This window comes from Lissotriton helveticus, chromosome 3_2 (genome assembly GCF_964261635.1).
Source record: "Lissotriton helveticus chromosome 3_2, aLisHel1.1, whole genome shotgun sequence".
NCBI lineage: Eukaryota > Metazoa > Chordata > Amphibia > Caudata > Salamandridae > Lissotriton > Lissotriton helveticus.
The window spans coordinates 430,481,241-430,625,419 of record NC_136062.1 but is presented as its reverse complement, the minus strand read 5'-3'; positions in this window follow the sequence as shown (position 1 = coordinate 430,625,419).

Below are 144,179 nucleotides of genomic sequence, written 5' to 3'. Positions count from 1 at the left end.
AGGGGCTGCCAGTGTCCAGGGGCCCTCACCATAGGTCCCAATCAAATGTAGAGCTTTGGGTGTCCCGGGTGGGCACAGGAACACTCAAATAAAAAACAATTTAATATTTAATGAGTGTCAGAAGAAGCTCATTTATTATTCACTGTTCTGGCAAGGAGCATCTGATAATGCCAGAAGGAATTTCAATTTTGTTTTATGATGATGTTGATCCTAGAAAGGGTAGGGCCACACTGTTGTGTGGGGAGCAGGGAGTGCAGCAGTACCCCAACAACATTAAAAAAAACACTGTAAATCTTCCGGGTCATTGTGGGAGTGCTTCCCATATTTTTAAAAAACACTCTGAGCTGCAGCTGCATGCTATTCAGATGGAATACAGAGACCTCTAGTGATTGCTTTTATGGCTGCACTATATGGTATGAAAAATACTTAAATTCAAACATGTTTATGTTTTTTTAAAAGGGCTCTGTTGAAAACATGTTATCAAAACCACCTTTTTTAGCATTGCAATGTGTGAATTATTCAAATATACATTTGGTTATTGTTATTAGTGATTTTGGACTAAGTCAGTAGGTCTGCTTTATATGTGTTCATGTGCGGAACTATTGTGAAGCCAATAGGCCAACCATTGTGAAGCCAATAGGCCCTGCCCTCCTATTAATCTGTTGTTTGACTAAGCCAGTAGGTTTGCCTTACTTAAAATGACACCTTTTACATTGTTACAAGATATAGCCAGACATGAGAGCAGAAACTTAGAAACCTGCTCAAGAGAACCAAAGTGATATACAATGGATATGTCCCCAATGGAGATTTCATTTTTTGGGGAAGACAAATAGTAGACTGTTGGGTCAGAGATAGTAGTCTTTGAAGACGTATGTCTCCAGCTAGTTTTTGTAATTGCATGAGAGTTTCTAGTTATTTTATATTGGTGGACATGTCCCAGATACTGGAAGCATGAACAGAGAAGGCTTGTCCTCTGTTTTTTCTTTACTACTTGAAACATCTTGTCTACTGTCTGGCAATCTCCAGGCTCCTGGTCTAGCACCGTTTGCCAGATGAAGCTACTCGATTTCCTCAGCAGGCTGGGGTCTTTTTGTTGAAGGCTTTGAAAGTGTAGCAGATTGTTAATGATTCAGACTGTAAGAGAAAGTCAGTGTAGGTTTTTGGCATTGGGGTGATTAGGTCGAATTTCTTTAAGCCTCTGCTGAGAACTGCAGCTCTCCGTAGGATACCTTTCAGCAGTTTGAGGGTGTTATTGAGGAGACCACTGAGTAGGATATTGCCTTGATACAGAGTGTAGATTCTATGGCTGTTTTTATCCTGTGCAGTTGTTTTCGAGTCATTTTCTAGGAGAAACTGCTTCACTTTCTTCACAACAGCGAGTTGGAGCCAAGCTATTGCAGTGCCGGCTCGCATAGGGCATGCTGCGGAGCAGTAGGGCGGGCGGGGAAGGGGCAGCGTGGGGAGTAGTAAACTCGGACATACGATGGAACGGAGGAACGTAATAATTACTAACCTCCGTTCCGTCGTATGTCCGCATTTACTAACCCCCTACTCTGCCGCACCCTGCCCCGCAGTACACCCTATGCGAGCCGCCACTGAGTTATTGTGGTCTTCCCTGCAATTAGTTGCTTGATTGAGAGGTAATTGAGGGTAAATCCCAGAGATTTTACACGGCCTGGAAGTTGAAGCCTGGTAGGTTTAGGTTGGCGAGCAAGATTTGGATGTAGGATAATTTGGTGCTTCTGGCGAATAAGTGTAATTTAGTATTTGGGAAGTTTAGCTTCAGAACATTTGTTAAGATTCAGGATTGACACGTTCAAGGCAGGTTTTGATTTGCTCTAATGCCATTGAGGGAGGGATATTTTTTGATAGCTTTGGGTATCATCTGCATATTGATGGGTAGTGACGTTGCGATCTGTATTGAACCAAGAGGTTCCAGTAGAAATTAATGATGATATGACAAGAAATGGAGCCCTGCTGTATTTCACAGGTGGCAAGGACTGTCTTTAATATTTTGGAGCCTATTTGCATGAGCTGCAGTGGTACTAACAGGAATGTAAGCAATAGGAAATACATATAAATGTTCACTCAGGAGGTGGCATAAATCTTCTCCCATACTTTTCATTTATTTAAGTTAATTGAGCCCATTATATTTTTTGCCTATATATTATTTCTCAAATATATTATTGAATATTTACCATAAAGAATTCATGTTTTTATTAAAGTAGGTTTTGTGATGTAAGAGTTAGGATCCAGGTTAAGGTGAGAGATGAGTTATTTTGCTCAAATCCGGAGTACAAGACATTGACTTACTTTACATTGCATTTGCAGTGCAGAGGACGTGGAAATCACATTCTTTGCCTAAGCTGTGAGCTGATGCTCACACTATCCACATTTTCTTTACAAAAAATATTCTCTGAACATCACAGAAAAACCTTTTTCTTGTTCCAAGATTATTTTGTTGTAGCAGTATGTGTCAATCAGCACGCACAGCATGCTGACATCAGACAATGCAATTGAAGTTAGTGTTATGTTATGTGATGGGGTGTAATGTGATGTTATGTTATTTATATTTGCACAGCACACAAGTCACCCGGGAGGGTATAGTGGTGCTGCAGCAGCAGCTATTTGGCCATAATCGCGGCTAGGTGAAGAGCCAGGACTTTCAGAATTCAAGAACAGAAGGGGTTGATCTGTGCAGGGGTACGGACAGGTCATTCCAGTACTTATGAATGAGGTTGGAGAAGGCATGACTGCCGGAACTGCTTCTGCATATAGAGAGGTGGGTTAGGATTGAGTTGGAGTGTGGCAAAGATGTTTGCTGGGTTTATTGGAGTTTATTCAATGGTTGAGGTATGTGGGGCCAATGTTGTGTAAGGCTCTGTATGTGTGCGTGAGGAGTTTTAAAAGTGCTCATCTGGAAATTGGAAGCCTGTGGTTGAGGGTGAGTATGGCCACTGAGTATCGTATGGTCTGGAGTCTTCTGGTCAGTTGATTGTTGATTCCAGCTTAGGGTGCTGTTAGCTGCTGACTACTTTCAATTTGATATGTGCTCAGGGAGCTTAGCTCATCCTCCATTAAAGTGAAAGGTATAGCTGCTGCCATAGTGCACGAATGCCTGTGTCATGGGGAGATGGTTTTTGTTCGGGAAGGAAACCCTTCCTGAACAAAAACAATCAATCAGTGATTTTATAGAGCACGCTACTCACCTGTGAGGATTTCAAGGCGCTTTGGGGGGGAGAGGCTCCGGGTCAGTCGAAGAGCCAGGTCTTGAGGTCCTTCCTGTACGTGTGGAGGTTTGGGGAGTGCCTGATGTTGACCGGGAGCTCAGTCCAGGATTTGGCTGCTATGTAGGATAAAGATCTCGAGCCGGTTCTGTTTCTGCGGATGACCTCCGCCAGGGTCGGCGGAGCGGAGATTCCTCTTGGGTGCGTGGAAACAAATTTGGTGTTTGAGGTCTTTGGGTCCGATGTTGTTGAGGGATTTTTAGGCGTATGTGAGGAGTTTGAAAGAGATTCTCTTCTCGACGGGGAGCCAGTGGAGAATTCGGAGGTGTTGGGTCATATGTTCGTGACTTGGAGTCCCTAGGATGAGCCTGGCAGCAGCGTTCTGAATGCTGTGGAGTTTGTGTAGAAGAGTAATGTTGATTCCGGCGTAGAGGGCGTTACCGTTGTCTAGTCTGCTGGTTATGAGAGAGTGGTTGACAGTCTTTCTGCAGTCGTGGGATCCATTTGAAGGTATTGCGGAGGACGCAGAGGCAGTTGAAGCTGGTGTACACAACAGCATTGCTCTAGTGGTTCATGGAGAGGGAGGAGTCAAGGGTTATGCCGAGGTTGTAGGCGTGGTCTGTAGGGGTGGGTGGGCTCCCGAGGGCCGAGGGCCACCAGGTGTTGTCCCAGGCGGAGGTTCAGGGTCCGAGGATGAGGACCTTGGTCTTCTTGGAGTTGATCTTTAGGCAGCTGCCCTACATCCAGGCGACTACGTTTCTCATTCCTTCCTGGAAGCTGAGTCTGGTGTTTCTGGGTTCTTGGTGAGGGAGATGATGAGCTGTTTGTTGTCGGCGTAGGAAACGATGCTGTGCCTGTGTTGCCTGACGATGGCGGCGATGGGGGCCATGTAGATGTTGTAGAGCGTCAGGCTTAGTGAAGATCCCTGAGGTACTCCGGAGATGATGTCAGTGGGGCCAGAGAGGAAGGGGGGGAGTCTGATCCACTGGGTTCTGCCAGAGAGGGGATTGGATCCAGTCGAGGGCGGACCTATGTATACCTGTGTTGTGGAGTCTGGCGGCTACCGTACGATGTGAGACTGTGTCGAAGGCTGAGGAGAGGTCTAGGAGGATGAGTGCTGTGGTGTGTCCCTGGTCGAGCAGCATGCGGATGTCGTTGGTGGCGGCGAGGAGGGTCGTCTCGGTGCTGTGGTTGCTTCGGAAGCCAGACTGGGATGCGTCTAGGATGGAGTTTCCTTCGATGGAGGCGGTCAGCTGGGCATTTACGAGTCTCTCGGTTACTTTGGCTGTAAAGGGGAGGAGAGAGATGGGCCGGTAGCTTCAGGTCACTTGGTCAGCCGTTGGTTTCTTGAGGAGGGGTTTAGCCTCTGCACGCTTCCAGTCATCTGGGCAGATGCCGGATAAGAGGGAGAAATCGATTGATCGTCCCCGTTTGGATGCAATGACTGTGGCGGCCCTGTGGAAGATGTGAAGTAGGAAGGGATCCGTTGGGGCTCCTGAGTGCGTCTTCTTCATTAGAGGTGATTTCCTCTTTCTAGGTGTGCTGCAGAATGCAGGACACATAGAAACAGGAAACAAAAACGTTGAGAAATGAATACATTTCTCATCATTACGCCTCCCTACACCTGGGGAGGCATAGCATTCACACGCATTTCCAGATTTACGATTCCTTGTAAATCTGGAAATGTGTCTGGTTCCATGGATGTTGCGTGGGAACACACACAGCAACACCCATGGAACGCCCCTTTTACGCAAAGTGCTACATGTAAAGGGGTTGTATTTACAAGGGCAGGAAATGCCATGCAGAGTGGCTCTTCCTGTCCTTTTAAATATGAGGCAGGGAAATGCGCTTCCAGTACGACACAAAAAGTGACGTACTGGTAGTGCAAGGGGCTTGTAAATCTGCCCCCATGACTTTCTTCATAATATTTACAAGTCTTCAATTCTGGAGACTCCATTTTGAATTGAACTTTTTACATACAATGTTGGGAGGGTCCCAGACACCCCCTCAACACTGGTTCGACAGTCTTGCACCAATCACCTGACTCTCATGCTATCCCAGTTGTGAGCCTCTTTTCCTTGTGCACTTCGATTGGCTGTAGATATAAATGTATATCTTTCGTGTGCACAGACGTCACAACTTACTTCCGGCAAGAACAGATCCGGTTGCCTTGCAACTTGCAAAGTGCCCTTAGACCAACCGTGTCCTTCGTTTGTTTCTCCAGCAATGCCTTGTATCCCATTGAGGCCTCTGTCACGAGAGTCTAATTCTAATAACGCTGCTATTAATTTCAGATAAAATAGAAACAGAGGAAAAAAGGAGCCATTCTCTGGGCTTTTCAAAGAGTTTTTATTGATATGGAAATGCTCTTGTTCCACAGCACTCTTTCGACACATCTGTCTCTGTTCGCCTTTGGAGGGACAACAAAGGGAAGATGAAACCGGTGCCATGATTAACCGGGAGAATCTACTCAACTGCTCTGGCAGCAAGTGTTTAATACACAGGCCGGCTTGGCAGGAGCTCCGCACACCATGCTGCAGCCGGTGCAGGAAGGGGGGCAATTAAATTAACAGCAAAGAGTACATCAATCGCCCACCCTGGAGAGGCTGATGACTCTCAGGTAACTGTTTCACATTCAATGCAAAAGCTTCTTCCCTTTCACAGTCCTGGACACTGGTCAAATAGAGACATTCAACCTGAGACACCCAAACACGCAATCTGCTTTTATTCTCTGCATTACAATTCGCAATCCAGTTTGTAAACAACACAAAACTCCTCATGCAGGGAAAATTCTCTGCAAAATATTTTATTTTCCGGAGTTTGTTTCTAAAAATAATTTTACTAGATCGTTTCTCGCATTTTCTCTTTTTTCACATTTTCTACAACATTTTACACACTTTACATTTTAAAAGCAAAACTTTGCCAACTATCTTAAGTTGTAAAACGTTTAAAAGACTTCATTACATTTGAAACCTTGCATACACATTCATGTAAACAGGCTGTGGAGTCCTACTTGCAAACTCTGAACTTTTCTCAAAGATTTCCATAACTAAGTGAAAGAAGCATTTATATCTGGGGTGGAAAGGCAGCTCTGGGACACCGTAGAGGCTACAGGTTGCCATAGAACAATCATGCCTCCAGCCAGCAGTCGTATCAGATCTAAATTATAAACACTGCATGGCATATTATCAAGAGCGGAGTTAAAATTATCGCCGCTTTAGCGGCAGGAATCTGCTGCTAAATCGGCGATAATGGGCTTGATAATATGCCCTTGAGAATTCCAATAGAAGCCCATGTTCGCACCAGAACAGGCAAATAGCAATCCTAAAAGAACAGCAGTCTTTACTCCAGTAGAGTTCTTCCCAAGTCCAGTAGTGTACTCATTTGGTAGGCTCAGACCCCCAGTACGTATACCCAAAAGTGCCTTTGACGGGTGACTTCAAAGGAGCTCTCTGAAGTGCACTAAGTTCCCATTCATCCCAATCCTGCCTGTCAGGCTATTTGTGGGGGGTGATTCAGTGCTTTACGTGTGGACAGGACATTACCTATTGAAGTGTAAGTGTCAGCCTCTCCCATTCCTCCTAGCCAGGGAGACACATCAGAATGCAGATGAGTTCTCAGAATGCAGACGAGCCTCATCTCCCTGTACTTATGGCTACCTAGTGGGAATCCACAAAGTGTACCTTTCACCTAGCCCAGATGTGTATTAGTTACAGGCTGCACGCACTCAGAGCAAAGTTAAGAGCAGGGAATTGTCCACTTTCTAAAAGTGGCATTTCTAAAATAGTAATGCATAATCCAGCCTTACCACTAAAGAGGGTGTTTCATTACCATTCTAAAGATATAAAACATAACTTAGCTATGTCTTTCTAATCAGCAAATATAAATTAATAGTGCTTTAAGGAATTCCCAAAGCTAGACTATGAGAGAAATAGTCCTCACAAAAAATTTATTTAGCATTTTTTCAATGCCAGGACATGTAAAACTTAAACGTACGTATCCTCCCTTTTAGTTGCACAGCACCCTGCCCATAGGGTTACTTGAGGCCTACCTTAGGGGTGACCTATGTGTAATGAAAGGCAAGTTTAGGGCTTGACAAGTGTTTTAAATGACAAGTCAAAGTGGCAGTCAACTGCACACACAGGCCTTGCAATAGCAGGCCTGAGACAGGTTTGAATGGCTACTCGTATGGGTGGCACAATCAGTGCTGCAGGCACACTAGTAGCATTTAGATTACCGGCCCTGGGAATATGGTATACCACTTTACAAGGAATTTACAGTTAAACTAAATATGCCAATAAGGTATATATCACTGTCACCAGGTTTTGGAAAGAAGCACATGCACTTTAGTACTAGTCAGAAATGGCAAAGTGCTCAGAATCCTAAGACTAACAAAAAGTTCCAGCAAAAAGTAGAGGTAAGCATGCAAAACGTTGAAGGAAGACCACTCTAGGAAGCACAGGTATAACACATGTCTCCCTCAGCTGAAAGAGGGGGAGGTCTATACAACCTCTAGTTCTCATCAGTAAGGCAGAAAAACCAGGACAGACCGTCAGCATTGGCGTGGTGTACTCCTGGTGTGAGTTCCACCCTGAAGTCCATACCCTGTAGGGATATGAACCACCTCAAGGGATAGATTCTTACTCCTTAGTTGCATGAGCTATCCAATGGGCCCCTGGGCAGTCTGATTCAGGACATGAGTCACAAAAAGGTGAGGCCTCAGATTCTTCAGTGCCCAGACCAAAGCAGAGCAGCTCTTTCTATAGCATTCCACCTCTTTTCACTGAAGGGTAACCTCCTGGTGATGAAGGCTACTGGTTGGTCTAGGACCTCCTCATTGAGCTGGTACAACACTGTCCCTATGCCATGATCTGAGGCACTTGTTTGAACGATATGGTCCTTGGAGAAGTCACATTGCGTGCTTCAGGGAGTCAAATGCAGTATGGCATGCCCCCATCTAAATCACAATTACAGGCTGCTTCTGCCATACCCTCTGACAATCCTGCTGTAGTGAGGCCCAAGAATGCCTAACCTCAGTCTGGGGTTTTGGGGGCTCCCAACCTACGATAGTCTTAATCTTGACCTGGAGCGCTTGTACCTTACTCCTGCCCACCAGGTGAACAAAATACACCACAGACACAGACCTATCTGTCACTTACCTGCATTGATTGGCCTGCCTGTTGCAGAGCCTGAAGCAGTCCCTGGAGGTGAAGAAGGTGACTCTTGCAGCTGCTACTGAAAACAACTATTTAATCCAGATTGGCGGCTGAGACAGCCTCAATACCAGCAAATACCTGGTTCACCAAACTCTGGAAGGTTGCAAGGGCATTCTACATTCTTCAGTTCAAAGGGCATCATTCTAAACTGATAGTGGCCCTCTGAAATGGAAAAGCCTGACCCTTTTTTGACATCTTCTGTTGGGGTGATTTACCAGTAACCTGATTAAGATCAAGGGTGTTAAATGCTGGGCAGCCCCTCACATGTAAACCACCTCATCAGCCCTAGGTATGGGATGAGCATCAGTCTTGGTCACATATGTTAGCCCTCTATAATCCACACAGATCCTCAGTTCTGGTTTTGGTGCCTGCTGGGACTGCCTTTGGTAACAGAACCACAGCCCCCCAACTGCAACATCTTAGAGACTTCACCCTCACCTTACCTGACAACTTGTAAGATTTTGTCAAGAAGCAGTACCTCGAATTCCAGATTCCGTGGGGACGAATGACTGAAGGTGCACTACGCAGATAATTTCCCAGACCCCCTACACCTCTAACCCGGACGACTCTGGACTCAGAGATAAGGGGGAAAGGGGAATGGGAAAAACAAACAAGAGAGACTGCCACACCGGTGACTTCACGGCTATTCTCCTGGAATGGGTGGGCTCACCTGCAACAATAAGCAAATGATTACTACAGTTCAAATTTCCAGACTATTCTAAGTGTTCCCCTAAAACTAAGCTCTATTTGAATGTGTGGTTTTTAGCCTCTCTCTGGGCTGGATATGTATGCTATCCTGAATAACTCTTGTAACAGCAGAGTATTTAAATGACCAGCAATATCGATTAATTTTGTGCTTTCTTTCTTTTGCAGATTCTCCAACTGGAACAGTAGGCTTCACAGTAAACGGTGGTAAGTAAATATACATATATATATTTCTAGCTACTTGTTGACCATGTATTGACAGATATTTTAGAAATTACAGTCTCAGCAGAGTCCAAAAAGCTGATTAGTGGCGCATGCAAAGTTGAGTCTGAAGTGACGAAGAAAAAGCATATATGAACAGCAGGCACCAAACAGGATAGCGGCTGATCTCAAAATGACTTGGAAAGTCTTTTCAGAAAAACGCTGCACTTTTTTAAGCGCCTACACAAAACCCCTAGAAAACTGCAGACACTGTATTGCGGAGTTTCAATGTGCAGGCAAATAGGGCTCAATCGCAATGAAAGCGAACTAAACAAAAAGATAAACGCTTACCTGGTTCCAGTGCAGTCTTTCACGAAAACCGAGCTGCGGGAAACCAAAAGGTCAAAAGGGTACCTGACAGAAGTTCCAGAAATAACTGAACATCCATTCGCAGAGGAAATAAACGGAGATGCGAGACAGTTTTAGAATTTCCGGGGAATAACCTGCGGACTCTGTAAGGCCTTCAAGGAGAGTTTACGACGAGCTGACTGGAAAAAAACATCCACCTCTGGTAATTCTACAGTTGAAGTGCGTGGCATTCTAAATGCTCGCGCATGAAATAGCTGAATGCATTGGAAGGCATTGAAATGCTAGAGCGTTAACCTTCCAATGCGCGCTCTCCCTGTTGGTGGTGCTCTTCCAATACTGGATGGTGTAGACTTTTGGCAACCCTTTGACTCTAACTAATGGGGAAATGAAATACAGAGTAACCTTTTTTAATCTTGTAGGTAGGGGCTAATGATGGAACTTTACCCAAGGTCTGACAGATTTATTCTAAACAGAGAGGTTGTCCCCTGTGTCCAGATCACAGGTATACAGATGGGTAGTCCCAGGAGTAAGGGAGAAAATAGAAGAGTACTACCTCAATATTTGGCAGCAAGCACTCTACTTTTATGAATTAGAGTGGAGGAAGTATCACTCATTCCAAAGACGCATTTTTCTCCTTGGAGTCAAAGAGGTACTCTTCTTCATATACCAACAGCAAAATGGCGAGCTAAGGCATCTCAAAGATGCTGAAGCCCAGTCCCTTCTGTAGAAACTACCTGTAGGAAAACAGCAGGCATGTTAAGCTGACGTCCCACTTATTACTCCGGGTCTCAGGTAGACCTCTACTCATTCCTTTCAGAGTCCTTTTGCATCTCTCAACAAGCCCCTTGGTTTGTGGATAGTAAGGAATGCAGAAATGATAAGTTATTCCACATTTATTCTGAATTTACTGCACAGAAGCAGACATTAAGGTAGTGCCCCTGTTAGACACAATTTTCTTTGGGAAACCCACTAAGGTAAAAATCCCTATTAGGGCCTTTGCTACTGCAGGTGCAGTCATGGTCCCCAGCTTCTGGGTACCTGCAGCATGATCCACCAGAACCACGATGAATCTGTTGTCTGAAGTAGTCTGAGGATACATAGGCCCTACAATGTCGATGTCCACCCTCTCAAAGTGTGTGTCAAACAACTGGCAATGAGTTAAGGGGAGCTTTTAGTCTTTGCCCTGTCTTCCTACTAGCCTGTCAGCTTACACAGGACCTGCAGAATGCATCTTAGAATGTCCTGATCTTGGGCTGAAAGAAATGTGGGACAAGCCTTGCAAAGCTCTTGTCTAGGGCCATTGTTGTCCCATGCACATGAGCATTGGGCTCACTCTAAAAGAGGTTGTCCTCCCATTAAATGTGATAACTCCCAGAGACATCATCTGTGGCTTGGGTTTCAGCCTGTTTCCTCATGCCCTCAAGGGTTAGACACTCCCTTTATGCCCTACAGAACTACAGAACTAGGAGTGTCTTCCTTCTACATGACATCTAGCTAGTGAAGGCAGGTCACCAAGGGAAGCAGTACCCTCCTCAGTGGGTTCCATCTACCTCACTAGAAAGTCATTCTGGGGCTGGTTTACCATGACTTCTGCATTCCCCTTTTTAGCAGCTGGCTAGATCATTGTTCTAAGCTCCAACACTTTTTGACTCCTACCCTGGGCAGCCGTGGACCTTATTGTTGCATTTAGGCAACCAAAATATCTTTAAATAAGCCTTGAGCTCCACTCTTTTCTAGATAGTTTGCTCCAGGTTGTTACCCAACAAACACTCCACAGGCATGGCAGGCCTCACAGCAACATTCAGAAGCTCTGTAACACCCCACCAACTCAGATGGAACCTGGGCAACAGGATAGTGACCCTCTATGTTGTCAGCCACCACCACCTGTTTGAATGCATTAGGAATTATCTGCTCTGCAGAAATCAGCTGACTTCTTACCATGGTCAAACTGACTCCTTTATCCCTGGGAGATACAAAACCTTGCCCATTTATGATGACCTGGTGCTTATACACTGTAGCACATGGACCTTAGGAACCAACTCACTGTCATCCAAGGACACTAGGGTAACCCCACCAACATCCCCCCATAACTTGGACACACTCCTCCCCCAGCACTACTCCAGCCACCCTGGGACTCTTTCTTTCAGTGGTAGGTGGTGCTCTCTTTATAAGCTTTGGATCCCAGTGTAATGTCCATACCTGTAGAATTCATAGCACTTAATGGGCTTGGGTTGCTGACCTTTGTCAGGGTATTTTTCTTTTGGTTGCCAGATTGGGAATGAGAACCAGACCCTTTCCCGTGTGAGTTGTTTTGGGGGTCTTTATAGAACTCTGTCTTTTTCTCTTCCCCTTCTTTCATCTATTGTGAACCCTGACCACCCTTTTGAGAGTCCACGGCAGATGCCTTTTTGGACACTTTAATGCTGACACATATGTCTGCCTCCTCAGCAAGTTTCCTTGGGTCAGATAACCTGCTATTCACTAGGTGTTGGCGCAAATCTGGAAAATAAATATCAAGCATGTGCTCCTTCAAAATCAAGTTGTACAGCCCTGAATAATCATCAGCTGCCACTCACCCAGACCTTCAGTGCCTTGCTGGCATAATTCAAGAAATCCACGCATGTTTGTGATGAAAACTCATGGCTGCCCCTGAATCTGAGCCTATAACTCTCAGGGGTCAATCCAAATTTACAGACTAGGATGGCATTCATAGCAGTGTAGCATGTCTAGTCCTCTACCTCTAGTGTAAGGGTGTGTCCCTACCCACGATACCTTCACAAACAACCACCCCACCATCACTGTTGCTGGACCCCTTTCTCAGGGCTCTGATGTCCAGCTTTCTCAGGCTGACCTCATGGGACCTTTCTGTCCTCCATGGCCATCTTTTTCTCTCTAGAGTTTGTTCTTACTCCATTTTAGCAAAGGCCTGCTTCTTCTCTGGCTTAGCAAGGGCCTGCTCCTTCTCCAATAATTGTTTTTAAAGCTCTAGCCTCAACGTTCGCTCCTTCCTCCTGTCCTCCAGCTCCTCTGAGGACAGGTTTCTTGATGACACGCTGCTGCCTATTCTGCTGTGGACTACTAATCCTGGGAGGATGTTATCCCCACATCAGTAGGCTGCATAAGACCTCCATCTTTGTCCTTCTCCAATTCCTCCCCGTCAGACATTGACCTCTTTACCTCATCCACTTCTCCTTCTAGTTGGGCTGTTGCACATGCTCTTAAGGCTTTCTGAAACTATTCATTTTTGGAACTTCCCTCATGGAACACCCTTCTCTTCTGGCAGAATACCATGAGCTGGGCCTTTGTGTAGATTTCCAGGCTGGAGGGCTAACATTCCATCTTACCAGGTAAGACAACAGATATTGTAGAGAAAATGACTTTGGGGTAAAATGACTTTTGAGAAAATCATATATGTGAATCAGAGATAATTAAAAAAGATTTGAATTGGTCATAAGTATAGAGTTGTTCAGGTACAGTGCTCACACCAGACAGGTTCTCAACAAGACTCTCTACACTTCAAGTCAACCTATTACCGAACCCCAAGCTACACATCACATTATGGATACCGACCAAAAACCCTTTACCTTATCCCTGGAATCTTTCAACTCTCCTAACTACCGCTCCAATTTGCCTGCCTTTGTCTAACTCCCACAAACATTCACAAATCTCTTCCCAATCGACTCAATACTACTTCCAATCTCTGGTCAACACTCTATAACCTAAAAACAGAACTATTACTGGTGAGGTCTGGTATCTTGATACCCCTTTGTTTTCTCTTTTCTTTATTTGTATGTGTGTTTTTAATTATCAACTAGTCTTGTACCGTTCTGGAATGGAATATGTGTTTATGTCATGCAGTGCTCCACGGACGTGTACCTGTAGGTACGTGTACTGTGCTGTTGGAAATAAACCTCACCCCTGGACTACATATTTGTCTACTGATTGTATTGGATATTTTGCAATTCATCTGCCTGGCATCTAGAATCTAAAGTATGTTACATCTAACCTGGTATATAAGTGATAGACTCACAGGACACTCTACTGGAATGGGCAGTTTCCCCATCCTCAAACCAGCCCTACTAACTCCTTGGCTCCTCTTCATAGGTGGAGATGCTTACTGAATCTAGAGAGCTCCTCAGGACCTAACACGCTGGTTAGCCCCAGGTCAAACAACAATATCCTCTCCCTTCTCACCTCATACAAACCTGCTCCTACTGACCACAATTTGTCTGCAGGTAAAATCCAGACAATTGTTACCCATCCAGACAGGGTACACCATCCTAGTTCTTGGTCCATGAATAAAGCAAACCTCAAACAAGTCCCCATATCTCATTCATCCACAACTGTAACCAAATCTTATCCGAAATGCTCATTACTCAACTGATGTTCAGCAGTGAAACCGGCTGCTAATACAGAAGACCTTATCCTCGCTTTTGACCTAGATGGCCTAATATTCACGTAAACATGGCAAAATTAACCTTCATCCCCTATATTTGACCTTCTAGTCCCTTCAAGCCATTACATCATTTGTTTGAACCTGTCAATCATCCTGGGGGTTGCAATGCCTGTATCCATTTGATCAATCGCTCAGTAAAATAAACCCGTACTCAATCACTGTCCTCCTGCAAATATCTGGGGATCAATATTTCAAATAAAGACAGCTCAATATGTATGCGGCACATGATCTACCACTCTCCAGGAGATACCACATATTTATCCAGTAAATGATGGAGGTTATCTCTACTAAAAATGGACAACACACCAACCTGGTTTTTCTTGGAGATTTCAATATCCACTAGAGTGACACGGAATAACCCTCTGATGAATAGCTACAAATCCTTCCTCTATCACCTCCACATGGTTTCAACCTGCAACAGCTCAACGCATAAGAAAGGGACATCTTAGACTTAATAATAAGAAAAGAAAACACATCCAAATTGAATCTATCATACCATGCGACTGGACAGACCACTATTGCATTACATTCCTCATAGCAGAAAGGGTAGTTACCTTCAAATGGTCAACCAGTGAAAACCAAACATTGGGTCAGAGACACCTGAAATGTCAACTCAATCACATTGTCTGCTCTCGATAACAATATCCTGTCTCTACCTACAAACATGCCAAACACACAAGACCACACTGATAACTATAACACCTCCATGTCGACATCATGGATGCCATTGCCACCAAACAACTAAAAAGATCCCAATTCAAAAAATCAAATCCATGGTTTAACTGTAGCCTTAATGAAGAACACCACTCTCACAGACTACGGTCAAGGTCATGGAGGATCTCAACCTCTCCGATTAACCTCAACCTTCTGAGAAAAAGGAGGAAAGCCTTCAACAGGCTCATCGGAAATTCCAAAGTAGTACATATCTGACAACAACTGAACAATGTTGTGAATCCTCCCAAAGATTTGTTTAAAATTGCCAAAAATCAAAAGTTTAGAAAATGCATTCCCCTTTCTTCAGATGGTATGACTGATACATCATTGACTCTGATAACATCAAACTACAAATATATTGAGTCTACAATATCGTATACAAAAATATCAACACCCAATACACAAAACAGACATAACACAACGAACAATAAAAAAATATTATTTAAAAAAGTCTTGATGACAAAAATATCAACAACTAAAATAAAGAATACAAAAATATTGATAACATTAAAATAAAATGAAGCACAACAAAAACATCAATATAAATAATATCAAGAACACAAACATCGATAATATACATATAAACTATACCGAAAATAACATTTAAACATAAAAATAAACTATGTAGAATAATATAATATAATAACATATTCCAAACATTTTAAACATACACTAAAAAATTAAGTTAACATTAAATAAAACAAAAACACTAAACATCAAAAATCAAATAAATAAACAAACAATACAGCATAAAAAAATATCACAGCTACCAAAAAAACATAAATATATATCATATCTAAAAAATATATCACATTTATCTACGTATACATTAAAATAACAATAATAAACAAAATAAAAACAAATAATAATTAAAATTACTAAATATTAAACCAATTTAAAGGTAACTGCTAAAAAATTCAAAAGAGCTATCCCAACAAATAAATTTAAAGTACACCAACGCAAACCTATAGAAAACTCTAACTAATTAAATAAACACTACTAAATCAATCAATTAATTAACACACAATTTACCATATAACGGACAAACAGAGAGGAAGAACGAACCCTTACAAGAGAGAAAACAGAACAAAAAAGAACTACACAAACAACTCTTCTAAAAATCTCTCATTAAAGGTAAGAATAAAGATTTGTAACAAATAAAATTAGCGCAAAAAAAATCAACCAAAATATATTTTCCTATATATGTTCAGGTTTAAAAACTTCACTAAAAATCCACCTAGAAAATTCAATACAAAGATTTACGTCCACAAAACAATAAAATCAACATGAAACCCACAAATGTAATGTATGTATACTTGTAAAGCGCACTGTTACCTCGTTACGTGGTGTCCTGGTGCTGTATACCGCTGTATAACAAGCGTTAATATCAACATTAAATACAACATAACATAATTAAACAACACATAACTAACACTACATAATGCTCTAAGTCTATCCAACATTATTTCAAACACATACAACACTAAACTACAAAGACAACACGTAACTACACCAAAAACGAACAATTAACACCCTAACAAATCTAACTGCAATACTACTACCTCGCCCCTACCCTAAAACTTCCTTAGAAGTAAAATAAATAAAACTTGCCTTAACCGACGAAACACAGCTCCCAACATCAAGGTTCTGTCTTGCAAAAGGACCTAAAAACATAACAGATAGACAGAAAAGTGAGAAAAAGGAAACAAAATGGCCGCGTAATAAAAATGAAATAAGACTGACTCCCCAAAGACAAGAATGGAGAAATAATGAAAAAAATCCCCACAATTAACACCTTGGGAGCTTGTAAACATACCTCCCCAGTGCTGCGCTGTCCATTATCCAGTGCTGAACTGGACGTCCAGCGGTCGCACGCAGCACTGCACAATTATTTATTGTAATTTCTTTTACAAATGTTCATAACATGCACAAAAAGTGGCAAATATACATTAAGGGGTCGATTCCGATTCGGGATACGAATCCGTATGACGATTTGAATTCCTAGCTTTTTCCGTACAAATTGTACGAATCCGTCCGAATCGCTTAGTACGATCAGTTGTGAGAAAATACCTCCGAATCATTGCGAACCGTACGAAAATGAAGGGTAAATCCGTACGACATCGACCCGCAGAGTGAACCATACAATTCGTAAAAATGCCGTACGACCCGCCAAGTACGAATGGGGAATGAGTACGCGATTCGTACGGTAAACGTCGCGTATGAGCCATTCGTACGGAGGGCAACACTATCACATATGCACCGTACCCCTAAAATCAAGGGATGTACGCACAGGTATATGCACCGTATACCTATGATCATGGGGTGTATGAACTGTACCCCTACGGTCCATACACCTACGATCATGGGGTGTACGCACGGGGACATACGCTCTGTACACACCATATCCCGATACACCGTACCCCTGCAATCATGGGGTGTACGCACCGTACCCGGGGGGGTCCATTTCGAGGTGAAAATTTGCTTTTACTGATGCTTTAAGCTCCCGTAGAAAAAGAGTTGTACAGAGTGTTGTACTTGCTGGGTCGGAAAATGCAGCTACGATCCATACGGACGTCGCGTACTGCGCGATCCGAATGCTATTTGTACGTATTAGTGAGGTGTACGGTCTTCGGTACGATTCGTATGGAGAACTGCTTTGGGTACACATCGTACTACATCGTACGTACGGGTACGGTTCTGCATACGAATCGTACGGGAAAAAAACTCCGTACGGCTATTCGGAGGGCATTTTACAGAATCGGAATCGCCCCCTAAATATTATATAATGAAAAACACAAAAATGTATTTAATATATATTATGTTTGTATTATAAATGTTTGTTTCATGTACTCACCTTCAAAATATAAAATTACAATAAGAATATTGTAAATGTGCAACCAATATAACAATGTTTTATAAAAAAATATATGATGCAAAAAAAATGTGTAGAAAAATTGTATATTATGTAATATATTAAATATTATTTTCATAATATTAATATTTAATGTACTACAATATTAAAAAAGCAACATAATATAAATTTGAAAATAAATATTATAAAATTTTATTTAAAAAGTATATATTAAATGTATTAACAAAATGTAAAAAGAAATGTACCAACATATTTACTTTTTCTTATAAAAAATGATAAATAATAAAAATCAACGTAAAAAACATATTTACTTTACTATTACATGACTATACTTCAGAAAATGTACCTAGTTTAAAAAAAATATGTTTGTATAAATATATTTTTAATTTTAGCTAATGTGCTTCAAAAATATTTGATAAAAAGATATTATACTTTATAATACATTTTGAATAATATCAACGTTTCTGAATCATGGTTTTAATATTGACAAACTTATTATAGTTATATTAATATAACGCTGCCATGTGAATAAGGTGAAGCCCCTATCACCACTGGAACGTCGATGAAAGTGACATTCCTGTGGTGATAGGAGCTTGTAAATATGCCCTGTAGTTTGCAGTACTCCACAAACCCATTACAACGGCAATATGTTTAACTTTGGCTAATTTCCAGTCCTACATTAAGAAGCAGGTACGAAGTCCGCTTCATTAATTATCTGTCACACATGGTGCTAAGCCTAATCAAATGTAGATTCACTTTAATGAATGAATAGATATGCGGGAAAATTAATGTAAATATATTCTATCAAATGTACATTTGGTCTCACAGGGTACGTAGAGACCTATCAATGTTCAATTGCACCAAAGAATGTTGCTTGAGATTAGTGTGTACGTTCACAGAAGCAAATGCATATTTGAACAATATCCATGCCACATTGCATTTACAGGAGGCGACAAACTTGAATGAAGTGATCTGAGCTTGAAAGAAGCCATGTTTATTCAGAAAACACACAATATTTCATGCACTTTACTAGATATATATAATATGGAAAGGATACATATTCATGACGAACAATACCATACCCTGAGCTAATCAACCATACTTTGTCACTGCTATTCATGTACTATATAATTGCATGGGTGAAATGGGTGCAGAGTACAATACGTAAACAATTTCTTGTGAGCCATTAAGCTAGACCGGTAATGAGTTTTTCAGTAAAGCGCATAGTATTGCTAAATGATGTCTTTAACTAATTCTGACTGACAAACCACTGTTAAAACATCTTTAACTGATGTATTTACAAACATTGAGACTTTTTAGGTGTTGCATTGTACAACAAGGGTAACCTTAATTTGCATGCAGTCCTTTTTTGAAATTTAAAACATTGAATTTTTGTGTTTTATGGAGCTCTAGCCAAAGAAGATTTTTCACTATTACAAATGACAAAAGTTCTGTTGCTAATTCACTGATAGCCTTTTTATCAGTTGTGGAAGGATGATAGGTTGAGAAACATTTGATGGAATTAAAAACCACTGCAGATTGTGCAAGGAGGTCTGCAGTAGGCGCAGTGTGGAGTTGAGGAGCAGCTGCAGTCCACCCTCAACCGCAATCCCCCCACCACATCGGCCTGCACCAACCGTGCAGCCAAAGTACTCCACAGAGAGATCTCCAACTGCGCAGAAGAGCTTGCACCCTTACGTAACCCCAACAAACAGTGCCCCAGGAAGGCCACCTGGTTCACCACCGACCTCCAAGAATCCAGGTGCACCTGCAGACATCTTGAGAAGAACTGGAGAAACAGTAAAACGTAAGAAGATCCCACCAACTACAAGAACGCCATGACGGAATACCACCAACACATCAGATCCACCAAAAGGACCTTCATCCAGTACAAGATCCTCGCCAAACTACAGCAACTTTGAGGAACTCTTTAGCGTCATCCAGGAATTCACCAAGCCCCCTAGAGAAGCCACGGACATCACCCGATCCCAGGACCTCAGCAACAAGCGTGGGAAGCCATCTGAATATCAAGACAACTGCAATGACCAGACACCTGACTCCGAATACAACCAGCCAGCCAGGACCCCAGTCACCACTGAAGACATCACTTCAACCATGAAAGGCATACACTCAGGAGCTCCCAAGGACCCCTGCCCCCAAACATCTTCCCCAGAGCCGCCATCGCTCTGGAACTATGATGCACCATCAATGCCACCTTTGAGACCGGCATCTTTCCCGACGACTAAGAACACGCAGAAGTCAGACCCCTGCTCAAGAAGCCTTCAGCAGATCCCACGGACCTCATGCTCTACAGACCCATCTCCCGAGAAGAACATCAATGCCCAACTAACAAATTTCGTAGAAGAAAACTCCATCCTCGGTTCCTCCCTATCCCACTTCCGCAGCAACCACAGCACCGAGACCGCTCTACTTATCACCACAGACAATATCTGCAACCTCCTCGATTAAGAACACATGACGGCCCTGCTTCTACGCGACCTTTCTGCAGCATTCAACATCGTTACACACTCACTGCCAGATGCCATGGTGCCGACATACAGGGAACCGCCCTCGACTGGATCCGCTCCTTCCTCCTTGGCAGAGTCCAAAGAATCAGACTGCCTCACTTCCTCTCCAAACCCTTGGAAATCAACAGCAGAGTACCCTCAAGTATCTCCGCTCAGCCGCACGTTCTTCAACATCTACATGGCCCCCTCGCCGCCATCTCCAGACAAAACCGACTAAGCGTAGTATCCTATGCCAACGATACCCAGCTCATCCTCTCTCTCACTAAGGACCCCATCACCACCAGACACAACTTTCAGGAAGGAATGAAGGACGTTGCATCCTGGATGAGCAATAGCTGCCTGAAGTTCAATTCAGAGAATACAAAGGTCCTCGTTCTCAAACCCTCCCATTCTGCATGGGATAACACCTGGTGGCCCACCACCCTCGGTAGCTCTCCCACCCCCACAGTCCATGCCAGAAACCTTGGCATCATACTCGTCTCCTCCCTCTCCATGACCCGACAGGTCAACACCGTCACCTCCAGTTGCTTCACTACCCACTGCATCCACCGAAAGACCTTCAAATGGAGCCCCCCTGAACCAAGGAAGATCGTCACCCACGCACTCATAACCAGCAGACCGGACTACAGAAACACCCTCTGCAACGGAATAAAAAAGTCTCTTGCTCCGCAAACACCAGACCATTCAGAACACCACAGCCAGACTCGTCCTTGGCGTCCCTCGACACAAACACATCACACAACACCTGTGGCACCTCTACTGGCTCCCCGTTGAGAAGAGAGAAACTTTCAAGGTACTCACCCACACCTACAAATGCCTCCACAACACCAGACCCCAATACCTCAACAAGAAAATCTCCTTCCACGTCCCCAAGAGAAACCTCCGATCCGCCAACCTCGCCCTCGCCAAAACCCTGCACATCCGCAGAGCCAGTACAAGTGGAATAGATTCCTCCTACATTGCGGCCAAAACCTGGAACGAGCTCCTATCAGCATCAGACGTGCCCCCTCCCTGAACATCTTCAGGAAGACACTCAAGACCTGGCTCTTTGACTGATTGGTGATGCTTACCACCCCACCCCCTAGCACCTTGAGACCCTCATGGGTGAGTAGCATGCTTTACTATCTCCCGATTGATTGATTGATTGATTGAGTTCCTATCCACACATACACCTATCTCCCTGTGAGAATCAGATGCAATAAGTAGAAGGATCAATAAAATATTCAGTCCCAGATTTAGTAAAGGTTTGTGCATGACCTTGTGCATTCAAAAAGTAATTATCAAACAAAGGTGCATTTTTTCTTGGATACACCATTTATTAACAGGGGCGACTTCTCCACTAGGGTCGAGGAGCGACGCCCCACTGCTTTCTCGCATTGCGAGAAGCAGAAACATAAAATGTTAATTAGTACTATTTTATGTTTCTGCTTCTTGCACTTTGAGAAAGCAGAAGGGTTTGGTTGCGGGCAGGCGGGTGGGCGGGGCTGCTCTGTGAGCAGTGGAGGAGTGGTGTGCCCACCTCTGAGGGCACAATGACTGTTTAGTCGGCCTTCTGGGGCCGCCCAAACCAGTCATGTGCACTCTGCCCTTTCTCCAAGCAGGTTGCATTGCAGCCTACATGTAGAAAATGGCTTCCCCGTAAGCCCCTGGCTGGGCGGCGCCCCACCAATAACAACTCTGCCATTGAGGTGTATGATTGGCTTAGGGGAGGAAAGGGAGGCTGCCTGTTCCTGCCAAAGGCAGGAGAACAGGAGCAGAGAAAACGCGTGACCCATCTGGCAGACAGGCACATTTTTTATTTCATTATTAAATATACCTCCCTCCCCACGCGCCCCTCCCCTCATGATCACCCACCCTCGATTAATGCCAGCCGCAACTCTTTATTATGTCATTGGCACTGAACCGTTTAAAGATCTGGCATTGTGCATTTTTTATTCCTTTATAGAATAGAATGCAGTTTTCATGCAGCACTTTATGCATCAGAGATGGTAAAGTTAGGAACATATTTATGAAAATAGTGGAGCGGGACAGTGCAGCAAGTCACAATGCGGCACTCCCCTGCATCACTGGGAAAGTGCAGGAATTTACTGTATTTATCCAATATGGTGTATTCCTGTCCTTCCCCCCTTCGTTGATGCCGTTTTGGTGGCCTAGTACCAACACAGGCATCCTTGCACCATGGTGCAAGGGCTCCATTGTTACAGGCATGGCTATTTCTGTGCAGGAAGGGGCACCTTTCTGTACAAAAACAATACTGAGAGGCTTTTTTCCTATTTCTATGTGTGTTGCAGGATGAAGTTTCTGAAACAATTGCTCAAGTAACTTCTGCGGTCAGCATAGATGAGGACCAGCCAGGCAACAGAGACACATATGTAGAGACTGGGAAGAGGCCAGATTTTTTCAGAGGCTGGATAAAGCTCAAACGCTGCATCTTCCACCTCATAGCCGTCCACACCTGTATATCAATATAATACAATGAGTTAAGGAAAATTCCCCACATAATAAATCTTTTAACTCAGCCTATTTGGTCTGCCGCCCTTGACCTTCTACCATTTTCCACATGTTTTCATTTTAACCCTCATTTAATATTTTCCAGTCCTACCGGTCCATAGGCATGTCTATAGGGCATTTGTCACTCTGCCTCACCATTCCCTCTTGGATCCTGACCTACCAGGCTCCTGGCTAGGATGCCCACAATTGGAGCAGGGATGACAATCTCTCCCTTTCATTCTTTACATTATTCCCTCCTTATTCAAGTTGAGAAATCTACACAATGTCCGCTTTATTTCACAGGCATCTTTCAAAGGAAACTGCCCCTTGTGTTAACAATCTTTGAATTTCTTTCAAAATCTGCACAATCCAGGCCCATGTACCAAGTAGGATGATGAACATTTAGCAACAAATGAGGAATTGGATATTCTTTTCTCTGTGCGTATCAAAAGATTACTCCATCTTGGCTCTTGCCACAAGGGCCACTTCGTTATCTCCCACTTTTTCCATTACCGATCAGTTAAAAATTGGGTTTTTGGTTGGCTAGGGTATACATCTAAGACAGGCAGAACCCACCACTCTAGTCAGGATAAGGGAGTTACATACCTAAGGTAACCCTGTTAACCCCTTGGTAGCTTAGCAGAACAGTAAGGCGTATCCCAGAGCCAATGTGCACTGTCTTAAAGTGGCATTTTCAAATCCACTATTTAAATATTACCTTTACTAAAATGTGCATTATTAAATTCTGAGTTCAGAGAGCCTAAACTCCAATTCTCCATCTTGTACCAATGGAAAGTTACGCTTGTAAGTTGTTACAAGGTAGCTCCCATGTTAACCTATGTGATAGACAGCCTTTCAACAGTTAAAATTGAAATACACAGTATTTCACTATCAGGACATGTAGAAAACACCAGCAAATGTCCTACCTTTCACATACACTGCACCCTGACAATGGGGGTAGCTGGGTTTACCGGAGGGGTGCCCTACATGTAAGAAAAGGGAAGGTTAGGGTCTAGTAAGTGGGTGCACTTACCAGGTCAACATGGCAGTATACAACTACACACAAAGAAACTGCAGTGGCAGGTTTGAGACACATTTACAGGGCTACTCATGTGGGTGGCACACCTATTGCTACATGCCCACTTGTAGCATTTGTTTTACAGGTTCCCTGGCCAAAAACAACTTTGCTTTAGAGACTTTGTATCTGAAAGAAAACCCTCCTGGGTCTTTGTCACCGAAACGTGGGGCTCAGACTCAGCAGGCCCTGACCTGATTAACGCCCTCCCTGATGGCTACTCCATGGTGAGACAGGACAGAGGGGTGGAATAGGCCTTATATACAAAAATTCCTTCACCTGTCGCATGGAGTCCCTTCCATCTCCCCAGAAATCCTTTCAGGCACTTTTCTTCTCCCTCAGTACCTCCCCCAAGGAAAACTTTGCTGGTATCCTTATCTATAGACCTCCGGGCTCTAGGTCTTCATTCGCCACCGATTTACTCGAAGTAATCGCACCATTTATTAATAGGCCCTCCCTGACTATTCTTGGAGATTTCAATTTTCATTTAGATAATTTCAACTCGGCTGATACGTTGCCCCTCGTAGAATCACTGGCCTCTCTCAACTTTTCCCAAAAAGTGCTATTTCCTACCCATTCCGCAGGCCATATCTTAGATGGGGTGTTTACGAACGACCCCAGGCTTGAGATTGGCTCCCCTTTGCCCCTCTCCTGGTCGGATCATAAAGCAGTCCCTCTGGAAATCGCGTCAGGCTTTCTTTCCGCCCCCCACGGATACAAATTGTTGGGTCCTGAAGAGGAGCTACAGGGGCCTGTCTAACGAATCCCTTGGCCCCCTCATCGCCAATTTCAAGCCTCCCCCTTCTCAGGGCATTGATACCACTACCTGCGAGCTCGCAAGCACCATCTCTAGGGCTGTGGACACTCTCGCCCCGCTTAAGTCCCACTTCTGTACCCGGAAATGCCCGTCAGCGCCCTGGTATTCAGATTCCCTTAGATTACAGAGACAGGAGTGTAGGAGGCAAGAAAGGCTCTGGAGAGCCCAGCCCGACGCCGATGGACGGACCAAGCATAAAAATCTCCTTAAGAGTTATAAAGCGGCGGTGTTGGCCGAAAAGCAAATTTACTTTTCCAATGTAACCTCTTCTTTCACTTCTCCTGGAGACCTTTTCAAAATTGTAGACACCTTATCTCTCGTCCAACATCCTGACCCCATAGTTCCCTCGCAAGAACTCTGTGATCAGATCTCCACCTTTTTCCACACTAAAATATTGGACATTTACACAGCACTCCAGACTCATAATCTCACCCAAGTTCCTCTTCCAAGTCTAGAGCATATCCCAGTCCCCAATGAAACCTACACCAGCTTTCCCCTTCTTACGGCTGAGGTCCTCGACAAGCTCCTGGACTCAATCAAGTCAGGATCTCCCCTCGACACCTGTCCGCTAAAATCTTAAAAAGTTGCAGGGAAACCTTACTTCCCCCCCTGTTGGAAGTTATGAATAGGGCTATCTCCAGTGGATCATTTCCCGCATCCTGGAAGACTGCCATCGTTAAGCCCCTCTTGAAAAAGGCCTCCCTGGATCCTGGGACCTTGAAGAACTTTCGTCCCATTTCCCTTCTTCCTGCTCCAGCCAAGATGCTGGAGGCTCATCTGAATTTCCATCTTAGTGCCTTTCTTGATAAGACCTGCCTGCTCGACCCCTATCAGCATGGCTTCCGAAAGGCGCACAGCACTGAGTCAGCCCTCACAGTGGTGGTCAATAACATCCGCGCTAAGGTCGACAGAGGTCAGACTACTCTCCTGATCCTGCTCGACCTTACACCCGCATTTGACACCCTGTCCCCTACCATCTTGGCCTCCCGTCCCGGTGAGATGGGGGTGGAGGGTCTAGCTCTGAGCCTCCTCACTTCCTTCCTTACTCATCGGGAGCAAAGGGTCAAATTGGGTGACTTCCTTTCCACCGCCAAGCCCTTGCAGTGTGGGGTCCCGCAGGGCTCCTCTTTGAGCCCTACGCTCTTCAACGTTTATGTGGCCCCACTTGCTAGGCTTGTTAGGACTTTTGGACTGGAAGTGCTCTCGTACGCCGATGACACCCAGATCATGGTCTCTCTGTCACAATCTATCGAGTCCACGCCCCTAAACTTTAGAAACTGCATGGAAGCTGTGGCAGGTTGGATGGCCTCGAACTTCCTCAAGCTAAATGGGGAAAAGACTGAGATCCTTGTATTTGGTGGAAATAAGGAGGTTTGGTCAGCCGACTGGTGGCCACAGACATTGGGAACATGCCCCCAGCCCTCTCCCGTCGCCCGTAACCTAGGAGTCATATTTGTTTCCTCACTTGCCTTCGACTAGCAAGTTAACAGAACGGTCTCAACCTGTTGCGTGCTCCTAAGGGTGTTAAGAAAGCTCACCCACTACCTCTCCCCTCACGCCCGGAAACTTGTCTCTGTTGCCCTCCTATCCTCGCGCCTGGACTACTGCAATGCCTTATATCTTGGCATGAGCAACAAACTAATCCATCGCCTGCAAGTCGTCTAGAACGCTGCAGCGAGGTTTGTCGTCAATGCCCCCAGACGCTCCTCAGGAACCCTGATCAGGAAAAATCTTCACTGGCTCCCCGTGTATGCCAGGATAAAATTTAAAACCTTGACCATCACCCACCAGGTTCTTCATGGTGCTGGTGCTGAGGGCATCAGGTCCTTAGTCTCAACCTAAGCCCCGGAATGCAATGTTTACAATGAAATTTTTACAACGCACTACCATTACAACGCAGGTATTACCACGCATACCATTACAACGCATTGCGCTGGGGGGCGCTCTAGGGTAAGTAATAAGTTTAATTTTCTATCCAACACCTTCCCTAGTGTCCACGGGTACTGGAGTTGGAATAGAAAATTATACTTACCACTATCCAGCACCTCTAAGCGCTATGCGTTGTAACGGTATTCGTTGTAAATACCGCGTTGTAAAGGTATGCGTGGTAAAAGTATGCGTTGTAACGTCATACATCCTACGCCCCTGGTAGGGCCTTGCGCTCTACCAACCAGAATTTGCTAACCGTCCCTCGTGTTGCTAAAGCGAGATAGGGGGGTAAGGCGTTCTCCTCCCTCGCTCCTAGACTTTGGAACAAGCTCCCCTTGGAACTCAGGAACCAAGAATCTCTTGTCCTTTTCCGAAAAGGCCTTAAAACCCTGCTCTTCACTGAAGCCTACTCTTAGGCCCCTATACTCCCTATATACGTACTTGGCTATTTTCCATCATCTGCGCCTTGACGCCTTCGGGCAAAGTTGCGCACTACAAATCTCCATTCAATCAATCAATCAATCAATCACAGGTCCTGCCAAACTCAGTGCACTTTACTATGGACTTACCAGTTAATCAAATAAGCAAATCATGGATAGCCAATCAAAATCACAATTTACACAGAGAGCATATGCACATTGCACTGATCAGCAGTGGAAATGTTCCCAGAGTTCTATAGCCAACAGTCTCAGAAAAATATGAGGCAAAAGGCATAACGTTTGGGGATAAACCTGCAAAAAGGGATGGGTCTAACAAGACGTATATCATACCCAATTTATTTGCCCTGATCATTTATTTTAACACCAGACAAAGCTCCTGGGGTGTGCCAAAGCTCACTGTCATACCTGGTAGAATCATTTTGGCGACAGACCATAATGTTACACCTTATTTGATCTGCCATTGAGAGGCACTGGATAGGTGTACCACCATCTCTATGCAAATTGTAGTAGATTGAGAGTCCCTGTGTGGATGTACAATCTGTCCTGCCAGAGACTAACGTGCTATATTGAGTTCCCATCACCAAACCCGAAAGTTAACTTTGCACATACATATCCAATATATGTTTTTTATATTATAGGTCTGTATGCAAATTCATCTAGTACAGAATATATGCTGGACCACTAGAATGATATGATGTTGTGTTTCTGTCCTATTCTGCATAATGATTGATTTGCTGCAACTAACACATATTAACATGCATTTGTAAATTGCATGGTCATCCAGAAGGGTAACTTGGCACTGAATAACATGTTTTTGTTACCTTGCTATCAGTGGTCGAAGTGGGCAAGATCAGAGAGCGCACGACATGGCAATACTTCTTTCATTTATGAAAAACCGTTCCCATACTTTTTGTGAAAAGACTGCCGTCCCAAGATGGTTAATTCCGATAGTTTAAATCGCTTGAATTGTTGTATCATTCAGGGAGATTCCTGTGCACTGAAAGGGTGCCTGTTTGCTGTAAGTAATGCAACGTTGTGCAATTTGTTAATCTGCAAATGTATGAATGAATGAATGAAGGGACATTTGTAGAGCTCGTGGCTACCCGAAGGCCTCCAAGTGCTGAACAGAGCTACTCAATTGGTGGACAAAGCGGGAGGGGGGGTTACGGGAAGAGGAGGGTTTTCAGCTGTTTCCTAAAAATGCCATGAATGGGTTAGTTTCAGAGTTGGAGGGGGAGGGCATTCCACAGTCTGCCTGCGTTCAGGGAGAAAAGTCTGCCGCCATTGATTCTTCTCCAAACGCAGTTTCCTCCTGGCCTTGTAGGGGTGGATTATGGCTGAGAGTAGGGGAGGCCCTTTGCCCTGAAGAGATTTATGGACAATGCAGAGTGACTTGAAGCGGACTCTCTCTTTCAGGGGAAGCCAGTGAAGGAGGCGCAGGGCGGGTTTGGCAGAAGAGAGTTTGGGGGTCCCAGTGAGCAATCTGGCTACTTAGTTCTGGATGATCTGTAGTTGGTTGATGACTGAGGTGGGGGCACCCAGATAACGTGCGTTACAATAGTCCAGTCTGGAGATTATGATAGACTGGACCAAAGTTTTCTTAGCTTGGGGGGGGGGGCACGGGGAGGACTTTCCTAGCTGTTCTGATGAGGCCGTAGCAGGTTGCCACAGTGTTTGTGGCTTGTGCTTGGAAAGTCAAATTGTTGTCTAACCAGACACCCAGGCTCTTTATTTCAGGCTTAGGGGTGGGGACTGGGCCCATACAGGCTGGACAGAAGGTTCTGAGTGCAGTGTTGTCAAAATTGCCTTGGGTCATGACCTCGGTCTTTCCACCATTTAATTTCAGGTAGGAGGGCCCCAACCAGTGAGGCAGGTTTTTAGGGTGGAGGAGTAAGGGGAAGATTGATTCAGGGCTACGACCAGTTGGGTGTCGTCGGCGTAGGTAACCATCGGGATCCCAAACGGGGCCACGATGGAAGCTAGTGGGACCATATACCCGTTAAAGAGCGTCAGACTCAGCGACAAGCCCTGAGTCCGACGCTCTTTAACGGGTATATGGTAAAGGGTGCTTCAGAGACGGTGCAAGCTTGATGGAATCACTTGAAGGTTTGTGATGACAAAGATTTATTCTTTACAGTTGTACTAGCTGAGCTGCGAAATGCATACTTTTAAGGGACAGTGATATAATAAAATTGCACTATGTACAGTCTGGGTATTAGTCAAATCTATATTTTCGGAGCACCATTTTTTCTTAAACCTTTTGCATATTTTGTAGCGGTCTATCTTATACTGCGTGTAATGCAAGTTTAAAATAATGACTCACATATTCACAGTGCTTTCTATCACAGGCTGGGACCTCATAGCAATAAAAATAAGTTACTATTCCCCACTTCATCAACCAAGATTGCATTCTGTGGCGCTCTGGTTACACAGACCTCTGCAGTGCATTCATTAATAGAGGTTTCATAATGTACTACAGTGATTTCTCACTAATTGACTTAACTTGCTTTTATTTTTCAATTAGGCTGTGTGTTATTTTATATGTAGTTACCTGAAGGTGGAAGACCAAAAACACTTCCACAATATTCTGTTTTTTAGCCACACGTTTGACCCCCGCTCCTACAATCACTGACGCTGCACCCACTGTATGTACTTTTTTTTAATGCACTTTGACTGCCGATTGCCATATAATCCATCATCAACTGCATAATTTGTAGATTTGAACAAAATGTATGTTTATATGAAAGGGATCAAAAGTTACTAAAACTCCACCACGCATGTTGCAGTGTATTAGAAGGCCATTTGCAAAGATTAACTTAGGAGCATAGAGCAGGCCTATGCAGCTCAAGTGGCACAGAGGGCCACAACAATCCAATGGGCCCTGAAACTTTCAGGGTGCATTCAGCCAAAGCCCAATACGCATCAGTGAGATATGGAAGATTTAGGGGTCCCTCTTCACATTCTGCAGGTAGGGGCTCACCCTTTTCGTTGTTGCTACTGGGTTAACTAGTCACCTTTTAATTGCTGTTCTTAGGTATTAAACTGATACCAATGTTGTGAAAACTTTGCCCAGACAGTATTAACATGTGTAAAGATGACAAAATAATGAGGCAATACTGTCACAAAATGTGCCGCGTTATAACTCATAATTTTCTTTTCAAAGCTGCATAAATTAGCGAACCTGGCTCATAATTTGCTCTACCCCTGACTCATAGTTTCACTGGCTCTGAATATATGTAGGGAAAAGCAGCAAAAATAACAATTGTATTGGAACTAGTGAATGTAAATAAAATAGGCAATAAGGTCCACGTATTATGTGGGAAACATCCTTTACAACAAAACTTTTACCACGCAGTGCTATTACAACGCAGGTTTTACAACGAAAACCATTACAACGCATTGCACTGGGGGGGGCGCTCTAGGATAGGGAATAGATTTAATTTATCTATCCAACACCTTCCCTATTATCCACGGGGACTGGAGTTGGAATAGTAAATTAAACTATTCACTATCCAGCACCCCAAAGCGCTATGCGTTGTAACAGCATGCGTTGTAAAAACTGCGTTGTAACAGCATGCGTGGTAAAAGCATGCGTTGTAGTGTCATACATCCGTATTATGTACATAAAGGTGTTTATCTTAGTATTCCCTAATTACTATTACCTAATAATCTACTATTATCAGAAGGGGTATATGAGAGCTGAGACCTAAACAAAGCAGCAGAGCCACAGACAGCCCTGGCCCTAGCTGGGGAAATGCCCCCTGGAGGCACAGAACCTTGGATACTTCGGTCCCCTCGGCCCACTTACAGAGCAGGGGCACTGTTGGTATCAGTACACACTAAATTAAAAAAGAGAGAGAAGGTGTGTTTTCCGGATGACATCTGAGTACATTAGCATGAGAAATACAACTGGAAGACAACTCACATGTCAGGCCCACTGGTTCATCCAGGCTTACTGGGCTTGTCTGTAGTACCTCGTGGTGCACAGGGCACAACTTCGTATTCTTAATAAATAAGCACCAATATCATATATATGCCTGTGTTTTTAATGGAAAGTCTTATACACAAAAAGGAGGGAGAGTTTTTTAGGTACTCGTTTCTACTTCCCCCATTCTGTTATATTTTGCAACATTTTGCGGACCGAGCTAAACCTGTTGTGGATGAAGATAAATCCAATGGTATAGCATGCCACAAAATGTGTGAGAGGATCTTTTATCCTTGAAGGGATGATAACTAACATAAAAATCAGCACTTTGTCTCAATAATATTTTGCTCTACCATGTGTATTAAGGTAAACCGTAGCCTCTTAAAATGTTGCTACCCAATACTCAAATTTCAAGCTGTTATTGGATCATTTTTCCGTGGAGTTTGCACTCTGATATATTTAGTCTATTTAATATTTCTTTTAAAATAAACAGCTCATGCACGCGATCCAAACCGGAAACAACACATCGCTGTTTCCGGGCCAGATACAACCGAGATGCTCACGGGAACAGACTTGCCACATCCTTAAATTATTTCTGTAAACAGCTTGCTTTGAATTTTACCTGCAGCTACCAAGAAAAATAAAGGTACCGACAAGGTTATTGACTGTATTATTGATCGAATAATAGCCCTGCTCCTTGATTGTGTTTCTTAAAAGTGTCGGGATGCATTGCACGTACCGAAAAAGACCAGAGGATGAAAACCGTATTCATAAACCTTTTTCTCTCAACTCCCTCTATTTTTTTATCCAACCACATGCACATGCATACAAATTAATTTTCTATCACCAGTCTGCAGTTCACCAATAGCATTACTTGCAGATGAAGCCTCTGCTCTTCTAGGATGATATTTTTGGTTTCCCTCTGGCACCTTTCCTATAATTGTTCTCCATGTGGTTCTTTATGTCCCACTGATAACTCCTATTAGGAGGGCATCCATTCATGTAAAGATACTCCGAGGTCTAACATAAAATGTCTCATAGTATTCACTTCAAATGGATTCTGAATTAATTTCAGAAAACGTGTAGAGTGGATGGACGAGACAATGCGAACAGTAATAACAGATGGCTTAGAGCAGCTTTGCATACGTACCACAAGCAGAAGCGGGTGTGGCAAATCACATTGGGGGCAGGGGGAAATGGGGGGTGAAAAAAATATACACATAACAAATACATATAACATGTACACATTCATATACACATATTCACATAGCACATACACTTAATACACATAACAAATACACAATAATATACACATTACCATAAATATACACATAAAAAATGGTGCACAGACATAATATCGACTCCACAATATCGAATGGACAAAATATCGAGTTTTAAATATCGTTTGGAGAAAATATCGACAGGACAGAATATCGACAGCCAAAATATCGTTTTTAAGGAAAGTGAAGTAATATCGACTGTAAATAATATCGAAAGTAAAAAATATCTTTTTTTATATAATATGTAATTATTTATAGTGTGTTTATGTTATAATATGTGTGAAAAGTGTCAATTTATGTTATAATTATTTTTAATTAATGATTTTTTTAAAATTATTGTGTAATTTTATTCTGTAGCGGGTTGTGGGTTTATAGGGGAATAGGGTGGGAAGTAATTTAATTATAATTAATTAAATATGTAAATGTATTAATTGGTAGTAATAATTAATTAATTGGTAATTAAATATTATATGTTAATTATTTAAAATTTAATTGGTAATTAATTAAATGTAATTGATTAATTGCTAATTATGTAAATTAAAATAATGTATTTCCTGTAGCGGGTTGTGGGTTTATAGGGGAATAGGGTGGGAAGTAATTTAATTATTATTTATTAAATATGTAAATGTATTAATTGGTAGTAATATTTAATTAATTGGTAATTAAATAATATTTGTTAACAAATTAAAATGTAATTGGTAATTAATTTAATTTAATTGATTAATTGCTAATTATGTTAAATTAAAGGGGTATTTTTAGGGTTCAGGGTCAGTTTTTAGTTTTTGGGTAAAGGGGTATTTTTAGGGTTCAGGGTCAGTTTTTAGTTTTTGGGTAAAGGGGTATTTTTAGGGTTCAGGGTCAGTTTTTAGTTTTTGGGTAAAGGGGTATTTTTAGGGTTCAGGGTCAGTTTTTAGTTTTTGGGTAAAGGGGTATTTTAAGGGTTCAGGGTCAGTTTTTAGTTTTTGGGTAAAGGGGTATTTTTAGGGTTCAGGGTCAGTTTTTAGTTTTTGGGTAAAGGGGTATTTTTAGGGTTCAGGGTCAGTTTTTAGTTTTTGGGTAAAGGGGTATTTTTAGGGTTCAGGGTCAGTTTGGGGTTTTTGGGTAAAGGGGTATTTTTAGGGTTCAGGGTCAGTTTTTAGTTTTTGGGTAAAGGGGTATTTTTAGGGTTCAGGGTCAGTTTTTAGTTTTTGGGTAAAGGGGTATTTTTAGGGTTCAGGGTCATTTTTTGGTTTTTGGGTAAAGGGTTTTTTTAGGGTTCAGGGTCAGTTTTGGGGTACAGGGGTACAGGGGTACAGTGTAAAAATAAAGTAAAATTAAATTTACATTAATTTAATTTTATGAAATTAAATTAAGTTAAATTATATTTAAATAATTTTAAATAATTTAAATTAAAAAAATTATTATATACTTACCAATACTTACGTTGTAATGGTAGTGCGTTGTAAAAGTTGCGTTGTAACGTCATATATCCACTGTTGCACTCTTTGCAGTGGGAATAGTAATTTTTACTCTTTTGTATTTGTACGTTAATAATATTGGCTATTATTTAATTAAATTTTGTTACTATATATATATATGTTTTAAGAAATATGATTAACAAAATATGATTTTTTTACTTTCATTAATTATTTAATTATTAAAAGTTATTTTAAGTATTGTTAATTATATTTTAGTAATTAATTTTTTATATTAATGTAATTAAACATTGTTTTCATTAAAGTCGATATTTTTTACAACTATATTTTTGTTAACGATATTTTGTACTCGATATTTTTGTACTTACCTGGTTGTACATACAAACTCGATATTTTGGTTGTAGATATTTTCTCGTCGATATTTTGGGTAGTCGATATTTTGGTAGTCGATATTATTTCAGTGATCCATAAAAAATATCACTTACCTTACACTGCCGCTCCACGTTCTGCAGCAGCTCTTCGTTGTTCGGAATCACGTCTTCCGAGCGCGAAGCCCACAGCCAACTCTCTCATCCAATCAAGACACTGTTATAAACATATTGGGGCAGATTTATGAAGGCCTTGCGCCTCCGGTGCGTCACTTTTTCCCATGTTAAAAATGACGCACCGGCGACGCAAGGCCTTCATAAATCTGCCCCCTTGACTTGCTCCAGCGAGCTTGCTCCATGATCTAAAAGGTACTGTTAGCCTGTGCCTTCTCGCCAACTCAGCTGGCCAAGACAGCTAAGTTGGAGAGGTTTGAATTGCACATGTCGGTTTGGCCGTGGCAAGATAGCCGGCCAAACCAGCATGTGCAATGCAAAGTTAAGTGGTCACTCCTCACTGCTGCGAATCATTGGCAGCAGTAACACACTGGCCCCACCTTGCTCTCGCACCCTGTTTGCTGGCAGAAAGCAACAGCAATTAAATAATAATAAAATATTTTTTATTACCATTTCATTTTTGACTCTTGCTGCCCAGCTGTATGGAGGTGGGCAACGTGCCTCTGCTTCCATGGAGGAACCACAGTTTCTCGTTCACATGCCTGACATCCTACCATGCAAACAATTAGTCTTTCTAAATAGTGCAGTTCTATTTATTTTTCGAAACTGCTTTAGGGGACTACTATGCAAATCAAACTGTCATACCTCAAGAGGAGGCTGCCAAAGGAAAGAGCACACGCTGAATACAGCAGAAAGATGGTGAACACTCTCCATTCCAATGGCCATATTATTGTCATTGTTGAGGCTCAAGCGAGAGCCCCACTCATGGAAGAGGGGAAGGGAGAGGTATGCCATATCCACGGTCATTGTCCAGTTAATGTCCTAACCTTGGCCTGGCCGCAGTCTTTGTTAAGGAATGGGGACGACCTATTAATTTCCTCCAAGAATGGAAGGAAATAAATTGTAGCAGACGTATGTTGGACCTATCGAAACATGTTCACAGTTAGAAATTCAGGGCAAGTCCAAAGCACGCATAGAGAAATCTGAACGGCCCGATTCACAAAGGGCCTACTCATTTGTGGCACACTCCCCACGGTTGTGGCGGGGGCCCGCACTTGTGGTATGGGCTCTGCACCCGTTGCAGGACCTCCGCACTTCAGTTACTCATTGCTGAGATCCTGCCACAAGTACACCTCTCCCCAAACATGACTCTGGGTCCTCAACCACGAGTGTGGAGGCCCTTATTTAAATGGCCCCAAATGGAGGAAAGCAACAGATTCTCTTTTCTTTTAGGGAAGGTACTGATGGCTGCTCCAGCTACCTAAAGATGTCAATAATCTTATTTCAGATGTTTCGGATTGGAAAATTGTATACATTTTAGAGGCTCAAAGAACACACATTAAAAATAATAGTCAGAATTTTTACTCTGCAATGTTTATTCCGGCTCTTTCAGGAAGGTCAATTCCCCCACACTGCTTAATTGCACCACTCATTGCCTGTGTCATTGCTGCTAACACAGTACCTACACAACTATTAATCATCAGACTGCTACAATTATGACAATTCATATTTCTAGAGGCCATCAAAGCCATAAGAATGGCTTAAGCGGTATTAGTTGATTTTTATTTATATCAAATTATTAAAACAACTGTTGTTTAACTTATCTCTAAAGCACAGAAACAGTGCCTCATAAGTGCCACCGCCGAGCACGGAAAATCACCGGCTCAAAGTAAGCACTGCCCCAATCCAGTTTTCCCCTTCCCCCACAACCCCCACTGGTCACTGCTGCTTAAACACAAATGTTTTTTAAGTCTACCCAAAGGAGAGAATCATTTTTAAATCATCTTCCTCAGTAGTCCTGTGCACAGTTTACAACTTGTACTGAACAAACAAAAAGGTATACAAAAATGTGAGGGATGGAATGCTCAAAATAATATCAGCCACTGGTAATTACTCTGCTGCACATCCCAGTTCATCATTATTTTGCACACCAGGCCACCTCAGTTTGGACAAGTCATATGCCAATCAGGCTTGATCCTGCTCCAATGGGAACAGTCCAACCCGAATCGCCAGGCCAAAACCGCTCATGTGCTAAGTTTATTCGGGTCATCAAATACACAACCAGCAACCTGCATGCAGAAAGAAAAGAATGTCAGCAGAATCAAGTTAGAATTAGAAAATACTATATTTTGTGTAGAAATTAAAAAAGTTAGAAAAATAGGGGCATGCGGCCCTAGAAATAGTCGGTAGGGATTCTGTAAAAAGTGTCCATGAAGTTGGAAATACCTGGGGCCTTATTTATGAAGGCCTTGCCCCGCCGGTGCGTCACTTTTTCCCATGTGAAAAGTGACGCACCGGCGGCGCAAGGCCATCATAAATAAGGCCCCTGTTGTGAATATTTCCTGAATACAGGATTGGAAATTAAACCTGGAGGGTATGGGGAAATAAACATGTAGAGAACAGTTGCTTTCCAATGTTAAAAGGAAAACGTATGTGTCCAAATCAAAGTAAACAGCATTCTTACTACACAGAGATGGTCTTTTCTTGGCTGTCCTGGCTACCAGTTGAACTTATCTAGTAGCTACTTGTCACTGAAATCCCCAGTAACAAACTGATGTAGAAATAGGCAACTGACAGAAAATATGGTTGTTGTATGAGAATTGGAAGGAATGTCTACACTGGCTATCAAACAGCTGGCACATTGTTTGAGAGCTAGTGATGTCTACTGAAGGAATACTATTTTCTCCGGCAGATCAGTACATCTGAGATCTGATAGAAGTGGGCAATGGCAAATAATTTCCTTTCCGCCCATTGCTTTTCCATTGCTACTGCAGCATTGAGATATACTGGTGCAGTCCCTTGGTGAATGCTTCTCACTAATTAGCACAATCAACGGGATTGGCTTACCTGAAATATGTCCAAGATATCCTCAGTCAGAGTGGGTAAGTAGTGGAATTTGCTTGTTGAGATGTGAAGTGATTGCCAGGTGGTGGCTGATGGAAAAGTAAGCTTCCTGGTTCTTGGATCTCATGTGAAGAGGAGTAATATTTTGCCTCCCTTGGACATACCATAAATAATGTTCCCATTGACTGTAGAGGCCCTCCCTCCTCATCTAGCATTGTTGCTCAATATAAGAGGTCAGGAAATTAACCCATTCAACAACATGGTGAAAAATATTGATTTGAAAGTGGCTTGCCAAGGTTGTGTGTAATTGGTTAATGGTTTACTGAGTTTCACTATTAGTGATGATTGTCGGGGCTTTTTTGTTATTAATACCCCACCCCCTGGTCAGGTGTGTAAAATAGTCATGCACCCTTTTTGCTATGTGTGTATCTCACACAGCTTCAAGTGATTATCGTCAGTCTCTGTTTTATGTTTATGTGTGTCAGTTGTTTGTTTTCTTTTAATATATTTCTTCTTTCGTTGGGGTGCACATGTAGTGGATTTGCTGTGTTAGGCTTCCGACATTCAGTTTTCCCCCTTGTGCTGATAGTGTTATTAGATGACTGTCTAGGTTTGAGTGTGATTCCACTGCAGTGCTTGTGAGTTTCTGCAACTTTTGTGAATTGCAAGTGAGTTAACGTTTGTAGGCATGTGTTGCACTGGAATGACCCTCTCTATTCCCCTTGTGGATTTTTCCCTTTCCTCCTTCCCCTTGGTAGTAAACATTCCTAACTATTCATCCATTCCCTCTTGCAACACCGACATTTATACTAAAAATAATAATGAAGATCTGTGCCTGTCCTGCACACAAGAGACAGACTCAACAAACATGAAGGTCTCAGCCTGTCCTGCATGCAAGAGACAGATCCAGCATAGATGAGGGTATCTGCCTGTCCTACACACAAGAGGTAGATCCTGAGTAGATGATGGTCTCTGCCGTCTTGCACGCAGGACACAGATCCATCGTAGATTAAGGTATCTGCCTGCTCTGCACGCAAGAGACATATCCTGCGTAGATGAAGATCTATGCCTACTATGCACGAAAAAGACAGGACCAGCGTAGATGAAGATCTCTGCCTGGTCTGCACACAAGAGACAGAACTGTCATAGATGAAGGTTTATGACTGAACTGCACAGAAGAGACAAGCCAGCGTGCATGACGTTCTCTACCTGTTCTGCATTCAGGAGACAGAGCCAGCATACGTGAAGATCTCTGCCTGTCCTACACACAAGAGACAGATCCAGAGTAGTGGAAGGTCTTTGCTGTCCTGCACGCAGCACACCAATCCATCGTAGATGAAGGTATCTGCCTGCCCTACACGCAAGAGACAGATCCTGCCTAGATGAAGATTTATGCCTGCTATGCACGAAAAAGACAGAACCAGCGTAGATGAGATCTCTCCCTACTCTTCAAACAAGAAACAGAAGCAGCGTAGATGAAGAACTCTCCCTGTCCTGCATACAAGAGACAGACCCAGCACAGATGAAGGTCTCTGCCTGGTCTTCACACAAGAGAAAAATCCACCATGCCTGAAGATCTCTGCCTGTCTGGCACACAAGGGACAGACCCAGGGTAGATGAAGGCCCATACCTACTATACACGAAAAGAACAGATCCAGTGTAGATGAATATCTCTCCCTGTCCTGCATATAGGAAAAAGACGCATTGTAGATAAAGACCTCTGTCTGGTCTGCACAGAAGAAAGAGAATTAGCGTAGATAAAGCACTCCGCGTGCTCTGCACACGAGAGACAGAACATGCTCTGCATGAGAGTCAGAACCAGCGTAGATGAAGGTTTCTGCATGTCCTGCACACAAGAGACGGAACCAGCGTAGATGAAAGTCTCTGCCTGTCCTACAAACAAGAGACAGTACCAGCATAGATGAAGATCTCTGCCTGTCTTGCAAACGAGAGACAGGACCAGTGTAGATGAAGCACTCCGCCTGCTCTGCACACGAGAGACAGAACAAGCGTAGATGAAGATCGCTGCCTGTCCTGCACACAAGGAAAGGAACCAGTGTAGATGAAGGTCTCTGCCTGTCCTGCACACAAGAGACACAGCCAGCATGCATGTTGATCTCTGTCTGGTTGGAACGCAAGAGACAAAATCAGCGTTGATGGAGATCTCGGTCTATCCTGCACACAAGAGACAGAACCAACGTGCGTGAAGTACTCTGTCTGGTCTACACACAAGAGGCAGATCCAGCATAAATTAAGGTCTATGACTGGTCTGCAGACAAGAGACAAAGCCAGCGTGCATGAAGATCTCTGCCTGTCTTGAAAACGAGAGACAGGACCAGTGTAGATGAATATCTCTGCCTGCTCGGCACAGAAGAGACAGAACCAGCATAGATGAAGTTCTCTGCCTGCTCTGCATGAGAGTCAGAACCAGCGTAGATGAAGGTTTCTGCCTGTCCTGCACTCAAGGGAAGGAACCAGCATAGATAAAGATCTCTTCCTGGTCTGCACACACGAGACGGAATCAGAGTAGCTGTAGCTCTCTCCCTGTCCTGCACAGAAGAGGCAGAGTCAGTGTTTATTAATATATTTGCCTGGTCCCTACACAAGAGACAGTAACAGCATAGATGAAGGTCTATAACTGGTCTGCACACAAGAGAGATTACTAGCATCGATGAAGATCTCTCTCTATCCTGCACACAAGAAGATCTCTACCTAGCCTGCACATATAGTTCCTCCCAGGTGAATACCACATGTGGGGTACCTCAAGGGTCTTCCCTTTCACCTCATCTGTTTAATGTATACATCTGTTCCCTAATTCACGCTCTTCAAGAAAGAGGAGTAAAGTTATACAACTATGCAGATGACATGCAGCTGATCTTCCCGCTTGATGACACAAATGATTCCAAGGGCACATTCCAACATACCATGCTCTTCATCAATGATTTACCATCCTCCAGAAGCTCTCAAACAATTCATCCCTAAATTTATTGACGCAGCCGCAGAATGGGCTCTGGCTATGGCTAACTTTACAGTACTGGGGGATCTCAATATACATTTAGAGGACCAATCAAACTCCATAGCCAATTATCTTTTATCGAGCCTTCAGGCGATAGACCTTCATCAAAAGTGTCTCCAACCAACACAAGATAAAGGCCATCTCCTGGACCCAGTCTTCAGCAATTTAGACAATCTCAGTTCTAGGAATCCTATCCCCCTCCCTTGGTCGGACCATTTTTTAATTCCTTTATTTTGGGTCATGAGGATTGCCCCATATGTTCAAAATCCAACTGTAGCTTAGGGCAGGAAATGGTCCAGACTCCCTTTGGCGGAATGGAAGTTGGCCGTAGAGGCCTCAAAACCCCCAAAGGGAACTAACACTGAAGAGGCAAATAACAACTTTAATAACTGGATCCAGGACTCTCTTTATAGAACTCTTCCTAAAACCGTTATTCAAAAACAAACTAGGAAAAACGCAGCCCCTTGGTTCTGTTTCAAACTTAGGGCTTTAAAACAATCCTGTCAGAAACTAGAAAGGGTCTGGAGACAGGATTCCACACAGCATAAGAAGGAAGTCTATAGGAGGGCCATCAGGCTATATAAAACTGAAATCAAAGTTGGACAAGCCCATTTCTATGAAATTAAAATCAGCACGGCCGCCAACTCTCCCAAGGAGATTTTTCAGATAGCGAAATCTCTGATTACCCCGCCTGAAATACCTCCTTCGAAGGAAGGGGCTTTGACCCGCTGTAACAAACTAGCGTTGTTCTTTCAACAAAAGACCCAAGCTATCTATACAGCCTTCTCCCTTAATCAGCCCGAGCCAGAGGAAACCGAGGCAACGGGTTCGGCCCCGGTTCCGGTGCTTGAACAATTTTGCCCTCTGGACGCAGATACACTAGATCAGGTTATTGGCAAGGTGTCTTCAGGCTTCCCGGTGGACCCTGCGCCGCCTCAACATCTCCTGGTGGCTCTTGACTCCATCTGTACAACAATTATCGAGGTATTGAACTCCTCTATTACAACTAGTACAGTCCCCTCCCAGTGGAAGTGCACGATGGTCAGGGCCCTATTGAAAAAGCCTAGTCTGGATCAATTAAACCTTTCCAACTACCGCTCCTACCCTGGTTGAGTAAACTGTTGGAGAAACATATTAATAATATCCTGGTCAACCATCTAGAATCCAACAACCTGCTGGATGCCACGCAGACCCGCTTCCGCCCTTACCACGGGACGGAGACCGCTCTGTTGATGGTAACAGAGGAGGAAAGGAAGTTGGTGGATGAGGGGGGAATGGCTGCCATCATTCTTTTGGACCTTAGTGCAGCGTTTGATATGGTCAATCACACCATCTTGACCAACCGACTCAAGAGTGTCGGGGTAACAGGCGCTGCACTGGCATGGTTCGCATCCTTCCTCAGCGACCGCCATTTCCAGGTCTTCGAGGGAGATATGGCCTCATCCAGTCTATCTCTGGGATGTGGGGTTCCCCAAGGTTCGGCCTGAAGTACGACGCTCGTTAATGTTTACATGAGGCCGTTGGCAGGGATTATCCATCCATTTGGCATTTAGATCGTCAGCTAGGCAGACGATACCCAGTTAGTGGTATCACTTCACCACGACAAGGGTTCGTCTAGCACCTTGGCTCCTTGCCTTGAAGCAGTGGCCAGATGGAAGGAGTGCTCTTACCTCCGCCTCTACGGGGACAAGACAGAGATCATGCTGTTGGGGAATCCATCACCCACTGTCTTTGTCCCAATGTGGCCGTCATGACTAGGTCCCGTACCATCTCCAAAGCCACAAATAAAGAGCTTAGGCATTTGGCTTGATAACTCCCTTAACTTCGGATACCAGGACATCATGCTCTCATCAATCTGCTATGGATTGTTGAGAATGCTCCGTAAAATTCTTCCCCTCCTTCCATTTGAGGCTAGAAGGATAATGGTCCAAGCCATCATATTGTCCCGGCTGGACTATGGAAATGTTCTTTACTTGGGAGCCCCTCAAGCCATAATAAACAAACTACAAGTAGTTCAGAACTGTGCAGCACGGATGCTCCTGCAGGTTCCACGGCGGCAATCAGCAAGGCCAGCACTGCAATAGTTACACTGGCTACCTATTGCTGCCAGGATACAATTCACGGTTATGTGCTTGGCACATAAAGCCATATGGAAGATCGGACCATCAATCTTACACCCATTATTAATGCCCTACTTGCCACCTAGGACTCTACGCTCTAGCTCTCTATATTTGGCCACCACTAAGAAAATAAGGAAGGTGAGATGGGGAGGTCGCTCTTTCTCATTCACTGCTGCTAAATTGTGGAACTCCCTTCCCCAAGCTATGCGGGGGAGCAATAACTTGCTGACTTTTCACAAGCTCCTAAAAACACACTTGTTTAGAATGTTTCCCTAGCGGTGTAGACTGACTTGATTCTGCTTCCTTTTCCGTAAGCGCTACGAGGCCTCCGGGTAGTTAGGCGCTATAGAAATACTCTTCATACTCATACTCATACTCATAATCATCTCAAGTTGAACTCCGATAAGACAGAGATAATTATCTCAAACAATAGAATAGAACAGTGGACACCAGCACGCTGGCCAGCTGCATTGGGTATCCCCCCAACACCTAAAAACAGATTAGCCTGGTTTTATCTACTTGCATGCACCAACTGAGGACTTTCAAGAAAATTAGGAAATTCTTCTCCAAGGAGGCTAGCATAGCTATCCTGCTCGCACTAATAATGTCCCGATTGGATTATGCGAATTCCATATATTTAGGACTCCCTATCAGTCAAATTCATAAGTTACAGCTCATCCAAAATCAAGCAGCTCGGCTGGTTTTCCAGTTAGCGAGACATTGCCACACCAAACCATTAATGAAGCAGATTCATTAGCTCTCTGTAATACAGCGGTCTATGTTTAAGACCGGTTGTATGATTTTTAATGCACTTCACGAATCAGGACCCAAATTCATATCTGCCAAGATCTCAAGATATAAGCCCACACAGAATCTTAGATCAGCAACAATGAACAGGTTAATTGTTCCAAGATTCAAACGTAAAATAATGAGTGGCTCGCACTTCTCGGTTCTAGGCCCCACTCTGTGGAATTCCCTTCCAATTGAAATTAGACTAATCTCAGAATATCTGGGCTTCAGAAAAATACTTAATACAAGGCTATTGTTAAGGCCGTAGGATAGCTCACTTCCCCTCTTAGCGCCATGAGACCGTTGGTATACGAGCGCTTTATAAGTTCCATAAACAAAAACATAAACACAGGAAACAGAACCAACATGCGTGAAGATCTCTGCCTGGTCTGCACACAAGACAGGACCAGTGAATATGAAGAAATCTGACTGGTCTGCACACAAGAGACAGAAGCAGTGTAGATGAAGATCTTTGCCTGTACCTTAGTGAATTGTGAAGCAGAATCACAGCAGTACTCCTCTAAATACTCAGAAATACCTTTATGAATACCCTGAATCTTTGTTTTGCGACTGACTTGTATGGTCACTAATCTGACCTACTTGTTGCCCTTCTAATTGCCCAAGAGCTGCAGCTCAAATCGTGCTTGGATTTTTCAAGTTGAGTCAAGAAGCTTGTCTCAAATTTGCCCTGACACAGAAGTATATGATTTAAGTGTGTTGCAGCATACCTACACTAAACTTGAACAAGATCCCACCAAGGCTTACCAAAATCGTTTTGGTCAGATTCTCACAAGAGCCCTAGAAATGGATTAGACTAGCAGTAACACCCAAAAAATTGTACACACTGCATATCCGAGACATCCGAAACTCTACATGTGCTCTAAAATCCACAAAGACTTGGAAAAACCACCTTTTCGTCCAATAGTCTCTGCATGTGAGTCATTGTCTAAACCTATAGGAAAGTATCTGGACTACTTTCTACAACCTATTGTACAGCAACATGAGGCATACATCAAAGACACTTTATCTCTCTTGAATCTATTACAAGAACTCGATCTCAATGGCATTGAAAATTGGTACTTATGTACAGTAGACGTCACTGCGCTATATACTTCCCATTCCACATGCTGATGGTATTGACGCAATTAAATGGGCTCTACTAGAACAAAATGAGATCAGGACAGAAAAGGTGTTGATATTAGAACTTTTACAATTTGCACTGTACCATAGCTATTTTGAATTGAATGAGTGTGTTACGTTCAGAATAATGGGACTTCAACGGGCTTCGCTGGAGCCCTTTCGTATGGCAATATTTGTATGGCTAAAATGGAATCAGAACACATTCTCCAGATTACGGATGGGATCTATCACTTGCTTTTGTTCAAACGGTACACTGATGATATATTGGTAATTTGGAAAGGGAACTTAGAACAGTTGGAAAAAAACATCTGTGTCTGAAATCAAATTCATCCATCAAATTGAGAAAACTCAGATTCATTTTCTAGATGTCTTATTCCAAATAGATTCTGGTACCATAAAAACAAGTGTATACACAAAACCAACAGACAGGAACAACTCTCTTCACTTCCACAGTTTTCATCAAAACGCTCTTAAACAACACTTGCCATATTCGCAATTTATTAGATTAATGAGAATCACATGTGATCCTGAAAAAACTAAGGTCATCATACATAAATTCATGGATAAGTTCTAACAACGTGGATTTCCTCAATCTGTTTTAGATCAAGCCAGCCAGAAAATTGCAACTATAGACAGGGCTAGTTTACTAAAACGCACGGCTCCTAAACAATCTAACCCTTTGATTTGTGTTCTTAAACACTTAACACAATCTCATGTGATAAAATCCATATTCATGAAGTATTGGACAATCATCCACACAGAACCTGACATAAAATCTGTATTCCCTCAACAACCGACCTTCGCCTTGCAGCGATCAAAAAACATCAAAGAGTTACTTGGAAGAAAGCCAGTGTCAACCTCGACCACTTTTAAAGGCATGCAAAAATGCATGAACTGCGTGCATTGCAACAATGTCAATGTAAGTTTGCGTGTAGAGTTTGTTATTCACTCGGGGGCATATTATCAAGCACAGTGTTAACATTATCGCAGCTTTAGCGGCAGAAAACTGCCACTAAAACAGCGATAATGGGCTTGATAATACGCTATATAGAATTCCCAATGAAGCCCATGTTCACACCAGAACATTTGTGCCTCGTTGTCATGCAAATGTTTCTTCCAAATAGAGTTAATGAATCCAGTGCGAGCAGTCGTTCAATGAACAGAGACATGCTTCAAGTTACTCATAAATGGATGATCCTCAGAGAAGGAAGTGCTTCTGCTGGCTAGCAATTGACATCTGAGCCAAGAGTGCAAGTGCGCTTGCGCATAGTAGGATCCGAATGCGCCTCCTGCGGGCGTCACGATGAAGGTGCAATTGTGCCGGGTGTCATTCCAGAAGAAATGCCATACCCACGTAAATGATTAGCGAGGATCCTGCTGAGCTCAAGTCAACACTTGACAGTTTTCCCTCCAGCAAATAAGCCCTGCTTTCTTATTGATTTCTTATTTTTTTATTTGCAGCATTATAAAATTCAACCAGGATAGCTGCTAAGGAATGCTTAGTAAAACAACCGTAAACGAGCCTACATGCAATTAAATAAATGGTATTGGAATACTTGGCCAGCCTGTGGCTTCAATGCAGCCTAATTACTTTAAGGGAACTTCACACACCGTTCACTGCATTGAGACAGGTCTCAACACGAAGGCTTGAGAGGTCGCCAAAACAACCACTACAATTGACTTTTGCTATAGCATTGAGTATATATATCTAACTGGCTCTAATCTCAAAGTGAGAATGTAGGGGCTTATTTAGGAGAGGCTTGCCTGCCATAACCACTGCAATTGACTTTTGCTACGGCATTGAGCATATATATAAAACTGACTTGGCGTTCAAACTGCAGAATTTAGGGGTTTATTTATTAGAGTATTTTGCCACTAGAGTGTAATTTTTTTTACCATATAAGGTGCAAGCCTCTCAGTCATATGTATGAGGCGATGTGTGGCTTTGCATGGCGTCATAGATTTGGAGTAAGAAAAAGCAGCGCAAGTCGCTCCATTGCCTTACTCTGCGTAAGGACACATTCAATGGGCGACGTGGTGGAATTTCCCATGAAATTTGATGAAGCTCTAGATTTACTTAATCACGTAGACCTGGGCAGTGCCAAAACCTTGGGCCTCATTTATGAGGCTGTGCGTCACTTTTACGCCGCCGGTGCGTCACTTTTTGTAACGCACCATTGGCGTAAAAAATGCGTCTTGTTGTGCCATATTTACAAAGTGACGCATCTAGGTAGATGCGTCACTTTGTAAACCCATGCGCCACATTATACCTGCGCCAGGTATAATGTATCCAAGGGGGGCGTATTGATGCAAGGAAGGGTCGTAGAAGTGACGCCGTGAAATCTATGAGATATTACTGCGTCACTCTTAGGACGCCGTTGCGTTAAAATTTTACGCCTGCCTCACAGCAGTAAGATTGACGCAGGCCCTTTCACATGGGGCTTGCCCCATGTAAAAGGGTGCATTGCTGGAGTTGCGTCACTTTTGTGACACACTCCAGCAATGCGTCACTTTTGCGCTTACAGATACGTCAGATATACAGACGTATCTGTAACTCCTTGTGACATGATGCGTCATACATTAAATACGACGCATCAGGAATGTCGCAAGGAGTGCTCACTGAGAAGTGACGCATTGCTGCTTTCACGCAGCGATGTGTCATTTCTCATAAATGAGGCCCCTTATGCCTCACAGAGCAGGAGTAAAAAGGACATCTCTTTATTTCTCATTGTTTTTTTCCTCTTTCTTTGTGTGCAGTATTCTGAAGTTCACAAAGAAAGAAGAAATGCCTCTCTGGATTATTTTTCATGCAGGAAAGTGAACCCTTCCTGCACAAAAACAATATTGCCTGCAACGGACGCATCTTTGCACCATGATGCAAGGGTGTCTGCGTTGGCGATAGGCAGCAAATTGTGCAACCGCGCAGGGGAAAAGGACAAAACTGCACCGTATTTCATAAATACAGTACATTCCTGCACTTTCACATTGTCATAGGGCAGCACAGCAAGAACCCTTGTGGCGCTACCTTATGTCAATTCCTCATAAATGAGGCCCGTAAATTGCACTTGTGCACAAGTTACAGACGGTTCTGTACAGGTGAACTAAAAAAAACGTACATTTTCAAAGAAGCATGTGTACAATGTGTGCTTTGTACTGCCATTCATACATATGCAAATGCCAACCAAAACTTGCAATAACTTTTTAAACAAGAAAAAATCAAAATAGGTACAGGTGCTCTACTGTGATTGATTGCACACACTTTAATACATATTTATTTGTTCAATCAAGCAGTAGATTTGTAGAACGCTAATGGTCATCCGTGTCACAGGGTCCGATGTTCTATAAAGGACTACTCAATTTATTATGATAACTTCAGAAAGTGCAGGAGGAAAGGGGGAAAGCAAAATCAATGTAAAGGATAATCAATGGATCAGATGGATAGATCCTACTACCATCCACTGGTTGGATATTTTTTATTTTTATGAGACTGCTTTTACTGGCCTATTTTGACTCTGGTTACCAGGAGTCTGCCAAACGCCCCTAGTGCATGTGCACCGACCCCTTAAAACATGTTAAATTCTCAATGGCGCATCTGACACGTATGCAAGGTCACAGCAATGTGGCACAGTTAAGGCAAAAGTGGCATTAAAGATGTCGCATCAATCCATCCAACCTTCAAATGAGTGACTCCTAAAACAGGCCCGTGCAACCGTGATCAGCTGCAAGCAAACAAAAGCTGAAGCCAGCACTGTTTAATGTAAATCCTTCTGATATGTTGAAAAACCCTGCATTTTACATCTATGTCAGTCACACATATCGCCTTGAAGTACACAGGCCGGTACATAATGTGGAAAAAAGCAACCATGAAGAATATGGAATAGTCTGACTGTGCAGTAATAGAATTCCAATTTACTACTTTATCCAGAAGGGTGAAATAGCCACTCTGATTTGCCAATGTCTGAAAAAGTACATTTCTAATAATTGAACATAAAACACAGTACACAAGCATGCAGAAAAGGCAGGTACAGCTATACGAAATACCAATAATGCAATGTCATGAAAGCAGCAAATAGAAAATGCCCAACAAAGGAAATTATTTGGCTAATAAACAAATATGTACCTACTCAAATTGCCCAGTACAAGCTAACGGTTAGTAGTAACACATCTGCTCTTTTACAACTGGAAGTAGGATGTGTAGTAGCTGAGTCTCCTGGGATTGGTGATAATAATAAATATTAGATGAGACACTTGTGAGGGACCCCTAATATCACCTACCTAGCCGTTTCGGTAAGCTTCACGATGTTAGAGACAATAACTGCCTCATGCATCATTCTTTCAATTTGCGTTTCTTTATTTGCGAAAATTAAGGAATCGCAATTAAAGAATCGCAAATTTAAATTCATCATGTTTTTCGCTATTTTTTTTGCGATTCGGTAAAAATCGAAATTTTTACCGAATCGCACGTTTTTTGCGATTCCTTGATTGCGAATTCACAAATTGATGCATAGTAAAGACATCACACACTGGAAGCCTGGAGAGTAATTGCACACACCTGTACCATTTTTTTTCAAGGGAGCCAGAAGACAGCTTAAGCACACCTGTAACCATTGTTACCAAGGAAGCCAGGAGACTAATTAAAGACACCTGTAGTCATGTTTGAGCTACAATAGTGGCAATTGGCAGTTTAAGCTGTGCTTTGAACAACAGGAGGACTTTTTTGGTCTGCAGCAGAAGGGGAAATGGCTTTGGAAAATGCTGGAGAAGACCTGCAGGCCAGGAAAAGAAAAATTTAATTTAGTGACCAGGAGCTGGAAATACTGATTGAGGAGGTCACTGTGAGGCAGGACCAGCTTTTTGGGAGACAATCTTTGAAGGTGCCTGGGGCAGTAAAGAGAAAGCTGTGGCTTGCCATACAAGCCAAAGTAAATGCTGTGGGGGTTGCACACCGTGACATTAATAATTTGCAGAAACGCTGGTATGATCTGCGCAGTCGTGCCAAGGAAAGAATTGCAAACCGGATTAAGGCAGCAAAAAAGACTGCTCATGGAAAACCCAGGGATAGACCTAACACCCTCCTTGAGGACTTGGTAGAAGGAACTCTTACAACTGAAGCAATAATTGGAGTCATAGATATTGACACCACTGACCAAGCTGGACCATCTCAAGGTAAGAATTCATACATGTTTTTTAAAATACATATGTGAGTGAAAGATACCCTTAATGATGCCCTAGCTGCTTATTTGAAATCCCTTTAAATGACTACTTTCTGTTTGGAATGTAGCTGTAAATATTAACACTTTAACTGAAAGAAGCAATGCATCATGGGTTTTGTAGTTCAACTACCATTACAGGTAGAGTTATTGATAAATTTGGTGTTTACATCTAAAAAACACTTCACCACTGTTACAATAGGAGACTAGCCATGCAATATGTTCTTTTTAAATGAAATTTATTTGAGTTCATGCTGCAAAAAGGGCACAATGTAAAAGTAACATACTATTTGCACTATTTTAATCATAGATGCAGAAGAGGACAATAATACAAATAATTGGTCAGAGTCACATATTCTTGACGGTCAGAACACAAATGAAATTAATTCAGCAAATCTTCACCCACTATTCATCCTTGAAGTCAAAGACACAGAGTGCGTCAACTGCAGCAGTCTGACAGTGATGAAGATCCAAATGACCATGTCCAAGTCCACCAGCCTGCTCAAACAACAGCAAGCATTCACAGACAGCAGGGCAGACATAATAGGATACAACAGTTTTGTAGGCGAAGGGCACGTCCATCACAAAATAGACCAGAAGGAGAAGATGAGAGCAATGCCACTGCTGTAGAGTTGAAACTCCTGAAGATCCAGCACCTACAGGGTAAAGATATACGTGTTATAAAGGGGAAAATTGGTCAAATTAGTCAAGAAATTGGTGCAATAAACAACAGTCTTTAGTATATGTCAAATATAATTGAGAAAGGTCATGCAGCATCCTGTGAGAAACTAGACCGGATTGCAACAGCAATTGACACAATGTGCCCAGCAATACAGGCACAGCAAGTAGGAAATGCCAGTATGCATAATAGGTCATTTGCTAGCATGCAGGGGTACACCAGGGCAATAAATCATCTCTCAAACACTACTTCTCAGTTAACCAAGTACACAGTTGGCATGCAAAAGGAGATGACACAATGTTGTGGAGATATTGCAAGAGCAATGTTGAGTCTAAACAGTAATGTTGAAATAATGCAAAAGGAAAATGCAACTGGGAGCATACTAAATGTAGAGGGGATTGAAGAATGTGCAAATGTCAGTAGCCAAGTTGCACCTGCTGCAGCAGGTGGACGCCATATTACAAGAAAGCAAGATTTTGCAAGCAGCATAACTAAGGGTGATGTTGGAATTACATGCAAGGCATTAGGGGTGCGAGGCCGCAAAAAGTAGTATGTCACTTCTGTAAATACATAGTTGAGATTTAGAGGATGTCTGTAGTTTAAAGCATTACTATGATATTGTTATTAATAATTATGGAAATAATTAACTGTCAGAAAAATGCATGTAGTTAGATGCCCTGAGTAACCAATGTCCTTGTTAAAGATTTTAAAAATAAAATGAATTAAGTTAAGCACAAGATTAAGTGGCGTAGTTCTTACCTCTGTTAAAAATAATGTAGAGTAATCTCTGCCCTTCTCCTTCTCCCCTCTGCTGCATCTGGTCCACGTAATCTTGGTTGGGGTTGTTGAGGCTGGTTCTCATTGTGAGGGAGTACATCCTCAACCTCCAGTTCTAGGCCTCTCCTAGTGGCTAAGTTGTGCAACATGGCACAAGCTGTAACTATTTTACAGCAAATATCAGGACGATATTTTAATGCTCTGCCTGTCTTATGTGGGATGCGAAACCTAGATTTCATGACTCCAAATGTTCTTTCTATTACATCGCGAGTTGCTATGTGCGCTCGGTTGTACTGCTGTTCTTTACGGGTTGCAGGAGTAAGATAGGGAGTGAGTATGAATGACCTTACAGCATATGCATTGTCACCTATGGAATTTTGGGAATGGAAGATAACAATATTTAGTAAAATGGAACAGCATGGTACAGAGATTAGTAAAAAAGTATAGAAATATGTTTACCCAGCAAATATCCATCTCCAAATTCTCCAGCAAGCAGTCTTGTGTGGATGGCACTATGTCTAAATATGTAGGAATCATGGGCACTTCCAGGGTAACTTGTAACTAAGTCAGTGATGATAGTTCTTGAATTGCAAATTGCTTGAATGTTAAGAGAATGGTAACATTTCCGGTTGCGGAAAATGTACTCATTTTCAGATGGAGGACAAATGGGAACATGTGTGCCATCTATACAGCCAATAACATGGGGAAAATGTGCCATGTGGATAAAATCTAACTTTGCTTGAAGCAATTCCTGTTGGGTGCTTGGAAATGTAATGTGATGCCTTATCCTTTACTTTACAACAAGGGGTGGTGATGGACAGAGTCTCTGAATTAAGCAGAATACTCTCACCCAGTCAAGAGATCAGGGCTAGATCCAACACCGTTTTTTAGCTCATTGCACCATCCCAGTTTCAGAACCTGGCTGTATGCAAATTAGTCTGTCCCTGGCCCAGTGCATCATGGGAACAGGGCAGACCAGACTACAAAAGCCAATTCTTACACTGGGAAGGAAACAAGCTTCCGGGGACCGGTTTCTGGCATTTCAGCCGTCTTCGGCCCGGCTTGCTTGAATCCTGATGGTGCAATGAGCAAGGGACTCACATCTGAGTATACCCTTCCACGCTTAGGGTGGACAAAATAATTTACAACAAGGGGTGGTGATGGACAGAGTCTCTGAATTAAGCAGAATACTCTCACCCAGTCAAGAGAGCAGGGCTAGATCCAACACCGTTTTTTAGCTCATTTCACCATCCCAGTTTCAGAACCTGGCTGTATGCAAATTAGTCTGTCCCTGGCCCAGTGCATCATGGGAACAGGGCAGACCAGACTACAAAAGCCAATTCTTACACTGGGAAGGAAACAAGCTTCCGGGGACCGGTTTCTGGCATTTCAGCCGTCTTCGGCCCGGCTTGCTTGAATCCTGATGGTGCAATGAGCAAGGGACTCACATCTGAGTATACCCTTCCACGCTTAGGGTGGACAAAATAATTTACAACAAGGGGTGGTGATGGACAGAGTCTCTGAATTAAGCAGAATACTCTCACCCAGTCAAGAGATCAGGGCTAGATCCAACACCGTTTTTTAGCTCATTGCACCATCCCAGTTTCAGAACCTGGTTGTATGCAAATTAGTCTGTCCCTGGCCCAGTGCATCATGGGAACTGGGCAGACCAGACTACAAAAGCCAATTCTTACACTGGGAAGGAAACAAGCTTCCGGGGACCGGTTTCTGGCATTTCAGCCGTCTTCGGCCCAGCTTGCTTGAATCCTGATGGTGCAATGAGCAAGGGACTCACATCTGAGTATACCCTTCCACGCTTAGGGTGGACAAAATAATTTACAACAAGGGGTGGTGATGGACAGAGTCTCTGAATTAAGCAGAATACTCTCACCCAGTCAAGAGATCAGGGCTAGATCCAACACCGTTTTTTAGCTCATTGCACCATCCCAGTTTCAGAACCTGGCTGTATGCAAATTAGTCTGTCCCTGGCCCAGTGCATCATGGGAACAGGGCAGACCAGACTACAAAAGCCAATTCTTACACTGGGAAGGAAACAAGCTTCCGGGGACCGGTTTCTGGCATTTCAGCCGTCTTCGGCCCGGCTTGCTTGAATCCTGATGGTGCAATGAGCAAGGGACTCACATCTGAGTATACCCTTCCACGCTTAGGGTGGACAAAATAATTTACAACAAGGGGTGGTGATGGACAGAGTCTCTGAATTAAGCAGAATACTCTCACCCAGTCAAGAGATCAGGGCTAGATCCAACACCGTTTTTTAGCTCATTGCACCATCCCAGTTTCAGAACCTGGCTGTATGCAAATTAGTCTGTCCCTGGCCCAGTGCATCATGGGAACAGGGCAGACCAGACTACAAAAGCCAATTCTTACACTGGGAAGGAAACAAGCTTCCGGGGACCGGTTTCTGGCATTTCAGCCGTCTTCGGCCCGGCTTGCTTGAATCCTGATGGTGCAATGAGCAAGGGACTCACATCTGAGTATACCCTTCCACGCTTAGGGTGGACAAAATAATTTACAACAAGGGGTGGTGATGGACAGAGTCTCTGAATTAAGCAGAATACTCTCACCCAGTCAAGAGATCAGGGCTAGATCCAACACCGTTTTTTAGCTCATTGCACCATCCCAGTTTCAGAACCTGGCTGTATGCAAATTAGTCTGTCCCTGGCCCAGTGCATCATGGGAACAGGGCAGACCAGACTACAAAAGCCAATTCTTACACTGGGAAGGAAACAAGCTTCCGGGGACCGGTTTCTGGCATTTCAGCCGTCTTCGGCCCAGCTTGCTTGAATCCTGATGGTGCAATGAGCAAGGGACTCACATCTGAGTATACCCTTCCACGCTTAGGGTGGACAAAATAATTTACAACAAGGGGTGGTGATGGACAGAGTCTCTGAATTAAGCAGACTACTCTCACCCAGTCAAGAGATCAGGGCTAGATCCAACACCGTTTTTTAGCTCATTGCACCATCCCAGTTTCAGAACCTGGCTGTATGCAAATTAGTCTGTCCCTGGCCCAGTGCATCATGGGAACAGGGCAGACCAGACTACAAAAGCCAATTCTTACACTGGGAAGGAAACAAGCTTCCGGGGACCGGTTTCTGGCATTTCAGCCGTCTTCGGCCCGGCTTGCTTGAATCCTGATGGTGCAATGAGCAAGGGACTCACATCTGAGTCACCATCCCACTGGGCACCATCCCAGTTTCAGAACCTGGCTGTATGCAAATTAGTCTGTCCCTGGCCCAGTGCATCATGGGAACAGGGCAGACCAGACTACAAAAGCCCTGATCTCTTGACTGGGTGAGAGTATTCTGCTTAATTCAGAGACTCTGTCCCTCACCACCCCTTGTTGCAAATATTTTTGTCCACCCTAAGCGTGGAAGGGTATACTCAGACATGAGTCCCTTGCTCATTGCACCATCAGGATTCAAGCAAGCCGGGCCGAAGACGGCTGTAATGCCAGAAACCGGTCCCCGGAAGCTTGTTTCCTTCCCAGTGTAAGAATTGGCTTTTGTAGTCTAGTCTAGTCTAGTCTAGTCTAGTCTAGTCTGGTCTGCCCTGCCCTGCCCTGTTCCCATGATGCACTGGGCCAGGGACAGACTAATTTAAATACAGCCAGGTTCTGAAACTGGGATGGTGCAATGAGCTAAAAAACGGTGTTGGATCTAGCCCTGATCTCTTGACTGGGTGAGAGTATTCTGCTTAATTCAGAGACTCTGTCCCTCACCACCCCTTGTTGCAAATATTTTTGTCCACCCTAAGCGTGGAAGGGTATACTCAGACATGAGTCCCTTGCTCATTGCACCATCAGGATTCAAGCAAGCCGGGCCGAAGACGGCTGTAATGCCAGAAACCGGTCCCCGGAAGCTTGTTTCCTTCCCAGTGTAAGAATTTGGCTTTTGTAGTCTGGTCTGCCCTGTTCCCATGATGCACTGGGCCAGGGACAGACTAATTTGCATACAGCCAGGTTCTGAAACTGGGATGGTGCAATGAGCTAAAAAACGGTATTGGATCTAGCCCTGATCTCTTGACTGGGTGAGAGTATTCTGCTTAATACAGAGACTCTGTCCCTCACCACCCCTTGTTGCAAATATTTTTGTCCACCCTAAGCGTGGAAGGGTATACTCAGACATGAGTCCCTTGCTCATTGCACCATCAGGATTCAAGCAAGCCGGGCCGAAGACGGCTGTAATGCCAGAAACCGGTCCCCGGAAGCTTGTTTCCTTCCCAGTGTAAGAATTGGCTTTTGTAGTCTGGTCTGCCCTGTTCCCATGATGCACTGGGCCAGGGACAGACTAATTTGCATACAGCCAGGTTCTGAAACTGGGATGGTGCAATGAGCTAAAAAACGGTGTTGGATCTAGCCCTGATCTCTTGACTGGGTGAGAGTATTCTGCTTAATTCAGAGACTCTGCCCCTCACCACCCCTTGTTGCAAATATTTTTGTCCACCCTAAGCGTGGAAGGGTATACTCAGACATGAGTCCCTTGCTCATTGCACCATCAGGATACAAGCAAGCCAGGCCGAAGACGGCTGTAATGCCAGAAACCGGTCCCCGGAAGCTTGTTTCCTTCCCAGTGTAAGAATTGGCTTTTGTAGTCTGGTCTGCCCTGTTCCCATGATGCACTGGGCCAGGGACAGACTAATTTGCATACAGCCAGGTTCTGAAACTGGGATGGTGCAATGAGCTAAAAAACGGTGTTGGATCTAGCCCTGATCTCTTGACTGGGTGAGAGTATTCTGCTTAATTCAGAGACTCTGTCCCTCACCACCCCTTGTTGCAAATAGCCTTATCCTTTACAACATGGCATTGAGAAAAGCATTAAAAAAACGTGAAAGAGATCTCTGGGACACACCATCAGCAATGGCTATGACACCCTGAAAGTACCCAGAGGCAAGGAGGTGTAGGGAGCACAATACCTGAACATGGGTTGGTATGGCTTGTGTCCGGCGTGTATGTCTCTGCAAGATAGGGTCAAATTCATCTATCAAATCAAAAATTGAGTCAGCATTTAACCTATACTTATCATAGATTTCATCCTCTGTCTGCCCTAGTAAAGGTGATGCGCACTCTGAAAATTCTCTCATGTACAATCCTTCTCCTCCTTCCTGCTGCTCTCAACCTCAACCTACGTGCCACAACAAAGAGTGCTGCCATGGTGAAAAAGACTTAGAAGCATTCTGGAGCCCCTTAAATAGACTACTGAGGAGTTACACCTGCTTTTTTTTTTCAAAAAATGTACCACCTGGTCTGACTTGTTCTAAAAATAAGAATTCCTATTTGCGATTTTTTAAGGAATCGCAAATAGCGAATTTTCATGCATGCAATATTTTTCCTAATTTTAGCGATTCCTTAAATTTGTGATTTTTTAAGGAATCGCAAAAAGATTTGCGATTCCTAAATTTGCGAAAAAATACTTTTAACATGATGCATCCCACAGATTGAAATTGAATTCGCAAACGGCCGATTTTTGCGATTCGCACCGTTTGCGAATGCCATTTCATTTGATGCATGTGCCCGAATGTGTGGTGGTACCAGACCTCAAAGGAACATATCAACAAGCAAAACTAAAGAAGTTTTTACTGCTGAAACTAAAAACACTGCTCATCAAAACACTCTGTATCAAAAGTAATATCTCCAGTACAGAACTAATTTGTGCATGCACAACAGCACTAATCTGCACTTTTCACCGTGTGCTCACTATGAATCACAACCATTGTCTCCAGTACAGCAGCATTAATCTGTGCATGCCACTCACATGTGCTCACTATGAATCACAACCAACAGCTCTAGTACAACATCACTAATCTGTGCATGCACAACAGCAGTAAGATGTGCATATCACCCACATGTGCTCACTATGAATCACAACTAACATCTCTAGTACAACATTACTATTCTGTGCATGCACAACAGCACTTAGCTGTCCATGTCACCCGCATGTGCTCACTGTGAATCAAAACCAAAGTCTCCGTTACAACAGCACTAATCTGTGCGGCAAAGCAACACTAATCTGTGCATGACCCCTGCATGTGCTAACAGTGAATCAAATTCAGGGGCAAATTTACAAGCCCCTATCGCCACAGGCACGTCACTCTTAACAACATTCCTGTGTCAATAGGGGCTACGCCTTATTTACAAGGCGGAATTTAGTCACTTAACGTGGCTTCACCCTGCCTTGTAAATAAGGCCCACTTTCACACTACACTTAGCGAGAAAGGGGTGTGCAATGGGTGATGCAATGGGCTTTCCACCGCAACACCTATTGAGTTTGACGCTGACCCCTATTTACAAGGGTGTCGTAAATAGGAGGCAACGTTAAAATTAAGACCAGGGAAAACCTGGCCTTGACATTGTGAAACGAGGAGAAATGCTTTATTTCTACTTGTTTTTGCTGTTTCTATGTATATGCAGCACACATATAAACAGCTAAATGCCATGAATGAATGTTTATGTGCAGGCAGGTCCCCCTTCTCATAGCATCCTCTGCCAATACAAACAGAACTTTTGATCCAGACTTTCAGATGGTAACTGTTGCAAAACGAGGCAGTATCTGTGAGGCCTGCACAAATAACAGTACTACATTTGTCCTTCACTGGGAACCAAACACCCAATTGTAGCACCTAACTCTCATAGGTTAGCGTTGCAGAGCAGTCTGAGGCTTACTCAAGGGAGGTGGTGTGGGCTAGTAATCGCCATTACAGGTGCGCAAGAATAACACTCAATAATTGATAGTCCAGTCTGTACTTTGCTTTATAAAAGTAAGAGTACATTTATTAAACACACACACTACTCAATACTATGCACCAATTTACAAATATATATAAGCTGTTGGAATTACTTTGTGACATCGCATAATATCTCCATCCCTCCCTCAGGGGGGGGTGGGGTCTAATACCACCACTCCCATGTATCCACATCATCTTGCCCCCAAATACAGTTAGTTGAACATAACCTGGAGTGAAGGCCCTACGCACTGGCATCATCCCAGTGGCGACCCATCCCCTTACCTCAACTAGCATTTAAAATAGGCACACCTGCCCTGGTGACACACAACCCTGGCTGAGCATTTCCACCTGACCATAAAGTATACATCTCTACATCTTAAGGGCTAACACTCTGGGTTCTATACCTAAGTGCATCAGCAAGAATACATGTTTAAGCATCACTTTAGAAAGACAGAACTCATCACATTTGTGGATCATTAGAATGCATTTCAATTACAGCCCCTAAAGGCAACACAGATGAAACCACAGGATTAAGTATATACATCCAGATATTCTAGCAGGAATATCTGGCAACATAACCCCACTTTGCTTATGATATCACTTTACACAGGTAATTCACATTACACATGTGACCTTCAGTCCCGCTGAAAGAATAAACATTAGTAAATGCACTACAGGTGCAATGATACCTTTTTAACTCCAGGGGATGCCCTTCTCCAGACATCCCCAGCTCAGTCCTTCATCACTTTGTGCACTTCTCGATACACCCCCAGCTATAGAGCAAAAGTTCCAGCCAGGATGCTTTAAAATGCTGGCTGAGCCCTTGAGGGGTTATTCTTTTCAAGTCCTCAGGAGACTTAGGGAGGGACTCCTCTTCTTCGGGCTGGGGGAGGTTGCGTTCTCCTGCAGCTCCCCCTGCACCTCGTCACACATGTGGTGGTGATCCCGTTTTCCTGGGGTGCGGCCGCTCTTGCCTATTTTCAGGGGCCTGGCCCAACCCCGGGCCCCTCGCTACAGGCTTGGTGGAGAGCCACCCAGGGGGCCCACCCTCGGTGGCTCCCACTAGCTCCCTGCAGGCCAGCACCCTTGCGTGCTGCCGCAGGAGCCGGCACTCCTCTTTTGGTCTCCCCGCTCAAGCGGAGGGACCCGGAGCTTGCTTCTGGCCCAGCGAGGCCTCGGGTGAGGGAGACACCACTTACCCCTCCTTCCCGCTGTGGAGCAGTGTGCGGGGGTACTTCCTTCTCCCAGCCCCACACTGGGGACATCTTCATGGGGAGCGCGACGGCGCTCCCAGACTGGTCTACCTCCTCTTCAGGGACCGGAGATGGGGTCCCTGGACAGCCTTCACGGGGGAACGCAACAGCGCCCCCCCCCTGACTTCCCCCTTCTTGTTGGGGGTTAGGGTGGGCTCCTGGCACCCCACTTGCCCAGCTTCACGGGGAGTACGATGGCGCTCCCTGTCTTTTCTTGCAGCCGGGAGGGGCGTTGCGTGATGGTGCGCCCCCTCCATTTCAGCTCCATTCTCCATGGCACCATCAGTTTCACGGGGAGCGCGATGGCAAACCCAGGCTTTGGCGGGGTCTAGAGTTGGGATCCCGGGCCCTTCTCCCCATTTCCAGGGGGGCGCGGCAGCGCTCCTCTGCCTCCAGTTTCAGCGGGGTCAGGGTGGGCTCCTGGCACCCAGTGGGGGCATTTTTCAAGGGGAGCGCGACGTCGCTCCCCAACTTTTTATCTTGTGGGGCAGCCCCTGGGACCTGACCCACCCCAGAGGCATATGTCCAAGAACGGCAGCGGAGCCCCACGTGCTTTGTGGTGGTCTGCCAGAGGTCAAAGGCCACCTACCTTCTTTGGGGGGCATTTACTCAGTCCCCAGGAAATCGACTTCGCGATTCTGTTTTTTTTTTGCACCTGGTGGTGCTCCCCATCCACTGGGAGCACTCCCTTTGCCCTCTGGGTCTCACAGAGGGTGGATTCAGCAGGGAGCAGACCACACCCCAGAGAGAGCTTCTTTTCCTGTGCTAACACTTTTTAAAGTTTAGGGAGGGGGCTGGCAGGAAGTCTCTGTTTGTCCTATCAAACAGCTACACATCACTTCACTGCCCCTGCTCCCTCCTTCCTGCCCAGGCCTCTGGGTTGGTTCAAGATGGTGTCGTCCAGGGGTCTCCTACCACATGGTCTCTGAAAGCCCCTTCCCTCGCGCTGCCTTCTCCCTTGTGCAGCCTGGTGCCTGGCACCCAGTGACAGCTTCTGATGGATGAGCCTGTAGATCCACCCATCTTCTTTTCTTTGAAGAGAAGGCTTTTGCTTCTAGAAGGAAGGTCATTAATCCAGCCTTCTGGGGTCAGCCCACAGCCAGGCCTTGGTTATGGGGTGACTCAGAGAAATATGACATTTCTGGATGACCCAAAAGCAGTACAAATACAACTTTGGACTCTACAGAATAATTCTTTTCACACCAGTTACAGTGGACTTTAGTTCGTGTCTGGAATTTGTAGGCCTTAGGAAAGTGTAACTATCCCATGGACCCGACATCCCTATAGGAGAATAATGACTGAAAAAAAGTAAAACACACTGACTTTCCTTGGCATGTTTCTTCCCAGTGTGTAAAGCTTACTCCATGTCACCACCCAATTATGCATTAGGTCCTGCCACACCATTCACTTTGTAGCTACTCCTGGGCTGCGCACCCAAGGAATCTCCCCTGCGCAGCCCGTACACTTGTGCACACGCATGTATACATGTGTGTGCATGTAACCAGCCCTGTGCCCTTCACTCCAGCAGCAGCCTAGTCAAGCTATGGGGACACCAGTAAAATCCACATGCTGTATCTTTCCTCATGAGTTCGCTGTGGGTGAGTCCCAACTTATGACGCTCCCCCACAGTAAAAGTTCAACAAATAGGTGCTCAAAAAGCAAACAATCCGGGCGGCACAGAGTGTCAGAACCACCTTCTAATAGAAAATACCCCATTGCGATTGCCTTGTACTTATGACCTCCCATACTCTAGTGTGGTAAATAAATAAATAATACCCTATTTTTGACTAGACATATATCATAACAGATAGCTCAATAAATAAGAGTCAAGATTCGAGGTAGTGGGAGTTTTGCAGGTTTATTACAGCATAAAGGACAGGAACAGGACAACCTGCATAGGAATAGGATGACAGGGCCCAGCAGCTGCTGGGGCTGGGTCTGGGATGAGCGCGCTGACTTTTAATAACAATACATGAGCATATATACATAACGCAAACACATAGCATTACATTGCAGTAGGCGTAGCAGTGGGTGGAGCAGAAGGCGTGACGCGTAGCAGTCGCGAAAGATAAGAGTAAAAAGAAGGTGTAACTCAGACATGTGATGCAAACGTAACAGAATATGTCATGAATGGGCGGAAACATAGGAGGGGGCTACCTAAGGAGCCGGGGCCTCTAACCTGGTGGTGCGCGCAAACTGGCAATGACGTGTTACGAGGAGAAGCTGGGGGCTATGAACTCTGTGCTAGGAGCAGAGACTAAAGTCTGGAGGGTCGGAGCGACATGTACCTAAACCCTATCTAGTATCTGATGTTTAGGGAACATGTTGATATAAACCAGAAGTCAAGAGGGGAAAGGCTAACTCGATTCTAAGACTGGACCATGCATTTATTCTACATGTAGTGCGTGATGAAGAATATTAAATGACCATTAAATACAGTATTTCTCTTAACATGGAGCCGCATAGGCTAGACAATGACGGAAACTATTGATGTAGTTCAGTAGCTTAGGAATGCAGAGAAGGAGGACTAAACTGATAGCTGGAATCATAACATAGTCTTGGCAGACTCAGAGGCAGAGCCAAGCTGCACCGGGCACTGCGAGGCAGGAAGTAAGTGAAAGGTCGAGGATACAGGTGGGGGCTGGATCGCTCCTCAGCGAGGGTTCAGGAGACAGGAGCTGAATCTGGTGTCCAGGCCCTTTTGAGGCCTAGAAACGGGGACTTTATAATGAAATAACGTGCACACTGAGAAACGTGGCATCGTAGCTTTACATAGGCCTGATATTCGTAGTATTCACGAGGACTGGAAACTGGCATACTAGAGGAGGACACAACTGTAATTGCGTCTTGAATCGGACATGGGGAATAACATACGCATATTGATCATGCACACATAACATATGATGGATGACACGTAGGGACACAGAACATGACAAAATTTACTTTTCCACATTCCCTCCTTGTCACTACGTTTCCATCAGGAAACATCAATATTCATGATACCATCTATCATTTCATACAGTACCATTTGTTCATCTCGAATTGTCTTGGAACGGGATTTAGAACGGGGCTTGGGACTAGGAATACAAGAGGTAGCACACATGCCGCAAATCGCAGGGCCACATTGTATACAGAGGCAGCAGCTGAATATGATCGCTACTGCGATACCTAGAAAGGACAGGACTTTCCATCCCCAGGCGGAAATTATATTCCAGAACCAACCGGACCATGTCCAGGTGCCTGGATCTTGGTGTAATAGATGGGCAATTTTATGAAGTCTGGTTATAGCTGAATAAACAGACGGCGCGTTATTTGGAATGAAAATGCAACAACTGGATCCGATGACTCTACAGGCCCCGCCCCTATCGGCCAGTATGACGTCAAGGACGAGACGATTCTGGAGCACAACAATTCTCATAAAGGATTGCTCTTCGGTTAAGTTACCTAGAGCGGAGGCAGTCTCATCTACTACAGCTTCAAGGGTTCTTGTTAACCTACGGATTAGCTTACTGTTTACAACTGTACCTAAATAAGGGAACACACCTTTATCAATATCAATGAATTGCTCTGCAGCAGTTTCAGTATAGTCGACAATCGGGAGATTTCTCTTGTGTCTAGTATGTACTAGATGTGTATTTCTATGATAATCAGGTGGGGCTAGGAAAACAGGTGGTAGTAGGAAGGCAATGTAACAGGTTCCCTCCCAATCGAGGGGCAGACGAACATATGCGGTTTGACCACAAACAAAATAAGAATGACGTGAAGCTTTAAAAATAGATTTCCCACTGTCACTATACTGGATAATAGTAGTACAATCACTATGTCCTACGTGTACAGAACCATAATTACGGACACATAATTCGCCTTTGACTGGTAATACTGAAATAGCAGGTGAGTCTGGAGTAGTATCAGACTGAACATTCAGGACCATGAAATTCGAAGAATAGTTACCTAAATTGTACACTTCATTTTCTAGATCTAAACCTGTTCTGTGGGGGAAACCTTGCTTGTCTGGGAAACATGTACTGTTAAGAAAAGACATGTCTGTTGAGGATGACGTTAACGTGGACCATGCTCCACACGAACCATTATGTGAAAAAGGATAAGGAAAGAGTGGCAGAACTCCCTTTGACGTCTGGAAAGGGGGGAGTCGACCACACACCCAACAATTAGTGGCATTGCTGGTCTGGTGTGAGTAATGTAACATGCGGATAAATGTATTGTTACGCATAGCGAGGCGGTATGAATATTCGTGAGGAGGCAGATCACTAAACGTGTGCTCTACTGTAACATTAGAAGGCTTATTTACATGAGGAACTGGAAAACACAGGAAAAATGCGTAACTAGTGCAGGAAATCAAAAGGCTGAGAAATAATATGAAACTTAGAAAAACGATACATCGGATTGAGTTTTGACTAACTCTCTCACTATGGGGGTCTATTTTATACATGTCAGAAACAGTCTAACCGTTTCACCTAGGGGAGGACTTAGACAATCAAACTGGCTGACTTATTTTACTAGACCTTAATTTCTGTTTATACTCCTGTTGCGGAGTTTTCTCTAACAGGGGAGGGGTTGTGTCAATGTCATTTGCGGGACAGTCCTTAGAAACAATGTTTTGACAAGTCTTGATATCCTGGGAAATGTTCTTAGAGACCGGCTTTAATCCGTAGAATTTCTTGACGTGCGAAAGGTGCACCCAGCCGCGGCGTCCTTCCAATTTCACAGCTGTACGGGTGGTGAGGAGGACCTGACGGGGCTCCTTCCAACGTGGCTCCAGCGGACTTGATCTGTCGAAGTTACGTACGAGCACCATCGAACCTGGAACGATTTCATGCGGTGCCACCTCGGTATTGTCTGGAAATGTGGCGGCAACCTGTGAACGACATGAGTTGAGGGCAGACATCAAGGAAGCTAGGTAATCTGTCAGCATATTACATGAAACATCAGTAATACTTCGGGGTCTAGGAGTACCCCACATGTTAGGGGGCGGCCGAATACGACCTCATACGGGGACAGACCTGATCTGGAATGTGCGACCATGCGCATATAAAACAAAGCGACTGGCAGAGCTACTAGCCAGTCCACACCCTTATCTTTACATATTTTGGCAATTCGAATTTTCAGAGTCTGATTATGTCTCTCGACTAGACCGGCTGCTTCAGGATGGCGTACACGATGAAACTTCCACTGGTACCCTAACAACAGGGAAACGTGCTTCATCAACTCAGATGAGAATGGCTGACCGTTATCAGAATATACGACTCTAGGGAGTCCATATCGAGGGAAAAACTCAGGAACCAACTGCTTGGCAGTGGTCGCGGCTGTGTAATCTGGGACTGGATATGCTTCTGTCCATCTGGACAAAGCGCATACAACTACAAGAACATACTTGAAACCTCGACATCGCTCCATCTGAATATAATCCATCTGGAGGACTTCAAAAGAGTGGTCAGGGGGCTGGAAACCACCTTGTTCCACCGGGACACTTTTACCTGGATTAAACTGACAACATATCATACAGGTACGGACTTTCTGCTTGGCTGCAGCTCGTAAATGCTTGTTGAACCAAATGTTCTGGATACTGTCTAACATAGCTTTTTCTCCTAAATGTGCTGGACTATGTGCGGTATTAATGATGACTTGAACCATAGAGTCGGGGAGAAACCAGGTGGTTCTACCCTTCGTTACCCATCCTTGATCTGTCTGGACCCCTCCTTGTTCAGACCATTTCTTGATTTCATCGGGAGTAGCATGTAACTGGATATCTATGACATCTTGAGTAGGGTCCTTAACTGTCATACATGTAGTCAGATCTGGAGTGTGTGTCATGTTAACTGGACTGTCTAGAGTCTGTGCTGTAAGCTTGGCTGTGCGATCTGCTAGATCATTACCTTGGGAAATAATATCAGTGACCTTCGTATGTGCTTTGCATTTCATAATAGCAATGGATGTCGGTAAATGTACTGCATCTAACAGAGCTTGAATAAGGAGACCATGCTGAATCTTGGTTCCATGAGAAGTCATGAAACCTCTCTCCTGCCAGAGCACTCCAAAGTCGTGTACAACTCCAAATGCGTAACGTGAATCTGTGTAAACATTAACTTTCAGGTTCTTGGCGTGTATACAGGCTTGTGTCAGAGCAACTAGCTCTGCTGCTTGAGCGGACAGGGTATCAATACGGTGTGTCTTAATAACTTCAGTGTCAGTAGTCACTGCATACGCGGCGACTAGTTCTCCTGTACTAGTTCTCATACATGAACCATCCACATAAAGTGTCAGGTCAGGATCTGGTAACGGAATGTCTGTCAGGTCTTGTCTTGGCTTTGTCGTAATGTTAACTACTTCCACACAATCATGTGTGGCAGAATTTGAACTAGCTGATGGTAACAGTGTAGCAGGGTTCAGGACGTTGCAGCGTCTGATTTCTATGTGTGGCTGGAACAGTGTCAATTCATAACCTGTTAAACGTGCAATTGTCAAGTGCTGTGTTTGTGTTCGATTTAAAAGAACTTCCACGGAGTGTGGGACTTGTACTGTCAAGGAGTGTCCTAAAACTATGGAATCACTTTGTCTGATAGCTAGTGCTGTGGCTGCAACTGACTTGAGGCACGCAGGCAGAGCCTGGGCGACTGGATCTAGTGTGCTAGAAAAATAAGCACAGGGCTTGTTTTGTCCTGCTTGATCTTGTGTGAGAACAGATAATGCTGTACCTTCGCGTTCAGTGACGAAAAGTGTAAAAGGCTTACTGTAGTTCGGTGTAGCTAGAACTGGAGCTTGGCATAAAGCTTTCTTCAACTCGTTGAAACTAAGTGTATGTTCAGATGTCCAAGGGAGAACAGTCGATACGGCTGCCTCCTGTGTCGTTAACTGTATCAGTGGCTTGGCTAGAAATGCATACTGAGGAATCCATTGTCTGCAATAAGAAGTAAGGCCGATAAAGGCACGTACCTCCTTCTGGGTCTTGGGCTGAGGAAGACTCACTATTAACTGGATACGGTCTGGTGTCAACTGCCTACCCCTCTTGGACAGTAAGTGTCCTAAGTAGACCACTTGCTGGACACAGAATTGAAGCTTCGAAGGGGACACCTTGTGCCCCATCTCGGCTAGGAAATACAGAACCGTCAGTGACGCACGCTCGCAGTCACGTTCAGAACGGGCTGTGATCAATAGATCATCGACATACTGGAGCAGGGCAGTGTCAGTTGGCATGTGAATATTGTCTAGTTGTCTCTTAAGTGCTTGACTGTAAATACTAGGACTTTCTGTGAAACCTTGAGGAGCTCGTGTAAACATATAGCTCCTTCCATTTAAACAAAATCCGAAAAGAAACTGGCTGTCTGGATGGATGGGAACACTAAAAAATGCGTTCTTGAGGTCTATTACTGTAAAGAACATGGCTTCGGAATCAATGACTGTCAATAGGGAAGAGATATCTGGGACAACTGGGTACTGAGGAATAATACATTTGTTAAGTTCCCGTAAATCAATCACTAATCGATATACTGGGGGTGCATTTGGATCAGTACGTTTCATGACTGGAATGATCGGAGAGTTACATACATTGGAGTCAGTTTCTACAACTACTCCTTGAGCCATGAGCTCGTCTATAATTTTGGATAAGGCTGCTACAGCCTCAGGTGGCAATCTATACTGCCTGATTCGTGGTAACACTACACCTGGTTTGAGAGTCACACGATGGGGTGTGATTTGCATGTAACCTACATCAGTTGGACCTTGCGCCCATAAATGCTGCGGAACTTTAGACAGTCTGGAACCAAAATCTCGTAATACATAGTGACCCTTAAAGTCACGTAGGAACAATCGTATTCCCTCGGGGGAACAACATATAACTGCACCTAACTCTTTCAATGTCTTAATGCCTAACAGATTTTCTGGACATGACTTAGTAAGTAACAGATCAGTAGTGCGGGACAATGGACCTACTTCTAGAGTGACTGGCTTTGAAATCTCATTAACGATAGGCTTTCCTGAAAATCCAAGGGAAACATTTCTTGAGCCTGAGAGCGGAGCCCCTGGAACTTCGGCATGACTAATTGTGGTCCTACTTGCCCCTGTATCAATCAAAAACTTTCTGTCTTTCCCTAATACTTGACTGTGAACATAGGGACCTTCTTGATCTACAGGTATCTCGATGAGAGGCAAGCCTACCTCCCTCTCTAGGCTGTTTCATGAATATGGCTGGTACTCTGGATACTCAGACTGTGCATACTGGTACATCTGCGATGTAACATGCTGTGTTGCAGCAATAGGCTGCGGTACTGTAACTGTCTGTTGTGCATTCTGTGGCTGAGGAATCTGTGAAACTTGTTCCTGTCTAGGCGGACGTGGTCTTTCTTTAGTCTTACCAGTAGCTATGTTGTGTTTCAGAACTGCACACTCATTTATAAAATGACCTGGCTGTTTACAATAATTGCAGTTCCCTTTAACGGGAGCTGCAGGATGACTGGCTTGATTCGGACCCCTCTTCTGACTGTCTTGAGGAACAGATTGTGCAACTAGTACTTTCATTTTCGTGTCTTTCATACGTTTTCTTTCGTGTTCTTGCTCTTCCCTGATTCTATTCTGGTGGTACTGGAGCATCTGGAGCATCTGGGACGGAGTATTTGCTTGCCAGGTACTTTCGACTTTCAGAACTCGGTTTTTAATTGGTGGACTTGAATTCTCGACTAATTTGGTAACGAAAAGGTGAGGGTATGACTCACTACTTGTCTTGAGGCCACTGTTGATACTAAAGCACTTTTCAAACCTAGAATAAAAATCACTAATATCTTCATCTTGTTTCTGTTTACAGGCTGAGATTGCATCCCAGTCTTCTTTTCTCGTTGTTAATAATCTGGGTAAAACTTGAATTAATAATTCTGGTAATTCTTTACATTTCTCTCCTAGACCAGTACCTGGTACACGTATCTTATCTTCTGCTTCTAGGACTGCCCAATCTATCTTTTTCTCTCCCACCTCCCATTCTTTTTCCTTTAGCTTTTCATACACCCCTGCGGGTAGCAGAACCTTTAACATTTTAATGATATCTGGGTAAGTGTATTCTCCCATACGGAGCATGTCTTTTAATTCTCTATGGAACCCTGCTGGATCTTTGTCATGACAGGGAATTAATTTCTTCATTTCGAGGAGTTCCATCTTTGTGATCGGAGTGTATACAAACACTCGCTGCATTTCGCCACCCGCTCCTCTGACTGGGTGGACTTCTCGTAACGGATTCTGTCTGTCTATGTAGAATGATTTACTTTCTGGGGGTGAGACATGAACAAAATGCGGGTTTAAGAATGTTCTATATTTGTGGCGTTGTTCTAGAATGACACTAATTAAATCGGTACCTAGGCCTCTCCATTTGTACTGGAGTAACTCGTTCAAGATATCATGTAACGGGCCTGGATCAGAATGTTGACCCTCATACAGAGTAATGAGGTGCTGAATCATATACATACCCACCAGTCGCTGCTCGGCTGGGGGCATTTTCAGAAACAATTGTGCCACTATTTCGTCTGGAAAAGTGGTAGAATCAGTAATACATCTGACTGCTGATCGGACTAGTTCCTGTTCATGCATAGTACTTAACTCACTATAACCGATTCGTGATTTCAGAATGTGATCGGTAGCTTGAAATACTTGTTCTAGGGAACCTTGTTCTGGTGCTGGATGATGGAAAATTGTTCTAGACGTAAATGGCGATCTGGAAATCTAGATTTTCCTACATACGCTATTCTGGCGGTATTCTCGTCGTCTTCCTCTTCAGGATCGGAGGTACTTTCTTTCTCGCTTACTTGTGCTGCTTTACGCTGTTCGTGTATCTTTATTATCTCTCTACGGATTTTCTTGTACATACTTTCCATGGCACCAATGGTATTGTGCTTTCCTTCGGCTATATTATCACTCCACTTTGTCAGAGTTTTCATTTCTTCCGGGTCTTTAGACGGGTAATCCTGTTCTCTTATTAGACAGTTAATTAAGAACTTTAATATCATGCGCTGAATCTCGGCTTTCCTTTGAGACATGGCATCACTAATACTTTGTGGGTCATCCCCTGTACGGATGAAACGATATATCCTGTCTAGATCTTCTTTCATATTCGGCAGGGTGACTAGATACTCGGTCACTCTCCTTACGCGTACGGAATATAAAACCATATTAAACTCGCCTGGAACTGGGTCATAGACACATTCGCCAAGGGTTTGCCTGATCTCTGCAACAGACTTATTACTTTTAGGAGTACGCTGTGATGCTTGAGCATGTAATTCGAGTGCTGATAAACGCTTGTATGGCGGCGGGGTTTGAGGAAGACCTCCTCCTGCGGCCCCTAAACTAGAATCATCAACTGATGCTTTTCGTCCTGGCAGGGTCGGTAATTGTAACGTGGGCTGGACTTGTATGGCGGGCTGACCCGGGGGGGCTGTTAAGGGCACCCCGGTGTCTGGAGGAGCAGGAATTACCTGATTTACAGGGACTGGCGGAGCGCGAACAGGATTTGCATATTCGGGGACTGTGTCGTCCAGATAGGACGAAATAAAAATATCAGCTGCGGTCGGTTTGTGACGTAGCTTGGTCGGAACTAACGGTGGCGGGAAATTACTGGATGCCTCCGGGGTCGCTTTTGGCAAGCCCTCGGCAAGAAGAGGATACATACCCTTAATGAGGGCATTCCTCTGTCTGTCTGATTGCTCAGTTCTAACTCGTTCACCTATCTCGATTAATTCTCTTTCTTGGGCTCGTTCTTGGGATTCTCTACTTAGTTCTGTCTTTCTGATTTCTTTTTCGGTTCTTTTATGAGCTTCTTTGCGCCATAACTCGATGGCATCTTTCTGTGACTGTCTGGCTTTCTTTTTCCATAATGCTTCTTCTACTCGCATGATGCATTCGGCATCCCATGTACCCGATACGGGCCATCTATACTTTTCTTCTAACTGTTTGGTATATTCTACCCATAAATCTAGATACAATATGGCACTTATGCCATGTTTCTGATACATAAAGTGACCTGGACTGTCCCTAGGCGGGACGGGAACTGCTGCTTCCAGCAGACCCTTTCTAGTTTTTAACTGACGTAATTTTGAGAAGAGCGGCATGACTGGACTATAATCTGGACATAATACAATACACAATGAAAACACGAAATCACGTCGCACTCATACCACAACATTAAAATACATGAAAAACATTATAAATAACAGTTCGAACAGAATACCACCTGAAAATACTTGAAATTTCTCGAGAACAGAACTGACTAGAACAGAAACTAGATGCACTGCTGAAACAGTACGAAACTTACCGGTCTCTTAAAGAGACACGTCAGGACCCGCATCCACCGAAGTGGACACTTCGTTTGTGGGACTGTGTACCACCAACCCACAGACCAGAGTCAATTAAATTGACCCTGTCTAGATACCACCCCAGTAACGGTACTCACCGGGCAGCAAGAACGGAAGGCCTCGGACTGGACTGGACTGCTACGACGACGAACTTCGGACTTCAGTTACGGGTGGACCTCCGGATACCTCGGACCTTGGACTCTTGGCTTGGGCTCTGGTCGGGACTCGCCGCGTTCCTCCACCGTCTCGTCTGGATGCTGGACCGCCTCCTCCGTCTCCTCCGTGGGCCTGAGGGATACTTGAGCAGAAATATCTGCCACTGCGCAGAAGAGTTCCGTCACGACTGCAGAGGGTCAGGGGGTCGGCGTGGCTTCACCGACGCGTGGGGAAAGGGCAAGTCCCTGTTCGGGCGCCATTATGTGGTAAATAAATAAATAATACCCTATTTTTGACTAGACATATATCATAACAGATAGCTCAATAAATAAGAGTCAAGATTCGAGGTAGTGGGAGTTTTGCAGGTTTATTACAGCATAAAGGACAGGAACAGGACAACCTGCATAGGAATAGGATGACAGGGCCCAGCAGCTGCTGGGGCTGGGTCTGGGATGAGCGCGCTGACTTTTAATAACAATACATGAGCATATATACATAACGCAAACACATAGCATTACATTGCAGTAGGCGTAGCAGTGGGTGGAGCAGAAGGCGTGACGCGTAGCAGTCGCGAAAGATAAGAGTAAAAAGAAGGTGTAACTCAGACATGTGATGCAAACGTAACAGAATATGTCATGAATGGGCGGAAACATAGGAGGGGGCTACCTAAGGAGCCGGGGCCTCTAAACTGGTGGTGCGCGCAAACTGGCAATGACGTGTTACGAGGAGAAGCTGGGGGCTATGAACTCTGTGCTAGGAGCAGAGACTAAAGTCTGGAGGGTCGGAGCGACATGTACCTAAACCCTATCTAGTATCTGATGTTTAGGGAACATGTTGATATAAACCAGAAGTCAAGAGGGGAAAGGCTAACTCGATTCTAAGACTGGACCATGCATTTATTCTACATGTAGTGCGTGATGAAGAATATTAAATGACCATTAAATACAGTATTTCTCTTAACATGGAGCCGCATAGGCTAGACAATGACGGAAACTATTGATGTAGTTCAGTAGCTTAGGAATGCAGAGAAGGAGGACTAAACTGATAGCTGGAATCATAACATAGTCTTGGCAGACTCAGAGGCAGAGCCAAGCTGCACCGGGCACTGCGAGGCAGGAAGTAAGTGAAAGGTCGAGGATACAGGTGGGGGCTGGATCGCTCCTCAGCGAGGGTTCAGGAGACAGGAGCTGAATCTGGTGTCCAGGCCCTTTTGAGGCCTAGAAACGGGGACTTTATAATGAAATAACGTGCACACTGAGAAACGTGGCATCGTAGCTTTACATAGGCCTGATATTCGTAGTATTCACGAGGACTGGAAACTGGCATACTAGAGGAGGACACAACTGTAATTGCGTCTTGAATCGGACATGGGGAATAACATACGCATATTGATCATGCACACATAACATATGATGGATGACACGTAGGGACACAGAACATGACAAAATTTACTTTTCCACACTAGCATGACCAGAGCCCACAAGTGGCACTTTGTGCTTTTATGCGCAATATTTACTTAAAACTTTGAAATTAAATACCTCTGGTTCTACTGGATTTTTGTTGTTCTGATATCATTTTATGTATTAAAATTTGCTCTATTTTTCTACTTTACACAGTGTCTCTAAGTAAAGCCTGACTTATTTGGTGCAAAGCTATCAGAGGGTAATGCACAGGTTACTTTAGTGACCTTTGTATTTATCCTGACAATTATTGTGGTAGTTGCCTGAGTGGTACTACCACCCCCATCAACCAATATCCAAATTTGTTACAGCATGATAGCATCATGCCCCCAGAGGAAGAACCCTTGACTATCTCTTGTTAGAAATAGGGTTGTTGGTTGACTGGGGTATAAGCCCTGGTCAATCAGCAACAACAATCCTTGTCATAGAAAGGCACAAGCAAGCCCCATATTAACCTGTGCTCAGATTCATGGTAGCTTGGCACAGAGCAGTCATGCTTAAAGGCAATGTGTAAAAGTATTTGTGCAACACATCAAATAGTAGTACAGAGAAAACACCACACAAAAGATCCTACATCAGGTTAGAAAATATAGATCAATTTACTAAATAAATAAAAACAATAAAATCCACTTAGTAGAACCAAAGTTGTAACTTTTTAAATATTCAACTGTAAAGTAATGCCTAAAAGCATAAAGGGCAACCTTGGGATGACTGGTCATACTGGATCTGGTAAAACTAAAAATGTTAGGCTGGCGGCGGTGGAGCATGGGTCGGATGCAGTCCAAGATTCATCCTGCTGAAGTTTTACCTTCTCAGTTTTTAGGCCAAGAGTTCCATTTGCAAAGAAGAGTAAAGTAAGGAGAGTGTCACAGGCTGTGGCTGGCGTGGTAGAAAAAGCAGGCAGGTAGTCACAGACAGGTGGGCTGGAGCTTTGTAGTGGTAGTCCTCTGCGGGGCCGATGCTGGCTGTGAGAGGAGATTGACTAGGGGCAACTTGCGCATAACAGTGGTGCGAAGATGTGTTTCTGGCGCAAACGAGTCCATTCAAGGTGGCAAAGAGCCCCAAAGCTTGAATTAAGAGCCCGCTGACCCACACTATGATTTCAGGATCTGAGTGGCCCACTAAGACATCAGGAACTCTGTGAAGATGGGTCCAAAAGCTGGTGGGCAGCCTTTTATTTCCCTGATTCTCAGTTTAGGAGGCCAGTAGACTAGCCCATTGGGGTCACTTTGGGTACCTGGGTTCAAGATGGAGGTTCTAGGTCCAGTTCTTCTTCCCCAGGCAAAAGTGCTGCAGGCAGCAGGTTAGTTAGAGTAGCAGTCCGGCAGTCCTAAGAGTAGCACAACAGTCCTTCTTCCTGGCAGAGTATCCACTGGTCCAGAAGTATGCTGAAGAGTTGGTTTCTTAGGTCTCTTTTCTATACCCTGATGCCCTGGTTCTCAAAGGAGGTATATCCTTCTAGAATGTGGCCTTACAGTGCATGGAATCCCTTGCCTCCCCTGCCCTAGCTCCAAGCTGGGTGTAGTCACTTTGCAGAGTAATTATGCCCTTTGTGTGAAGATATGACACAGGCTATTCAGCTGTAAGTGAGACTGGGCCCAGCTCCTCTGTCCCAGTCTACCAGTAATGGTCCATCCAGTCACACTTAAGTTCCCATTGTGTGTGTCTGTCAAAGAGGAGTACACATAGCTAAACAGCATACACCCAATAATGTGACCAGAGACACGCTGCAGGCATGAAATGGCTAAGGCTAGAAAATGACAACTTTCTAAAAATGGCATTTTTGAGAACTGTAATTTAGAATCTGACTTTACTGTAAGTTAGGGTTGAAATGAGGATTCCAGAGACACCAAGTATGAACAGGTCACCCCTTCTCATTTGGAAATGACACTTGTACAACATGTAATAAGGCAAATTCAATATTATACTATGGGAGAGATAAGCCTTGCAGTAGTGAAAAACGCATTGAAGAGGGCATGTCCCACTCTTTAAATACATTGCACCTTACCCTCTGGGATGTCCAGGGCCTACCATAGGAGTGACTTATTGGTAGTAAAAGGAAGGGTTGGGCCTGGCAAATGGGTTAATTTGCCAGATCACAATTATGGTTTAAAACTACACTCACAGAGTCTGCAATGGCAGGCCTGAGACATGTTTAAAGGGCTACTTAAGTGAGTGGCACAATCAATGGTGCAGGTCCAGTAGTAGCATTTCATTTACAGACCCTTTGTACCTGTAGTACCACTTTACTACGGAAATTATACGTCAATTAAATATGCCAATTGGAGATAAGCAAATATTACCTGCCATATTTTAAGTGACGAGCACATGCACTTTAGCTATGGTTACCAGTGGTAAAGTGCGCAGAGTCATAAGGCCAGCAAAAACTAGATCAGAACACAAGCCGGAGGAAGGCAAAAAGTTGGGGGTAGACCACCCTAAGGCTGACAGGTCTGACAGCCCTTCTTTATGAGCTGTATTTACAGGGGTCACAGTAGTGAGCGTGTTTACTATGAGGACTCACTGACGATTGGTACATTCGAGGTCCAGCAGGATCCGGCTTGAGCTGTGTGGGTGGGAGCTGCACTAGGGATTTCACACTGTAAATGTGGGACTATTTAGGTTTGTATTTTCTACCCTTCTAAGAACAACAAATTGCCTCCAGTTTTTCCCAGCTGATGCATAACAGTTTTAGAACAGAGGTCAGTGTTTCCCTTAAACTGCAACTCATTTGTGTCAGTTTTACAGCACCTGCAGGCAGAGTCTAAATCCCTTTCGTACTTTAGCGTTACAGCATGGCAACAGGGCAGAACTCCTTGTCCTCCCACCCATACCACTCAGCAGAATCTAATTTGCTTTCAGCTGAGATAAAGAGAAGGTATATCTCCATCTTAGCTGTCCATTACCTCCTTTAATCTCTCTCAATTTCCTCCTCCTTCCACACTGGCTTTGGACGATTTTACTTAACAATGTATCATCAGATGAAGTCGCACTGCAATTTCAAAAGCAAATTTCCTGTCACATCAATGTATTAAGCTTAAAGAAGAAGAACCACTGGAAGTTCTTAGTCTAAAAATATAAAATAATTGAAGAGAAGGTCTTTTTTAAAAACACATTTATATTATTGTATTTGAGTGAAGCTATTTTGCCAAATTAGGCTGACGGCAGGTCCTTAGTATGTCGCCACCAGCTGATCAGGGTGCAGATGTGCTGTTTGTCTTGATAAATGTATGCTTACTCCTCATGTCTAAAGTGAGAGAAACATGATTAGGAAAGGAGAAGATCATAACGCACAAAAATTACAATATGCGTATATGGTGTACTTGTCCGAGGGCATTAGAGTGCTTTACAAGAGAACCAGTTTATTTTACACATGTATAGACACGATGAGATTAATGGCCTTATTTATAAAAACTGTTGCACTGCTGCATGAAAACTGCAATCGGAGTTTTCAGTGTGCCCTCCTTATGACAGGATGGATGCGCTGTATTTAATGTATGACACTCCATGTCACAAGGAGTTACTGATACGTCAGTATTTCTGACTTATTTGTTGTTACAAAAGTGGCGCATTTCTGGGGTGGATATGAAAACAGACTCAACTCCAGCAATGTGTCCTTTCATATGTGGCAAACCACATGTGAAAGAGCCTGCATCAGTCTTACGCCTGCTGTGAGGCAAGCATAAGATATTGACGCAGTAGCGTCCTAGAAGTGGTGTACTGAAATGTTATAGATTTCATTGCGACGCTTCTGCAAGGCTTTTTGAGTGGTAACGCCCAACCTGCATACATTTTACCTGGTGCAGGTAGATGTGGGGGAGGGGTTTACAAAGTGACGTATCTGCCTAGATGCATCAGTTTCTAAATATGCTGCAACATGGCACATTTTTACTCTGCTGGTGCATCACAAAGAGTGATGCAAATGCGTTGCAAACATGTGGCAAGGCCTCATAAATAAGTCACTAAGTGATTCACCCAAAATTACAGGATGTTGAGCGAGAGTCAGAATTTCAGTATGATTCTCCTGTTCCAAAGTCAGCAGCTCCAGCCATTAGGCTACACATGCCACCATAGCACATTTCTCTGCTCATTTATCATGTCAGCAGGTTAAGGCACTTGGTTCAGACCCATTCCTGATTTACTCATGTCAATGAGAGGACCTGTTGTGTAGTGAAGTGAGCAAATCGGAAAAACAGTATTCATGGACTGCAGTCCTGCTTGCAAAGATGCTATCCTGAACCTTTGCAAAAAAGGTTCAACACTGTATTTATACAGAGTCATTGATTAATGTCCTTTTTCCACACTGGTGGAAGAAATACATTTCATGCAATGCTATGTGTTGAATAGGAGTGCAAAGCCCGGCTAACAATGACTTGTACTCAATCTGTTTACCTTTGGGACACCAACAAGCTATGTCGTCTCAAATGTGTCCATGTGATAGGGTATCCACCCAATCCCCTTTTCATTTCATGTATTTCTGTCTATTTCATATATTTTTTAGCTAAAATGTTGTTTTTGCCCTATTTAAAACAATGTAATTTTGCACAATGTAGAATAATTAGCCTGTCGGCCTCACCACCTACTTGATAATAAAAAAAGTCTTTTTAGAGCTAGGATCTCATTAATCTGCTGCACTGCCCTATGTCAGAATTAAAGGGCAGTTATGTGCTGTATTTATCCAATATGGTGCATTCCTGTCTTCTCCCCCTGCTCTGGCGCCATTTCGGCAGCCTAGCACCAACTCAGGTACCCTTGCACTATGATACAAGGGTGTCTGTGTTGTCGGCAGGAATGTTTTTGTGCAGGAAGGGACCTTCCTGCACATAACCAATCCTGTTAGCGTTTTCCCCGTTTCTATGAATGCAGCACAAATGGAAATAAGAAAAAACAAGCTAAATAAAGTTATTCCTCCTCAGTGCACCTCCACTGGGGAGGCGTAAAGTTTTGGCGCATCCCCTAGTTTACATGGTTTTGTAAATCTGGAAGTGTTAAAATTCATAGTTGTTGAATGGGAACCCCCACCACAATGTCCATAGCACAGAGTAATCATACATTGTGATTTGCGCTGCCTTGCCTTACTCCATATCTATGAGACAACTCAAAGCCATTTCTGTGACCTCATGAATACGATTAGCTGCATATCTTAAATCTACAGGTTCTTCTTATAAAAGTATGCTGTGGTTACTTTAAATACCTTTAATGGATTTTACTCTCTGTATTGGTATAGATTAATGTAATGCTGCATATCTTCTTTTATGTGTGTTTCTCACATGCAAATAAAGCTGTTTTACTGTCTGACTGACAATGCCTTGTTTGAGATTTACAGTTGACATTCCACCTGGAGTACAAATAGCAATGTGAACACCACTGCCCAAGTGTAAGATGAGTAATTATGTAATTTTCCCACAATAATTTGTTTTATCAGCAGAAATAGCATATGATATTCTACTTGTCCCTTGATTTTATCTAGTTAATTTTGGTGCCTATATTTCACGCTAAGCAAGGTTATCCTATTTTAGGGGGCGCTAGAGGGCGCACAAGCAGAATTGCTGCCTAGTCGAGTAGCTCCCGCTCCTTGGCAATTTATCCGTACAATATCCTGCGCCACAGGGTGTGAAAACATCGGATTCACCCCCCATCTGCTGTAGGGGGGTGCCCTCTACACTCGACCTGAATTTGAGGCTGTTGTGTGGTCCCGAACCGGAGGTAGCGCTGATTGGAGTTTTACCGCGAGCACGTGCAGAGCCCGTGAGCGGAGGAGACCGGCTGTGGCAGACTACGCGACCCCGGGGCTGGCCACGAGGAGATAGGCCCGGATCGCGAATGAATGCTCGGGTCCCGAGCGACTTCTGCGTGAGACCTTGAGGCCGGAGTGCGGCGGTCTCGTCCTCCCATGCGCCTCGCCCCCGGCTGAGAGACTGACTCGGGGCTGCCCAGCTGGAGGTAGGATGCTGAGCAGTGCGGGAGAGTTCGGGGGCAGCGTGGTGACTCCGGGAGCTGCGTTGGGGAGCCGGGCTTGAGCAGTACCCTCCGCGGGACAACGCAAGGTGAGAGGCGCCTGAACCGGGCGGAGGCGGCCGCTTCTGCGGTCCCCGCGGACGTTGGGGGGACCAAGCGTTGTTGTATCTACCGGCCCGCCGGACTGTGGGGAGGCCTCCCTCTGATCCTGTGATTGTATGCTCCCTGCCTGCCCACGTTGGAGATGACGCTGGCCTCCTGGGTCCTCTTTGTCTGCATCGCCCCCCGGCGGAGGACTGCGGGGCCTGGCCGTGTCCCGCGCTTGTGTCGCGGAGGGGCTTCTGACACTGTTATAATCGTGTTGGACGCTGCCTTCCACGGTTGCCACAGTCTGATGGCCTGAGCACCTTTCTTCACAAACCGGGGCTGAGTTTGGGGCCTACTTCTCTCACAAGGCGACTGTAGCTACACCACTGCTGCCACCGGGCCCTATACCCCATCTCCACCGGAGGGACTAAGAGCGCGAAGGGTGCCAGACGGCCTTTGCCCCCCTCCCAAGTACTGATCACCGTGCACTAGAGGTGCCTCAGCCGGCTCGTACCGCACGGAGTTATACTTGCACACAGGCGCGTCCTCGGTTGGGATTATATCGCCGCCCCCTCAGCGGACGCCTGGGTACACAGCAGCGGTCGGACACGAGACGGCGGAGAGACCGCGTCCTGTCGCCAGCATGGTGCGACCCGAAAATCGCCAAACGAAACTGAGCTTTGATGGCACCAAAAAAGGCACGAAATCGGTGCCTGCTGACCCCGGGCCAAGTGATGCGGCCTCAAGGACCGTTGCTACTCCCACTAAAGACCTTGACTTGCATAGCCTGTTCCAGGAGATGAGGCAGGGGTTTGCCACTGTGGTGGAAAAGGTAGACGGCGTCACCGCCAGGCTGGAACAACGCATATCCGATAATGATGATATCACCTCGACCCACATCACACAAGTGACTCCTGGACAATCTGCTCAGAGTCATAGCGGCCAAGAACGAGGATTTGGAAGCCCGCAGGCGACGCAATAACATACGCGTCACGGGCATTTCGGAATCCACGGACACGGGCAGGATGGAGCTCTATGTTGAAAAACTACTCAAGTGTTCGATCCGAGAGGACGCTTTCTCACCTCAATTTATCATTGAGAGGGCACATCGATCATTGGCACCTGTTCCTAAGCCCGGACTGCTGCCTAGGCCAATCATTGCTAAATTGTTAAATTATCGAGATCGCGATGTCGCGCTGAGGGCGGCCCGATCTCAGCAAACCCTACAATACAATGGCGTTAGAAGAAGCTGCGAGAAGCTCAATTGGACTATGCTCTACTCTACCCGGCGAAGCTGCGGATCACACATCAGGGAAAACACCCTTTTCATAAAGTCGATCCATAAGGCACGTAGGGAGGAGCGCAATGTTGCAGCGGATCTCGAGGACGGAGACCCGTCCTCGGCAGCGGATGAACACTGATCGCTTGCATCTAATGAACTTTTTGCTTCACTTGCTCTGTCATACACTGACTCTTGCTTCGAGTGCATGAAAAGAGGCAACCACACACGACGGAACCACGCTGCCTCATCACTCCTGTGGTAACGTAATCCAAGGACCACTCTCCTGACCCTAAACTCCACCAAGGGCGGTACAGATTTGGAGGCCATGGGCGGATGAAGTGGCTATGTGTACTTTATGTTGTATCCCTACAGGGTATTCCCCATGCGAATCTTTATGTTGTTGATGTTGTTGCGAATGTTGGGTGGGAGGGGGAGGGGGGAGGGACGATGGGTGGGGAAAGGTGGCCACTGGCATGATTGGGATGCTGGGGTGGGAGGGGGGTTGGGTTGGTTCTGGGAGAGGCTCTATTCGCTTGGAATGTTTGTTTGAATTATGCACTGTCGTGATTACCTATGTCGGCTATTTAGAATAGGCTTAATCTCATCGCACAGGCTAGGACTGGTTATATTGCTATTCTCTTGTCCATGGCTGCCTTGAATGCTAACGCACATTTGACCTGCATGTCATGGAGTGTTAGAGGACTTAATGATGCTAAAAGATGTCGGAATGTCATCGATTATCTCAATAGACACTGTGTCCAGGTGGCCATGTTGCAGGAAACCCACTTGTCGCCGCAAGGGGGGTACACCTTTGCGAGTAAGTGGGCTGGAATCCGCACCTTCTCCTCTTATTCCACCTATGCGAGTGGAGTCACCATCCTTATTGCTCGTAGTGTGCTGTTTCATAAATCCGGAGATCTGGTGGATGGTGAGGGGCGCTATGCTTTATTGTGGGGCAGACTGGGTCGTGACACGTACACATTTGTTGTCAGCTATGCTCCTAACGTGGACACACCCACACTCTTTACCACATTATGGGGCAAAATCATGGATGTTGGCTCTCGCCATGTTGTCTGGGGTGGTGACTTCTATCTGGCACTGATACCATATCTAGATAGGTCGGATGGAGTGAGCAGCTATAAGCCTAGGGCACGCGAGGCGCTGGAGGGCGTGATCACGGAGAGCGAGCTGGTGGACATATGGCGGCACTTACACCCCCAGGGGAGGGAAGGCACACACTTTACCTCACACACGGGTACATGGGCGCGACTGGACTATTTTCTCCTTACCAGAGGGATTACCACAGAAGTGTTAAGGGTGACGCATTTGCCAAGAACATACTCTGATCACAGGTCCGTGCTGCTACACCTCCGCGTTCCCGGGTGGGATAGCCCCAGACCACACTGGAGACTCCAGCCTGAGATCCTGTTGGATAGTCTGTTCCGAATCGAGTTGGGTGAGGAGATTGCTGCTCTTTTCCCCAGAAATAGGGGGTCAGTGGATTCGGTCGAACACATCTGGGAGGCCTTTAAGGTGACCATTAGAGGATACTGCATTTCCAAAAGCTTTGGGGTCCTGCGAGATATTCAAAATACTATACATACACTAGAAAGGGAGCTGCGAACACTAGAGCTCCGCATGGTGGCGGACGATAGCCCTGATACACACGCTGCTTTTAGGGACACGTTGTCAAAGTATGAGGAAGAGGCTTCAATACAGAGGGGGACCCCACATCAATCTAAGGCAGGTAGACGGGGAAAGAATCATCAAAAGCAGAACGGGTACCTGCCCTATGGATTTGAACAAAAAGGCCTAGGAGAGGTCCAAATATATTAATACAAAAACACCCAAACCCAAGCAAATTACACCGCACAAACAGGTTTATTCATTTAGTATCAAAATTTATTTTTCAGGAATGAATTTATTTAAGGGACTGCTTTTTTTTATATAAACTAATACATAAATATATTTCGTGGGTTAACCTACACTGAGATAAATAAACACAATAATAAAAATAAGTAAATGGTGGTTCAAATTCCGCTCTAGCATATCAACAACATTCATACGGCATTCATTCTCAAATCAAACAGCACCAAGCGATGATGGTTGTAGATAACATAGGGACCGATGGTTCAAGGTCCGGGTAGGTTCCTAAAATAGGAAAAAGCGCCTACGCGCGTTTCGGTGTATGGTCCCGTCCGGGACTACACCTTCATCAGGGCACAGTAGAAGGGCAGAAGGGGAACCACAAACAGGTAGGATTTCTGACTCAGGTATGACGGGGCTGATGGCGTTTCTGGTGCAAGTCGAAGGTGCGGAGACCCAGCGATGGCGGGGGATTCTCCTAAGTCGATTCTCAAGCGGTCTGTCCCCGGGGATATGCTCAAGTGGGGCAAGGCTGATGGAATCCTGGGGCGCGTGGAATGCGCAGAGACCCTGAAGTGGCAGGGAATACTCTCCTGGATGGGTTCTCAGGGAGGAGGGAGCACGCCGCCGACCGGTACAGGGAGGTGTAGAAACCCGAAGGGAAATCAAGGATGGAAATAAGATCCCTCTGCTGTTATTGGGACAGAAGAGATCCGTCCTGAGCTCTTGGCTGCGGGGATCAGCGGAGGCATTAGCGTCGCATCATGTCGGGCGTCCCGGTCGGCGGACTCCACAGAAGTTGAAACGGCTGGTCTCGGCAGGTTCTCCTTACCAGAGGGATTACCACAGAAGTGTTAAGGGTGACGCATTTGCCAAGAACATACTCTGATCACAGGTCCGTGCTGCTACACCTCCGCGTTCCCGGGTGGGATAGCCCCAGACCACACTGGAGACTCCAGCCTGAGATCCTGTTGGATAGTCTGTTCCGAATCGAGTTGGGTGAGGAGATTGCTGCTCTTTTCCCCAGAAATAGGGGGTCAGTGGATTCGGTCGAACACATCTGGGAGGCCTTTAAGGTGACCATTAGAGGATACTGCATTTCCAAAAGCTTTGGGGTTCTGCGAGATATTCAAAATACTATACATACACTAGAAAGGGAGCTGCGAACACTAGAGCTCCGCATGGTGGCGGACGATAGCCCTGATACACACGCTGCTTTTAGGGACACGTTGTCAAAGTATGAGGAAGAGGCTACCAGGGAGGCTAAGTTCCATGGGAAACACTGGCAGGCCAGAAAATACTGTGAGGGAGATAGGCCAGGGAGGGTACTTGCGACACTTACGCGGGCCTCACGAGAACGCAACACCATCCTTGAACTCACTGACACACACGGGACCACAGTCAGGAACTCGGACGAGCTGCTTACTGCCTTTACATCTCATTACCACACACTTTATACTTCTGACACGATATCCGGGACATCTTATGCGGCTTATCTGAGAGATGTGGCGCTCTGCTGGCTCAGCGATGGGGACAGGGCGTTTATGGCGGCCCCCTTTGAGCTGAATGAAATTCGCGCGGCCATTATGTCCCTCAAGAACGGCAAGGCCCCCGGCCTCGATGGCATCCCTGCTGAATTCTATAAGGCATACATAGATATCATGGCTCCTGTCCTCCGAGAGGTTTACGAGGAATCGTTGGGCGAAGGCTTTCTCCCTGGCTCTATGCGAGAGGTGGTTATTACTTCCCTCTTGAAGCCCAATAATGATCCCAGCTCCTGCAACTCTTATCGCCCGCTTTCCCTCCTAAATTGCGATATCAAGATACTCGCTAAGCTCCTGGCTACTCGCCTCTCACTACTTATTATTATTATTATTAAATTACACTTGTATAGCGCTATCTACCCGGAGGCCTCGTAGCGCTTATGACTAGAAACTTACTAGCGCGGGCTCAGGGCAGATCAGCAGGACTTAGCATACAGGTGAGTTTTCAGGGCTTTCCTGAAGGAGAGATGATTAATAGTTCCTCGGAGGGGTAGAGGGAGGGTGTTCCAGAGCTTGGCCGCAGTATATGAAAAGGAGCGGCCTCCCCAATGGGTTTTCCTAACTCTGATGGAAGTGGCCAGCTGGAGGGTGCAGGAACGGAGAGAGCGGGACGGGACGTAGGGAGTGACCAAGGACTGTAAAATTGCGGGGCCAGTGCGATGAAAGGCCTTGTGTAAGATACACATAGCCTTGAATTGTACTCTAGCTGCGATAGGCAGCCAATGGAGCTCCCTTAGAGCATTCCTTGCTGACTGCCAGCGAGGAAGGTTGTAGAGTAAGCGGGCCGCACTGTTTTGGGTGACTTGGAGCTTCTGGATAACAAAGGAGGGGGCTCCCATATAGAGGGCATTCCCATAGTCCAGGCGAGATAGTATAAGAGCCTGGACCAGGATCCTCCTAGCCTGAAATGGGAGCAGAGGGAGCACCTTCCGCAGCATCCTCATCAACCCAAAACAGCTAGCCGCGATCTTTGTGGCTTGTACCGAGAAGTTCACGGCTGTATCAAACCAAATCCCCAGGCTTTTTATTTGGGGCTTGGGAGTGGGAGGCGTGCCCAGACATGGTGGCCAGATGGATGCAAAGACAGAGGGAGAAGAATTACCCAGTAAGATGACATCTGTCTTCTCCCCGTTGAGTTTTAAACAGGAAGATTGCATCCATCTGGCAACAGCCTCCAGACAGGGGCCTAAGGTGTGGGACGATCCCTACTTATGTCCAGGATTGTATTGCCCAATCAATCTGGGTTTGTGGCTGGCCGCTCTACCTCACATAACCTCCGCACTTTATTCTCTATACTCCGCACAGTACACCCCGACATGCCGGTTGCAGCTGTCTTCCTCGATGCCTCCAAGGCATTCGACTCGAATGGCCTTACTTATTCTCCGTCTTAGCTAGTATGGGGTTCCCGAAACTCTTCATATCCTGGGTCCGCCTACTCTATACTCGACCCACGGCGAGAGTACTTGTAAATGGTCGTCTTTCGCACCCTACTGACATTACTAGAGGCACGCTACAGGGATGTCCCCTATCTCCCCTCTTGTTTGCTATAGCTGTTGAACCTCTTGCCTGTCCCCTACGTCAACTGCATCGGGAGGGGGCGATACAGTGCTTGCAGCGGCAAATTGATGTGTCTCTCTACGCTGATGACATCACGCTTTATGTTAAACAACGTGAGGTGCACCTTAACCCCCTACTCCGCGAATTCGTTATGTTCGGCAGAATGTCAGGTGTACACATTAATTGGTCCAAGTCGCAATTTTTCCCTTTAACGGAGGCGGTTGCCGATTTTCCCCTTGACTATCCGCTGGAGTGGTGTCGGACCGATCTTCGCTACCTGGGGATACAAATTTCCCGAGATAGGAGCGAAACACTACGGTCCAATTACGGCGTAGCAGTCACTAAATTAGCGGCCACAGTAGACCGTTGGATAACCCTGCCGCTTTCCATGGCCGGAAGGGCAACCCTTATAAAAATGGTGATTCTCCCCCGCTTCCTCTATCTCTTCCTCAACATTCCCTATTTTCCTGGCGCTTTTTTCTTCAAAACCCTGAAGTCGGAGCTGCGTCGATTATTCTGGGGGGGCAAGAACCCAAGGTTGAAATAGTCCACGCTCATCCTTCCATATGACAAGGGAGGCTTTGATGTCCCTGACTTTGAAGCGTATTATCAATGTGCACAGGCGCACCTCGCCTACCACTGGCTGGCCCCTACCCCATTCATGCCTCACATTGCAGTGGAAGATTGGATTGTACACCCTATTCCGCTCAATGGGTTGCTCCACTGCCCGGAATCGTCCATACCTACAACAAACACCTCAGTATCTTGTACACTTGACGCATGGCGTCGTATTGCTAAGAGCTTGTCCTGCCGCCTGCCGTATTCACCCATGCTACCGCTGACTTTTCATCCTGATCTCGCCCTGCTGCAGGAACAGGGTTTTCGCACCCTATGTGCGAGGGTATGAGTTGCTTGTTGGGGCGACCTGTTCTCGAACGGTCAGTTTAAGTCTGCGGCGATGTACTTTGCATCTCATAGCCGCACCCCGCTCGAGGTCTTCTATTACATACGCCTGCGCGCGGGGATGAGGAGCATCCTGCCTGATTTCCCTGATGTACCTGAAATCCTACTTCCACTTCATTTCCTCCTTTGCTCACAGGATGGGGCGCATCTGATCTCCGGCCTTTACCGTCAGCTCAGGGCTGCGGCTCCAATGCTGCCTGCACCCTCACGTCTCGTATCTCTGCAAGCAGCAGACTAAAAATCATACATTACAAATTCCTGCAACGGATGTACTATACACCAGTGCGGAAACATAGATTCGGCTTAGCGGACAATGACCGATGCGTGCGCTGCCATGCCGAACACGCAGACTACCTGCACTTGGTGTGGGGATGCCCTCTAGTACTGCATTACTGGCAACAGGTAATGGACGCCCTCACAACGATGACGAGGGGCACCGTGCCTATGGACCCATTGAAGGCAGTCCTTGGGCATACCCCGCATATTCCTAAATCTTGTCGGAAATTTGTTGATACTGCACTGCTCTTGGCTAAGAGGCGGGTGGCGTGCCGTTGGGGCCGAGGTAGAGCGCCTAAATTTAAGGATTGGATAGCAGACTTGACCTACTGTCAGGAGCAGCACACTACCTTCGCTGAACTGTTACCGGCCATGAGTCGGCCTAAAGATATTTGGGGCCCCCTAGTGAGCTATTTACTCGCACAGACGGATGATGACGACACACCTGAGGGGAACCATACTAGTGATTAGCGACAATGCTGGGACTTAAAGTGCGACCACGACTCTCGTCAATACATATGCATTTCATCTCCGCTCTGATGGGGGGGCATCTCCCTGTTCCCAAGCCATGGGTCACCGCTCTGCCCAGCGCACCCCATATGTTGCTCATAACCATAGACCTCTCTCTTGGTGACTCCTGTCCCCTTGCTCATTCTAGGGTCCTTCCATGCCACCCATGATATATACTACCCCCCTCACATTCAATGACACTCCGTGACACCATGCACGATAATTACTGTAGCGTTGATTATATGCCGCCAGTACTCTTGTTCTACGACTAGTAAGATGAGTACGATCTTGCCTATCTGTATTACTCTATCGGTTCGGACCTTCATATTCGAGCATGTCTATAACGCCTCTTAGTTTGTTGAATGTTGGGAAGTTTTTTCAACCTAAAAAAATAATAGCCGAAAACACTGTTCTACTGCAGTATATCCTTAGGTGCTTGGCAACGCCGGATGCGCTACTACTCTCGCCTGATCCTGTGATACGCTGCCGGGCCTCCGGGATGCCGGTCACAAGGCTGTGTTATATCTGACTATCACGCTGCCGGCCTCTGGGTTGTAGGCGCAAGAAGCTGTGTACTGATTTTTCTATGCAATAAAGCAGTTTTGAACACCAAAAAAAAAAAAAATGGTTATCCTATTTTAGAAAATTAGAATGGGCATGAAAACCTATTCCGCCCTCTTTCTCCCCCCTTTGACAGACTATATGGTGGATGATGCTCCATGAAGCAATGCTATTTTGCACTGCATTAACATCAACATTTTGAAGGTGAAATATATTTTGCACTTGAAATTTGATCAACAATGCAGATTGCGTTGCTTTGAAACGCAAAGCTCAACATAGCATTGTGTGCTTGTCATGCAATTGCATATAGAAAATCTGGACCTAAAATAATCTGTTTAATATCAAGATGTGGTGAGAGAATAGAGTTGTGCACCGCCGGAGCATCACTTTTTGTGACGCTCCGGCAGCACAAATCAAAAAATCATACCCAAGAGGCCACGCAATTCCACTATGTATGGCTTTGCATGGTCTCATAGATATGGAGTAAGACAAGGCAACACAAATCACTGTGTTGCTTTACTCTGCACTTGGGATGCGTTCAATTGGCATTTTAGTGGGTTTTCCAACACAACATCCATAGGTTTCGACACTTCCCCAGATTTACAAGAGCATATAAACCAGGGAAAGCGTCAAAACCTTATGCCTCCCGTGGTGAGGCGTAACACAGAGAAATAACTTTATTTCTCCTAGTTTTCTCCTCTTTCTAGTTTTTTCATTCTGCAGTACACATAGAAAGAGGAAAACACAGCTTAGGATTGCTTCTGTGCAGGAATCAATCAATCAATCAGGGTTTTGTGAAGCGCCCTACTCATCGTTAGGGTCTCAAGTCACTGGGGGCAGGAGTGAGCAGCTCCGTTGGGGTCATTTGAAGGGTCAGGACTTAAGGTCCTCTCTGAACTTGTGCAGTGTCGGGCTCCATCGGAGGTGAAAGGGGAGTTTAATCCAGGCCTTGGCTGCGAGGTTGGAAAAGGATCTTCTGCCTGCTCTGGTCCTGTAAAAGTGTGGGACAGTGGCTAGGGAGCGGTCGACTGAGCGGAGGTTTCTGCTGAGGGCGTGGAAAGCGATTCAGTCATTGAGGTATTAGGGTACGGTGTTGTGGCGGGCCTTGGTGTGTGTGAGCAGGAAGAATGCTCTACAATGCAGGCACTCTTGCACCATAACTCAAGGGGGAAAGGACAGGAATGCACCGTATTGCATAAATCCAGTTCATTCCTGCGCTTACACTTTGGGATAGGGCAGCACAGCAAGGTGTTGCAATTGAAGCTTTTAGTCTCTTTCTTTCTGGGCTCATATAACATCTCTGCTAACTTAGTCGCCTCAGTCTGGCTCTATACTTCACTCACAGAGGCATTATTCATCCGATGGACTCCTGCGATGAACCATGCTTCGTCGCAGTGAGGGGTGAGAAATTAGGGTGTCAAACTGTTGGCCATTCAATGTTCACAGATAATTGGTAGCCGAATTACAGATTAGTGATCAGTTTAAGTACACTACTCTGAGAACCATGCTTTATGTAGTTTTGCCATAGGGCAGTGCCGCAGGCCTTCCTGTAGTGCTGCCCTATGGCAAAATAAAAGGGCAGGAATGCGCTGTATCTATCAGTTACAGTGAAATCCTGTGCTTTTACCTTGCAATGTCACACAATGGGCTGCTGTACCCGAACGCAGGCACCTTTGTCCCAGGGTGCAAGGGTGCCAGCATTGCATGGATATTTATTATTGTGCAGGAAAGGAATCCTTCCTGCACAGAGACAATCACAGGAGGCTTTTTCCTCTTTCTTTGTGTGCCGCATAAAGAAGAAAGATACTTCACCTCATTGTGCCTCCCATTTGGCCCTGCCTCAGAGTTTCAGGGGCTTATTTATGGGCCCATGCATCACTTTTGCACCACTGTTTGTGACGCACCAGTGGTGTACAAAATTAGCCAAGTTGCTCCATATTTACTAGTGATGCATCTAGGTAGATAAGTCACTTTGTAAACCACTGCGCCACATTATATCTGCACCAGGTATGATGGTATGCAGGGGGGGGGGGCGTTCCAATGCAGGAAAGGGTCTAGGACCCAAATGCATCAATGGCAGTCGTAAGACTGACACAGGCACATTTACCATGGGACTTGCCCATGTGTAAATGACCCATTGCTGGAGGTGCATCACTTGTGTGACACACTCCGGCAATGCGTAATTTCTGCATCTACAGATACCTCAGAAATACTGACGTATCTGTAACTACTTGTGACATGATGCGTCATACTGTAAATATGACACATCATTTGTGACGCAAGGAGAACGCAATGAAAAGTGACATATCGCTGTTTTCTCGCAACCATGCGTCAGTTTTCATAAATGAGGCCACAATTACTTGGCATTAAATCTGGGCAGTGTCGAAAAGCCGTGGATGTTGCTCTGAACACCCATGGAACGGCCCTTTCATGCAGTTTTCTACGTGAAAGTGGCAAATATTTATAAGGCCATGAAAAGCCATGTAAATGGCTTTACGTGGCCTTATAAATATGCCGTGGAACTTTGTGCCAACAGAACGTCAAAAAAGTGACGCTCCGGTGGAGCAAAAGTGCCTGTTGGGCCGCGAGGCCCCTAGTGTATTGCAATTTGTGCAGTATCAGTGCCAGTGCAGGAGAAAAGGACAGGAATGCACCGTATTGCATAAATGCGGTGCATTTCTGCCCTTTCACTAGGACATAGGGCAGCGCAGCAAGGCGCCTTGCTGCGCTAACCTACGCCAAATCCCCATAAGTGGGGGCCTTTATGATTATGAGAAATAACTCAACTTCTTTTGACATTTTCCACCTCCAAATTAGGGACATATTAACAATGTGGTGATATAAAATTATCGCTGCTTTTGCGGCAGTTTTAGGCCGAAAAGCGGCGATAATTTTATCGCCTTATCAGCAAAGACACGCTATTGCATGTTTCGCTGATTCCAGCACGCCTTACTTGGCATCGCTAATGAGATGCAAAGTAGGCGTGTCTCTGGAAACAACATGGGTAAATATCGTAAAGGCAGCTTCGCGATATTTACAACGTGGGGAAGCGATTAATTTAATCGCACTAAGTATGCCTTAGCACAGGAATTTAACATCTGTTAAATTCCTGACTAAGGCATACCTAACATGGGAGGTGGATTCATTTAATACGACAACATGGTCGTATTATCAAGCAAATCGCTGTTTTACATGGAACATCGCTGAAAAACCAGCGTTGTTCCATGGAAAAGGGCGCTAATGCTGGAATATTCATCGACATGGCGCTAAAAGTTGTTAATACAACGTTAGCCAGCAAAATATTCCAGCGTTAGAAAATAATGTGGTATACGAGGTCAGCGATAATTATCGCTTCCTGTTGCAAATATGCCCTTAAGTTGTTTGAAAAGGTCCTCTATCTACCGTGACGTATCAGCAAGATTGGTTTGTTTTGTTAAACTCGCCCCAGCAGTTATGCATGGATCAACGTTTGAGTGAAAGTCGTAGGTTTTACAAGCTTCTTTCATTTTGCTGCTTTGGGGGCTTCTATTTTGAAATGTATTTCTCTGACTAGAGTCTCTACTTCTATTTTTTTTTCTTTCACGAGTATTCCCTAATTCTCATAAATACTACCGTTATTTGCTGCAACGTCTACAGTGTGCTCCTTGCAGGGTCTCTCATTAAAATTTGGATTTTACCCCCCTTTAAGTTATTATGAGAACAAAGAGATAGCCAGCATCAATCGTGTTTTAAAGTTGTTGCCTTTCAGAAAATGGCACATCCGTTTTCAGCACCCACTATTACTCGGGAGGAAATTTCGCCAGGTTGAAAAGAGAAATTACGCGAAGTTGTACACATCAGATCATAGTGAGCGGTGATACTGCACATGCCGTATCTCTGCCCTGTGAATATCCGCTTCTACAGATCCAGGTGGCACTTGCTCATGGTAGACAGACTCTACTTACTAGGACTAATAGTCTTCCAGGAGTAGAAGTCCCTACTTAAAAAAATTTAGTTATAAGTTTAAGAGTTAGTCATACCTATTCACAGAAGAGTCTTGATGAACGGGGCTCGGTGTGTATGTCTGAGAACACGTTACACCTGTGCGTGGCTAATGCAGCTTTGTAAAGTGCACACAAGTTACACACATGGGGGCAGATTTATGTTAACTGGCGCATCCCCAGGGATGCGCCAGTTAATGTGCGCCACAGTGCGCCACAGCTCCGCCACCCATGGTGCGCCGCATTGTACAATGCGGCGCACCATGGGGCAAAAACGGCACAGATGCGTGACGCATCTGTGCCGTAAAGGCGGCGCATTGCTGGAGTTGCGTCGCAAGCGCGACGCAGCTCCAGCAAGGCTCGGGGGTGCCCTATCTGACCAATGCTGCATCAAGACCTACGCCTGCTTCAAGCAGGCGCAGGCTTTTGACGCAGCATTGGCCTGAAAGTGACTGAGTGAAATCTTATAGATTTCACTCAGCCACTTTTGTGAGGCGCACCTGCCCCGGAACGCCCACCCTGCGCCGGAACGCCCACAAGCGGCGCAGGGCTTTACAACGTGACGCATCTGCCTAGATGCATCACATTGTAAATCGTTCGTAGGGATGCACCGCGTTTACGCCGCCTTGCGTGACGCAACAGCGGCATAAACGTGGCGCAAGGGCCTCATAAATCTGCCCCATGGGGCCTCATTTATGAGGCTATGCGTCACTTTTACGCCACTGGTGCGTCACTTTTTGTGACGCACCAGTGGCGTAAAAAATGCGCCTTGTTGCTCCATATTTACAAAGTGACGCATCTAAGTAGATCCGGCACTTTGTAAACCCCTGCGCCACATTATACCTGCGCCAGGTATAATGTATGCAAGGGGGGAGTATTGACGGAAGAAAGGGTCGTGGAAGTGACGCAGTGAAATCTATGAGATTTCACTGCGCCACTTCTAGCACTCAAATGCGTTAAAATCTTACGCTGCCTCACAGCAGGCATAAGACTGAAGCAGGCACTTTCACATTGGGCTTGCCCCATGTGAAAGGACACACTGCTGGAGTTGCGTCACTTTTGTGACACACTCCAGCAATACGTCACTTTTGCGCCTACAGATACGTCAGAAATAATGACGTATCTGTAACTCCTTGCGACACGATGCATCATACTGTAAATATGACGCATCATTGGTGTCGCAAGAAGGGTGCAATGAAAAGTGACGCATCGCTGTTTTCACTCAGCGATGCGTCACTTTTCATAAATGAGGCCCATACAGTGCTTCACACGCATAAATCACTGTTAGGTCCTGACATTATTTATCATTTACTATGAGCATCCTAAAAAGAGTTGTATATTTTATTGCAATTGAAAACGTTTGTAAACCAAGTGGTATGTTTCAGAAACAAAAAGATAACTGTGGAAGAGAGATGAAAGGAATGAAGAGAATCTATTAGTCCAAAAAGCTATTTAAGTTACAGTCTACACAAAAACTGAGATGTTTGAGGATTGAAACAGCTATAATTATCTGTCCTAAAAGCCCCCTAAAGAAGACGCCACAGCTGTGTCACGAGCATCGCATCCGGGGCCTTAATTTAATTTATGATCTGCAGGATACGGAAGCCCTTCAGAAGGATCCGGCTTCTATGCGCCAAAATAGGATTACGGGGTCTGCAGGCAGATGTTGTCATCTAGATAAAAAACATTCTCTGCGGACCTTGCTTTTCCATTTAGATATGAAATTCCTCCTGCCGTTTCCGCGTCTCCGGACTGACAGGTTGTTCTCTCTGAGTGACCTTAGTGTGACCTACACACCAGCACGTACGCCCTCCCGCGGGCGCGCACGCGCACACTGCAGCTAGAAGCATTTTCATTGCCACTATTTTTCACACAATGTCATTATTTAATGACGTGACAAATATACAGCTTTAGGGCCTCATTACAAGTTTGGGGGTGCAGGAACATGACCACACTGCCAAACATGTGTGGGAACTGCCCGCCAGATCAGGAGCCTCATTTATGAGGCCTTGCGTCAGTTTTGCGCTTCCGATGCGCCACTTTTTGTGACGCATCGGCGGCGTAAAACATGCCTCCTGTTGCGCACTATTTACAAAGTGACGCATCTAAGCAGATGCGTCACTTTGTAACCCCCTGTGCTACATTATACCTGCGTCAAGTATAATGTATGCAGAGGGGGCGTTCCCCGCAAAAAGCCTCGTAATAGTGACGCAGTGAAATCTATGAGATTTCACTGCGTCACTTCTAGGACGCCGTTGCTTCATAAACTTGCGCCTGCCTCACAGCAGGCGTAAGACTGACGCAGTTTTCTCCTGGTCTGGTTGGGGGTTCTTTAGCACTCCCAGGGTGGTGCCTATAAGATAGGCACCACAATGGGAAAGTAAAAATCAGTCCATGCTGTGCAGCTACTGGGGTGCATGCACACAGGGGGCACATATTGTGCCCTGAGTATCCACATGGCGTGAGATACACAGGGCCCCCTTTGTTTCTTTTCCACCACGGTTGTCATGGCAGGATCATATCCATGACAACTGCGGCGGAAAGGAAACTTGTGATATGCTTGGCAGGACAGCCACATATTGCTGCCTCTGGACCGCCTTGCACCTGCCAGGGAATAGCGGTTCCCTGGCAGTTGCAGCAGTTGCGTCAGTGCCAGGTCCGCGTGCCCTAGTCATAATAGGCTGATTGGGAGACTGCCACTGTGAGTCTGACAGTCTGTGGACCTCCAGACACAAAATAAGGCCTTTTGGTACTAAAATGCTCCAAAGCATTATTTATGTTTACATATATAAGTTATATATAATCTATGCACTGTCCGGTAGCTTTGTTGTTTTGGCCAGTCACACCTGTTGAAGGCTTCTGTCCCACTTGAAGACACTGGTCCTTTCTATGTCTATACATTATTCATTTTACATGCGATGCCTCTCAATATCCGATGATAGCATATTTACTATCAGAAATATTATCTTTCAGTGAATAATTTTGCAGAAAATTTACTTTATAACTTGAACAATATAGAACTACCAGTGGTGGAGCTTCACTTACACAGCAACACATGAGCAATGTACAAATAACATTAGTACCTTTTTCGCATTTGTTATCAGTACTATACTTTCTGATCTTTTCGTGAGTTACGCACCTTTTCAAGACGTTGTCATCCAGGTCACGACAATTCTGTTCCATCTTGTGTTGCTCGAGATTCCTAGAGTGCCTCCCAGCTCATAGTAGTTCATCCAATAACCCCATATCTTTTGGAATTTATGTAGGCATCCTCTAGCTATAAGACACATTATCAGTTTGGCAACTGTCCATTTTATCTTTTAAGTATGATCTGACTGGAACATATATACTATACTATGCCCAAAAAAGATGATGGGTGGAGTTCTTGAACTGTTCTTGACCACTATTAATTATGTAGATTTTGTTTCTTAATGCATTACTACAGACAGGCACCAACTATTTACAAATCAGCTGTGGTCTTGTTCCAATGGGAACAGTCCAGGGACTGTATTACAGTATAGGCGCATTTTCCTTGTTAGCACTGGTCGCACCTTTCAAAAGGTGCTCCCAGCGCTAACCATGAAAATGCACCACATTATAGTGGATACAATGCCCCAGCACAGCCGCGAACCTGCAATGTTTCCTGAGGAACACGCATTCAGGTGAAAAACTGAGTGGATGCTTTGAAGCAGCTCCATGTTTCACAATGCAGACGGCAACCCGCCTGCACTTTGAAGGGGGATTAGAGAGCCCCTTGCTGGTGGGCGCAGTGAGTGAACATGCCTGCAAGGGGAATCTTATGGGGTCTATGGGATCCCCTACCAGAGGGTTGCTATTAGGTGGTGCACTGGCAGTGTGCCTCCTGGCAGCTTCTTTCAGGATTCCCTCATTTGCATGTGGCCAGGCCTTCATGTAAATGAGGGAATGCCCTCTGAGGATAGTGCTGGCACTGTACGTGTGCCAGCACGATCTGGATTATAGGAAGGGACACACAAGCGACTGCCGCCCCTTCTGTGCCCCAGGGGTGCCCAAAGTGGGTGCAAATGCCTGTTGCCGCCCCAGTCACTCCGGTACTGCGGCCCTTGCTTGAGTTGCAAGGCCATCTACCGTCTGTTGCTGAACACAAGTGACCTCAGACTGGTTTCATCGTTGGTTCTAAGAGACTTAAGTTGTACCTCACTGATCCTATGTCAGGCCTCATCAGAGAAGCTGCACTTGCCTGAGAGTGCTCAACAAGGCTGAAACCTGTTTGGGGTTTATTGTATTCTTGATCAGAGTTGAAGTAGTCTACTAGTTCAGGGCGGACTATCCTTATGTGGGACTGGGCAAAAAAAGATTTGCACATGGTTAGTCCTGCCAACACCCTCCTGTCATGTCATCGGACCCAGACCAAGCCGCCACCAAACTCACACATTGGATCACCCACAGCGCTAACGAATTAGCACCCTTGAAAAACCACCAAATCAAACAAGTTAGCAAAAAGGCCCCCTGGTTCAACGACGACCTTAAGAAATCCAAGAAGTTTTGTCGTACTCTCGAGAAAACCTGGAGAAAAAACCCTACCACTGACAACCTGACCACCTTCAAGGACGCCACCCGCAAACACCACCAATTGATCCGATCCACCAAGAAATCAGCATTCAAGGATCAACTCGACAACAACGCCCACAACAGCAAGGAACTATTCAACATCGTCAAAGATTTTACCAACCCCACCGCCGGCACCAACGACATCACTCCCTCACAAGACCTCTGCGACTCTTTATCCTCTTTCTTCTACAACAAAATCGCCGACATACATAACAGCTTTGAAAACCAGCCCGAAGAACAGTCCACTCTACCCACCTTTGAACCAAAACAGCACCCTCACAACCTCTGCGCCTGGTACCCAATCACTACGGAAGACACCATCCGCCTGATGAACTCCATCCACTCAGGATCGCCAACCGACCCATGCCCCCACCACATTTTCAACAAAGCAGACTCCATCATCGCACCCCATCTCCGCGATATCATCAACTGCTCCTTCAACTCCGCCACCTTTCCAGAAAGCTGGAAACATGCCGAACTCAGCGCCCTTCTGAAGAAACCCACAGCAGATCCCTCTGAACTCAAGAACTACCGCCCCATCTCACTCCTCCCATTCCCTGCCAAAGTCATTGAGAAAGCCGTCAATAGCCAGCTCGCCGCCTTCCTCGAAGCCAACAATTCCCTCGACCCCTCATCGCTGCTACAGACGACATCGGAACGCTACTGGACAACGGAGAAACAGTTGCCCTCATCCTACTTGACCTCTCGGCCGCCTTCGACACAGTATGTCATAGCACCCTCATTCAACGCCTCAACAACGTCGGAATACAAGGAAAAGCTCTGGACTGGATCATCTCGTTCCTCGCCGGAAGAACCCAGAGAGTCCGCCTCCCCCCATTCAAATCAGAGGCCACCGACATCATCGGCGGCGTACTACAGGGATCATCACTCAGTCCCACCCTCTTCAACGTTTACATGAGTCCCCTCGCATCCATCGCGCGTCAACACAACCTCAGCATCATCTCCTATGCAGACGACACCCAGCTGATCCTCTCCCTCACCAAAGACCCAAACACCGCCAAAACCAATCTACACGAAGGAATGAAAGAAGTAGCCGAATGGATGAAGAACAGCCGTCTAAAACTAAACTCGGACAAAACGGAAGTCCTCATCTTAGGATCATCCCCATCTGCCTGGGACGACTCATGGAGGCCACCGGCCCTGGGTACAGCACCCATACCTACAGATCATGCACGTAATCTGGGATTCATCCTAGACTCCTCCCTCTCGATGAGGGACAGCCAACGCCGTATCATCTTCATGCTTCAACATCCTTTGCATGCTCAAAAAAATCTTCAGTTGGATCCCCACCGAAACAAGAAAGAAAGTCACCCACGCTCTGGTCACCAGCCGACTGGATTATGGAGATACCCTCTACGCCGGAACCACAGCTAAACTACAGAAAAAACTCCAACGCATCCAAAACGCCTCAGCCAGACTCATATTGGACATCCCCCGTCAAGCTCACATTTCCGGCCACCTGAAAGACCTTCACTGGCTTCCCGTCAACAAGAGAATAACATTCCGCCTCCTCACCCACGCACACAAGGCCCTATACGACCTAGGACCCAAATGCCTCAACACACAACTGTCCTTCTACACACCCACCCGCCAACTACGATCATCCAATCTAGCCCTCGCCGCAATTCAGCGCATCCATAGGTCCACCATGGGAGGAAGATCCTTCTCCCACTTAGCGGCCAAAACCTGGAATTCCCTCCCCACTCACCTCCGCCTTACACAGAACCACCTCTCATTCAGAAAGCAACTAAAAACCTGGCTATTCGATAAGTAATGCACACCCCCTCCCTCAAGCGCCTTGAGACCCTCTGGGTGAGTAGTGCGCTATACAAATTCTTGAACTTGAATTTGAACTTGCCTGTAATTGCACAGATGAGCTAACAAACAATGGAGAAGCACGTGGCCCAGAGTAATTACCACTGACTGTGACTAACTCAAGCATTAAATTCATCATGTTTTGTGCTAATAATAAGGGTATACATAGCTACATGTTCCCGGATTTGTTTATCACATCAGGATATGTGTATGGAGGTACTTCACTGATAGATACTTTTACATTAACTGCCACTAGATGAATCTGCTAGAGCCACAAAATGTTAAGGCTATACATACATTGTTTGTCCCATGGACTTTCTACTGGGGAACTCAGTAATGCTAGTCTCTGGATACCATAATCATATTCTGTCAGATCACAAAATCAAATACAGTCTTGGCAAGGAGAATCTATGATCATTTCAAAAAAAAGATGACTGACGGTCGGATAAGAGGTTAAAAGGGGGAGATATGCAAAATCAATACATGTTATCAAAGTGATACCAACTTTCCACACCTCAATACTGCAGAAAACTGTTCTGAGCCACCTATTGAGAAGTTCCAGAGATCTATAAACCCATAGCAAGATATTGGCAAAATCTGTTTATGGTCAGAAATCTAATCTTTTGTTTTGCATGCCCTTCCCTTATGATTTATGTTATGTAAAATCTTTTTCAGACCGCCTGAACCTTGGAGGGTTTTGGAACTAGCCGATCATGAAAAAAATTGTTCTATGATTAAGTGGAAAACATTAAACAAAACAAAATACAATGATACTGTGATAATAATTTATTGATCTATTAATCATTTTAATGAGATATTAAGCCAAACTATAATGTCCTACATTTTTGGGAAATATCAAAACATTGCAAGTGTTAAGGACAAAAGCATGTAGTCCCACACTTTCGCATTGCATGTTGCTAATTAACTTAAGTAGAGTTTCGCGGATGAGGAACTTCGTCATAAACTAGATGGATATCCTTTCTGCCTAATTACAAGTTGCTGGAAATTGGGTTACTGGTTGAGAGGGGTGAAACCCTATTCAAGCAGAAAAATCAATTCTTGTCATGGCAAAATACAAGCAAACCCCAAATTAACCTGTGCTTTACCCCCTGGTACCTTGGCACAAAAGCAATGAGGCTTAACTTAGAGAAAAAGTGTAAAGTGTTTTTGCAGCACACAACAGTAATACAGAAGTAAAATCACACACCAATTTCCAAAAACAGAGTAAAAAGTAATACAATATTTGAGAACAAAACGACAAAAATCCAATCAGGAGGACGGGGGATATACAATTAAAAAAAATTAGGTAAAGATAGTGCTAAAAATTACAAAGCGCCAACTGTGGTAATCTGATTGTGCTGGACCGGGACAAAGTCACAATTCAGTCCAGCCATGATTGAGTATGGGCCACACACAGGGAATAAAGTTAGGCCTGTTGAACAAAGTGCCTTAAATCCTGGTGTGCGGACTAAGCGGCGTTGCTTTACAAGGCTTTCCATCATCCAGCGTGATTTCCTGTGCATTGCGAGAGCTGCAATGCAAGGCCCCGCGTCGCACTGCGTCAATGTGCATGAAGATGAGTGGCAAGTCTTTGCAAAGTTTAGTGTTGAGTCCTATCGGTCCTGTTGAACTGACAGCTGAGTGTCAAGGATTGGCAAGGCTAGGCAAAGCTGTGCAACATTCGGCTACAAATCCATAGAGGCTGGCAGTTGTACTGTGAGGCTCTGCAAGGATCTGTGTCGCTCAGTGTCAGTTTCTATGAAGATTGTAGCTGTGTGCCTCGAATTATCACCCTTTATCTGCATTAGCCATCTGTGGGATCTGTGGTGTCTCTGTACCTGGAAGTGAGCCCCAAACAGGTATGATCTCAACTTCTTCTGTACCTAGAAAACTGAGAATGTTCCCTCTCTATTGCACTCCACCTTTGTTCTCTGGGAAGCAACCTTTTGCTGATGAAAGCTACTGGTTGATTTGGACCCTCTACATTTAGCTGTGAGGGCACAAATCATGTGCCATGCTCTGAGACATCTTTCTGCATGATGAACTGTTGGGAGAAATTAGGGGACTCAAGCACAAGTGCAGTTCACATGATCTTCTTCAAGGTGTTAAAAGTACTGGCTCACCTCCGTCCAGATCACCTGTCTAGGCTGCTTATTCTAAGTCAGCTTTATCAAGGGAGCAGCAATGGTGCCATGCCACTTGACACATCTTCTGTAGTACTAGGTGGGGCCCAGGAAGGTCTTTACCTCTTTCTGGATCCTTGGGGCTTCCCAACCCAGAATAGTTTGGATTTTGGTCTGGAGGGGATGTACCTTGGCTTGCTCCCTCTAACTTGGTGACCCAAGTAGAACATACAACCCTGCACTATCTGGCACTAACAGGCTTGATAGTCAGGCCTGCTCTCTTCAGCACCTGATGAACTTTGTGAGGTGGCATAGGTGTCCTCTTAGCTGAAACTGAAGACCACAATGTCATCTAGATAAGCAGCACTGAAGTTCTCCAACCCAGCCAAGACCTAATTGACCAACCACTGAAAGGTGCCAGGGGTCTTCTTCTATCCGAGGAGCATCACCTGAAACTGGTAGGGGCTTTCTGGGGTAGAGAACGCAGAATTCACTTTGGCCCACTCAGTTAAGGCAATCTACCAGTACTCAGACATCCGATCAAATGTGCTGAGGAACTTGGCATGCCCCAACTGATCAATGTACCAAGATTGGTTTAGAAGTTTCGACTATCCCTAAATTTCATGTGCTACTTCCCTGGGATGAGTCCAAACTTGATGACAAGAATGGCTTTCATGGTCGCATAATTCATCTGGTGTCCTATCTCTACTGTGATTGATCAGGGTGTACTTCTGATCACTTGCTTCCAGAAACTTGCACCCCAGTAGTCCTCTGAAACCCTTACTTCCTTAGGGCTACCTCATAGGCTGAGAACACTCGGTCGATTTGATCCCCCATTACATAGCTAGCTACCAACAAACATATTTATCATACTTTCATGCAATGCAACAAGACACCTTACTACGCTACATGAAAGGAAGAGGGAAGGGATGCACCATATTTAACAATATGTGGTACATTCCTGTCCTCTTCTTGAGCTGACACACAATCTGCTGCTTTGCAGGCAGGATTGTTTTTGTGCATGAAGGGGTACCTTCCTGCACATAAAAATCTTTAGAGTAATTTTTCTCTTTATAGGTGTGCTGCAGAATGCAGCACACTTAGAAAGAGGAAACAATGGTTAGAAATAAAGATATTTCTCCTCATTACTACTGGAATATTCAGTCCAGCTCACTAACACTTAGCTTGTGTGCCAATCCTCCTTTCCTCAATTGTTACTCTCATTTCCTCCGAGGCTCTTTCAGCCTCCATGGACACTTACTTTTCCTTCTAGGCTCTCTGGGCTGCTGCCTACTAAATCTTGAGTTTAGTCTCCTGTAGCGTAAACCGCTGTTCAGCTTTTTTCTGCCTACAGGCCTTGGGAGGAAATAGTGCTTTTTGCTCTGAGATGGAGTTCCAATTCGGGAGACAAGTTATACCCCTCCCCTGTGCACTGCACTTCAAGATGTGTGCCCAGGACTTCCACTTGCTCCTTCACATCATCGTTTCCTTCCTGGTCATTTTCTGCTGCTGCCAGTGATTGATGAACTTCTCCCCATGCCCACAGAGCCCTATGGAGTTTCAATGCTCTGGTGTTCTTCTTGGGTGGAAGTCCCCTTTCCATACAGATCTCCTTGAGCTAAACCACAGTGTAGTTATCCAGTTTTGCTAGCTCATATTCCATCCTTGCAAGTGTAGCCACAGGCACAGTCCGGTAGAATGATGGTTGGAAGAAATTGGGTTAGAGATTGAGTGGGGTAAAATCATACTCAAGCAGCAACCACAATCCTTGTCAGGGGAAAGTCACAAGCAAACCTCAAATTTACCTGTTCTTAACCCTCTGGTAGCTTGTCACAGAACAGTCATGCTTAGCTGAGAAGCATTGTGTATAGTATTTGTGCGCCCTCCTCCCATCTAGCCCGGTAGTGCTGTGATGTGCCGCACCTCCCTCCACGGCAATCGGGAAGAATCCTGTGGTGGACCGGGGAGATGCGGGGACCGGGCGTCAGAGGGTGCAGAAGTGCGAGTGAGTTAAGAATTCCTTTTTTTAAAACTTTATTCTAAAATGCGGCGATTTTCAAGTAGCAAACACAAAGAATTCGAGTTTTTTAAAATACCATGAGGAGCAGAGAACTGTAGTTTGTAGTGAAAAACAAATGTAAAGGTTTTTCACTACAAGGTCATGTAAAACTTAAAACTACGTGTCCTACTTATTAAATACACTGCACCCTAGTCTCAGTCTGTCTAGGGCCTACTGTAGGGGTAACTTATATGTATCAAAAAGGAAGCTGTGGGCATGGTAAAAGGTTTTTTGGTCGATATGGCAGGTCGATATGGCAGGTTTACATGTACACACAGGCTCTGCAACATGTTTAAAGAGCTATTCAAGTGGGTGGGACAATCAGTGCTGCAGGCACCATGGTAGTCTTTAGTTTACAAGCCAAGTGCACATGTAGTGCACTTTACTAGGGACTTATAAGTAAATTACATTTATCAACTGGGGATAAGCCAATGTTACAATGTTTTAGGGAAAGAGCACAAGCAATTCAGCACTGGTTTTCAGTGGTAAAGTGTACAGAGTCCTAAACCCAGCAAAAAGGCAGTCAGCAAATATAGGAGATCCGTAGGCCAAAAGTCAGGGGGAAACCACCTCAAGGATGCCACGTTTAACAGCAAGCATTCCAAAGATCCTAATATTGTTCTGCCATGCAGGTGCCATCCTCCTCCAAAAAAGTCACCATTGGGGTAATAGTGCAAAATTTACTTTTTGTCACCTGATTTCTTGCCATCAATTGTGTAAGCAGCGTAGAACAAGGATATTGATTCGGTGTAGCTTTATTGTTACTTTATATGGTTCTCTTTCGATAACAGTTGGGTTACTTTACAATTAAAACCGGCGCACAGTATTAAAGCAGCAGGAATGTCACATTTATCAGCAGGCTGGGGAGATAGGAAGGCACAAAGATTGGTACTAGAACTAAGAGTAAGGAATCAAATATACCTAGTCTGAAGCATAAATTCAATGCCTGGCTTCTAGTTCCAAAACACAATTTAACCTCCATACCAGATTAATGAAAGTATATCTGATCTAGAAATATTATACACATCTAAGCATGTACAAATTCACCTTCTTTCTCATCTTTTTGGTCACCTTCGTGTGCATTTGGAGTGCTTTACTCTAGCCATGTTAAAAGATCTTCAGAAGAAAAAGGTAATAGAAAAAGAATTTCACACACACAACAAATCAGTGGTATCCTTGTGAGATGCTCTCACTATTTTTATGCTTGCATCCATTTATACTCCTAATATCTGAAAATTAGGTATACATCAACATTTGGCCATACAATCATTATTTATTAATAAGCTGCAGATTAATTGTTTATTTGTAAGTTATTTTTGTGATGCACTGAGAGTTGAAGCACATATGATGTTACTTTCCCTAACCTTATACATTTGGTGCAAAGACACAACGGGATAAAAACAAATATTTTTTTATTTCCGAAATCACAGAAGATTCTTCATACACACATATCTCCTGGTGCATAAATGTTGATCAGGACAAGATAATTCAACCTCGGACGGCAGGGCAGAATCATTCTGGCAAGAATGCAAGTTGGCCAGCATTGGGGTTTTGAACATGACAGTGTTCTTTTTAAAAAAAAAAAAATATTTATTGATTTTATTGGTATCTTCAAGTAACAAAAGTTCAATACAGTTGTATTTTGTCCAGTGCAACACAGCAACAACAATACACTATGTATGGTACATACTATGATTGAATCAGTCTTCACAGCCACGTTCAAACAAGTATTTGGTGGATACAAGAGCCAATGACCTCAGTAAGGAGTATGGTTACCACCTATGCATTTGCAATCAACCCATGTGCTGTCTTCCTACGTGTCCAGGAAATACCTGAATATATGCATTTTCTCCCTACGGTTCACAATTCTCTTTCCTCACTTAGTACTGGTGGTGCAACCCCCAGAAGCCTTTGACGCAATTTAGTGAAGAAAGTAACTCACTTTAGGTGTCCGGTTTTGTATTAGAATAGAGTATATATCACTCATCCAAGGTCAGTACAGGGCCTTTAGCCCAACTCATAGCAACTCTGTGTTTAGCAAGCAGCAGACCCATCGCAACTAGTTTCCTTACACTTTTATCAATCCCCACATCATGTCGCAACAAGGTGAGCAGTGGATCAGGTTCAAGAGAGAGACCCGTAATCTCATTCAAGGTGTTAAAGATCTCTTCCCAGAACTCTAGAATCTTTGGGTGAAACCAGTCTACGTGCAAAAGCCCAGCCTCTTGCTCTGTGCAGCGGTGACATACCGCAGAATCAACTCGCCTAGACTGGCAGAGCCTCTCAGGTGTGTAATACAATCAATCCATATATTTTAAATGGATTAGTTAGTGTCTACCATTCAGGGAGATGTGTCTTGTCACTTTGCAACAATACTTGCAACTTTTGTCATCAATAACTAGTGTTGTGTAGTTTCTAAGAATCCACATGACCTGCATATTTTGAACTAAACAGCGGGTTTGGTGTCCAAACCGCTTTTGGACACTCTACATGATATGTTAGCCATTAGACCAGCTAGCTCTACAGTACCACTACCACCGGCCTGTATCCTACAGTTGTGTAGGTAGTTTCTGGCAAGCTCTGAACATGACAACCCTGATCCCTCAGGGATCGTGGAAAACAGCACAGTACTTTTCGCTCAGTCACTCGTGCTTGCTTATTCTCAGAAAATACACAGGATGGCAGGTAGGACGTTTCAATAAAACATTTATTGGTCCATCGTCAGTCTTGTGTAAAACATATTTGCTGCAACAACCAAGAGACAGAAGCATACGAAACAAATCACAAGTAGTGCTATATGAAATAGCCCATACATTTCTAGGATAGTGCTAAGTAGATGAACATATACAGTTCAGATGAAAACAGTAGCATTTGCATACTCCTAAAAATTTGTGACCTAAGTAATCTGCTAACATGTACCTAGCCTAGATATGTAGGTGTAGCATGTATATGTTTACAGATATATATGTATGTATATATAGCCAAGAATCGCCTAGGGAAGCTCCAACCCCCTCACCTGATGCTTCGAGGGTGACACCTAGCAAGTGATGTCAGATCGCTGTGTGTCGAAGATTCAGCATACAGGACCCCATGTCAGTCGGAAGGCATTCTCCTCGGATTTGTAGAGGGGAATGAGGGTCTTATATACTAGAGTGGGGGCAAGGGGATTGGTAAATATTTTGCCAAAGAGCTTTGTATCTATGTTCATTAGGGATAAGGGACTATAGGAGGAGCAATTATCAGTGGTTTCACAGGTTTCAGAAGAGTAATGATTAATGACTCTCTCATAGATGGGACATCACATCGGTCTCAATCTTTTCCTCATATAAAGGGAATAGATGAGGTATAAACAATTCCTGGAAGGCTTTATTAAAGGCCACCATAAGGCCATCTAATCCAGGTGCACCTTTAACCCGCATTGCCTTAAATGCAGTAAGAATTTCTCTAGGATCAAGAGGGGTGAGAAAGTGTTCTCTGTGCGTATTGGTAAGCCATGTCATTTGTATATGTTCCAAGTACCCTTTAATTGCTTCATCGTCTGCTGCTATACGTGAAATATATAGTACAGCGTAATATCTACCAAATCTCTTTGCAATTAAGCTTGTATCATTTAACAAACTTCTGTCTTCATCCTGCAGTTCAATATTCGTACCTGTCTGTCTTTTACAGTGCAGGAAAGGGGTGCTCTATCTCACCATAAACCTGAGCTGAAGAGTACTTGACAAGATACTTAACCTCACTGTCAGCTGCATTGTGATACTCCTCAACTGCCTTTTTAATGTCCTCAAGGAGTTTTGCATCCGTTGAGCACTGCAGGGTTCACTCTAGTTGAGCTATCTCCCTTTCTAACCTCGATAGTCCGTGTCTTGCGGCGTGTAGCACTTCTGCATGCTTCCAAATTTTCATATCTCTAATGAACACCTTAAAGGCCTCCCACACGGAAGTGAAACTAGTTACCGAGCCTATGTTGTCCTTAAAGAACCCCTCTATAGATGAAGCCATCTCTGCCTTAAGGACTAGGGGCCAGATGTAGGTAATTCTATTTTACCGATTCATAAATACCGAATTTTACAGATTCGGTATTTATGAATTGGTAAAATAGAAGTAGTGAGATGTAGGTAAATGTATTTTTCAATTTACCGAATCGGTAAGAATTGATATTTCCCGATTCGGTAAATACCCAATCGGTATTGCCTATTGATTCCTATGGGCCTTGAAACTCATAGGAATCAATGTGCAATACTGATTCGGTATTTACCGATTCGGTAAATACCGAATCCTGCAAGGGTGCAGGGGGTGTCACTTTGACACCCTCTAGCACCCCAAATACAGGCATGTGTGCCATGTGGCACACAGACATGCCCTAAGGGCATGTCTGTGTGTCACATGGCACAGGTGTGCATGCACAGATGTGCATGCACACCTGAATTCGGTATTTTACCACCCAATAGGATTGGGTGGTAAAATACCGATTCTTAAGGGCCTGTGACACTCTTAGGAGTGTCACCTACATGTGGATTTACCGAATCGGTAAAAATACCGATTCGGTATTGCACATTGATTCCTATGAGTTTCAAGGCCCATAGGAATCAATAGGCAATACCGATTGGGTATTTACCGAATCGGTAAATATCAATTCTTACCGATTCGGTAAATTGAAAAATACATTTACCTACATCTCACTACTTCTATTTTACCAATTCATAAATACCGAATCTGTAAAATTCGGTATTTATGAATCGGTAAAATAGAATTACCTACATCTGGCCCCTAGTCCTTAAGGCAGAGATGGCTTCATCTATAGAGGGGTTCTTTAAGGACAACATAGGCTCGGTAACTAGTTTCACTTCCGTGTGGGAGGCCTTTAAGGTGTTCATTAGAGATATGAAAATTTGGAAGCATGCAGAAGTGCTACACGCCGCAAGACACGGACTATCGAGGTTAGAAAGGGAGATAGCTCAACTAGAGTGAACCCTGCAGTGCTCAACGGATGCAAAACTCCTTGAGGACATTAAAAAGGCAGTTGAGGAGTATCACAATGCAGCTGACAGTGAGGTTATCTTGTCAAGTACTCTTCAGCTCAGGTTTATGGTGAGATAGAGCACCCCTTTCCTGCACTGTAAAAGACAGACAGGTACGAATATTGAACTGCAGGATGAAGATAGAAGTTTGTTAAATGATACAAGCTTAATTGCAAAGAGATTTGGTAGATATTACGCTGTACTATATATTTCACGTATAGCAGCAGACGATGAAGCAATTAAAGGGTACTTGGAACATATACAAATGACATGGCTTACCAATACGCACAGAGAACACTTTCTCACCCCTCTTGATCCTAGAGAAATTCTTACTGCATTTAAGGCAATGCGGGTTAAAGGTGCACCTGGATTAGATGGCCTTATGGTAAATTTATCCGATTCTGTAAAATGATGGCCCCTACATGCCAAACATCTGGCCCTAGGTCCATTAAGGAGTATGGGGTAAATCTTCAAATAAATCTTTCAAATTTTCTGGTAGGCAGCTCAATGTCCAGCAAAACTGGGGAATGATCCGAATAGGTTTGTGGGGCTGGGATACAGGTGATAACCCGGAGAGCAGACTCCTAGATATCAGCCAGAAATCTATTCAGGTGAGGATATCATAAGCAGCAGAGTAGTGAACGAACCCTGAAGCACTGGAGAATTGCTGTCTCCAAACGTCTAGCAAGCCAAATTGGTCTGTTTTTGCACCAGCAGCTGTAGACAGGTGGGGAGGAGGACCTCTAGAGGGATCCCAAGCAGGGTCCAAAATTCAGTTGAAGTCCCCTCACCAAATTTTTGGGATATCCACACCCTCAAGTAGTCAGGAACCAAGAGTATCGAAGAATTGTGGGTTGTCATGGTTGGGATCATATACAATAGCTAGTTTCCCAGTTAGACCCTCTTTGTGACATCTAGTGATAGCAAACCTTCCATTTGGATTTCCCCTTCCTGCAGAGTAATTACTGATTTTGAGTTGACCGACTTGAGAACGCCTCTAGCATGCAATGTAAACCCAGCCACACAGTACTGGCCCTGTAATCGTCTTTGTGTTAGTATACTACTGTTGGAGGTCAGGTGTGTCTCTTGTACTAGAGCAACATCACATTGGTGTCTTTTTAGATATGCAACAACTTTACTTACTCTCCTATAATCATTTAGGCCCCCCACACTGCCAGTCTGCAATCTTACTTTATTGCATGCAAACTGTTCTACCTCAGTCAAAAGTATGTAATAAATGGGAGTGACACCACTAGCCAAGAGACAGGGTACAGTAAGTACAATAAAAAGAAGCCTCTCTTGGACCTAAAAGGATTTTCACATTTCATTCATTCCCACCTAAGTCTAATGAGACACACCAACTTCCAGGATCTCACATAAACCAGAACTATGGGCCCCAACAACTAATCACAAACACATTGGTGAATGACTCAATAGGTACATAAGTGTAATCGCGGGACGAGGAAGGGGAAGCAAACGAGTTTTTGTTGCAGTAGTATTTATTCTAGTTAGCAAGTCATCTGTACATTTCTTTCGGATGTTGCTCTTTCTAGGGGAACAGCTTCTCTCCTGCCGGGACTTTCGGATCACGCCCTCCTCCTTTCTCCTGACGGGGCTCCTCCTCCTGCTGCTGCTCTCCGGAGGCTCCGTAGTGCTCGCCCTCGCCGGCCACCGAGAAGGGAAACAGAAGAGAGGAGCCGTAAATACAAATGAACACCGACCCTGGTATTTGAGAGGGAGGGGAACGTGTGGGGAAAGTGAAGGGGACACACGGTGCACGTCTATCTAGTGTGGGAAAGGTGAAGTGTCAGTGATCAGCTATACTGAAGGCTTGCTATGGCGGGGCTTTACAACACTGCTATGGCAGGAGTCTGCTCTTTTTCCTCCACCACCCCAGGACCCGTTCACGTACCTCTGCTAGCCGTACACCTCCTGGCGCACGGCTGGGCGGCTCGCGGGGTTGGCCTCACGGCTTTACAGTTTCCGTTTCTCCTTTCTCGGCTTTCCCGGCTGATGACTCGGTGTCCGGTTCCACGGCCGCTTGCTCCGGTGACGCTCTGTCCGACGTCTCCTCCTCCTCAAGGTCCGCTCCGCTGAACCAGCTCTCACCACCTCGCCACTCCGTCTCGAATCCTCTCGCACCAACTCTCCACTCCTCCTTGCTTTGCCAATACGCTCCTCCGCTCCGCTCCGTCTCTCTGCTTCCCACCTCTCCACTCTCCTGCACTCTGTCCGCTCCTCCGGTGTAGTAACACACCTGGGGATCGTTGTTGTCGCCTTTTATGCTCCCTTCTGGCTCCACCTCCGCAATTGGGTCTGTAGTCCACTTAAAGGGGCTCCAACCTTCTTCATCCTCCTCGTCGCAGCTGTACCTTTCTGCGGGGGACCATCCTGGTGCTTGCGGAGGCTGTTGAGACAAGAGGGGGAGGTCGTACATTGTTAAAGGGGGCCCCTGTACCGGGCTAGACCCCGTGCCCACGTTACACACCTCCCCCCCTGAACACTTCCGTTCGGGAAGTGGATTCCTCGAAAGATAGTCCGCTCCCTTGTTATCGATCCCCCTCTTGTGGTGCACCCTGAATACATAAGGCTGCAGGGCGAGGAACCACCTCATGACCCGAGCGTTATTGGACTTGTTGCGAACCATCCACAGCAGCGGGGCATGGTCAGTGTAGAGCTCGAACTGCCGACCCTCCAGATAATACGATAGCTTATCCACGGCCCAGCGTATGGCCAAACACTCCTTCTCGACAGTCGGGTATTTGAGCTCCCGGGGGAACAGCTTCCGGCTAATGAACAGGACCGGATGGTCGATACCGTCCGACCCCTCCTGAGAAAGCACGGCCCCGATACCATAGTCCGAAGCATCCGTATGTAGCGAAAAGGGCCGTGAGAAATCCGGTGAGGTGAGGACAGGGGTGGAGGTGATCGCTCTTTTCAGGGTGACAAATGCTTCCGACATACCCGGTGAGGGTGAACGTAGGTCCACCTGTTTCACCTTCGTCTGAAGAGCATCGGTCAGAGGGGCAGCCAACTGAGCAAATCCCGGGATAAAACGCCTGTAATAGCCTATGAGGCCCAGAAATGCCCTTAGTTCCTTCTTTGTTCCAGGAATGGGGGTCTCGGCTATGGCTCTGACTTTCTCCATTTGAGGCTCGATTAAACCATGTCCAAGAACGTACCCCAAGTACTTAACCTTGTGAAACCCGATCTTGGATTTCTTGGAGTTAACTTTTAATCCTGCCCGGTTGAGGGTTTCGTAACAAACTATGGAGGTGGGTCATATGGGTGCTCCAATCCGGGCTGAAGACGACAATATCGTCCAGATAGGCGGACGTGAAAGAGGATATGTTCTTCAGGACATTGTTCATCAATCTTTGAAATGTGTCCGGAGCCGCATGCAGGCCAAAAGGCAGTACCGTGAATTCATATCTCCCTGTTTCAGTTGTGAATGCGGTTTTATGTCTGTCCTCTTCTTTGAGGGGGACCTGCCAATAGCCTTTTGTCAGGTCAATCGTACTGATGTAACGCGCTTCCCCCAATTTCTCAATGAGCTCGTCTATTCTTGGAATAGGATAAGCGTCGAAGGTGGAGATGTCATTCAGCGCTCTAAAGTCCATGCAGAACCTTTTTGTTCCATCTGGTTTCGGGATCAACACTATCGGACTCGACCACTCGCTGTGGGAAGGTCGGATCACGCCGAGCTTCAGCATCTCATCCACCTCTTGCTGGATCCCCTTCCTTCTGGCCTCCGGGATCCTATAAGGCTTAATTTTGACGATCTTTCCTGGGCAGGTGTTGATGCTATGTTCGGCCAAGCTGGTTTTTCCGGGGATGTCCGAGAACACTGGGGCATGTCTTTGTAATGTACGCTCCAGCTCCTTCCTCTCCGTTTCGGTCAGGTCCTCGTTAACCACTAGTTGCCCCAGAGTACTGGTGGGAGCCGGGACATCGGTGTTGGTGAGATGAACCGTTGCTGGAGGACTGCCGAGCCATTTTTTTAGAAGGTTTATATGATACACTTGTGTGGTTCTGGCACGGATTCTTAGTTTATAGCTAGTGTTTCCAATAGTTTCAACCACTTGGAACGGTCCACTCAACTCAGCTTTAAACTTTTGCGTTGAAGAAGGCAAGAGCACCAGAGCCCAGTCCCCTACCGATAGCCGCCTCCATCTCTTGCCTTTGTCGTAGATCGTTTTCTGTCTCGTTTGGTTTTTCTCTAGGTTGGCGAATGCCAAGTCCCGTAACTTCCCCAATTTGGATCTCAAGTTTCGGGCGTACTCCAGGGTGTTGACCACTTCTTCGTGGGTTTCCCTCTCCCATGCTTCCTTGGTCATGTCTAACAGGGACCTGGGCTGACGCCCATAGAGAAGCTCGAAAGAAGAGAACCCCAAGCTACTCTGTTTTTGTCCCCTAATGACATACAGGGCCAGGGGGAGGATTTGATCCCACTCCGCCCCATTCACCTCCAACATTTTACGCAGGGTGGTCTTCAACGTGCGATTATACCGCTCCACTAGTCCGTCTGTTTGGGGGTGGTATACGGCTGTTCGGATCTGGTGTATGTGTAGGAGGGCACACACTTCTTTCATTAGGCGAGATACAAAAGGGGTGCCTTGGTCGGTCAAGAGTTCTTTGGGGAATCCCACTCGTGAAAACATTTCCAACATTCTGTCAGCTACGTTTTTGGTAGTAGTCGCAGTCAACGGGAAGGCCTCTGGAAATCTAGTTGAATAATCCACCAGAACCAGCACGTATTGATAACCTTTTTTTGTCTTGGGGAGAGGTCCTATGATGTCCATCCCTACTCTCTCAAAAGGGACACCAATTATGGGGAGAGGCTGTAACGGGACCGCCGGTGGACGGGTCATGTTCCTTTTTTGGCATATGTCACACTCCTGGCAATATACCATAGCGTCCTTGTATATACCGGGCCAGTAGAAACATTTCAGCAAATTCTGCGTCGTCTTTTCTGCTCCAGTATGTCCCGCTACTAAATGCGAATGTGAATAGAACAATACCTGTTCCCGAAAGGCTAAAGGTACCAGTAATTGCTCGTGGTCGTCTGTCTTTCCTTGTCTATAGAGCAGGTCGTTTTTAATGAACAGGTGTGGATACTTAATGGGGCGCTGATCCTGCGTTTGGTGGGCACTCTCCCACGCATTAAACAGAGTGGCATCATTAGCCTGGGCGAACTGGAAACTCCGGTCTAACACCCATGGGTCCGCAGAGGCTAGGGCTGGCAAGGGTCTCTGTTTCGACGAGGGTCTTGAGGTCTCTTTCGCAGAGGTGCTGCTTTGCTTGAACATTTCCAAAAACGTAGGATTGTCTGTTCCGATTATCAAATCTTTAGGCAGGGAAGACAAGACTCCCACTCTGATTTGAAAGGGGCGACCTCTTCGAGGAACCAGGGGGATCCTGGCTACGGGATAGGGTCTCACGTCCCCATGCACACACCTAATATACACTGTTTCTTTTGGGAGGATCTGATGGGGGCGCACGTGGTGAGCCTGGACCACCGACTGTCGGCATCCGGAGTCAAGAAGGGCTTGTACCGGATTACCGTTGATACCCATACTCACTCTGTATGCTCGGCCCATCTCCGATGAGTATAACACGGTTCTGGGTAGATATCCGACCTCCATGGGTTCTTCTTCCTGTCGGCGCCGGGGGCAATGCCGTGCAATATGTCCCCAGGTCCCGCACTCAAAACATTGAGGCCCACTGTGAGGCAGAGGCTCCGGTTTCCACATACGGGGTTTCCCGGGGTCCTGGATCTTTACGGGTCTTCTTTCCGGCTTGTATAGCTGCTTCTGTTTGTCTGATTCCCCTACCATAGAGGGTCTCTGTGGAGCTCTGGAAAATGTATTGGCCATCTCGACGGCCTGAGCGGTGGTGAGGTCGTGATGTTGTTTTAACCACCGTTGTGTGGAGAAGGGGAGAGCCTCAAGGAACTGTTCAAGATAAATACGATCCATGATCTCTTCTTTGGTGCTCTCGTTAGGTTTGAGCCATTTATCAGCGGCCATCTTAAGACGAACAAAGAGGGTCTTTGGAGTTTCTCCGGTAACTCCCCGTTCTTTTCTAAACCTTAGCCGATATGCCTCTTTATCGAGCCCCAAATGATCTAGGATAATCTTTTTAATATCTGCATATGAGGTATCCCCTCTCGGGTTTGCCACTTGGTAGGCCGCCTGAGCCTCCCCGACCAACAGAGGAGCCGAGAAAAACGGCCATTTGGCGCCGGGCCAGCCACAGGCCCGAGCCGCCCTCTCGAAATTGAGTAGGAAGGCATCCGGGTCTTCCCCTGGTTGATATTTTTGTAGAGATACCCCTCCGATGTGTTGGGGTATCCCTCCCACGGTCACGGCAGCTGTACTGACAGGAGGGTCCATGGTGCGAGCTACTACTGTGGCTTTTATAATCTCCCTGTCTGCTTCTGCCGCCAGCAGCTGCTGTTCTGCTATTTTCTCTAGTCTTTCTTGTCCGTGTACGAGGGCTTGCACTACTGCTTCCATCTTTTCTATACAGATGGAGGGATTGCCTGCATTCTCCACCACTGTAATCGCGGGACGAGGAAGGGGAAGCAAACGAGTTTTTGTTGCAGTAGTATTTATTCTAGTTAGCAAGTCATCTGTACATTTCTTTCGGATGTTGCTCTTTCTAGGGGAACGGCTTCTCTCCTGCCGGGACTTTCGGATCACGCCCTCCTCCTTTCTCCTGACAGGGCTCCTCCTCCTGCTGCTGCTCTCCGGAGGCTCCGTAGTGCTCGCCCTCGCCGGCCACCGAGAAGGGAAACAGAAGAGAGGAACCGTAAATACAAATGAACACCGACCCTGGTATTTGAGAGGGAGGGGAACGTGTGGGGAAAGTGAAGGGGACACACGGTGCACGTCTATCTAGTGTGGGAAAGGTGAAGTGTCAGTGATCAGCTATACTGAAGGCTTGCTATGGCGGGGCTTTACAACACTGCTATGGCAGGAGTCTGCTCTTTTTCCTCCACCACCCCAGGACCCGTTCACGTACCTCTGCTAGCCGTACACCTCCTGGCGCACGGCTGGGCGGCAGGGGTTGGCCTCCCGGCTTTACAGCTTCCGTTTCTCCTTTCTCGGCTTTCCCGGCTGATGACTCGGTGTCCGGTTCCACGGCCGCTTGCTCCGGTGACGCTCTGTCCGACGTCTCCTCCTCCTCAAGGTCCGCTCCGCTGAACCAGCTCTCACCACCTCGCCACTCCGTCTCGAATCCTCTCGCACCAACTCTCCACTCCTCCTCGCTTTGCCAATACGCTCCTCCGCTCCGCTCCATCTCTCTGCTTCCCGCCTCTCCACTCTCCTGCACTCTGTCCGCTCCTCCGGTGTAGTAACACACCTGGGGATCGTTGTTGCCGCCTTTTATGCTCCCTTCTGGCTCCACCTCCGCAATTGGGTCTGTAGTCCACTTAAAGGGGCTCCAACCTTCTTCATCCTCCTCGTCGCAGCTGTACCTTTCTGCGGGGGACCATCCTGGTGCTTGCGGAGGCTGTTGAGACAAGAGGGGGGGGTCGTACATTGTTAAAGGGGGCCCCTGTACCGGGCGAGACCCCGTGCCCACGTTACAATAAGATTACAATTTTATTAAAATATATATTTCGTGAAATATACAAATACATAAATGTATAAAAGGGTCACAGTTAAATATGACAAATAAAAAATACAGGAGACAGTAACATAAGTGAAAAGACATTCAAATCATCATACAATGGTTATTTCAAAATGAATCAGTCCATTACAAAGAAATCCAACAATAAATGTTGCGATTGGGTATGGAAAGTTTTATGAATATAACGTAACCCAACGCGTTTCGGTGGCAATAAATTATTCACAAACCACGTTCATCAGGACTAGAATGATAACTGTCTCGTGTAATGTATGTTTTCAGGTTCAAATTCATGTTACCTGCACGATATGAGTGAAAGAAGCTGTAATACTCCAATTCAATGAGGAGAAACAGTGGTGGTATTACATTTTTTTTTATATATATATATATATATATATATGAAAAGGACCATAGGTTCCTGATATTCCATATGATGGTGCCTTTAATAAGAAGGAAAGCAATCCTTAGAGCTCGAACGTTAGTACTCCTTGGTGTTCAAATGACAGGAAATAGATCATACCCTCACTTCGGGTTATTGTTAGATCCCCTGGAATATCAGTAGGATACTTAATAATCTATGTTCCCTGCGTCCTCCATAAACTGGATGCAGGGAACATAGAATTAGCCCCACGTGGGCGTCCCGCAGCAGTTAAGCACAGCTACACTGTGCCAAACGTCGAAGGAGTTAAGGAGGCAGCTGACACCTTAACACCCCTGAAACTATGTAGCATTTTCCGCTCAAACTCTTCAGCGGAATGTTTCTCAGAGGAGTTAGCAATGCTTAAAAAATAATGTAAACATCTTGAACATCGTGGGATGAGGAATTGTCAGCCCCAGGACAAGTTGAATTATCTTCAAGGGCTAAAACCCCACCATGAACAGATCAGGTGAGCACACCGGGATCTCAATACTCATAAAATCGAATCTGCTAAGAACGCCCCTAAAGGCATCTTTCGTATTGTCAAAAAACGTACCTCCTTGAAGCGAGTTACAGCAGTGATGCCGGCATCTACAGAGTACTGTAATAAAGAAGCTACTTTCTTTTCAGAAAAAAATCTAAAAGATCTATGCCACCTTCCCAGTAGCTACTAGGAATTTCATATTTCTTCCCCCAAAGAGTGAAACATCTCATGAGGGAATGTTCATTTTCCAACCACTAGCCGAAAGAGATATAGTACAGCTTATGTGAGAAGTAAAACCGGGATCTCCCATGGATATCATCTCCCAAAAATGCTGTTACAAAAGAAGGAAGCTATTGCACCGGTGCTTACAAGTTTGACGAACTCATCTTTCAGTTCTGGGCGAGTTCCTAGCAACTGGAAACATGCGATGGTGATTACTGAAGAAACTGTCCTTAGACCCTGCACTCCCTGAAAATTTGAGACCAGTATCATTGCTATCTTTCTTTGCTAAAATATCAGAGCAATTTCTCAACTTCCAACTGACCAAGTGTATGGAAGAAACCCAGGTACTCAACGAAACTCAGTCTGATTTCAGGACTTTATATAGCACAGAATCTGCTTTACTCCTAGCCTCTGAAGCGCCAAAAATGACAGCAGATGAAGGTAGGACAGCAGCACCAATCCTGCTGGATTTAAGTACAGCTTTTGATACAGTATCCACAGGCTTCTTTTGGAATAGTTGTGGGATACAGGTATCAGAGGCAGCACTTGGGAATGGATCAAGCATTTCCTACAGGATAGATCAAGTTTCAAGTTTAAAATACTTTATTCGACAACATTGTCATAAAAGCATATCCCTAAGCTATACAAATATAAATACTAGTCTAAAAATAAAAAAGTATTAAATTCTAAGCAGTTTATACTTTGTTGGCGAATAAGACAAAAAATAATCATTTTTAAAATAGAGACACAGCACAAAGTTTAAATCACAGGGTCTAGTAATTCATTAGTTCATAGGAGTTTTAAAGTGCGCGTGCGTATTATCCATGCCCACCCCATGTATTTAGCCACTGCAATTGCAAGATTAGGGGCACAGTTTGATCTTAAAATCCTTAAGGCGTCCAAACATTTCCTAGTGCCCAAATTTCTGCAAGCAGGCTTCAACCATCTATTCCTTGGGGCAGCATATAAGGGGCATACAAATAGAAAATGTGGGATATCTTCTACATGAATTTTACAGTAAAAACAAGTATTTACATTATCCGGACACCAATTGGCTGTGAAAGCATTTAAGGGTAAAGAGCCAATTCTAAACTGGAAATACAGTTGCCTATCTAGGGGCTTGGAGATCAAATCCCAAAACTGTTCAAATTTCGGGATTGTTTTAACTTCCAAGAACTGGGATGTCAAGGCAGATGATTGATCAGAAGTCAATGCAGCATTGTTTATCATGTCCCAGTACAATTTTTTCAACATAATCTTAGACGGAAAATCGTCTGGGTCTACTGCAGACCATAAGTGTTCAAGGTGCAACTTTTGGAGTAATGTCCTCACTTCTTTAACCCCTTAATTGCTGCCGTCGGCCAACGGTCGTCACAGCCACTACCTCCCCAGTGCTGCGTGCGACCGCTGGACGTCCAGTTCAGCACCGGATAATGGACAGCGCAGCACTGGGGAGGAATTTACAACGCTCCTAAGGAGTTAAGCCAAAGTACTTTGTGAAAGGTATCAGAATTATCAACATCCAAGAGGGCAGCTGCGTAATGGCTCAACTCAGGAGTAGTTTTTATGCGCCTCCAATACAGAAGGGGACGCAGTCTGGCCATATCCTCGACCCTTTTCCTCCCAAGATCGTAATGGAGTGGGGTCGAGGGAGTACTCTGAGGAGCACCAATTATGCGCCGTAAGAATTTGTTCTCAGCAACTGCTAAGGTGTTCAAATTGGAAAAACCCCATAATTCTGAACCGTAGAGGCATGCACCCAGAACTTTCATGCTATAAATCTCCAATATGGGCTGAATTGGTTTGGTGTATGAAGATTTATGTTTTTGGGCTATTGCCCCTGCCAGCTGATTGAATTTTAGCACTACCAAGTCCATATGTGATCTCCAGTTCATATTAGCATTTAAAGAGATGCCTAGGTAGATAAAAGCATCCACTTCTTCCAAATAAGCCCCGTTGTAAACCATTTTCCCCTTGAATTTCATAGAAGGATTCAAATTCATAAATTTAGTCTTAGATGTGTTTATTTCCAAGCCCCGAATCCGACAGAACTCACCAAAGGCGTTTAATGTCTTTTGTAGGCCGCTAGGGGTCCGCGAGACCAGCAAGGTGTCGTCTGCAAACATTAGTACTGGGACTCGTTTCCCATCTAATAGTGGAGCATCCGTCGGAGATTGCTTCAAGAAGTCAACTATGCCATTGATGTAGAGAGAGAATAAGGTGGGGGCCAGGACACAACCCTGTCTCACACCTCTCTCGACAGGGAAGGATTCCGTGACATCGCCCTGGGCACCCCACCTAATCCGGGCATAGTTGTTCTCATGCAGCCTTACAAGCAAAGTCAATAGTTCGGGGCTTATTCCTAGTTCCCTTAAGACAGTCCAAAGTTTTTGTCGAGGGACCAGGTCAAAAGCTGACTTAAGGTCAACAAAGACAGCGAAAAGGGGACCTTTTAGCAGGGTGACATTTTTCCAGTATATGGTTAAAAAGTGGAATACCTGGTCGACAGAGGAAGTTAAGGGGCGAAAACCAGCTTGGTATGGGGAAAGGATGTCCTTATCGACTATCCAGGCTTGTATCTTGTTTTTTACCATCCTGCCCATCAGTTTTTGGGCGCAATCAATGAGACTGATGGGCCTATAATTATTTGGTAAAGCCTTATCCCCCTTTTTGTAGACTGGTATTATTTCCGCGCCTTTCCATGTTGCTGGTATCTTTGCCCCCTGCGCAATGGCATTTCCAAGCCACACAAAGTATTTACACCAGCTTTCTCTGTCCGCTAAGAAAACATCCGCCGGTATTCCATCAATACCTGGCGCCCTACCTCTGGTCACTCCATCCATTGCCTCCTGTACATCTTTCATTGTGAATAATTCATTAGTAAAAAATACCCTTTCTATGGGGAGATCAATATGCGACCCTGAGTTGTCTGCATATTGGGATTTGAAAAAGTCCACCCAGGACTCCTTTGGTACATGATTTTTTGGACAGTCTGCTATGCCCCCTGATCCCCACTTTAGTATGGCCCAAAACTCTTTCTGGTGTTTCTCAGCACATGCTTTCTTCAGGTCCAGCCAAAGATTCTCATCCCACCGCTTTTTTGCCTGGATCTGAATTTTCCTATATTTGTCCCTAGCATTCAAAACTCCTACTTTAGATCTTAATGCTAAACTAAGATTTTGTCTTGCAATTCTGCAAGATTGATCATACCAGCCCCTTTTTATGGGTGGTTCAATACCTTTACTCTTCTTGGTTGTTTTGAAGAATAGCTTCTGTATATTAGCAAAAAACTTTGGCTGAGACTCTTCAATCCATGATTTAAAATTTATATCATTCGTGAAAACCTGTAGTCTGGTTACTTCATCAATGACTAGCCCCTCGAGCGCCTGCCTAGCCTCTAAATTGTCTACTAAAGTTATCCATCTAATATGGCGGAGATTGTTGGTTGGAACAACATCTAAGGTCGTCAGGTTCCTAGCTAAATTTTCACAGGTTGCTTTTTGTTCTATGTTGAATAGCAATGACAAGGGGTTGTGATCGCTCTCCAACCTGGGAATAACCTGCATATCGACAACTTTATTCCAGCCTCTAACATCTACCAAGATATAGTCTATTCTACTACTCGATCTTAGGTTATCAAAGGTATGCCTACCCTGTAGGTCAGAAAGGGTGCGGCCGTTGGCAACCCTCAGTCCTCTGGATAGGCATAAACTTTTAGTCTGGACAGCTACTTCCGTCCACTTTGTTACCATCGGAAGATCTAACTGGGGATTTCCCCACTTAGTATCTTCCTCTTGAGTCAGTTTCAGTTTCAGTTTCAAAATGCTTTATTCGGTTTGTACAAGTACAACCATATAGCAACATTCATGGATACAATTGAAGTTACTTTTATAAGAGATTAAAGAATGATGAAACTTGCTAAAACAATTACATTAATTCAGCCAATCAAGTTAAAACCAAAAAAATAGAAAATAATCACTAAATATAGCGTCAATTTAAACATAAGGTGCAAGGCATGCCAAGGGCGATAGTACTAAACAAGAAACCTATGCTGGACGTAAAGTGCAGTAATATGTGCAAAATGCAAAATTTGGACATAGTATTTTAGCAGCAATTTAGCAAATAAGTACAAAGCATATCACATTAGTATACCATAAAATCACTTATATGTAGCAGCCGTTTTAAGCATTTAATGCAGAGCATGCAAGTAAGATGGTACTAGACAAAAGGCCTATGCTGGGCATAAAGTGCAATAGTATGTGCAAAATATACAAAAAATTGAACATTGTATTTAGCAGAAATTTTAAAGTCTAGTGCAAAACAGGCTAATTGAGGTAGTACAAGTCAAAGAGAGGCCTAAGCTGAGCATAAAGTGCAATAGTATGTGCAAAAATATGCAAGGGGAACTAAAGTGCAATGTCTATAAAATCTCTTACGTATTTTAGCAGCAATTATGTACAAAAAGCATGAGTCCAGAGAGGTACAGAACCAAGGGAACAATCGATACCCGGATGTAAAAAACATAATAATAACCAAAGTTCGTGTATAAGAGAAATGCAAAAGGTTTGGCAATAGCTCACAGTTGGTCAATAGGTGTCTTTCCCAACGGAGATCATATAATGATTGATTTCCTGTGCCCGATGCATTTGAGAACATAAGTGGCTACACGGTAACACACATTTGGGGACGACAGGTCAAACAACAGTTGCATTGCAGCTCTTATATCACACGTACTATATTCTAAAAATAGTTGCTTTAGGTAAAACTTTCTAAAACCAGTATAAAAATTACAAAGTAGTAAAAAGTGGCAGATACTCTGTTTCGATTTCCCATCGCATGGGCACGGGCAAGACCCCGGCTTCTTTACAGTAGGGAAGGCCACCAGATGGTGGACTATACCCAGCCTCAGGCGTGCCAGAACAAAGCGATGGGAGTTAATACTGACAAATGTAAGGTATGATGGGAATCCTGTGCTTAAATTGTGTTCCAGATACAATTTAAAAGTACTTTGTGTAGCATACCCCTTCATTCTAATCCCTTTTGCATGATCCATGTAGATGGATTTAAGGTCACGCTTCGATAAAACTGATTCTGTTGGGGTGTCTTTAAAAATATCTTGACCAAAAAGGGAATTATACCAGTGAAAAATGTGTTTTAGCCAAGGGATTTTTAAGTGCTGGTCCAATTTAATGCAGTCTAAAATTATTTCCTGGGTAAACTTGGTTTCATTTTTGGCCCAAATGGATCGCCAGAGGGAGAGGGGACGAAGTGCAATCAAGTCTGTGGCTTGGTGAATGCCCAGCTCCCTATGAATGATTTCGTTGGAGGCTGAAGCAGGAAGACATAATAGGCGTTTAAGGTACTTATTTTCTTCCTGCTGAATGGAGAGGGCGATCTGCGAGTTATATCCCCATATCCCTGCTCCGTATAGAGCAGAGGACATACACCTGGAGTTATAAATAGAAATCATCTCCCTTATTCTACGCCCCCCTAATTTGGAAGCGAATCTGAAGATGCAGTTTGTATTTCTAATCATCTTCATGCCTATACAGGATTGCTCGTTTACCCATCTCCCATCCCCTGAGAAGGTAATGCCTAAGTAACAAAAATGTTGCACAGACTCAAGTTTATCCCCATCAAGGAAGAATGACTTACTTTTCTTTAATTTCTTCCCACAGGTCATAGTCATAGTCTTGCCCTTATTGATTTTAAGTTTTCTTCCCTTAATAAAAACATTAAATTTATCAATTAGCTTTTGGAGACCGTTCGCGGTCCTGGAAATCAGAACCGCGTCGTCCGCGTATAAGAGGACAGGTATTTGTTTACCATTTATCATAGGGGCATCAGCAAAAGACTCTTGTAGCGACTGGTCGACCTGGTTTATAAAAAGGGAGAACAGCAAGGGTGCGAGAACGCACCCTTGCCTAATCCCTCTACCTATTTTAAAAAAAGGGGGTGCATTCTCCGTTTGGTCCGAATCTAACTTTACTTGATAAGCTGCTATACATTCTAGCCAGCAAATGAATGATTTCGGGGGGTGCGCCCATAGCAAGTAATGTTGGCCAGAGCAGTGTGTGTTCCACTAGATCGAATGCTGAGCTTAGATCGGCAAAGCACATGAACAAATTCCCTTCCTTTGCTTTTGTGTACTTGCCGATAATAAGCTCAAGGTTCACACACTGCTCCATGGTTCCTATGCCCCTACGGAACCCGTACTGGATTGGTGACAGGACATTATTATCATCGACCCAGGACTCTAATCTTCCCAGAAGCACGCGACTCAGTATTTTTAGTGACGAGTCCAAAAGGGAAATTGGGCGATAATTACGTGCTTCAGCCCTTGAACCTTTTTTAAAAAGTGGCACCAGTATAGATTGACCCCATGAGGTAGGTAATTCATCCTCAATAGCAGCATTAAAATAACGTGTTAAAATAGGGGCCCATAAATCAATCTTGGATTTAAAAAAGTCCACAGGAACCCCATCTGGGCCCGGGGCTTTCCCCCCCTTGCTTTTCTCTATCGCATCCCGCACCTCATTTAAAGATACTGAAAACAATAATTTCTCCCATTTAAAATTGATTGGCATTACGGTTAAAACATTAGGATCTAAGACCAAAGTACAATCGAAAGAACAATCAGAGTTAAAAATCCCAGTGAAGTGAGTAATCCAGTCTTGACAGCTGACATGCGAAGTAAGTTCGGGAATGTTGTCGTTCTTTAAGAACGGGCTGTTTACAGTGTCCCAGAAGAGTTTGTGGTCTTTTGTTTCTGCAGCCTGGTCTAATTTAGCCCATGCCTCGTCCTGTAATTCTCTCTTCCGAGTGGCTAGTGCGATTTTGTAATTGCAACGCTCTTCCCTTATCTTACAGGAGTCTCTCGGTTTGGCATCTAGCGAAATTTTTAGCCTTTTTAGTGACTGGGCACAATTATCATCAAACCACACTGTTTTGACTTTTCTTGGCTCCCGTGATTTGCATGTCAATAATTTCTCAACGGTTTGTGTAATGATTAGAAATTTAGACAGCAAAGTTTCTGAGCATGGTGTTGGGGATAGACAATACTCCACTTCTCCATAGCAGTTAGTAATTACATTGGTGACAATTTTGGCAGGGTCAACTTTTGTCCATTTCACCCTCATCCCATTTGGCCTTCCTACGGAGATGTTCTGAATAGGTTGACCATAGGAGTTCCTTTTTGACCCCCAGCCCAATAATTCGACAGATACACTGTTGTGGTCACTGACCGTTTGTTCAATTACCCAAACATTTATATATGCTGCAGAGCCGGATACGATGATGTGGTCTATAAAGGATTGGCTATTCCTTCCATGGAATGTTGGACATCTGACATTGTTTGCATTCATGTTGCATTCAAGAAGTTCCAGATCATATTTAGCCAGTAGGTTATTCAAGGCACTGCCTAGGATGTTGTGCGAAAACACATGTAGTTTCCCTACCTGAATATTCCTCCCTATGACCACAAGCCCCTTTAAGTGCGTAAGTGCACGTTTTGATGTTGAAATCTCCGGCCCATAGGATTACAGCCGGTTTGGAGGAGCTTAATAACATTGCATCGATGGCCTGCTCGATATCAGAGATAAACAACCCCTGTCTGTGGCCAACAATGTTGTTATAAAAGTTCACAATTATTAAGTCTTTAAGTCCGTTATGGGCCACACGCAAAACAGAAGCATAGTCTCCCAAAACTGCATGGTTACTGACCCAGAACTCGGTCAGTGTTGTGGATAGCAGGGTCACTAATCCCCCCTTGGCTCGGCCAGCCTGCGAAGCCACAGCCAGCACGCTGAAGGAGGTATATCCCTCGACATATACTTCAGCTCTGTCCCAGGTTTCTTGTAGGCATATGATGTCATAGCCTTGCTTAAGAAAGTCATCCCATGCGGGTGTATTTACCTTGGAAGCTAGGCCCGCTATGTTCCACGTGATAACCCTCAATGAACTTTCCCTGGATACATGAGGTGGTATAATTTCTGTTGTGGTTGGCGGTGGTATTTGGTCGCCTAGATGGTTTACAACAGTACAGGTGCTGTTAACTATCATAGACAGTTCATTAGGGCTGATTATGGGGTTCTCTATGGGAGGTTCATTTACAGGAGGGATTTCAACCGGGCAGGTGCAAGTGATATTGACTGTCATGGTTAGATTGTTTGGACTTAGGGCAGGATTGTCTATATGAGATTCACTTTCACTTTCTCCAACAAGTGTATCCGGGAGTCAGTCGTTTTCATCGAGGGAGTTGAACACCTGGAATCTGTTTGATGTTGGAACAGCGAATTGACCATAGATGTTATTTCCCAACCCGATTGTATTGTGGTAATTGAGGTAGTTGGGGTTAGGCATTCTGTACAGTTCCATAGGTGGTTGTGGAACATGCTGATTACTAAAAACATGAGGGATCAAGGGGTACGAAGGATACCCAGCTAATTGTAAGGGTGCCTGCTGTGCAGGTGGATAAGGTGTATTAATTGCTCTAGGATGTTTAAAATTAAGTCAGATCACTATCCTCACAGCCTAGAGGTTCAAATGTTGTATTTAGGTCTCCTCCCACCAAGATGATATACTGGGTAGCTAACATCTCTAAATCATTATCTAAGGCACCTATTATATCAGAAGATGTGCCCCCTTGAGTTCCCCTTGCATAAATATTATATATTGCCATCTTGTGGCCATCGCCCCAATTGAGCACAATAGAGAATAAGTCACTATTGATAATATGGGTGTGCTTGATTGTACATTGCAGGGATTGGCGTATCCATATGAGTAGACCCCCTGAAGGGCGTCCCTTAGTATTCTTTTTCGCGTGCACATAAAAATTCAAAAAGCCCTGTCGAAAGACTGGTGACACTGACCATGTTTCCTGTAGCAACACAATATCGTAGCGGTCAATGAACTCACACCAGTCTGGGGTCTCTATTTTATGTAGGATACCCGCAATATTCCATGATAGAAACTTAATGCTACCTCCACTTTCCACACTCCTCTTTTTTAGGGGAATAGTCAGATTATGGGAAAACGGACGGGATAGAGAACTAGGTACAACAACATTAGTACTACTATAATCAGCTAATGATTTATTATTTACTACATTAGAGGAATAATCCCTAGGGTCAGAAGTCTATCCCTCGCAACAGTCCAATCCTAATGTTGTTGGGATGCTAATGTTTCTGTGTTTAGCCTTTATGACCTTCTTTGATTTCCCTATGGTCATTGTTTTTTCCAGTCAATCACATTGACTTAGGCCTGAAAGGGCCAAGAACCTATTTTCTGTTGCAATTCCCCAATTATTGGCGTGTTCAGGGATTTTGGCTTTTCTTATTACAGGGTTCCATTTTGTTTTTAGTAATGTTGGATTTAGAATAATTCCCTTTTTTATATAAAAGAAATCCAACGTTAGTGGCACTATTTCAGTTGATCTACGCTGAGGGGGATATATATTAGCTAGAATGCTTGGTAGAACCTCAGGATCTGAGAAGTGCAGCACCACGCAGTCCCCCTTGAACTTTTTAATGCCACCCCCGATCCATGCAACCCTTCTAGCTTTTACTACTTCCTGTGCCAGCTGATCCCTGCCTCCTGGTTTAAATGCCATATTCTTTGATAACCAGTGGAGTGATTTATTTATCAAAGACGAAGTGTTCTCTGTATGCCCTGATTCAAGTTGAGGAACATTTGCTAGAACCAAAATTAGTGGGGAAGCTTCCACTACTAGTTCAACAGGGCCTTTCTCTATGTTGTCTAGATCTTTTATGCTTCTAGAGGTAGGCCCTGCAAGGTCCTTAGTAATAATATCTTGGTTTGTTGCTCCCAGCCCTACTCCTCCTTGGGCTGGCCTCCTCATAGTATTCTGGGAAGTACTTGGTTGAAAATCTGACCCAGATACGATGTTGGTAATTTGTGGGTCAGCTATAACTGGATTCAATAAAGCGGTGTTTGGGCTTTCCTCTGTTATTTCTTGCAAAAGTACCCCCAATCTAGTGACCTCCTCTGTGAGCTGATCAATTTTACTTAGTAGTGGTTTCGTGATAGATCTAATTTTGTTATCAATAGCATTCAGTAGCTTCTTGAATTGGTCTTCGTCCAGATATGCCTTTACTTCCCCCTTATTCCCAGTTTTATCTTCAATGTTCCTCTGGGGTGAAGGGTCAGCGTACTTCTTGCCTGATCGAAGCCCCCCCCTTTTTGGTACATTCTTTCCCCCTCCCTTTGTTACTCTAGGAGCTGGGACTGGTGCAGGGGCTTCTTCTGCCGTAATGATGTCATTGTCACTTGTACAGTCTGATACGGGTTCATTGATAGCAACTAATAGTTGCGTTAATGGGTTAGTTTCTGGAGCCTGGAAGACCTCATTACTAATATCAAGAGCTGAAGTAGATAGTGGCGTGTTATCAATAAGCATGTCTGGCGAGTAGCTAAGACCCAAGGATGATCTTCTATGCTGGTTAATTTTAGCAACCTTCTGTACCATATAATTGTCAATTGTATTAAGTGGAGCTGAAGATGCTTTAGCTTTAGACATTTTACGAGGTGGCAACAAGGCAAACTCAAGGGGTTATAGTCAATGAGTGCCCCAGGCTTGTTCAGGGTTTGAGGGGAATCTTTCACTTACTTGGTTGCAGTTTGACAGCGTTTCTGGCCCTGCCCCTGCCTCTCTCTGCCGATGAGGGCCGTAGAGGGCCCGCCCTTTGCCCGGGCTTAGCCCCGGGCGTCCCGCTCGCGTCCCGCGACGCGGGGGTCTCGGGGCTTTTTCAGCGCCTCCTGGCGCGTTTTCCCCGCCTTCGGCGTCAGTTCCTCTGCGCCGCCGCGTGGCCTGCCGGGATTAGCAGTCCCCGGAGCGGCGGCGCGGTAATTAGACCCTTCGTGACTCCTGGCGGCGGCGGCAAGACCCTGGTTCCGCTCTACAAGACTCTTGGCGGTGGCGGCAAAAGGTAAGTTTATTCCCCGCTCTGCCGGGGTCTCGGGGCTTTTTCAGCGCCTCCTGGCGCGTTTTCCCCGCCTTCGGCGTCAGTTCCTCTGCGCCGCCGCGTGGCCTGCCGGGATTAGCAGTCCCCGGAGCGGCGGCGCGGTAATTAGACCCTTCGTGACTCCTGGCGGCGGCGGCAAGACCCTGTTTCCGCTCTACAAGACTCTTGGCGGTGGCGGCAAAAGGTAAGTTTATTCCCCGCTCTGCCGGGGTCTCGGGGCTTTTTCAGCGCCTCCTGGCGCGTTTTCCCCGCCTTCGGCGTCAGTTCCTCTGCGCCGCCGCGTGGCCTGCCGGGATTAGCAGTCCCCGGAGCGGCGGCGCGGTAATTAAGACCCTTCGTGACTCCTGGCGGCGGCGGCAAGACCCTGGTTCCGCTCTACAAGACTCTTGGCGGTGGCGGCAAAAGGTAAGTTTATTCCCTGCTCTGCCGGGGTCTCGGGGCTTTTTCAGCGCCTCCTGGCGCGTTTTCCCCGCCTTCGGCGTCAGTTCCTCTGCGCCGCCGCGTGGCCTGCCGGGATTAGCAGTCCCCGGAGCGGCGGCGCGGTAATTAGACCCTTCGTGACTCCTGGCGGCGGCGGCAAGACCCTGGTTCCGCTCTACAAGACTCTTGGCGGTGGCGGCAAAAGGTAAGTTTATTCCGGATAGATCCTTTCAAGTCCTGCAATGCCCTTTAAGTCGGAAATTCGGCCCTTGTTACAAGGGGTGCCACAGGGTTCTGCCCTTAGCCCAACGTTAGTGCGTACATAGTCCTAAAACATGGGGTGAAGCTGGTATCCTATGCTGATGACACTCAGCTGATCATCACGTTAGAACAGAAGGATATAGAGGCTGTGTGTAAATTTAAAGCTTGCTTACTTGATTTGGCTAACTGAATGAATCTCAGTTACCTCCAAAATGCAGGCAAGACTGATATAGAGGTAGTTTGTAAACAGCCTACCATTTGGTCTCATATCTGGTGGCCGGAAGAATTAGGGCCTACCCCGGTTCCCAAAACTAAGATTAAAAAATTAGGAGTATTTTTCGACGACACGCTCTCTTTTGCAGACCCGATATAAGATCTTGTCGGTACCTGTTTTGGCCTATTAAGGATGCTACAGATAATTTTAGATCTTCTACCTCTTTTAGCAAAAAAGACCATTATTAAAAATCACAGGCCGAGCCCAAGGCCACACGCAAAGCCCTCTCCTTTATCTCCTTTATATTTTAGGAAACTGGCCGCCAATCATCTGACCAGACTCCAGAGTGCTAGAGAGGTGGGCTCGAGGGATTTTCCATGCGTATAAAAGCAGGATCATGTAGGATTTCGTGCCGGGGTGCAAAGCTCTTCCAGAGTGTGGCCATCTTGAAGCCAGGCAAGCTCCTCCCCCATTCCATGACAGTGTTCTTTCTGAGACAATTCCTTTATGTTCTGTGTCATTGGCAGAGGTCATTAGGTTTCAGAATTCCCATCCCAACCCATCCTCTCCCATCCATTCCTCGACTATCCCACCCGTGTCCATCCCATCAACCTCATTCCATCACATAGCACCCTATGCCGTCCCACCCCATCCCACCCTATAGTCCACGCACGCACCTAACCCGTCTACATCCAATCCAGCACACTCTATGCCATCACATGTCAAGGCACTCCACCCCTTTCAATAGAATCACAACCAATCAGATCCCATGACAGATGCCTGCTGGTCTGTTTACATGACTCCCCTGGTCAAGTAAAAACATCTATCGAAGAGCAGCACGTTCTGCCATCCCTCTGCAGTCGAAGGTGGGGACAGGCCTTTACCTTTCTCACTCTCTGCCACGTCTGAAGGCGGTTGCAGTTGCTAAATTAGTCCATCGATCTTCAAATTCTAAATCTGCAAACATGTTTCCCCCCAAGGCGAAATAAGCCCGCTTGACATTTTATGTTAAATTGCTTGGACTGACACTTTTACAAGGCTAGTCTTTTTTTCTGCACCAGCTTCCCCTAGCATCAATTATTTACGAATCAATAATAGCAAACACGTTTCCTTTCCTGTAGAATAATCATGCGACTGTCATTGTTTTGTTACCTTTTTTGGGCTTCGATACATAAAGATTGTGCTTGTGTGATAGACTAATATACAGAAATGATATATATGTGACATCTCTCTATATATTGCAATTAAACAGTCCTCAGGCATGGCTATGATATTTCAACGCCTTCCCTAATTGCAAGTAATCATTCATAATGTGCATGTCATTATCAGTAAATATTCAACCCTTGCAGGCATCATACTGAATGCTAAATGAGCTTCTGGATTATTGTGTGTTGTATCTTTGCAGGTGTAGTCAATGCAGGAGGAATTTAGCACTCATGGTTAGTTCACTCCTACTTTTACAATAGTGGAAAGGTCACAATTCAACCTATTGTTTACCTCTGGATACCATATGCAATACTTGTAAGTTAACCTCTTAGCAGACAGCAATGCCATCGAAAGATGCTGGTGTTTTACACTAAGTACTAGGGGCCCGATGTAGGTAAATCTGATTTACCGGCTCTAGAATACGGAATTTTACCGATTCGGTATTCTAGATTTGGTAAATCAGATGTAGGAAAAAGTTCGGTAATTATTACCGAATCTGTATGATTCTGTATTTACCGAATCAGTATTTACCGATTCCGTAATTGCCATTGATTCCTATGGGCCTTGAGGCCCATAGGAATCAATGGCAATTACCGAATCGGTAAATACCGATTCCGTAAAATTACCAAATTGATAAGGGGGACAGGGTGTCACTTTGACACCCTGTTGCACCCCTGATTCTGGCTTGTGTGCCATGTGACACACATACATGCCCTTAGGGCATGTATGTGTGCCACATGGCACAGGTGTACATGCACAGATGTGCATGTATACAGGAATTTGTTATTTGCCATGTAATAGTATTGCATGGTAAATAACGAATTCTTATGGGTCTGTGGCACTAATTTAAGGACCACCTACATCTAGATTTACCTATTCGGTACATTTACCGATTCGGTATTTTACCAATTCGGTAAATTTACCAGATCGTTAAATTTACAGAATCGTTAACATTTGGGCCCCCTACATCTCAGGAACCAAATACCGGTCGGTAACGGCCAAAATCAGCCGTTACTGACCGGTATTTGGTGACCTTTATCTGGCCCTAGCTGAGCTCTGAGCTGATAGAAAGTAGTTCCTCCATCTAGAATACAGGTTACTTAGTGTCAATGCAGACTTGAGTAATGACAAATGGGTTTCTGGGTTTCTGTCAGTGCCCCTGCAATTCATATTCTGGGTCAGATTGAGAAAGATTTTTAGCCGATCTGCATTAGTGCACAACGGAGAAGAGGACCCTGCAGTATTGTCTTGTTATTATGATTAGCTGGTATATCCCCCCCTTCTTCTTATGGATTCATTTCCCCATTCCATTCTGCTATGGAATGTGTAGGTTTGAGTATGAGGGAGTTGGAGCAGAGGGGGACAGCTGGAGCTGTGTGCTGCACTTGGTTGTGGCTTGAATTTCTTTCTTATAATAAATGTAATTTATTGGACCCAGGACTGCCTGTCGTGTGTAGCATACATTGCTTGAAGGAACTTTCTATTTGGCGTCGATCTGGTTGGAACCCTGGGAAGAACGTCAACACTTTATTCAACTGCTCCATCATCCCTTAAGGCACTGGGGACATATTATCAAGAAAGGGCGTTAAAATTATCGCCGCTTTATTGATAATGGGCTTGATAATATGCCATTTTGATTTTTTATAGAAGCCCATGTTCTGGTGTGAACATGGGCTTCTATTGGAATTCTCTACGGCATATTATCAAGCCCATTATCGCCGCTTTAGCAGTAATTTTCTGCCGCTAAATAGGCGATAATACTTACTCCGTTCTTGATAATATGCCCCCAAATTCTCTTGCTTGCTAGATGACTACTGTCCTAGAAGACAGCAAGGGCCTGCGATAATTAATGCTCAGCGATTTTTAGCGCAAGGATAATTATCGCAGGCTAATGCTGGATTCTATCGCGGAGATAGCATGCTATCAGCAACGCTTACCTCCCAAGCGATAGGAATCCACGCGTTCGCTGGAAAACAGTGTGATTATTGCTAGAAATCCAGCGATTATCGCACTGCGACCAGCGATACCTTGCTGATAGAGCAGGGTGGTTTTAGCCATGTCATCCACCTCCCGTAGGATTAAATGGCTTTGTCAGATTGGTACAAAAGGGGGTGGTGATGGAAGGACAGATTACAAGCAAGTATAAGGAAAGTAGCGATAACTGTGGTTAGCGCTACTTTTCTTATCTCTCCTCTTTGTTTGCTAGCAGCTTGATAATTGGAGATATGACCTTCGGTTCTAGCTGAGCTCCCCTTGCATCGCCCAGCTACTGTGCATGCCCATTTGAATGAACGTTCTTAAAGTTAGATAAGCATTTTTACCTCGAATATCTATTATCTTGCAAAGTTATTATTTTGGGAAGTGCAAGCAAGTTGATCATGAGTCCATTGACGATTTTGTAACTGCTCTTTGCAAACTTGCAGCTGCATGCAATTTTGGAGACAATGTAGAGAAATGTATACGAGACCAGTTCATGTTGGAATGTAGGTGTGACAAAATTAGAGAAGATCTTTGGCCAAAAAATTGATCCCAAGCTTACTGCAGTCTTGTTGATCATCAAACAAATAGAAAAATCTATGTCTTGTATTTATGAATAGCAAAAATCCAAGGAAACTTTGTCTTCTGTGCAATCCATGGGCAATCCATGGCCACAAAACAGAAAAAACAGAGTTGAGGAAATGGGTAGAGTAAGTTATTATGTTTTAGGTGTGCTTCATCAAGTCATTTGGTCAATTCCAAAGACTATCCAGCACTATGCAGTGTTTGCAATTCACGCATAAAGAAAATACATTCTGCTAAATGTTGCAAGTCTGTTGAGAAGTCTAAAATCAAGGTTAGTAAAGTGCTACTATGGGCATGATTTTGATGATGGCGCATCAGGTCCTGCCACCGCTTTTTCGACGGTCTCCAAGCCAACTTGTTGGTCTGCTGACGGTATTTAGATGTTGGAAGGTGCATGGGTGAAGGACCGCTACAGTGTTGCGCCTTCACCAGGAATCTTCGTCTGTGTCGACAGCACCATAGGCTGAAGTTGCTGAAGTGGTAGGACTACAGCCAAGAGTCCAGCTGAGTTGAATACGATGTGCCATTCCCTCGATGCAACTATGGTGGGAATGCATTTGTTACAAATGGGGCAGTCTAATGCCTTTAGACTGCCATTGCTCTTACATCGAGGCGGTTGAAGCGGATAACATTTTAAAATTTACTGTTGTTTTTTAACTAATCACGTAAACTTTGACCCTCACCTATTAACAATTGTATGGTGATCCTGAGTCAGTAGCTGCACGCCTATGCTCCCCAGTCCATCACGGCAAGTGCGGATTGTATGGAGGAGGCGGACGGTGCGGTCAGCACGCCCTCGATTCCGGTAGGTAGACAATTCCGGGGGTGAGCGGGCTAGTTGTTGGAGCCCACAGACTACTTGAGTCACTGTTAGAGCGTACACAGAGTCTAATGCCTTTAGACTGTCGTAGCTCTTACATCGATGTGGTTGAAGCTGGTAACATTTTAAAATTTACTACTGGTTTTTAACTTATCACGTAACTTTGACTGTCCTCACCTTTTAACAATTGTATGGAGATCCTGAGGCAATAGCTGCACGCCTATGCTCCCCGGTCCGTCACGGCAAGTGCCGATTGTACGGACGGGGTGGACTTCTGGTAGGGAGACAATTCTGGGGGTGAGCGGGCTAGTTGTTGGAGCCCAGAGACCATATAACCCATGATAGTATGGCGTGCAGTGGACGCGCGCAGCGGGCGTGCCAGCAGTGCACCAAAGACAAGCCCGTCTGTGCCCGTACCAATCAATCAATCAATCATGCCATTTGTATAGCGCACTACTCACCCGGGAGGGTCTCAAGGCGCTTGGGGGGAGGGGTATGCTACTGCTCGAACAGCCAGGTCTTGAGTTGTTTCCTGAAGGCGAGATGGTCCTGGGTCAGCCGCGGGTGGATGGGGAGGGAGTTCCAAGTCTTGGCAGCCAGGTAAGAGAAGGATCTTCCTCCGGCGGTGGCTCTTCGGATGCGTGGTACGGCTGCGAGGGCGAGGCTGGTGGACCGTAGCTGGCGGGTGGGCGTGTAGAAGGTCAGGCGGTCGTTGAGGTACTTGGGGCCCAGGTCGTGGAGAGACTTGTGTGCGTGGGTGAGGAGCCGGAACGTGAACCTCTTGTCGACGGGGAGCCAGTGCAGGTTCCTCAGGTGGCTGGAGATGTGGCTGCGTCGGGGCACATCCAGGATGAGTCGGGCGGAGGCGTTCTGGATGCGCTCGAGTCTTTTCTGTAGCTTGGCTGTGGTTCCGGCGTAGAGGGCGTTTCCGTCGTCCAGTCGGCTGGTGACGAGTGCCTGGGTGACAGTCTTCCTGGTCTCGGTCGGGATCCAGCGGAAGATCTTGTAATAAAGCTACCAGGAGGGTTTATAGCAACATAGAAATGTTGAAACTGCGGACCAGGCTGGATTGTGACATACTCAATCCAAAGGTAGAAACCAAACACTGCCCGAGCTGCTCGCTGTCCCTTAATTACACGCTATGTGGAACAGCAGCACGTCAACAACAGCAGGTCGGAGCTCATTTAAATAAACGGATAAAGGCAGCTCTGGTGAATGTAAGGTCCCTAGTAAAACATAACACAGAAGTGATCTGCTGTTCATAACGGAGACTTGGGCAGATAATACTTCAGACATTGATCTGGCGCTAGCAGTCCCGGGGGCTACTCTTTTCATCGGGCGGATAGAAATGGGAAACGTGGGGAGGGCTAGCCATCATTAGCACAGATGTATTTCAAGTTCGTGGCTTGGCGGCTCAGAGTACCTCAGAGTGTGAGACTCTACCTTTTAAAATTAGCATCACTAATAACTACACTTTTGATGGCCTTTTGCTGTACAGGCCACCTAAGGTTAGACTCCCCCTATCACAATCTCTAGGCCCTGCTCTTGAGTCCAGTCTCATAGGGGCTATTTTGGGAGACTTCAATATCCACCTTGAAAAAGTTGCAGATAAAAACACAATACTTATCTCAGAGAACATGGCCAGTTGCGGCCTGACACAATTGGTACAACAAGGAACACACTCTGCGGGTCACACCTTGGATGGGATGTTCCCCTCCAATCCCAACATCAAAATAGGTGAAGTTATCCTGGTACCCTGGTCTGACCATAAAGTCGTCAACTTCACCCTAACTATAGACCACGCAAAAACACCTAGGGACCATATGGTTAGGCAACTCACCTACCAGGAATGGGATAAAATCGATAAAGCCAAACTTCACGCGCAGCTTAGCGCGACTGTAACAGGTCTAGACCAGGATAGCAATTTAGCCACTGACCAAGTAATTAACTCGATCAAAACAGCGGTTCTTTAAGTCGCACCCATTAAAAAGAAAGATTATAAGAGGAAAAACATCTCTGAGCCTTGGTTCTCAGAGAAGCAAAGACTACAAAAACAGACATGTAGGCGGGCCGAAAGGAGTTGGAGGAGAAGGAAATCTACTGTAAGTCATTAGCAACCTACAACAAACTAATAGCTGAAGAAAAATCGGCCTATTTTGTAAAGAAAATTAAGGAGGCCAAAGACTCAAGCAAGGAACTCTTCGCCACTGTTACAAAAACACACTAAGCCAGCTGCTAAACAGATAGAAGGCAGCCTAGGTCTATGCAACGAACTGGGGCAATTTTTCATTGACAAAGTGAAACTCACTTACGAATCTCTCTCTACCCCTAACTGCGACACCCATGTAACAGGACATTTTCAGTTTAGCCCAGAAAAGCACTCAGAGTCAGTTAACACAGGCTTTCAGTTTTCAGCCCCGTCGGCAGAACAGATATATCAACTCATACTGTCAACCAAGTCAGAGGGTCCCATGGACCCTTGTCCCCCAAGGTCTTGCACATGTTCCCAGAGCTTCTCAGCAATCAACTCCAGCTGCTCTTTGCCAAAATAATACAGGCTAACTGTTTCCCGAAGGCGTGGAAAGCTGCTTCTGTCTAACCACTCCTCAAAAAGCCTAACCATGACCCTTCGGTCCCACCTAACTACAGACGTATTTCAAGAATTCCCTTCCCAGCCAAAATATTAGAAAAGCATTTGAACACTCAACTTTCTGGGTTCGTTAGGACCTCCCAGGCATTAGATACATCAAAATACGGGTTCCGGGAGGAACATGGGACTGAAACCGCTTGATTATGGCGGCGGAGGACATTAGGAGTATACTGGCTGCAGGTAAGAAGGCTGCCTTGATCTTGTTAGACCTGTCGGCAGTCTTCGACACCGTCAACCATGACATACTCCTGACTCGTCTAGAGGAAATAGGTCTGCATACATCAGCAATTGCATTACTGGCCTCTTTTCTGGGTGATCTATCCTTTATGGTACAGCTTGGGGAATTCTCATCAAAAGCCTTCAAATCCCCCTGGGGGGTCCAACATGGCTCTTCACTAAGCCCAACCCTCTTTAATATATATGCTGCCCCATTAGCAAATATTATCAGGAAATGTGGTTTCCTCCCCATATCCTATGCTGATGACACCCAAATAGTGGTGGCAATTTCAAACAACACAGCCGAGACAGCTGATAGATTTAGGCACTGCATGCATCAGGTTATGCGTTGGATGCAACTAAACTGCCTAAAACTAAATGGTGAGAAGTCAGAGGTCATGCTACTGGGTTCTGAACCTAACATTTGGTCACTCAACTGGTGGCCCGACAGTCTAGGCAGTTGCTCGTCAGCGGTGGACAACGTAAGGAACTTGGGATTTATGTTTAACTACAGACTTACCTTCAAGGCTCAAATTAATAAACTCACCTCCTCTGTATGGTACATGCTGTAGCTGATTAGGAAACTGCTACCATTTATCCCATAGGATACCAGCAAATCCCTTGTAACTATGCTGGCACTATCCAAAATGGATTATGGGAATGCTCTGTATGCAGGGCTACAAAAACAGTTATTGCTAAAACTTCAGCGCCTTCAGAACGCTGCAGCCAGACTGGTTTTGGACATCCCCAGGATCGAGCCGGTGGCCCTCAGAATGAGAAGTCTCCACTGGCTGCCCATAGAGAAAATAATTCAATTTAAGTCAGCTTGCCTGGCGTATATTAGGCCTTGCATGGGTCAGTCCCCCATTTTCTGAAGACTAACGTACTACAGTACTACCCGCCTAGGACTCTCAGGTTCATCAGTGATGGAGTCCAGATTTAAACAACTAAGATGGGGAGGGAGAGGCTTCTTACTGCACGCGGATAAGACCTGGAACAAACTTCCAGTTTCAATAAAAAACAGGCCATCTCTGTTTTCTTTTCGGAAGAGTTTAAAGACCTGGATTTTCTCAGCATAATCCTGGCTCTTTTTTTCACAGGATTCTTCCCACTTTCGACTGGCTTAGTCATTTCTAGCGCCAAGACGCCCTCGGGCATTCGTGCGCTCTGCAAATCTGATAATCAAATCAAATCAAATCTAGTTGGTTGTGGTTTGCACCCTGTCCATGTAAGGACCCACAATCCTAGTCAGGGTTAGTGTAGTACATAGTAGGTTTACCTGTGCTCGCCCTGGGGTAGCTTGGCTCAGAGCAGTCATGCTAAACTAAATAGGCAATGCATACAGTGTTTGTGCACTCACACACACACGCACTAACGCAGCGAAAAAAACACAAAAGTACGCCACACCAGTTTAGAACAAGTATTTGCAATGGAATCGGTCTCGCCTTTGGAACCTTATATATATTTAGCAATGCAGCACATTAGCCTTGGTGCTGAAACATCTACTGTTCTTTAACACGGTGGAAAATAGGCACCAAACTGCATGACACTCCTGGTATGGGAACACATGGAGAGAAATATTGCTTTTCAGAGGGAAATGGTATAGTCCAAAGCTGTTTTTAATATGAGATCAGGGCCTTTGGTGGTCATGTCACTGAAAATAGAAGAAGTGAAAAAAATATTATTTTCTATGGGTGCTCGTGGAAGACAATTTCTTTGGACTGGACTGGAATCCAGAGAATGCTAAAGTGACCTCTGCAAGTCGTTTTCTATCAAGGAAGTTAAATAGAGGCAGTTGTCAGAAATTTTTTAAAAATAAAGTCCCTCAGCAGAAAGCAATTCTGGTATTTTACTGACCTCTGCTGGTTGTTTTCTATCAAGACAGTTAAACAGAGGCAGGTGAACAGAAGAATAGTCTCTAAGCGGAAGCAGACATATCCAGAGCACACAAAGTACATACACATATAAGTATACACTAAAGTAAATAAGTATATACCAAAGTATATACAAGAGGTCTCGAATGCTCGACCTAAAAATAGCCAATATTTACCTGGGCAAAGGAAGGCCAAAACAACAAAATATTAAACATACACAAATCAAAATACGAATTGTTCAATATTAAATAATGTTCTAGCATTTAGAAACACAATAGCTCCGACTGGGGCTATAATGACGCGCTTGGTGAAGTTGAATCTCAAAGTTGGGCATCACAGACTTCGCTGAAGTGGTGCTCGAGACTCATGCTGTGGCAGATCTTTGGATGTACTGCGGTAGCATTGGGGCCTGCGTTGCTTGTCGCGGTCATTGCATATGGCGAGGACTACGGCTCTGGTGCAGGCAGTGATACATGTCGAAGAGCCGCTCTGTAGTTCAACTCGACTGGTTTCTTCTTCTTTAGCACAGCAAACTCACTTCCAAGGGTCCAGGATTTGAATTTGGCACCCTTGCCAGGTACTGCAGGTTAAGTTTTTGATTGCCATGAGACATTCAACAGGATGCAAGCTCAATTCAAGTCCTTGGAGAACCTTAGAAAGTAGGATGCAGAGAGCAAAGTCTAGTCTTCTCACTCCCAAGACAGTAGCAGCGGGCAGTAGGCAGTAGGCCAACACAGCATCGCAAGCAGCAACGTGGCAGTCCCTTCTGACAGTGCAACAGCTCTTCTTGGCAGAACTGTCTCAATCCTGTAGTGCTCTGAGTATATGTTGACAGAGTTACAGTACGTATACCCATTTTAGGCTTTGATGCCAGGAAACTTCAAAGAAAGGCCTTTGTAGTGCACAAGATCCTGTTCTTCCTGGCCCTGGTTAAAGATACACTAGAGAGAGGTAGGCAGCACGTTGTGAGGGAACATGCTTAGCCCTATTTAGGTGCACGTCAACCCCTCCCACTTCTGCTAACCTATGGGAGAGATAGGCCTTTTTGTTATGAAAAACGAATTTAAAAGTGTTGCACTACTAGGACAAGTAAATCTTAAAACCACATGTTCTGCCTTGTAGGTACTCAAACAATGAAGAGGCAGGGACTGTGAGTCGATAAAAGAGTCAGTACCAGGACTCCTAAAGTGCTAATGTAAAAAGCAGTGTTGGTACTGTTTCTTTTAGAAAGCAAAGAAGAAAAAATGGTGGACGAAGAAGGTGGAATCCTAACGATTACATGTATATATATGAAAGTTTATTGTTTAGTGAATTAAAACCTTACAATATATGTGCAATAATTCTTGATTATAAAATCAGTTATAAAAAACATGTAAACTTCAAGTTTGTTACACTATTTACATATTATGTACTTCCTGCATTACATTCTTTCAGTTTTTGATGTTCTAACTTAATTTTCAGTTGTGTTAGTAACCGTACAAAAACCGAGTTTAAAATTATATTGTCAGTATGGAGGCATCTGATCAGTGCTTGTCTGCAACTCCTTATTCCACGAACATTAAAATGTCTCTTTAGAATAGATATTCTTTCAACTATCAGTTCTGGACAAACACAAAGGAGGTGCATAATGTTCTCTTCGCCAAGTTTGCATAAGTTACAAGTCATTGGTCCCTCTGTACTCAACCATGGCATTAGATGACATATATGCCCGGAAATGCTCCAAAGCGAGCTTTTATAAAAATTAGTTTGAATTTCACAGACCAAGGAATTTCGAGGTAAGGTTGCACTTTTACCTTGGTATAGTCATTCAAGAGAGGCCATGCATGTTTTCTTTTTAAGAAGGTATCTTTATCCAGGAGTAGTGACCAATGCTTTGTTGTACTTTTAATGACTTTTTTTTTAAAAGAGATCAAAGTAATTGGCATTTCCCAGACTGAGTTTACTGAATATTCCTCTAATGATGTGAATAGATATTTCCACACCTTAGGTTTTTATCCTTTTCCACACTTTAATAAATTGACCTTTTCGCTCAAGTACCTGATTAGTCTTCCCAAATTCCATTTGTATAAGCGCGGGTGATGCATTATATGGAATTAAGAAAAGGGCTTTATAGATTTTCGTGCCTGAATTGTTGATTATGACTGAGTCTTTTCCATACAATACTTCACTTCCATATGTCAAAGTTGTTAAAAGTTTTGCTGACAGTACTCTCAACAATGGCGCCTAAATTGTCTCCTTCTATGGATTTCTTTATAATTCTAAATGCCATTAACAATATTTTAGCTCTCCGTTGTATATCAACCTTGTGTGGTAGATATGATCCTCCTTCATCAAATAGTTCTCCTAAATAACTATATGTATTCACTTGCTCTAGTTGCGAGTTATCCAAAAACCATTTATACTTATGTTTGGACCTTGAGTATTTGTTAATCTCCATCATTTTTGTCTTGGATTCATTTATCACCATTCTATTCTCTTTGGAGTAGGTAGATATCCTATTTAACAGCCGTTGTAGTCCAACCTTCATTTGGCTAAGTAGGATAACAACATCTGCATATAGCAGGTTTGATATCGGAGTATTGGCTAATTTAGGTGGGCAAGCATTCACCTCATCCAAGGCTCGCGTTAGGTCCGCTAAAAATAAATTAAAAAGCAACGGAGCCAATACACATCCTTGTTTCAAACCTGATGCTGTTGGTATTTTTTCTGTCACTGTTATGCCATCTCCCATCCGAACGCTGACACATGTGCCAGTGTAAAGAAGTTGGATTAATTTTAAAAGAGAGAGTGGTATACCTTGATCTATTAACTTCTGCACTAAAGATCTCTATGCAAACAGTCAAAAGCAGCCTTAAAGTCTACAAAGCACAAGTATAGTGATTGTTTATTTATTGTTAGGATAAATGTATTTATCCTAACGATAAATTTTAGGTGCCCTCACACATCCATGAGGAGGTCATGCTTCATCATTGGGCGTGCTCCTTGTATGGCAATCGCTGCAGTGCCCTATGGGTCCCTAGAAGGGTCAATTTAGCGGCTAACAATAACATGCGCATTATTACCTTTGAAGACACTATGATACAGTGTGCTGGAAAAGTGATCCTGATGACGCATTACACCATACATGACAAATTTCTGTTTACTGTGTTTTCTCTATTTTCTCATATATGTTTTCTAGGTTGAAAGATCAATTTTAAACTTTTTGAACCAGGTGAGTTTTTTAGGGAAATACCTACACTGCATATCACGTCTTAGGTGTGGGGTAGGATTATCTCCCCTTTTTTCAGACCATAAAGCAGCACTCCAGATCCTTTTTGGCCTATCAAGCGTGAAACATATCTAGGCTACTTTGGTACATCATGCCGCTGTAGTGTCCCCAACCAAATTATGTTTTTATAATCCTGCCAATGAAGCCATCACACTAAAGTCCTGTACGATAACTCCTGGACAGTTTTAGACATCCTTCATTTCACCATACACATTCATTACTCCTCACACATCTGAAACACCCTCACACAGGCACTTCTCATCAGGTGACAAAAATAAAAAGATCTCCGCTCAACCGACCTTTCATGGGACCAGTAGGGCATTGCAGCTCCAGCCCTACGAGGAGCATACCTGACGATGAATCATGACATCCTCATGGATTTGCACATAGCTTTTATTGCAGGTGTCAGCCTTTCAACAGAGATGCCTATAGGATGGAGGCAGTTTTTTGTATATCTTTGGCTAAGTTTATTTGAATTTGATTCAGATGAAATGGATGTAAGTATTTCAGTGCTTTTGTTAAATATGCCTAATGTATATTATCTTAAATCCATTACACATTATTTTTCAATGCACATCAACTCTCCTACTGAGCTCTAAAGTAGCACTATGCAACTATTGTTGAATCATGAACATACATTTTTCTGAGGGATGGATTTGCCATGCAGTAGGAGTTCCAATTTGTACCGCACCTATCATTTGATGGACACGGTGCTAAGTAGGCTTGCCCTCTCTGCCTACTTTTGGATGAGGTGTACTTTCTTAATCTGTTTGTTATGTCGATTTATTGGTTATTGTGTATTGGTAGATAATGGAAATAATTAATTGTCAGAAATTGGGTTGCTGAATGAGGACAGTAAAACTGAAGCAGCAACCTCAAGCCCAAATTAACTTGTGCTCCACCCTCTGGTGGCTTGGCATAGATTAGTCAGCCTTAACTGAGAAGCAATGTGTAAAGTTTTTATGCCGCATCACAAATAGCCAAAACACAGCACAAAAAAGCAGCCATGCTCTGAGCAGGTAAGAGCGGTGGGGCCAGGTTTGGGGCTGTTTCAACAGATGACGAGGAGGGAAAATCCAACATTTATTTAATTTTCCTTGTGGTCATCTGATGAACCCCCCTCCGCCATCATCCCTGCCCACTGCCCCACTGTTCTTACCAGCACGGGCCGCAGCTACAACAATTTCTCATTCCAATTTAGAAAGATAATTTGACAACAAAACACCAAACGTCCAATCAGCAGAACCAGAGTTATTACTTTTTAAAGTATTTATTGAAAATAGCACCAAAAGCCTCAAAGCGATGGAGCGCGGGTCAGATAGAGAGACTGGGTTAGTCCCGCTGAAAGAGTTACCTTCTCAGTCCAGCGCCAAGAGTTACGTTTGCAGTGGAAGAGGCCACGGGGAGCAGGTAGACCAATTTAGCCTGGGTTAAATAGTGAAGGTTGAATCTTCCTTCTCAGCAAGCAGGGCAGCAGAGTAGCAGGACAACAGAGTGCCAGTCCTTCTGGTAGCAGTGGGGTGTAAAGGGGAAACAGGAGTGGTACTAACATCTTTCTCTGTAGAAGAGGATGTAGTGTGGCTGGCAAACTGCTTTGGGCATTCTGCAGGAAAAAGGAAGAGGGTCTTATTTCCATACTTTAGTGGTGGCATACTTACTCCACCTTCAGAACAGTAATCAATTACTTAATTGCCATCCTTTTGAAGTCTGGAATGACAGCACTTAGCTGAGTGGACTCTGCACTCTGGAGTCAGCAAATTCGTATACATTTCAGGAATTTCCGCAAACGAATTCATCAAACATCAACAAGGAAACACCACAGCATAATAACAATAAATCTGGTACAGAAAGAAGGTAAAACAGCAAATATATCACCAGGCCTCCATCACCTAAAAAATACCTTTGCTTACTTTTATGCCATTGCGCCCCACATATGTCTGCCCAGCATTTCCTAGTTCAGACTTTAGACACACAAGCAACAAGCAAAGTGAAATAACTGCAAAAGTAAGGACAAATGATGTTGCATCTGCTCCCTTAAACATCAACCCATAAAAAAATGGTTTACAAAAAACTGGACTTTCCCGCAAAAATCCAAGGGCAGAAGATACTGCAGAGATGCAGACAAAGGATAAGTGATGCTTTTCCTCCAGTATCTGCAATGGAAAATGACCCAGGAGTGATAAAGAGCAAGGAGTAGCCATCAGGACAAGAAGTGGTAGATGGTAGACAGTAGCCTCTATCTCTAGGCACATCACTTTCCAAAACAAAAAAGATTTTGTGAAAAACACACTCAAAATGAATTTTGCATACTATTCATCAACATATGGTGAGAAACAAATGTTGCATATATTTGGTCGAGCTGATCATGCTTCGGTACAGTACCTTTCTACACAAACTTCTGAACTACACAACAGAGTGTAAAGGCGAAAGATTGGGATCCTTGCATCACAAGCTTAATAAGAAATGCTTGATTATAAGCACAATTGTGTCAAAGTAATAAACATTACACACAAGCTTAATTCTAAGGAAGTTTATACCTTTCAGTTCTCATAGGATTGAGTTGGTAATTTCTGCTCTTGACACTATTCATTTCGTATTGGTTTTAGATTTTAACACAATTTGCATTGTGTTAATGCAAAACCAGGTTCCTAATGAGAATGTACACACTTTATACATCCTTGAAAAAATTACAATTATAAAACGTGATTGGGCTGTTGTCAGATATTACAAGCATCGTTCTGCAATAATCAATAGCTTCAATTTAAATAAAGTAATGGTTGGCTAACTTCTTTTGCCTTTTTACATGATATGGATTATGGATGGTGTGCCCTTAGAACCTCATAACGAATTGTAATGCTAATCTCTCAAGGGGATCTTTCTTCAACTACTATAGGGAGCTGAGTGCTTTGATTGCACTAATATATGTCTGTGCATATATACTGTAAAAGGCTGCGACAATCTTTGAAGTCTAGAAATCAACTGTGTCAATTCTTGTTCTCCAGAGTAATTTACAAAGCGACAATCCAGAAAAGCAATGAAAGTAGGCACAGGTGGAATTTTTATCGTGCTTGCAAATTTTGCATGTTTTATGTGTTGCAAAATTCACAAATCTTGATTATGTGTCCTAAAGATATGAGGCCAGACTCTATTCCAAGTAGGATTTGACTGCATTTTTAGATAGGCCTCAATTGTATTTTCTGTTTGTATGCAGCATCATCAATATCTGCTTTTGATGCATATGTCATCTGTCCTTATCTTTCCAACAACTGTGAAGGTGTTAAGTCATTTAGATACAAAGTTAAACAAAAGAGCTGATGCAGCATCAGTCTGGAACAAGATAATTGTTATCTCAATTTCATGGTCAAACAAAGAGCAATAACCAAAATATCATAGTCTAAATAGCAATCATTTCACCTTATCTGTATAAATAAATGCAACTTAAACTAGCATATTGATACTTATTGGTTATATTATAAATTCCAAAGGTGACATTGCAAATTCCATCTCATTGATGATGCAGTAAATAAAGACTGCGATTTGACCCCCTGTCAGGCTAGGCATTCATCCTTCCGAAAAAAATCTAATTGCAAATTATTCTACTTTCCATTCTCTCCTAGCGTAGTGAATCGAAGTAGGTCTTAGGGTGTTAGATTTTTAGATTACATTTCAACCATGTTAGAAATGTTCATTTTATTCTTGTTCTTCGCAAGCATTTTTATTTCGAATGTGTTGAGCAACAGTGTGCATCTGTTGCCATAAAGGTGCTTTTAGTTAGTATAATTTTCTTAGGGCACCTTGTGTGTGTGGTATTAAACAGAGGGAAAAGGCGTGTTTCTGATCACCACGGTGACCCTGAGACTGTTCATAACCCGAAAGCATTGACTTCAACTATGTATTGGGTGGGGCTACAAAAAACATATCTTTCACATTCAGTGTTGGTGCATTGAACTATGTTCTCTTATGTCACCTGTGGGTGGTAAATCAAATCCTATGGAGCTGAGCGAGAGATTCTATCTAGTAGACAATACTCACAAGTCCAATATGACATACTCTAAATCTGTAATTCTAATTTTGTAGGGGTAAATTTACGAAGAGATACTTTCGAACACCAGAAGTGCAGATGGTAGACTTTGACGCTATTGCTGTTGGGTACGTCTGTTGCCATGAACATTTACTGAAGCTAGGGATTGCGCACATGTTTAATTCACATATTAATCATATATTTTTATACGGTAGCACAGAAAACTTACCTAGTGTTTTTATTTCTACATAATGATTTTCATCAATTGTGTTGGCTTGACTGACAAGCATCAAATTTATAACAACAATGTCGTTAAAATAGGTACTTGTCAAGCACAACCAGATGACCTCTTTTGGAGTGTAAACATGTTTGGCACTATTTCCATTTAAAACTTTAAAAATGCACATTTCCAGGTTCCCTTATTGGATTTTTGTTATTTTGGTGTCATTTTATGAATTTGAGTGGAATTTTTTATCGTTGTTGTCTTTTTGAATTTTAAACAGTTTGGTACTTCTAAATGCTTTACATATTTTCATAAGTAAAGCCTGCTTGCTCTTTGCCATAGCTACCAGCAGTTGAGCTCAGGCTTAAATTACGGACATCTTTACAGGACCTAACAAGAATAGTGCCATTATTTTTTGGGATGAACTACCATCCACCTCACAATCCACTTTCTCACAATTGTTATGAATTTCTTGGAATATCACAATAAATGAAACAAATAATTTTGCACGCCTATACTCAAAACTCAGTGTACATTTGTTGAATTACACACATTGCAGTTTGGGATACCCTTCGCATCCATATAATAATAATAATAATATTAATTACTATTTGTAAAGTGCAAACATGTCACCCTTTAAGGTTTTAAAACGCTTGGGGCTGTCGGGGAGATTAAGTGAGCTATTGCACAGAGTCAAAAGATGCTGAGCTGAGCTACTACCGGGGATAGAACCGTGAGTCCTGCGCTCCGGAGTCA